This window comes from Nelumbo lutea, chromosome 5, assembly GCF_056320005.1.
Source record: "Nelumbo lutea isolate HS-2025 chromosome 5, American lotus-T2T, whole genome shotgun sequence".
Taxonomy (NCBI): Eukaryota; Viridiplantae; Streptophyta; class Magnoliopsida; order Proteales; family Nelumbonaceae; genus Nelumbo; species Nelumbo lutea.
The window spans coordinates 8,357,846-8,502,024 of NC_142688.1; the positions used below are offsets into that span (position 1 = coordinate 8,357,846).

The following is a 144,179-nucleotide window of genomic DNA, read 5'->3' on the forward strand; positions in this document are numbered from 1 at the left end:
AGTGGAATCAATGATAATGTTCGACGCTGGTAACAAAATATATGAGATTCATACCTTTTATAGTAGGGCCTATGAATTCATTAACATTATCATTGGTTTGAACAGCCCATTACGTTTAGCTAATTCGAATTAATTTGGACGGAGACTCAGAGCCACCAGCCCACCAACATTAAATATGAGAAATGTCGGGAAATAATTAATAAAATAATACAATTAATAAATATGAATATGCTATAAAATGTTTTTTTAATGAAATATTTTTTATAATGATTAATAAAACAATTAGAGTATCGAAAAAATTTGTCCAAAATTCTAAGATTTTGAAAAAAAAAATCATGGACCAAGAGCCGGAAATGACAACAAATGAGTAAAGCTAAAAAATATTAAATTATACCATTTTGAATTGCAGCCGAAGAAGGGACCCAGGAAACGAATCGTGTGGTGGAAGATATGGATGGATGGTCCACATAAAAACCACTGTATTCGGTAAATACTACGGGGTGTTTGGTACAGCGCTGTTGCGTTGCAGGTGTATTTTGGGTTTATCAATATAAATTTGTGAAAAAGTGTGATTGATCTATCTGAATATTTCTTATATAAGGATAAAATGATTTAACATATTAGAAGGATGAACCGATTAAATGAAAATTTGTATAAATAAAAGAGCATTACAGGTACATGAAAGTTGTATTATAGGTATGACATAACACATATTTGTATTATAGGTATGTGAAATTTGTATAAATAAAAGAGCATTATAGGTATATGACATAACACATATTTCTGACAATTCGTATTCATCAGCCCAAAACATAGCAACAAGCTACAGCATCCCACAGTACATCCCAACCTCGTATTGAGAACATCTTCTGATGATGTCTGTCATACTATCATCGTGAGATGTTCTCAATACAAGATCGGGATGCGCTATGGGACATTGTGGGGCACCCTCTTTTGGGGTGCTGATGTGAACTCACAAACAACCTACAAACAAAATCACATCTGCCCTCCATAGAATGTATCCCAAAAACGTTCCACAGCACCTCCCAACTGTTTATGGGAGATATTCTCAATGCACACTGAGATGTGCATGTGGGGCATTCTATGGGGGGCAGATGTAATCTCCCTACAAACTGTACCAAATGCCTTGGTATACTTGAATTGGGATCTCCTGCCAACAAAATAAATTCTAATACTCTACCAACTTGATCTGATAATGCATATTTCATTATAAAACTGGGGCTGTTATAAAAGTGGGACCTATCATGTATGAGATGTAGTATCAAATGATGTTGGTAGGGTGTTTGAATGTATCTTGTTAGCAGATGATACAAGCTCGGTATACTTGCTCTCTCAAAAATTGTTCTCATGGAAGTAGTCCCTATCATAAAATACCGATCAACATTCGTTCTCACGGGAATTTTTTATGGCAAAAAACTGATCCAACATGATCTGTGTCCACACATCTCACCATATGACATAGACCTACCATCCTGAGGTGTGGGGACATATCTCTTGAAAGAGGGTAACTGGATGGGAGGAGATCCAACTCTTGTCGGACTCTACTGGGCTCGGATCTGCTACCCACAGGACATAACAGTTGCGCATTGGAAATATCTTCTTTTTTATTCATAGGGAGATGTTCCCAATACACATGGCCGTGCTCAGTGGATAAGATGTGGGAACAGGCAGTGGGTAGCAGATCCTTACACATTACTTGTTCTCACATCACCCATGACACATAAAAGCTGTGCATTGGGGACATCTCCCTTGATGTCCTAATACACGGCGGCGGTTGTCTGTGGACATAGATGTGGGGAGACCGGATCTGCTAAACACAAAGGACGCCTCACACGCACATCTTACCGTGCATTATTCACGAGATGTTGCACGGTGGATGTAGCTGTGAGGCGCCCATGTGTGAGGAGATCCGGTCTCAGATGTGAGAACCAGTAGTGGATAGGAGATTCGGAGGCACTCTTGTCATGATGCCTCGGCTCGGCTCGGCTCGCTCGCTTCATCGCTTGAAGTTGAAGCTGGGTAAAGTGACGACTTACAGGTTATAGCTCTTCTGTACCTGAACAAATATGATTTAACAATCTTTCAATTGCGGAGCCATCTACACTGTCAAAAAATCTGGAGTGGAGCCAACCTCTCACCATCATTCGAATTCTTCCCCTCGGACCTAGGTCGCTCTGCACTCTGCAATCTCGATTATCATTGGCGCGGTTTTCTTCAATAGTTCTATTTGACATTGCATCTTCTGAGGTTTTGAGATCCAAACACCCTCAATGGGGGTTGTGATCGAGACCATCGTGTGGGAACCAAAACCTCACTTGTATATCTTCCTCTTCTGCATCTGTTTCCTCTCACTTTTCTTAACTCCGTATTTCTCGAAGAACTCTAGCAGGAAAACCGGTTTTCTCGAACTTGGTACCGTTTGGACCTCGATCCCAGCTTCATTTCTTCGTTTCCAGAGAAGTTTTTTGCTCGTCTATTCCCTTGCTTCAGGTCACTTCTTTATATCGTCATTTATTTCTTTCTATAAGTATCTATATTTTTTAAACCAAACTTGTCATGTTTACTGCAATTTTCACTAACGAGAATTCTTGGTTTTAGATGTCAAATGGTTTTACTAATCCTTTTCTTGTTGGGTAATTTCCTCTTGCTTGTAATTTTTTTCTCCAGTAATGGAAGGTCTGGGATCAGTCTTTGGGGAGTTTGAGTATGCATATTATGGTCTTAGCAAGGAGCAGATGGTAGCATCTCTATGTATTGGATCCGCTGCTTCTCTTCTTGTCGGCACTTCATTGGGCATACTTTCTGATGTGATGTGAGTAATCTCTTTATATATTCTTAAGTGCTACATCTCGGTTTCTGTAATTATCAGTTTGCATTCTGGTCCTGGAATGACACGAATGAAGAGTTATATTTCAAGCTTCTAAGATTACTTCATTTTTTTGAAATCAGCTATTACTAAACTTCTATATGTTGAAATGTTATCTTATTTTTCTAAAATTAGATAATGAGCAATGATGGAAGTGTGGTTTTACCAATCCTTTTGGTCTTTCTATTTTAATGTTTACTGAACTAAACAGCTCAAGCAAATTCTGACTGGTGAATCATTATTTACTTGTATGCAGAGGTCAAAAGAAAATCTGCCTGTTATTTTGCGTCCTTCACCTTTTGATTGGCATCTGGAAGACTGTTTTCACGCATCCAAGTTTTTGGATGACAAGCATTTGTTTATCTCTTGCTTCTTCAATATTTTCATTTGGTTTTGAGTCATGGATGGTTGTTGAACATGATAAGGTTTGTCTTAAAAAGTTTTATTCTTCAGTTTTCATTATACAAGGAAAATTGTTTGGGGCAGGCAATGCACCATTGTCAAGATAAAAGGAACTTGGCTGTTGGGTGACTGCCCACTTCACTAGCATGTCTAGGATAGCTGTCGTGCTCTTGCTTTAATGCATGTTTTCTTTCTTTGCAGCTAGGTCATCGGAAGGATTTATTGAGCGACACCTTTTGGCTAATGGCTTTTTATGAGTCTGTATCTCTTATTGGAAGCCAAGTGCTCACGAATTGGTTGATTGACAGTAATGCTGAGAAAAGAATTATCTTTCCTTCCACTGCTGTTGTATTCTTGGCAATGATGAGTATTATCTATATAGTTAAACTATGGAAAGAAAGCCCACCATTAGCAGCCATCGAGGGGTACAAAGTGTCCTCTGTATGTATTCTTGGTGGTAAGAATGCATATCCTCAGGGAGCTCTCCCATTCTTTCTTTAGTAAAGCAGAGTAAAAAGTAACAAATAGTTGAGTTGTGGAGACAATGTGATATATAAAGAAGGGAAGAATGTATATAACATATAAATGGTGCACTTATCATCACAAGAATAATGCTGTAGAGAGAGATTAGGTTTTTCACATGGTGTTCTGGACATCAAACCAAGACAAGCATCGTATAGTAAAAATATGGAAGTACTAAATAATATGTAAATATTATTGTGACGTTAACTTCTCAAAGAATATGAATTTCTCTGTCTTTTCTGTGAGCACATCTTGTAACTGATTCACTTGAAGCAACTTGATATACTTTTTTTATCACTATCTTGACTCTGCTAAACAATATAACTTGTATGTCTTTATAGAGATTCCAACTTTGTCAAAATTATTGGAACAATTGGCAAAACAATTTTTGCTTTCAGTAATAAATTTTGTTGTCTTTTCAATTTAGAAATTTCATTGTTTTTTGTCTTCAAAAATAAAGTTGTCAGTAAATGCTTCTTTCTTTTTCCATGTTCAAACCCTTTCATCTAGGGGTGCAAAAAGACTAGATCATGATCGAATTTGAATTCAAGTCTGATCCTTTCAGATATCCCTCTCTTGGATTTCTGGATCGGGTTGAAAAAACAAGATTCGTTTAAAAATCGATTTGTACTCGGATCACCCCTATCCGATCTGAAAGAATATGGCTGATATATATTCATATTATTTTTAAATATATTTATACTCCACTTTTGTAATTTGATTTTTTATATTATTTATGTTGTTTTGTAAAAAGACATGTATACCCTCATTTTATTTAAAATATAAATGAAAAAAATGGTTGAAAATATGCTTGTGTTTTTTTCTTTGTAAAGACTAGAGACTTTTTTTTCTGTTAATAATTTGTTAAATTTTACAGACCTATGGGTAATTAAACCGGATTGAATCAGATTCGTATATCCAACATCCTTGGTGAATTCAAATTCGGATTAATCTTTGTATGATCCACCGGGTCATCAGATCATATTGGATTCGGATATACCCTAATTCTAGTCCAATCCGGTCCGTTTGCATCCCTACTTCCATCCTCTCTCTCTCTCTCTCTCTCTCAATTATTTCCTTTCATGAGTTCTTATTGTCATGTCTCATGATGATATGTCCTCTCATGCTACTGAGACTTGTTGGAGTGTATTTTCATCCTCCTAGCGGTTGTAGTCATGGGTGGTTGAAAAGGGGAAAGGACCCTGGAGTGGAATACAGTCTGGGAGAAGCTTAGTTGTTGGGCCCACTGCTGTGCCATCCCATGGGATGGGGCATTTCTCTGTTACCCTGTACTGAGTTTTGTGAGCTGGAATCTTAAACTTTAGAGAAGACAATCTTCAAATTATAACATCCAGGGTATTTTTGTAATTTCTCTTTCTTGGGACATTGTTGGTGGCTCAAGGCCGTTGGGTTATTATTGTAATATTCAGTCTAAGACTGATTTAGTTTTTTTTTGGTACATCTTTTTCATCAATGAAAATATCAAAGAGTAATCAAATGAATGTTAAGAAAGCAAATAAGGAGAAATGCAGCCCTTGAAATATAGGGGTTGACACTCAATTGCACATATTTGCAGAAAGATAATTTGGACATACCATTTTTGTTGTATTTATAGTTGACTTGTTACATTGTTCCTTATGCTTGACAGATAAAAGGGTGTGGCTATTGGTGTGGTCACAAGCATGCCTTCAATTCTCTGTTATGGTTTTCTGGATTCTATGGGCACCGATTATAATGGTACTCTCTTGCAAGTGGACTTTGATATAATGTGCTCTCATTTCAAGTGATTGTTGTCTTATTTAATTCTTGCATTTTGGAGCTGGATCAAGTAGGAAGCATGCTAAAGTAATCTGGTAGAGAGCTCCTTACTTGCCCTTTAGCCTCTTTTAAAAATTATATTGTACTGGGGTTGCCCTATATTTTCCCACATGCCTATCTATAAACAGGAGATTGTTTTATGGATAGATTCTATAAACCCTGCTGGATGACTTCCCCTTATTTTAGGGGAACTTTGGGATGTGATACCAGAAATCCTGTCCCCATTTCTATATTATGCATAATGAAATGAAAAGTTTAGTAATACCTAATGTTGCTATTGTCAGTCCATGTATGTCAGCTTCTTTACTGGTCTGGCATCCCTTCCTGTTGTGGTATTTTAAGGAATCATTTCAGATGCATAATGTCAACTTCATATGATGTATAATCAGATGAAAATTAATGTCTCCAAAGCCTAACAATGACAATTATCAAAACCCATGTGTTTAGCACCTTTTCTGTTTATTTGTTTAACATATTAGGTTCAATTGCCATTTATCATTTGGATAGTTTTCTAAAAGCCAAATTTCAGTGCCTGCTGGTATTGTTGCACCACCTTAAAGGAGAATCGTTGGATATCTTAGATTTATAGGTTCTTCCCCTTGTAAAATATTAAAAGAAGCACCTTTTTCTCATTTCTTTTTTGTACGATTCATATACAAATAAAAGCCTGAATCTACTTATTATCTTGAAATCCACATTACATATTGGCAATTCATGCTCTATTTACCTGATACTTGCCAAAAAAGCTCCAATTAGCTGCGAGGATTTTGTACTCCCTGGAGACAATGCTGGGTGTATTCTCTACTGCCCATGAAGTAGAACATTCTTTTACATTATTCTTGCAGTTTATGTGGTAGAACGGGGAAGAAAATCAAAACAATAGATTCTGTGATATCTTTTTATTTGTGGCAGATCAACTTACAATAGTTTGTATGCTTCTAATTTCTTTACATTATTTTGGCCTGGTTTCAGGCTGATGGACGAAAAGTAAATCTAGGAATGATATATCCATGTCTGTTGGGTGCAAGAATGCTTGGAAGTACAACACTTCCATGGTTTTTTACTGGACCATCACCAGTTCGAACTGAGGATTGCCTGCTATTTGCATTCATTACCACAGGTTTTGTCTTGTCTGCAGTAGCTTATGATTACCAGGTATGGATGTAATGAATCCTATGTAGTAAAATCTGATCTAGTGCTGGAGCTAGGTGTTCACAAATCTGAAGTCTGAACTGTTTAATTTTGATTTGCAGGAAATCGGGTTCTTGGTAACCCTGTTTTGCTTATTCCATGTCTGTATTGGCCTGATTGTACCTTCACTAGCAAGATTGAGGACCATGTAAATAATATCAGGGTTTATCGTAATACTCTTATAAGATGTAACAAGTGATGCTTCTTTCTGGGAGTCTTAACATCTTGCCTTCTAACACCTTTTTTGCAGGTATGTACCAAATCACTTCCGTGGGGGGATGATAAGCCTGTCTGCTGCTTCTGCAAATGCAGCAGTTTTGTTTGTTCTGGTCCAAGTGCGTGCCTTTTTACCTAGAGGAACACTCGGGGAGAGGGGACATAGAGGGGACAAATGCAGCCCTACCTGTGCTGCAGGCATGCACTCAAAGTTAAAGTTTTGGGTCTATTTAATATCTCGGACTGAGGCAAAAAAGTTCAACGATTGGTGATGCTACCATGTAGACCTTCAAGCCATGAAAGCTTAATGGATTATTAGAACAATCTATTAAGCTATGTCGGAAAGATACGTCAAACTCAGAAGAATGTCCATAAATTGGGCAATTGTGATATGCAGAGAGATTTTTTAATCCATGGATCTCTGTGAGATTTGACCTGACAAACTGAGTGCATGTCTTTTATGTGGCACTAAACCTAATTGAATAGAAAAACATGCATGATTACGAGTGCATGTCTTCTATGTACCTTATGGTAGATGTGACGAATGGTTTCTTCCTGATCCTGGGTTTTCATGAAAGTTATCTAATGCAAGTATTTTTCCCTAACTGACCTCTTATTTTATTTTTTTCAGAGAGGCTACTACAGGAACATTGGGAATGCAGCAATGATGGCTTTTGCTGCTTTTGGTTTGTTCACTGCAGCTGGTTGCATGCATCTGCTGAAGCAGTGGGCGAAGCAATCTCACCATAACTGGCATAGGTCGTAGTTTGTACTCTTCTACAGACTAAATCTTCATGCTAGACCTGGAATACTGGATTCACACCCTCCTATTGCTGTTATCATTCATCAGAGGCTGATGGAAAGCAGTGAGGTAAAAAGGTTTTCCCTGAAATTTTTAGGGGAAAAAAAATCGGCTACGAGCTACCTCAGTAAAACTTCCGTCCAAATCCAAGTAGACGCATGGATGGCTTCAAACCTTTGGAGGGTAGGATGAATCAAAGCACGGTCATCTGGGAATGTATTGTAGCAACTCTAGTCGAAGGGATATTGCTATGATGTTGTTGGCCACAAAAAACATCTTGGTGCAACCGACAGCCACAATAGTATGGTAAGCTGTATCTAAGCATGTCGTCTCAGATTCTGAATGACCTTGTCAAGTAAAATAGAGTTACCCAGACAAGGCTCCACCATTCGTCCTTGTATTAAAAGTATATGGTTGGAAATTTGGAAATAGCATTTTTCAAGGGGTCATTTTTCTCTGAACTCGGAAGAATGGTGGAGCCTTGTCTGTGTGATGGGTATTTAGTTGCACTTTGTTTCCTTAATTCTCAAAAGAGGCGGTAGCTTGTTATAATGATCAAATATTGGGACAGCAGGCGAATTCGCTTCTGTGCCCCACAAAGCACAGAGACTGGATCTGCTCCTCACACCTAGCGCCTCACACGCATGTCTTGTCATGCATTGGGAATATCTCTCGTACTTATTAGTTATTATTCATTGGAGGTGTTCCCATGCACGGTGAATGTGCCTGTGAGGCGCCCATTTGTGAGGAGCAGATCCCATCACCAAAACACACTCCATACGCGCCCCACATGTTCGCATGTGGGGTGCCAATCTGAACTCCCAGCAAGCATGAAAATGCGGGTTTGAGCTTAAAGAAGCCACTTTGTGCCAAATAAAATAAAAATAAGGCATAGACTATAATTCGGTCAGATTTTAGCCAATCTGAAGTTTTTTTCATTTTTATAGAAAAGATCTTTATTCCAGGAATCAAAGAACAGAGGATATAGAGGAAAGACACACAATAAAGACTTAAAGAGGCAACGGACCCGAAAGCCACAGAAAACAACCACCACCTCTAAAAACAAAACATAGCTACTAAAGCCCTTAGTTGCGAATGCTTATTTTTAAGTACTTATTTTAGGTTGGAGCCAAACTAATAAACACTTTTGTGCATTTGGGGAAAAGGCCAAATAAATTATTATTCTAAAAAATCTCTTTTAAAGTTCAAACTTTTGGCTTTTTTAAGTGCTTTTTCTATAAGTGCTTAATGTGTTTTTGGCCCATCTTGGCTAGTCGGTAATTTTCAAAACACCTATACCAACTCCATTTGAAAGAAATGCTTTTTCATCATAATTATACATGTATTATCCATGTATATGTATATCTGTATGCATACACGTCGGACTTAGAAACTTATAATCCAAGTCCAAAATAATCAGATTGGATCGTCAGACTTTCAGATTCTGTTGACAGTTCTAGTCATGGTTTTTAAAACTGACCCGGAAACCAAACCAGTTAGGGTCCAGTTACTAGGTCGAACTGACAAATTTAAAAATTAAAAATGTTCAAACTGTTCAAACGATTAACCACCCAGGTCAACGGTTTACTGACCAAAATTAACAATTAAAAAAAAAATCCAATTTAAAAAAAAAAAACAGAAATGATCACCTGACCGGTTCCCAATTTTTCTGGTCCAACCATTCGATCCAATCCGGTTTTGAAAACCATGGTTCTAGCCAAAGGTTGTGTCCATATCCATTTTATGTCAGAATCCGAGTTCTTTAAAATGATGCCCAAAACCTCCTAAATAAATAAATGATGCTGTTGAAATTTTCTTTGCCATCTTCAGAAGGCAAGTTTATCAAGAGAATTCTGCATCGTACTGTTATACCATTGCTTTTTCTACCTAAAACGATATAGGTTGATCAATGGGGATTGACATACTACTGTTATTTGAAGCCGTTTATAGTTAAAACCAAGGTTCAAAGTATCGATACAAGGCAATACGCCAGTAGGGCGTATCGGCCTGTATTTTTTTTTTTTTTTTTCAAATCTGGTTCAGAGGGGCCGGTTTAAGACCAGTCTTCCCTTGAACCACTTGCCGACCCAAAACACCCCCTGTAAGGGAGTATCGGGAAGGCTCCAATATCAATACTTTGGACCTTGGTTAAAACAAGCATACCTTAAAAATGCATGTATAAGAGGCTTAGAAATGTCAAATTGATGCTTCTTGTAGAAACAGCAATCGTACCCAACACAACCTTAAAAGAGTTTCATGAACTTCATACAATAGTTTCCATTAAGAGGAAATAGAAAAATCCAATGTGGCCATTAGGTGTACCCCATTTGGATCCCAAACTAAAAACTGTACATAACCAATGTTGTCTTATGGCACTATGAGGATCAATTACTTTGTAGTTTGTACCTCCCTGTAGTTTAGATAAAAAACAAAGACCGCCGCCGATCTCCTCAGGTTTACCTAGTAACATTCTAACATCTCCTGCCTCTAGTTTGAGGTTTAGTATTCTTTTACAAACACCCTCTTTTATAATTCTTAAAATGAATAAATTAGCGTTAAGACAAAAATGAAAATTGAAAATAAATAAGTTAATGAAACAAATAAATTCGAGATCATAAAACTATATTTTGTATTTATATAAAAGGTTACGTTTACCAATTCCAAAATATTTCAGAGGCAAAAATGGTAATTTATTATTAAGGGCATTTCAGTAAAATGTCTTAATTGTCTCCATTAACAAACCCTCTTCCAAGATAAAAGAAATTAAATACGAAAACGGAACCCAAGAAGATAAATAAAAAGAAATAAACAGACCATTGTACACATTTAGGGGGTGTTCAAAACGTGGCTTTGGCTTTTTTTTTCTGGTTTTGAAAACAAAAACTCACTTTACACCACAATATGTAATGTTTTTAAAGGAGTAAAATTCTTTCTACCGGTATAAGCATGATGTGGCGTGTGATTTAAGGTAAAACTCCAATAAAGTGAAATACATCTGACATCGTTGTTAATTCCGTTTGTTGTAATTTAAATATTTTGTTTTTTGCACGGCTGTTCATACAAGAAATGAATTTTAATTATGTGGTTTGGACGGTGAAACAAACCATTCCCAGAAAACATTTCTGGGTTTATGGTTAGGCAAGAAAAAAAAAATCCTCGAAAAAAACACAAGTACACGCTAAATACCGCCCCTTTTTTAATAAATGCTATACCACCTTAGTCATCTTGTTCTTGATCTCTAATCCATTTTGTTGCCACCCACTTCTCCCCCTTAATCACTGGACAGCTTCCGTGAAGGGATGTCTGCATTATGCAACCAATGCTAAGATGGGGGGAAAGGTTAAACAAGAATTACAAGCAACCTATGCTACAAAGTTTGTTTGCTAACAAGATCATGGCATGTTAGTATAGACCATCTTGTGCAAGAAAATGAAGAAAAAATTCCTCTAAGCTTCCAAACCAATTTCCACAATCAATTACTAGAGGCATTAGAAACAAAATTTCCATAGCTGTTGACTCTGTAATTAGATAAAAGCGCATTATCAACTTCCAGAGAAAAGTAATTTCACTTGTAAGCATCAGGTGCAATGCACTAACCAATTAAAGTCGTATCTCCACAAATTGCTTTATTCATCCTTAACACACTGTTACTATCATCATCATCATCATCATCTAAGCATGACTTTGGCAGAAATGTGTATGCATAGATGGATAGATGGTAAAACTAGAAGGATGGGATCATAAATGAAGTCATACTAAGGAAGCTAGGAGTAGCTCGAATAGGTGATAAAATGAGACAAAGTAGACTGAAGTAATTTGATCACGTGCATAGAGACCATCTACAACACCAATTAGAAGAAGTGACATGTTACAAGTTGAAGGGGCTAGAAGAGCCAAGAGCAGACCAAAAGGGATTTAGGTGGTAGTAAGAAATGATTTAAGTGCCCATAATTTGATGATGGATATGGTACTGAACAGAATGGATTGGCGAAACAGGATTCATGTAGCCAACCCATAGTTGGGAATCATCATCATCTAAGCTCTGTCCCAACATTGGATATGATACTAAACAGAATAGAATGACCAAACTATACGAACTTAGATTATGATAGCATGCAGCTGAAATATAATGATAACCATCTTAGAGTGGATTACTTAGGTTGCATCAGACATATCATTACATTTGTACCTGTGGTTAAACCTGTTATCCGTCATGCAACAACCTTGAGGTCACAGGTTAAATCCTGGGTCATTAACTAAAAGGATGCCCCTCCCCCTGGAGGTAGTAGTTCAGCCACTCCAAAATAAAGCTATGTTTGCAGGATTATAAGAAGGCCACTTCGAAGCTGATTTCAATAAGCTGTTTCTAATGATGGAAGAGCATCCTTTGTGAAACAGCCGTTAGGAATTGCTTGGCTAGGATGTTTTTTTTACTTGTTGGTACCAAGGACTAATTAAGGATCAAAAGAGAGATAATAAGCCCAGTGCATGGTAAAATCTCAGGTTGACAAATGTGAGAATGCTGGTTTGAGCCTAAGAGAAACCGTTTTATGCAAAAACAAGATGTCAGAGGTTAGGTCTGTATCCAGGACAAGCATTGAGTAATAGACCTTCAAAGACAGAGAATATACCATATGTACAGCCACATCCAAGAAATGAAGCAGAGAATTGCTCACAAATGAGAGAAATAAACAAGCCCACAACCCAAGAACCAGTACAAAGTAGAGCACTAGCATGGAGTATGAGCTCCCCAAAACAAAGTATTCTCATACTCAGAGACCCCTCACCGGCTCACCTAGAGAACCATCTGATGATGAATTAGTGATTATTAGAAAAGGAAGTTTTGCCATAACTAAATCCATTAACCTAGCATGTCCCAACTCCCAGATTGAAAACAGTTGGAAAATGTTTTGAATCATCAGATCTTTTTAGGTTTTCAACTTCATAAACTAATAAAACCTACAACTTGTCTCATGTTAACAAAATATATGTTTCAACTTTTAAATTCAGAAGGCTATAGTTTAACTTTTAAAACACTAATTTTATGGCTAACAATTTCCATATGTAGTTCTTTAATGTTTTTTTTTTCTATTAAATGCTTATTGTTACTATCAATAACGATCAAAAGAAATCTAGCAACAAATTCTTTCACAAACCAAATCCAGAAATGTAAACCACAAGAAAACAAGCAAGTATTTCATATTTCCTAAAGATCTATGTTCAACACACCTTTGCAGACCATAATTGAAAACACTGAAAGCTCTTCTTTGTCTTGACTGTTCATGCAGTCAAGAATGGGAGTTCACAGTTCACACACATTTAAGATGCTTCACCTTGAAAACCCATATGGTTCAAAGAAAAAAAGGAAAATACCAATGAACAGAAGAAAAATACCTGATCAATTGTACCATTTGGGAATACTGAATAGAAAAGAAGCCCATCTCCTCTTCGTGGCTTCACTTTCAACCCAATACACTTTTTGTAATCATAGCCACCATCCATGTTCAAACCATTCTGCAAATCAAACACAAGCAATCATCTATTTAGGACTAATGAAATAAATGGAGGAACTGAAACAATAATTTATACCGACCACCCACACACATGATCCCTGATTATCTTACCTCAAAAGGGAACATGGTTTCCCCTCCTTCTTCAACATCAGATAGATACAATAGGAAAGAAGCAATCTGCATGAATTTGTCATGTTTGACGTTATAATTCTTAAGTAATATAAATTCATAAAATATAATATGCAAGCAGGTTATATTGGTTTTTCTGCAGGTAATAAATAAGAGGTTGGTTCTTCTGAATAAATGATCATGAGATATGGGGACTATTGACTGGGCATTGCATGTGAATTTTGATTAGAACTATGTTGCAACATTATCAATTGATAGTTTATGTTGGATGCATTTCCAAATATTTGGAAAAGTAAAATACCTCAAAACTAGAATAAAAAATGTTTGCATGTTAGGTGGATTCAAGACATATCTCACCCCCATAGGCATGTCTTATTGCACCAACAAAGAGAAATTTGGAGTAAAATGATGGGTCCAGGTATTATAGATGAATCATAACTCCACTCCCCCCGGAAGATAAAAATGCAAGGAAAATGGATAAATATGTTAAGCATAATTTCTGTACATCCTACCAGGCAACTGAGTTTGTTAGTTAGAATGTACCCTTTGGCTCTTTTGTGGGCCATATTCAGCCGGGTTGAACACATCATAGTGAGAATTATACTTCTGCCCAACCTCATAGCGCAGGATATTAAATGCCTGCAACATTGTGATATCCCCGTGTTACTCAGAGAAGTTTAGAATAGACCTGAAATAAAAGGTTAACTAATTCAAACCAAAGTAGAAACAAGTGACTGAATATAAGAATCATTAAAAAAACATAAAAGATACAAGTTCCAAATGGTGTTAGATTACATTCAAGAATAGGACCTTGCATCTTATTGTCTCCAATTTCATTTAATCACTTAGTTCAATCAATTGAATATATAACAACTATTTGACGTAGATTAGCTGAGTCAGTTATAATCTATTCTAACAACCAATGATCAATGCACTAATAGGATTTTAGGTGGCCTGGAAGCACGCATATCTTAAACTCTTTCTCTGATTAACCAATTAAGATGAAAAGAAAATACGGAGGTATGATTGTCCCTTCCTGTTCATTAGTGATCCCTGAGAAACAAGTGTCGAGTTACAACTTACTTCAATTAGCATAAAAGGTGGTGGAAAAGGATAGAGTAACCTTTTATCATGTACTAAAATTTTTTGTGTGCCACCAAACCATCTTCATTTAGTTGAAGAACTTAATCAATTCTTCCATCCTTTCTTGTTTGAGACAAACGCTAGAAATCACGAACATGGCAAATCAAATGTTGAACCACAACAAATTAACAAGAATTGACAGGAGCATTTCCACTAAGCAAGAAACAACCCCACTGGACCTAAGTACATAGTGATGACATCACAGTGACGATGAGGATGGCAATGAAATCATTAATCTAGTCCTAAAAACGGACTATTTTAATAGATTTTCAACATAGTAAGATTTCCACATTTTTCCTAGAATATAATGTTTTGTCGCTTGCTTGAAGATTTAAATAGCTTAGAAAAATTTTAAAGAAATATTTATTTGAATTGCAGTCAATGCATTCTTTCTGTTATCATTGGGTCTAAAGCCAAAAGGCATTTTTCCAGCACAAGTTGGGATGATATGGCAGAACCAGACTGTCCATTTGATTTCCAGACATTCCAGATGTCCCATCCCTATCTGAAAGGACAGCCTGGATTGACCATATCATCTGTCTACAAGGCCAAAATTGCACTAACTTCTCTACAGAACCTAATTCAGCTGGATTATATATATATATATATATGTGTGTGTGTGTGTGTGTGTGTGTGTGTGTTCAAAAGAAGTGCCTTTTTTTCTTAAAACATACCTCTCCATGGGTCCATGGAATCATTGTAACCTTTGCAATTTTTTGCTCAATGATGTCTAAGGTTCCAGTTTCATCTTCTGATGCACTAATAAATGTTCCTGAACTGTTATGAAAAAACACATGAGCCAACAACTACCAACTTATATAAAATGCATAAGTTTGATGCTTTAGCAAAATATATTACAGAACTAAAAACATTACTTGTTTCCATCAACATCAAACCTGTAATGGAAAAACTAGATACCATGCTGGAATCATGCTATTGATGTCTATTAGATAGCAGTAGAAGGCTTAGATAAATGTGACAATACGTGCAAAACTAGCACATAAGTAAATGATGGTGTGTTTATTTTTTGGCATCCAAAGTGAAGATCATTCCGATGGATCTCAGGATTTGCTAAATTGGTAATTGAAATCCTAGCTAGGGGAGGATGGGGAGCAACTCATTGGAATACTGCTTAGCCAGGTTATCCGTCTTCCTGTGGAATCTTTTGTTGTCTCTTGAGTCTTGTGCTGGGTTGCATCACTGGGTCTTTTTGATAACTGTCTTATACCTTCCTCTCTCCTTTATCACAAGCCTTTTGGGGGACAATAGGGTGAAGCCGGGAAGCATATTTTCCATGATTCAAGCTTATCCAATGAGAGGTTTTAGTAAACAAGCCATCTTCCATGAAACCTGGCCTAACCATTGTCTTCCAGTGCATTCAGAAAGAAGGAACCAACAGATTTTTTATGGCAGAGAATCATTGTGAATTCAATAATTGCAGGTATTGGGTGGAAAATATTCTCCTTGTCCCCAACTTATTGCTGGAATAAAATGTAGTAACTTCTGTAATGATTAGCAGAATATCCCACTCCTGTTGTTAAATTGCTGAATATATTGGTATACAAGTCACAATATCAGACCTTGTAGGCTGTTTGACTTTTGCATATAAGGTTGTGCTTATTTGTAATTTTTTCTTAATTAAAATCTGTCTGTTTATAGATTTCATCCCCCCTATTGAAGTATGAGAAAATTCAGTATTTAATTGCCTCAGTTTCTTTTAATGTATTTAAAATCTCTTGTGGAATAAATCTTGGTTGGTACCGTAGACAACCTCTGTGCCTATCTTGAAAATTACATGTTTATGGGCCCAACAGAAAAGGTACAGGCAAATAGTAAAAAGAAGTTACCTTGTTCTTATTCCTTTGGTGTTTTCAGCATTCTCTCCTTTTCGATAAGCTAACGATGATGGTTTAAGGTTGGCCCTTGCCATTTCAATTATGCGTTGGCATTGGTTTGCAGTGGCAAAATCAGGAAAATATAAAGCACGAGGTGCCCAGCTTAAAACCTACAGTAATAAGTTACAAGGCACAAAGATATAGTAAAATATGGCAGAAAAAATCCTACGAGTAGATTTTCTGGAAGAAGAATCAGACCTAGCTACTAGATAAACTAAAATGCAATCATGAGAACATAAAGGAAATTGCAACTACTAATACCAAATTAGATGAGAATGAGATGTGATGAATTCATCGCATGATTAAAATGGTTTTGGATAAAGGCATGAAGGTCTGATGTAAACCATGTAAAAAGTGAAGTAGTTCTAATACTCAAGGAGAAAAAAGGAAGATTCTTGAGGCTCCAAGCATAGCTGTCAGTTATGAAGGATATTTGGCATAATTCTAACTCTGGTACACACCAATGGGACTAATAACTCATTTGTTGAAACATTGACATGGAAACAAGAATAAGAGATCATAACAGAAGCTGGTTGCTGGTGACTCTCAGGCTTTTCTGTGGAAATAGATATGGCTCTCTCACGTTCCTTCTAAGGTCTCCTTCTTGGTTTGGACGGCAGCTCATGGTAAATGTCTCTCTAAAGATCAGCTGACCAAGAGAGGTTTGGTGCTGGACTCTCTGAACTGTGTCATGTGTAACAAGGAAGCCGAGTCTGTTGATCACCTGTTCATTCATTGTAATGCTGCTGAAAAACTATTCAGTCACTGCTGTTCCCTATTAAATGCCAGCTGGTATCTGCCTGATTTATTACTCTCATGGAAGTTGTCGGGCTTAAGTGGAAGAGACAAGGTGCTTTGGTATGCTATTCCTCATGTGGTGTGTTGGGTCTGTGGAAAGAAAGAAATGGAAGGATTTTTGAAGGAAAGTTTTGCTCTTTAGATGATGTGGTGGTTCAGGCTATAGCTACTCTGCATTCTTGGTTGTCTGCCAAAGATTTCTTCAAATATATCCCACATCAGCAGTATTTTGATCATGGCATTTTGTTTATCTAATGTCAAAGTTTGTGTTTTGTATTTAGCCTTGAGAGCCTAGCTTTTTTGGGTGGCTTCTCCGTAAGTCTGTATAGTTGCTGGCTGTACATGGAGCATACTGGATCGATATATGTTATTTGTTCATTACAGTATAACTTTAACACAATACCTTACTTCTTTCTCAAAAAAAGAGATGATAACAGAAGCAGCAAACAACTAAAAATTATTTAAGGGCCTTAAGACTATTAGAATACCTCCAACTCTGATACATATGAAAACTACAAATTCCTATAGGTAGATCCACTATTCAAATGTCATAGTAGAAATAGAAATGAAGAATAAGTAGTAGTCAAGTGGAACCATCCATATTCTACAGCTAAGATTAGCAAAATTTTACAAGACCATCCACCATCAGTTTTTTTTTTTTATTATTATTATTATTACCATCCAACATTAGTATTCACATTTTTCTATAAGTGTATTATGTATTACCATGAAGAGGGAAGCCCCCTCAGGGCCTCAAGGCATATACAAGGACTATAATAGAGTATCCTCAGATATCCTTTTCTTTTTTTCTCAAATACAACAATGGAATTATATATAAAGAACCTAATAGAGGATCATTAATGGATCAAATGTTTAAAATACGAAATGAATGTTTTTCTCCATGAGATGAAGACATGCAATATCTCTGTCCAAAGGAACAAGGAATTGGAAATACCACTAAGAACTACACCTTTAAGCCACAAATGCCAAAGGAAAAGGAATATATAGCGTAATGATAGAGAATCCGGATTCCGATACTTCCAAAAGACTGAAATAGGTAAAACAAAAAAGAAACAGAACATTCACTCTTATTGTTCAACAATGAGCTAAGGGCGACGTTGTGCTGAACAATATCATTCACCCCAACTTCAATTGATCAGTGGCCGGGGTCCAAAAGGAAAGTCGGAGAGAAGTTTAGAATGGTACATAGTACATATATAAATTAAGCTCCCTCCCTCCCTTCTCTCTTATTTATTTAGACAGCTAAGAATCAAAAGGGGAAAAAAGAATAATAAGAAAAATAAATTCAGAGGTTCAAAGAAAGAGAACCCGTAATCTAATAATGCAATATCTAGTGCATAAGTGAAGGAGTTCAAATTTGAAACTACAAATCCAATTCACTCCTGACCCGCTTTTAGCACATTAATCGTTGTATTCGTTACCAGCCTATCAAAAATGGTGATATAGGTGGTGGTTGGAGAAGGTTGAGCACCTGAAAGGGGATCGAATCAATAGAACTTTCCCCAGTATAGCCGTGTGGCATGGACTCGTACTCTTCATCATCGACTGATTCGAGTGTCCTCGAATTTGGTCGGAGGCTGGAAATGTCCTGCGAGTGTTCGATGGAAGAGTCAACCCAAAGCAATTCGGAACAGTGAGTTCCAAAGAATTCGATAACAAAGCAAAAGAAGAAGAAATTACCTGAGAGAGAAGCATGGCTCCGAAGAAGCCGGCAAGGAAAAAAACAGAGCATGAGAGGAAGACGACCGGCAACCCTACCTTTTTCCCGAGACTCCATGGTCTACCTTTGCCTTTCATCGCCGATGACCTTCAAACGCTGCGACTTTTGCTGAGTACAGCTTCCGACCGATCCAGAGAGGTCGGCCCTTTTTCTCTCTCCTTTTATGCCTTGCCGGTATAAATGAGCATATTCAAAAACCAGTCTACGTTTCGCAAGACTCGCTGAAACAAACGGCGGGAGGTTTTTTACCCTTTTTTTTTTTTCTACTCTTCAAAGTACAAAACTACCCATATTTGCATGGTATAATTGCAAAACGTGTTAATTAGCGTGTGCATTAGGGCCATGTTCTTCTAACTGTCAGGTATCACGTAACGAAGATGAAATTGCTTCAATTATAGGGGCATTTTAGTCATTCGATGGCTTCGTTTGGGCATTATGTTAGAGAAGAATAAAGTGAAAAAAAGGCCAAAGTCAGTTTCCATTTTGCAACTAGAATACTTGATGATGCTGCGTTGCTGTTGCAACGTTCATTGTCGTTAAAAGACTCTTTTACTTATAGTTGTGCCTAACTTTAGGGGTGCAGTCATTTATATATTTATTTCTTTATAAGAAAAGGTTGGGATTGTAATAATTTATGCCCCGCGATTTTATACTATCTTCCTGCGCCGATGGGCGATGGATGGATGGTATATTCCGTATCCAGGATTTTGTTTATCGCCACTTAATGATAAAAAACGAATACATCAGAGATAGGGGGGCTCCCCACTAGCGGCCCAACATGTACTAACATCTCAGCGTATATTAGGAGCATCTCCCGCTTTTACATCTGCGCCCCTTAAGGGGAGACCCTGTATTGAGAGTGACGGGATCTGCTCCTCACAAATGAGCGTCTCACATGCACATCCACCGTGCATTGGAAATATTTCCTGTGAATAATAACAAATAAGTACGGGAGATGTTTCTGATGTATGACAGAATGTGTGTGAGGTGCTTGTAAGGCACCAATTGTGAGGAGTAGATCCAGTCTCGTATTGAGAACATCTCTCGGTGATAGTATCAGACTTGATGATGTCATCATCGGGAGCTATTCCCAATACACGGCAGGGATATGCTGTAGAACGTTGTGAGGCACAGATCTGAACTTGCATCTCCCTATCACGTATTCATGTTCATAATTCTAATACACGGCTGAGAGTGGGAGGTGTTGCGGGAATTGAAATTTGTTCCTCACAACAATCTCACAGGTACATCCCACCATGTATGGGAACATCTCCCAAATACAATAACACATAAGTATAGGAGATGTTCTTAATACATGGTGGGATGTATCTGTGAGATCAGTGTGAAGCGCCCTATGTAAGGAGCATATCCGATCTCGTGTTGAGGGGCGCTTGTGGGATGCATTACCACCAAACAGCACATCCCAATCATGTATTGGGATCATCTCTCAATGAAGTACAAAAAAATGTTACCCACTGAAGATGTACATGCGGGGTGCACTCTCTGTGGGTGAGCATGTGAATTCAAATTCAAGGCACTGTAGTTTGTCTTATATGCCTTTCCATTTTTTTAATTATTACTGGTTTAATTATATAGTTCAATGGTGCAAGAAAATGAGTCTCGATTTGCTCCACCAAAATATGTTCTAATGGATGCATTTAGAAACAATGCAAATAAGTGTGAATGCAAATATGTAGACTGTAAAACGGTTCATATAAATTGCGAATTTTGATTAATTTTGCACTGACAATTTTACCTTCTTACCAAACAGATTTTTAATTGTAATGGATGTAAACATGAATTCTAATAAAGCATATTCTTTTTTTTATCAAAAACCCACTTGAATGCAAATTTACTTTTTTTTTATTGATGTAATTTTACATCTTATTATCAATGTAAATATGCATCGGTTTGTGATTTGTCAATGCATAAATGTAATGTTGCCAAACATAGGCAAAAGTGAATTAGAGTGTAAATTTACCCCGAACCGGGATTTACACTCCATTTGCATCTTTTCCAAACAAAGCCAATATGATTTGATACGCATATCACATACACGTTGGTTGAGTTCGAATCAGCTACTAACACACAGTGCCAATAATATCCCAACCAACCATTGTAACGGTACATCGAAATATCTTTTCATGAATTATAAGGGAAATGTTCTTAATGTGCAGTTACAATGATCTGTTGGAACAATGTTGGGAGCATATCCTAACTCAAATAAGATAGAAAAGAGATACGAGAAAAGTGCAGGAAAATAAGTGGAGAGAGAGAGAGAGAGAAAAAGAGAGAATGTGTGGACAAAGTTGAAAAAGTTATTCTCATGTAACACAAAACAGAACTTTGTTGTAAAAGTTACAGAAATATAACATATGAACTTGCATCTATGCCCTAAAGAGTGTGTTCCATATAGCACATCCCAACCGTGTATTGGAAATAGGTGGATTTGAGTCAAGCCAAGCCGAATACTTGGTTATTCGAGCTCGATACACCAAAACAATGTTAGGTTCAAGTTTGATTCAAGCTAAAGACTTAAGCTTGAATTTGGCTCAGTTCAAAAGCTCACAAGTTTGAGCTTGGTTCGACTTGAGCTTGATAGCAAACCAAGCTTCCTATAAAAAATAAAAATTATACATATAAAGTGATATTTTTATTTTACATACGAAAAATAAGAATTATAAAAATTAGTTATTGTTATACATAAAAAATAACAATATTATATATAATAAATATGTATGTACGTATACATAAAATAAAAGCTATTTATTATATATATTAGGTTCACGAGTCAAGTTTCATTGGACTTGAGCTCGATTCGATTAATATACGAGCCTATATACCAAGCTCGAGTTTAGCTTGAAGCTTGGTTTAAATCAAGCCAAATCGAGCTTTCCATGAGCCAAGTTCGAATAGCTTGTGAAAAACTCTATTCATTTCCACCCTTAATTGGAAACATCTCTCAATGACAACTAAAGGAGTTCACATTAAATGTCAAACCGACCAAACTAGCCCGACCCAACCTGAGTTGGTCGGTTTTTCAAAACCATTGGTCAGTTTCGGTTAAGCTGACAACTCGGTTCAGTTTCAGTATGAAAACCGAAAGCGAGCCAACCCAACCCAACCCTATATATTTAAATAATTATTAATTAGTCCCTACTCAGTACTCCTTAGTTGTTCCCAACTCCTTATCATAATTAACTTTAAATTTAAGTAAAATTATTTATTACTTTTATTAGTTTGTTTATTATCTTTTTGGGTTTAGCAAGCATTGATGTCAAGGAGTCTTGGAATGGATAGACTCGTTGGACTGTTGGAGTCTTCACTCTTCAGTTTTGGAAAGAGAAAAAAAAGAGAGGTTAAATAAATATCTATTACTATAGACACGTTGGATTGTTTAAGTGATTGTTGGATACTTGGAGTCTTCGATTTTTGCATGTTGCCTATTGGAGTCTTGGAGTCAAACCGGCTAGGGGTGTTCACATTGTATTGTTTAAAACTAACTATTTTAATTGTTATATAAACTAACTAAACCGATAAATCAACCCAAACTGGTCCTTTATGTTTGGATCGATTTTGCTTCATGGTCGATCAATTTTGGTTTATTCAATAAGTAAAGCGACTAGATCAGGCTGGTTGAAGGAAATGACTCAAACCGACCCATAAACACCACCAATGGTAATTACAAGAGATGCTCCCAATGCATGCTGTGATGTGCACGTTGGCACCAATGTGAACTCCTAACATATTGCATGAAAGTAAAGTGAGAAACATACAAATTCGTAGGGTGGTTGGGGTTCGTGGTTATTTTCACATCATATGAAAAAAAAAAAAAAACTTTTTACACACGCTAGCATTTGCCTAAAAAATATTGAAAAAAAAAGATTCTTTGTTAAATCAAATAGAGAGTTTCTACTTTCTACACAACTTAATCAAAATTTTGATACATGGAGATGACGTGATGAAATATAACTATGCTGTAGTGTAAGGCATGTGCCATGCATGTTGCAAGACAAAACGGTTAAAAGAAATACTTTGATTCTGAATTATTATTTTATGTATTTCTTTAAATGTCTTAACGATTAAATATATAAATTTAATATATTTAAATAATCATTATTTATAAGAAAAATTTTATGATATAAAAAAGACATGGTATTAGAAGATTCTTTACTATACTCATGAATTTCATGAATTTTGATGAATATCACCTGATTGATCATGTTTTTTATGATACCGGTTGATTGATTGTATATAATTTTTGATACTATGTCTTACATCTATCATAATCAAACCTTATTTATAAACATTAACATTTCATGATGCTATTAAAATATTCTGATTTAAATTTTATGGTTTGGCCTAATGTGAAACAAAGGCAAGTATCATCAATTGTGATGCGCTTATGGCAGGTTGCTGACAAAGTTAGCCAGCTTTTCAAAAATCGAAAAGTCTAAAATTCCGGGTTATTGTGCTCCACGCCTCCAACTATAGGGTCCTGTCTAAATTTAAAATCCTGAAATTCGGATTCAATCCTCACAAGATATCAGAAATGTACACAGCCACCTTTAGTAATGTATTAGAAATATGTCTCAATGAATAAAAATATAGCTGTGAGTATGATGTGTGTACGGTCTTATTCCAATCCATCATTGACATGGACGGTCAGAGCAGTTATATATCCAATTAAAATCTTGATTCGGGTACAACTTTAACTTGCTATTTAGAAAAACCATTAACTAGGGCAATAATTTATTTACCCAAACAGTTGAGCGAACTGTTCAAAATGATGGAGATGTAAGCAAATGTTTTAAAAAAATGCAAATACGAATCAGATGATGCTTAATGTACGTAGTATGGCTAACAAGTTAAATTGGAGAGTTGAAACTTTGTTCAAACTATGTTATATATACGAGAAAAGATATTGTCTTCACCCATTGCTTTAGAGAAGCAAATCGATGTGCTGACAGGCTAGCAAATTTTTTTTTATTATTATTTTTTTGAACAAAGCCCAAGGCTACTTCATTGTTCAGAATCTTTCAACAGTACAGGCATTAAAAATTCTGGGAAAAGGGACCAAGTATAGGTTCTAGATACAGTACATGCCCTTTTAGTTAAACATAAGTCGCATTATTTTATGTAAAGGAGATCACTACGGTTATGTTTGGTTTAAAGGAAAAGGTAAGAAAAGGAAGAGAAAGATAGGAAAACCTATATAAGGTTTATAAAGGTTCTTCTACTTTTTCTTTCTTTTCCCTACTTTTCCTTCAAACCAAACACAGTCTATATGATTAAATTTACACAAAAAAAAAAAAAAAACAACTCTTGCAATCGGCTATAATAAGGTGTAAACACCAAGGAATAGTAAGGTTTTGATTCAACATGAGAGATATTATCTTTTGAACAATGTTTAAAGTATCGGCCCGTATCAGCCGATATATATTGTGCCGATGGCTACCCCTACAAGAATGGTATCGAATCATACAATGATTCATAGGATAGCCAAGACTTAAACCAATCTCTCTAAAGCGATTTTAGAAAATAAATAAATAAAATATAAAAAAAAATACCAATATAAGCCAATATGCCCGTATCATCCTATGCTGATATTTAGCACCTTGATTTTGCACATCTCCTTCTAGATGAGTAGAAATGACAATCACAACTCTATAGCAAATAAAATGACATGAAGGCAGGCTAGGCCTTCAATTTTTCCGGGAGACTGCTCTTTTTTTTGATCGACTATATGTGAGGATGTAATGGAGGTTATGTGATGACTATATTTAGTTAATATAATATATAGTTTTGGATAAACAAATGGGCCGATCTAATAGTGGATGCTGATCATCAAAGACATGTATGGAATGTGACATGCGGGTCCAGACTCCAGACTCCTCCACTATATATCCTCTTTGCAGTTCCAATAAATTAACGTTGGGATCTGCTAGTTGCCCATTTGGCGGGGATCCTCATGCTGGATCCCACAATAGAAATGCACATACATAATGATACAAACCACGCACTGTATTTAGGCGGCATTCTGTGCTGACACGCTCGAATGAATGTGAAGGGATTTTTCTTTACAAATGTTGACTCCTTGATGGAGAACGGGAGAAGAAACAAAACCCATTTCAGATGGATGAGCTGAACATTCAGCAAACTCATTCATCTGCTTTGAAGTGCTTCTCATAAATTAATACCATTTGAGATGGATATGAAAGCGCAGAGCTTCTGAGTTCTGAGCTTTAATAAAAACGCAGACTAGGGTTTCAAATAAGTTAGATGAGATATAATCCGAATTTGATTTTATAAGAGTTGGATATGATGCCTCCCTTCATCTTAACAAATTGGATCAAAATAGAAAAGTCGATCCATTTACTTAAATGAGTTGAATTCAAACCCCATTCGATCCATCAAGACCCAATCCAATTTATTAGTTATGAAATATTTTATATTATATATATTATACAAGGTTGAAAGTATCAGAAACGTTAAATGTATCAAAAAGGTAATTTTAAGTGATGTATCGGGATACGTTTTGGATACGTATACATATTGGAGAAAAACTAAGATATGCATAGATATATACATTTGGAAATACTATAAATACTTTAATAAATCATAAAAATATATCAACAACACTAAATATAAGACCTCAATGAGGTGTATATACATTAAATTAATATATTTTAATGGTTTTATGAAGAAATATATAATAGCTACTTATAGTTTCATTAAAAATCTTATGCTTAACTATAATTTATAAATTATAATTCTTAAATTTTAATGTTTTATGGGATGAGAAAAACCCAACTCTCCTATCCAACCATAAAACATGCATTGGCACAACTTCTATGTGAAAATACAATTACTAATTATTTATTATTTAGTTCAAAATTTATAAAAAAAATGAATAAACATTATATTATATATTTAAAAATATTTATTAAATAAGAAATTTCAATTGCTTTGTTGATATGATAGATCATCCATAGAATTATAATATATTCAAACACTGTGATCAAATGATAAAATATAATTAATTAATTAATTTTTAATTTTAAAAATATAAAAAAAAATAATTATTAAAGAAGAAATTTCAATTGCCCTATGGATATGATAGATAAATCCATAGATCTAAAACATATTTAATCTTTATAGGTAGAGAAAAATTTACATTTTTATTTTTTTTGTTAATTTATATTTCCCTAAATATCTTCATGAAATTTCCATAAATATATTGATAACACAAAAAAAAAATTACGATTTTGAATGTAAGAAATGTAGATCAACATAAATTTAAACATTCAAGAAAAAAGGAAATAACAAGATATTATAAAATATTGAAAAATTTTACCTATTTTTGCTATATTTTTTCAAAATTTGAAAAATCTTTAAAAAAATTAACGATTCACACTTGTTTCTTGCAAACTTTTGCAAACATAGCACTCTAGGAACGAAGTTTGGAGTTTTAGAGTCATTTGGGGGTGAAAGAAGGCTTATTTCAAGGAAAAGAAGCTTGCTTTCCCCCTTTAATTTTTTTTTGCCATATCTTTTTCGTTGATATGCCCCCGATACAGGTCTGATGCACATGAAAAAAGATGAAACGTCTGATTTCCATGCGTATCTTGTATCGATTTTTCAAAGATACGATACGATATGCCCCGTATAGGGCGTACCATATCAAAATTTTAAACCTTGATATTATATGTATTATATATTATTAGTGGGACTCATGCGATGTGTGAGCTTTGTTAAAAAAACTTGAGGCAAAAGAAGTTAGGGGTACAGTTTGAGTAAGTCTAATTCGAGCCTGACCTAACACAACCAAATATTTGTTGGAATATGGCTATAATCCATTTTATGGATGGTAGAACCCTACTAGATGGGTGGGCAAATTTTTAAATTTTTTTTTGCGAACCGATTTCCCAATAAATTTGAAATCTGAAATTTCATGATCATTCTTGCATTAAATCATACCAGATTTGAAACCAAGGAGAATGGAGATTATACCAGATACAAAGACCATAAATCACAGCTCCCAAGGTGGAAGTTCACACCCAATACAAGTACTAAAACTGGCCTCCAACTAAAGATGGCATATTGTACAGAGAACCGATTCAACAACACTTGATTTCAACAAATCTGCTTTCCAATGCTTGGATCAAGTAGGGTAATTGAGCCTAATATTCTCCTGTGTTTTCTTGCAAAAATAGAGAAGAAAACTTATCTAAATCAGTTCTTGAAAGTCTAGGTCATGATAGGGTTTCTTGGGAGACAAAAGAGAAAAAAGAGAAAACAAGGCATCCAAGTCTAATTTGCCCTCTTCTTGTTTTGTCTCTTAATGGGGCACTCTCCTAATCTAATCAGAAGATTTTCCAAATCTAAATTAGATCTACACTCTTTTAGCAATTAAACATTACCCCCTTAAGATGATAAGTGTTCCATACCCAATACCAAACCCAGATTCGACCTAGAGCACATTAAAATTTTAGTTGTCATGTGACAGCTTAATTAATCTTTATTAATTTTGGGCCTTTGGCCCATTTTCTTCAAAGGCTCATGACCCTAGGTGCTACATGGCCAATTTAGGCCTAATATTGTATGGCATGGAACCCCACAAATGTCTTCCTCAAGTCCATAAGGGTCTGACCCCACTTCTAAAAGAGGTTAAGCTGAATTCACTCAAAGCAGTGAACCCCTAAGTCAATTAACATGGGCTCAGTCTGGGCCTAACATTTACACCTAAATGATCCCTGGACTAAGCCACCCTATAAAAATCTAAGGATAATGGACTAAAGTGAGATAAAACCCATCAGGTAATCAGCCATGTAATGGTCTCTTATACTTAATCTTTCAGCCCATAATGATCACAACATTGCCCGATAGGGAAGGATCTCTCCCCTAACTGCAAGGTGCAGTGCCACACTCTCTGCTCATATGGATACCGGGATTAAAATCTTTTGCAAATATTTTTTCATAAAATAATAGTATATAAATATAAATGCATTTTGCAAAAACAGATTTCAATTATAGTTAAAGTCCACTACCAATAGTTTAGATTTCCATCAAAAAGAGTGTAAACCATGATATTCACTTTATCTCACAAAGGGACTTATCCTATCACTATGATCACCCACTCAGGTGAATTCCCAAACTACTCCAACATGCCCAGGTGTTGACCCTTGATGGATCTCACTGATTGGCACATCAAAGAAAATCTAGTTCAACACCTAGTGTAGTATCATAATCAAGTATAGGGTTATGTGTAACTTTTTAGTTTTGTACATCTATCTCTAAGGTCCAGTGCATAACTAGAATTCGGTCTGGATTCACTGTTTCTTCCAAATACACAGCCTATGCTTGTGGTCTATCCCTGTCAGCTTAGACAAGCTTTTTCAACTGTTTGGTAGCACACCAGTGTTAACCTTGGTAGGATAAACTCCCCAAGTCTATCCAACAGCCAAGAACATTCTAAACTAACATGAGTCTCATAAGTGTCCAATTCAAGGGGTAATTCACAAAAAACATACCAATATCAACATTAAACAATAATGTACTTTATTCATTTACAAATAAATGTTCATGTACGTTAGTCCAGTTGGAGCTAAGGGCATATACTGTCTAACAAGATTTTGTATAGGTTGGGCTTGATTTTTCAACTTCAAGTTGGGATTAGGCCAAAAAAACTCAAGCCTAACCTAAATTGAGGTTGGGCTTGAGTAGCCCGAGCCCGATTTAACCAATTTGAGCCCACCCAACATTTAGTCATATACATATCTACATATTATCAATATATTCTACCTAGAAATTGGGCTACAAAGCTCAATATGTCCAATCCTATGCCCAATTCAAGATGTTGGGTTAAAGCTTGGGTCAGGCCTAGGTTGGCAAGAGAAAAATTACTGGTAATTTTCAATAATTATTAATAATTTACTAATATATAACGCAAATAGAATAAAAATAATTACTAATAACTTACTAAACACCCAAGTTTACCAACTTAGCCCCAACCCAAGCTTAACCTAACATCTTGGGGGCTAGACTTGGGTTTGGGTGTATTGAACTTTATAGCCTAATTTTAGGTAGAGCATATTGATAATATGTAAATATGTATATCATAAAATGTTGGCACATGCTCAAATTGGGTTGGGTCGAGCTTAAGCTACTTGAGGTCTCAACCCAAACCCAACTTCAATTTAGGTTAGCCTTAAGTTTTTTGGCCTAAACCTAGCTTGAAGTTCAAATACTTAAGCCCAAGTTGTGCAAAAGCTTGGGTTGAACTAGGTTAGGCTCTCGAGTTAGGCCCACCCAACCCAAGATACACCCCTAGCTCCTTTTGCCTCAAATTCTTTTAACAAAACTCGTGCATCGAAGGGTCCCTACTAGTAATTAATAGCACCAATTTTAATTTATAGTTATTAATAGTAATATTAATTACTAAGAATAGTAATATTTTATGGCATTTTTAATTATTCATAAAAATAAATAGTTAATAAATATTTTTAATTTGTATAATTAGTATTTAAAAAATTATTAATAGATTTATAATTATAGTTAATAATTATGAATTATGAATTAATAAATTTTATAATTCTTAATTTATAAAAATATTACTATTATTAATAATAATAGTTAATTTAATAATCAATTTAATTATTCATGAACCAATTTTTAATTTTTAATATTAATAAAATAATTAATTATTTTTTTGGTAATATATCACTAATCAATTAATCATGAATTATTATTACATCACTAATATTAATTACTAAAAACAATAATATATTTTGTATTAAATTTTGGAAATTTTTAATAAATCATGGATATAAATAATAGACTTTAAGTGAATTTTGGTTTTTTCAATTAGTCATGAAAGAATTAATTTATTTTGGTAAACTATAATTGCTGACAACATTAGTAATTAATCCCAAAATTATTACTAAAAGGAAAACTATTAATTATTAAAAATAGTAGTATTGTTTGGGAACTTTGAACTAATTATGAAAATAATTAATTTATTTTGGTATGATTTATAATAAAATAAAATGAAATTATTAGTTATAAACAATAGGTAATATACCATTCAAAGTAAACGGGTCGGATTAATAAAAACCAAACCGTACTTGATCCAATAAACCACATCACTTTAGTTAAATGGATCGAATAGAGAGAGAGAGAGAGAGAGAGAGAGAGAGAGAGAGAGAGAGAGAGAGAGAGAGAGAGAGAGAGAGAGAAAGAGAGAGAGAGAGAGATGAGTTGAGCTAGTTAAGGAGAGTAGTTATTTGGGTAGAGAGAGGTTTTTGATAAAATATATTGAGCTAATTAGGAAATGGAGATAAGAGGGTGTTGAATTGGCTTAATAGGAGTGGTGGGAAGGGGAGAGTAGAGAGAGTCAAGGAAAATGCAGGGTAGGGATAATGGAGCAAGGAGAGGCATGGCGAGGTAGACCGTCGTGCTATATATATACTCGCGAGGACCCATGCAATGCATGTGAAAATGTGATATCTAATTTGATGACAAAAAAGTATCAAAATGATTTATTAATTATTTACATGGGGACTCGTGAGATGCATGGGATTTGTCAATGGAAGGTAAAACAACAAAAACTGATAAATATTATAAGGAATGCAATGTTGTTGAAAACATTTAATCTTTATTTTAATAATTTGTTGCAAAAATAATTTAGTAATATAGTAATTTAGATTAATTATTAATATTTTAACAAAAATAATAAATTATTGATAATTATTTAACAAAAATAATTATTTTTTACATATTATTTGTTAGTTTTATATTTTAACAAAAAATATCAAAAGAAAATTCAAATTGTTTGCCACTAGAAAGTTAATTTCAACAAATCTTGATTTCTTTTAAGTATTTTTAAAAGTTTTCAATTAATTTTCAGAATTATTTTGCAATTGCGGTATTTCCAGTATTTTTCACTAATTTTCAGCACTTCTGAATAATTTTTAGTAATTTTTGCATTTTCAATAATTTTTCAACAATTTTCAGTTATTTTCAATAATCAAAATGTGCATTTTCATAATTACCATGGGTTTTCAGTATTTGTTTCATTAATTTTTAGCAAAAATGAATTAATGAGTAAATTTTGAATAATCTTTATAAAATTTCAAAATTTTCTATTTGATTTTTAATAAATTTTCACTGAAAATTTAATTTCAGAAAAAAATAATTTATGATTACATTTTCAGTATTTTTATTAATTTTCAATAATTCTCATTAATTTTTATTAATTTTTACTAATCTTTCAATAATTTTCAGTTGGAAATTAATTTTTTTTGTCTTTTCAATATTTTTCATTAATTTTTTGTTAGTTTTGAAATTTCATTAATAAAAAAATCAGTTAAATTTCAATAATTTGATTGGATTAATTATTAATATTTTTAACAAAGATAATAAATTGTTGACGATTATTTGAAAATAATAATTTTTTACATATGATTTGTTATTGTTATATTTTATGACAAAAAAAGATCAAAAGGATATCCTAATTGGTGGCCACTAGAATATTAATTTCAACAAATCTTTATTTCTTTTAAGTATTATTTAATAGTTTTCAATTAATTTTCCGAATTATTTTGCATTTTCAGTATTTCCAATATTTTTTCATTAATTTTCAGCAATTCTCAATAATTTGTAGTATTTTAATAGTTTTTCAACAATTTTCAGTTATTTTCAATAATTTTTAATAATCAAAATGTGCATTTTCGTAATTACTGTGAGTTTTCATTATATTTTTTTTCATTATGCTTCAGCATTTTTTCTTTAATTTTGAGCAAAAATGAATTTATGAGTAAATTTTGAATAATCTTTATTAAAACTTCAATAATTTCTTGTTAATAATTTTTCACCAAAAAATTAATTTCAGCAAAAAGTAATTTATGATTGCAAATTCTGTATTTTATTAATTTTTACTAATCTTTCAATAATGTTTAGTTGAAAATTAACTTTTTTTTGTCTTTTTAGTATCTTTTAATTAATTGTTTGCCATTTTTGCAATATCACTAGTAACAAATTTCAGTTAATTTTTAAATAAAACATTAATCAAAAAATAATTTTCAGTATTTCCTAATTAATTGTTTGTCATTTTTCAGTATTTTCTAATTAAAATTCAGATTTTCAGTATTTTTTCAGTATTGTCAATAGAGCTGGTTTCCATCAAATACTATTGTTAAAGTAACAAGTTTAATAATATTGCTTGTAATTATTATAAATTTAAGTTGGTTGTAGATATATATAGATGACCTGTATTATACACGGGTCATGGAGGACCCATACAGTATACGGATTGGGAGTTGGGACAGATGGCCCGGCGGTTCAAATTCAGGTTTATCGAAAACGGGTCACAACATACCCATTTCGGTTGTCTTCTTCGCATGAATGGTAAAACGGGTCACACATCGACCCGGTTAGTTTTATTCTTTATTTTTTTTTGTGTTTTTAGTTGTTTTTTTTTTTGTTTTTGTGTTTTTTTTCTAAAAAAGGGGTTGGCCTCTTACATGATGTTTGGAAGTGTTTGAGGGCCGAAAATCTGCAAACGGAGAGAGGCTGTGAGAGTTGGGTTTGAGACTTTGAAAATGTTGGTTTTGAGAGATTGTGGGAATTGGGTTTGACACGTTTGAAAATGGAGAATTTGAGAGTCTGTGCTATGAGTTGGTTTTGAGAATCTAATGCATAGTTTTGAGATGTTAGGTCTCCAAAAATGTTTTGGGAATCAAAACATAATTATGTCCAATTTTAATCATATTTTTGAAAAATAAAATAAATAAAACCTATAAAAAAAGGAACGCAGAAAAATGGGTTCTCAAAGCAACGGAAGAGCAATAAAGTGCACTCTCAAGTTAACTACATTGCCATAATGTGCAAAGTCAGGACATTGCGGTGTATTGTATTTATCTACAAATCAAGTCGTTTCTTACAATTTAAATCAAATAAGGTATCCAATAAGATATTCAAATTCGAATTCAAATCATAATTTTGAAAATTCGATGAATTCTTATTGGATTCGGATATTTTTACGAATACCCATATAATCCGATCCATTTACAACCGTATGGCAAAGCTTTTGTCTTTCTAAGGTGGCCTAATATAAATAACCTTTAAGCTATACACCTCTGTATTGGCACTTTGAATGATACTTCCCTCCATTTACTTAGTTTTTTTTTTTTAAGTTTTAGTTTCAATATATATATATATATATATATATATATATATATATATATATATATATTAAAAAATGATCATTTATTAGAACATCATCTATAGTTTATGGATTTAATTAAATCTACCATATAGTTTGCATTTTACTAAAGCATCTCTTATATAGTCTGCAACCTATTTACTTAATGGACCTTTCATTAAGAACTCTTTATTTTGCCATTTGATAATAGTAATATGATCACTTAAATTAGGTGGACAATGTTTAATAGCATGGACCCAAGGTTGTTTATTCAAAAAATACCCCTAAACTGTGTGAAAATGTTAAAGGGAATGGATCCATGGTTGTTTATTCCAAAAATACCCCTAGCACTTTTTGCATAGAAAACAAAATTGATCAAATAGAGAAAATATAGTAGTTGTCCATGTTTTATTAAGGGCAAAAATGGTATTTTTGTTTTTTTTATTTATTTTGATTAAATTTATTTGAATGGTTGTTAGGGTTCAAACTGTCATTTTCCACTTTGATCTAATAGAAGGTCAATTAAGTAAATAGATTGCAAATTAAAGGGGATGTTTTAGTAAAACACAAACTATGGGGTAAGTTTTAGTAAATTCATGAAACTATAGACAGTGTTTTAGTAAACAGGTGTATCGGGAACCAAATGTATCACAAGGTTTTTTAAAACTGATCCGGACAACAAACCAGTCAGAGGTCCGGTTTTTGGGTTGAATGGTCCGCCCGTTCAAACCGAATGGACAGCCCGTTCTATCAAAAAATAAAAAACCGACTAAACCGTTGAATGATTCGACCACCCAAATCAACTTATTGACCAAATCAACAGTTTTTTAGCAAGTAACGGTTCTGGGGTAAAACATAACCAATCACCTAACTGGTTCTCAAAATTTTCCGGTCCAACCGTCCGGTCCAATCCGGTTTTAAAAACATTATATCGAAATTTTTATCCTTAATTCAGTCACTTTATATAATTTCGAGAACGTCTCTAAGCAAATGAACCAGTTGAGCTGAATGTTCAGCTGAACCCTCCTAAAACGAGTTGGGTTCTCCTGCAAACAGTATACGTCCCAAGTCCCAACACCCTACCAATATCTCATACATGGTGGATCCCAATTCCATGGTGAGATATGCGTTTGTATTCAAATGGATTTTCTCTCCTATACAATGAGTCAATGAACACAATCGCAATGAATCTGGAGTATATAGCCGACTGGGTTATTCTGAATCTGATGTATCCCTTGAAAAGCCATAAGCCGCTGCGCTTTAGCAACTCCCAGAACGAACATATTCGTGAGCGCGGATCAGCTGCACACTCATTCTGTCATTCAATATCTAACAGCTGTCCCATTACATTCGTAACGCTCAAAAGGAATAAGGATGGCTAGCCTGGCTCCACATCAATGATCAATGTTTGTGCCGTACTTTTGTCCTAAGACGAATATTTTACTTGACTTTTACATCAAAGAACTTCAAATCTTCTACATTCTAATTGTAGACCATGTGAAGGAGACCGTCCAGCGATTTTAACTGAATGCCGTGGTTCTCTCTGCACGGGAAGCAGGGAAGACCATGGAAACATGAGCTGAGCACAGAAAGCACCGTGCGAAAAACGACCCACCACGTGTCACAAGCTGCGCCTCCCACTCCTGCATTCTCAGCCACTAAAAAAGATTGCAATTATACAATAAGAAAGAAATAAAGGATCATAACAGAGTCTGAGCTGAGTGCTGAGATTTGGATAATAACATAATAAAAAGAAATAAACATTATTTTCTGTGCCAATATTTCTCTCCACGTAAAAAATGCACGGTCGCGAAGATGGCAGTCCTCCCAACTAGAGACTAGAGAGTTCATAAACCTCCTCTCTCCTCTCTTCTTCCTTGACTAGAGTTCCCGGCCGGGATCAACTGTACAAGAAAAAAGATGCTCAGACTACAATATGTTTCTTGCCACATAATATCTGATGTCAAGCCCACTACGATTGGAAGCAATCCAGGTTCTTGGCTCCTCCGGCTTGGGGGCATTCGATATCCATTGCGTTTGATTCGCGTCAAGGCCTTGAAAGATGAGAAAAATGGCGGTGGAAGTGGATTTGCAGGTAGAAAATGGGATCCTGGGCTGGAAATTGAAGTTCCTTTTGAGCAGAGACCTGTAAGTATGGAGTGCCCTGAACCATTTGTAACCACTCTGTAGTCTGTGCAACTACTTAATAGATGGATGTAAGTCTATCACTCTTAAGTATTATACTATTACCTTTAAATTTTACAGTGGCAATACGGGAGGATGAACTGAAAGCATCAGTTTTTGTTTTGGTTGATTTTAAACGGATTGAATGTAAATCTGTCTAGAACAATATGATCAGTGTCAAGTGATTATTCTACCAAGGAATTTCGTAGAAATAGAATGTTAAGGAGACTCAAAATAAACTGAAAACCTTTGTACAGTTACTCTGTTAGGTGAGGTCCTGATTAGGTTTTTATTTTCTAACATGTCCCCTCACCATTGGCCTGCCTATACTTGTGCCGAAATTTAATTAATTATAATGGGGCAATGAGGACCGAACACTAGACCACTTGGTTAAACAGGTTCTGATACCATAGACTCAAAATAAACTGAAAGACTTGTGTATCTCGTTTCTATTAATGATATATATACTATTACATTGAAATAAAGTTACAACAATAAGAAATTTAAACTCAAAAAATGGTTACAACATGTTCGGTTGGAGCCCAATGTTTATCCATATTACGTTGGTGATGTGGCTGAAGAGTTATCCTTAACAAATGCCAGTATAATCAAGACATGTAGAAGAGTGACAAACTAAAACCACATGATCAAAAATATAAGTCGTCTGAGAAGTGTTTTTCAAATGGGACCTTATGTTAAGCAATGGCTTAAATTTGAAAATTTAGCTGATTCCTATCCGACTTGTCCAGTAAAATACCATAATTTCTATTCATTGAAACCCAACTCCTCTAAAAAGCTACATACTAAATTTTGTTCTATGATGTGTATGAACACATGAAGACTGTGAACAGAAACCCTCTTCCCCCCAAAATAAATTGTATTAGAAAGTAAGTGATATTCCCAGCCTCCCTTCCTGAAGCAGGTGTCAGACTTCAAACAACTAATTGATGCTCCGTATGCATATATTATCATGCATTCATACTTACAGTTACCTGGTCTTATAACAGGTAAATGAGTACTCAGCTCTGAAGGATGGACCATTATATTCATGGGGCGAACTGAGTCCAGGGTCTTTCTTCACACGTCTTGGAGGTTTGTGGTTAGTAGCTTTTACAGTTCTGGGAGCACCAATAGCAGCTGCAAGCTTTAATCCTTCTAGGGTAAGCTGAAAATGAAGACACTCTCCTGCTACAATAGAATGCCAAGTGGGAACAAAATATTTTATCTGGAAAATTGCATCTTTAATATTTATATTTCCATATCTAATTATTATAATCTAAAAAGCTTACAAAATCTCAAATAGTGTTCAATTGATTCTAACCAGTAGATAGGATGATATAGGATGTAGATGGTATTGATTCCAAACCAGGCAAACTCTATGAAATGGTATCATCCTTCACCCTTAAGGAGGGCATTTCCATCATCTACAATTACCATATAAAATCTAACATATATATTAAAGTATAGCCCTCGTGCAGGTCTTCTTCAACAAACATGTGGCTAGCCTCCCACTGAGAAAAAGGAGCAAATAAATTTTAACTCAGATTAAAAAGTCACTGGTCTTCTTCATCAAACATGTGGCTAGCCTCCCACTGAGAAAAAGGAGCAAAGAAATTTTAACTCAGATTAAAAAGTCACAGGTCTTCTTCATCAAACATGTGGCTAGACTCCCACTGAGTAAAAGGAGCAAATAAATTTTAATTCAGATTAAAAAGTCATAGGTCTTCTTCATCAAACATGTGGCTAGCTTCCCACTGAGAAAAAAAGGAGCAAATAAATTTTAACTCAGATTAAAAAGTCACTTCATATCTTTTAGTAACAAATCATGTCTAATTTAGTTTCCTAACTCAAATAAAAACCCAACATGAAGGCTTTCAATATGTCACATGGTGTGGGTTTGTTCTTTTGGATAAAGTTGGTTGTTAATTACAAATCAAACCTAATTTGGTCTCTTAAATCAAATAGAAAAAAAAACAACCTAAATTTACTGCATGGATAGTGGGTCCCAACAAAATTCATAGGTATAGTTACTCTGTACTACAGGGTGGTCATTAACTAGTAATTAGTGTGAAGAGATCCAATCCAGTTGATACATTTCGCGCTATTTCTTTTTCTCCCTAGACCCCACATCCCCATCCTTTTATTTTCTGGTGAGCAAGTGGGTTAGCAATTTGGAAGTCCACAAGCAAAGGATCCAGGTCTGTGGCACAAACCAGACCCTTCCACCTCAACAAGCTGACATCTTCATGAAAAGCAATCTGGGTAAGAGAGGTAGTTTGAGACAAATAACATGTTTGGGGGTTCCAAAAGGCAACCAAAGACCACTAGTGAAACACTAGTTTGAATCAGACCTTATGATATTTTAAGTTGGAAACCTTTTCTTTTTCCTTTAAGGAAGCATAAAAAGATAACTTAGAAGCATAAATCAGAGGTTAAATTATGAGGTTTTGCTGAATAATGGACTGAGTTTCTTTAATGCTTTGTTAGAATTTGATTTTGGGTGCCAACCTGTGCATTCCAAGCTCCCCATATGTTCTATTTCAAGTGATTTATCTTCTCTGCTTCTTATGCTCCCTACCAGCCTGTGCATTCCAATCTCCCCATATGTTCCATTTCAAGTGAGTCATCTTCTCTTCTTCTCATGTTCCCTGAGCATAAACCTTTGGTAATGATTGACCATATATAAACGCTAACCAAACACATAACAACCAAGGTTGCCTGATTTCAACATGTTTAAGGAGAACAACCAGGGACTATTATTTTCTAAAGTTTAGCTTAGCTTTATGCAAGTAGTTACCTCAAATTTCTCATCTGATTAGCCTTCACACTGAGCATAAGAATACCTTCAAAATCCAGAAGTAGGCTGAAGATGCAAATTTAACATGGGATTTATGTCTGCAAAAGTTACTGCAGTGCCCTCAGCTTAGAATGAAAAACTAAGAAAAATTAAGGAAAGATTTTTTCTTATTTCTTTTTTTCCTCCAATTATGGATCTAAGTCAATCCTAGACAGGACCATTTACTACCAGTTGATACAAGATGTTTTTAGGCAGTTGTGTTACTTCAGAGTCTATTGTGTCTCTTAAAATCTCAGAAAGTACTTTATGTTCTCCATTGTACTGGACAACATAATGCGTTTAAGGTTCTGGAGCACAACTCATTATTTGTGCTATTGTGATACGCCAGTCCATTCCCTCTCTTATAATCCCATAAAATAGCTTTTCTTCTACCAAACAGGAATACAGCATATGCATTTAGGGTTCTAGAATAAAAATAGCTGATAACTGCAACTAGAGTTTTGAGTCTGCCTTTTTCTTATCCTGCTTTCTTTCTCTCATTAGCTTTCTATCATCACATATAGAATTCCAAGTATAGTTAAAGGTGTATTAGGGATCTAAGATATGGACAAGGAAATGTAGGAATTGATTATTTATATGGATAAACCTAGTAAGATTTTGGGTCACACATCTATGATTATGACTAAGAAATGGAGAAAAAACAAATTTTGGTTCCTATCCAAAATTTAGTTTATTGCCTTTTTTGAACTGATATTTATATGAATTGTAATTAGGTAAAGACCAGTGGTTCATATATGGTTCATGATTTCTTGAGTTTATAAATGCTTTTATTGCAGACTAGGGGACACAATTTTACCTCAGAAGCCTACTTGGCTAGAATTCTCTTCAAAGACTTGTATCTTCCAGAAAAATGATCATATATATTTTATCATGAAAAGATGTAGAATCCATCTTGTTTTCGATGATAGAAATTCAAATGAAATCAGTATGCTGTATCACTTAACAGATAAAGCTATGATGCAGATACAGACATGAACATGGACACAGATATGGGAAATGGGGATATCCTGGACGCTGATATGTATATCCCATGTGATATGGTTATGTCATGAATTTGTATCTAATTTTTTAAACCAAATGTCATTTTGGAAATTCAATAACATAATTTATTAAAAACCATTTTACATAACATAGAAGTGTTAATGCTACAAGGTACTCTAAAGTATCCATGCAGTATCTGGCATTGTATCCAACAAGTATTGCATCTGATACCTCTATGCTAGGCATGGATAGGTATTTGGGCATCTTGGTATAAAGCATGGGAGCCTCCATCCACGTGAATATGATCACATAGTATGTTGATCATGTTCCTCAAATAAAATATCTAATTTCCTTTTTGGGTATTCTGATGCAGCTCTGGCTCTCATAGAGGCAAACAAAATATACAAGTCAATCGCATACTTGTATGATCCCTCGTTATATGAATATTGTAGATATATACATTACAAACCTTTCTTGTAGGAAATTTGTCTGCAATGTACATATTTAAAAGATCACTCCTTTCCGATATTGCAGGAACCTCTAAGGTTTGTGCTAGCTGCTGGAACTGGAACTCTGTTCTTGGTGTCATTAGTTGTCTTGCGGATATATCTGGTACCTCCTTCTCCATGTTAGGTTCAATTCCTTCTGAGATTACATGCATGAATTTGTAGAGATGATATTGAAGAATAAATACTGTAGTATCTCACCTACTAAATCTCTAATTACGACAAAGAAAAGGATCTCCGAAAAGAAGAATTCTAAGAGCTAATTTCTAATATAAAGTGAAGATCCATAGATTATTTTGTCCTAGGGAATTGGATTTATGACTTTATGCTTATCATTTGTTTACATAAACATTCTCAAAAAGAGATGGGCTGCAAAGGTACTATGGCTACAGTCTAGTGACATGCCCTGGTTGAAATTTAACCTCTCCATGTTTCTAATTGAGATTCAAATCTATCAGCAACAACTGACAGTGTAGAACCCTGAGATATTATAAATATAATAAACATTGTTTTTTATAGGGAAATTTGTATGGGAGGAGAAAATAAAAAAAAGTTTCAACTTCCAACATCAGCCCCCAGAAGTCTTTAAGCCTCAAATATACAAGGGAACCCATACCCAAGATCCTCCACCACACCATGCACACCAATAAAAGTCAGCATTTTTGAATAGATTCCTAAACCTTCAAAAAATACCGGAATGGCTTGAAAATAGAATCCCCACAACCAAGATGAATACCAAGATAACTCAATTGAGGTGCCCCCGCCTATCACTTTACCAAAATCCAACGCCAACCTAGCAGTCTTACACCACTCAAAGAATTAATTTACCACTCCTAGAGCCCCTACCTATCCCTCTAGGCACAATAGATTTTCCTTGATCCCTTTCACCCTTCTTTGCTTTCATAGTTGAATCTTCAAATTCTTCCACTTGAAAACCTGCCTTGTAGCTCCATCAATTTCCTTTTACCTAATTTTGGTTGACCCTTTATCACCTTTTCCCTTTCAAAATCCTTTTGCTTAAGGCTGTTAAAGTATTTATGTTGTTCTGCTATTTCCTCCTGAAAAGAAAACCATAACTTTCTTGCTTAATTCCACCATCCGGCGAACTTAGGATTCACCATTTTTTTTTGAGTTGCTTTATATCCAACATTGCCGACTCAACTGAGCATGTGCCAGAGTTCCCTGCATCCCCTGCATTTTCAGTAGCAAGTCTACCCCCTTTTCAGCCTTTTTTTACTCAAAACACAGTGCAAATTGGGGTATCTTGATTGGATAAATTATTTCTACCCAAAAAAAACTAAATCATATTTCCATACATTATCTATTGATCAGTTTATTTTATATTAAATAGAATAATAACCCCTAGTTCTCATTATTACTTACAACCACTCACTCAAGTCTTACATGCAGAGTTGTTTTTCTACACATATTAAATTATTCATACTGTCAATTATTGCAGGGATGGAGTTATGTTGGAGATAGACTCTTATCAGCAGTGATACCTTATGAAGAGAGTGGATGGTATGATGGACAAATGTGGGTCAAGCCACCAGAGGTCAGTGCTATAGAGACTCCATGATGCACTAATGGGAAATAAACTTAGCATTTTGTGGCTTTCAGTATTGACGCATATTACCTTGGTGGGCTTTCTGATGATAAAGCATCCTTTCTCATCCATCATAGGTATTGGCTCGAGACAGGCTGTTGGGTTCTTATAAGGTAAACATTACATGCGTTATTGATCCCTCCCCAACCCAAAAAATGTTGTTCATAGAAGTCTATGTTTAATAGGAAGAAATGTTTCATATTAAGTAATGACAAAAATGTGAAAATATTCCACAGTAAGCCAAGTGACTCAATGGTTTATGGTTAATTTATTTATTTTTATATATATGGATTGTTGGGACAAATATGCTTAATGTTAAAATAGGTACTGTTAGGTAATCACATTTTATTTCATACATGGATTAGTATGATAAGTAAATTGGAACTTGTTGGCACAGTTGTATATCTTTTGGGTACAAAACCTCCAGACTGTTGAGCATTGGCACACATCTAGCTTTCTTGGTATCAAGAAATTTCATTTATAATCAAAATATTACTTTAACAAAAAATATGGATTTTTTGTATTTCTTGTATCCAGTTTTTCTTACCAATTTTGAACTGTTTTATCTTATATATGTGCTATTTGCATCTGTCTGTCGCCATAATATACCAGAAGCAATCTACCACCTCATTTCAAACTTTCTACTTGTTTCTCTATAGTCTATATCCCTTTCAGGCATCAATTTCACATCTTTCACCATGTCATCTATCACGTGAGAAAAGAAAAAAAAATTCCCTTCTGCTAATGGTAACCAGAAGTACAGGTAATTTGTGTGGACAATATACTTTTTCTTTCACTATCTGGTTAAGCATAACATAGAACAACATACTCAGTCTCTTTATCAAGTGTTTATGCTTGCTTTCCATGTCATTCTATTCATAAAACATAATTAATGAGGTTTACTTGCAGAAAGTAACTACTGTTTGAGTTCTAGGTGAAACCAGTCGTCAAGTTGCTGAAACAAACACTAGTTGGCACCGGAGTGCTGCTTGTTACAGCTGTTTTGCTATTCATCTTTTCTACACCAGTGGAGGATTTCCTTCAGACCACATTTGCAACAAAAGAGAGCCAGTCAAGTATTGCAACTTCAAGGATCAACTCAAAGCCCAATATCAGGTAAAAAATTTTCATTCTTCTAAAGATGATTTGAGATTAAAGCAACCAACTCACCATTTACTTGTTTTATGTCTTCTTTGTGTAAACTGTAGAAAAGAGGAGTTGCTAAGGTTGCCTGTCGAGGTGATGGATGATGATGATCTAGCTGCAGCTGCATCTGAGGCTGCAGATGGAAGGCCAGTCTACTGCAGGGATAGGTATTATCGTGCATTAGCGGGTGGACAATATTGCAAGTGGGAGGATCTACTTAACTAATGCAAAATATGTATGAATTATTCTTGTTTTAGAATATATTAATAAAATAGATCACACTGAATGCTGTAAAACCAAAGTTCTTAAAATATCAGTATCATTACTTTTTCTGCAACCAATTACAGATTCAGAAACATAAGTTCTATGTGGTGAAGAAATTATGACACATGAACAGGGAAGGAAAGGGAAGTAACATTACTCTACCAATGAATACAATCCATGTAATTTAAAATGATTCTATACATATAACATTTTTTGGAAAGAGAAAATAACAAGTAACCATAAAGGCCTTCAGATCATAGCTGTAAGAAATAAAAACATGACATAGATGCTAGAGGATAAACATCTAGCTCAAAGCTCTACATGAATGTGGTATTGATAGAAAAGAGCTCGTTTCACTATTTGGTCCTGTATCATCATTCATCCACTCATTTAAAACTGGCTCAGCTATCTGGCATCTTGGGTGGGGTGGACTGGATACTTTTAATGTTGGTCCAAACTATGTGGCATCTTAGGAGGGGTGGACTGAATACAGACCTAACCTTGCCTTTTTTTTTCACAAAGTGGCTCTAGCCCACATTCTCACACTTGTCATCCCAAGATTTTTTCCATTATACCAAACAATGGCCCCTAATAGTCTTCCTTTGGATCGCATCATGGGGAGTTGAAACATTATAATCCCTCATCTAGCTTTCAAACCTGAGGTGCAGCTGGGAAAAATATTCAGTAACAATCAATTGAATCAGAACCTTCTCACTTGAATGCATAATATTTTGAAGCCAAAGGTGATACAGTTGAACAGACAAACTTCTCCACGTATATGACAACCTATCTTCATGATCCTTGTTCTGGATGGAGACCCCAAATGACAAACTTCAGGAGTTGGTTTTGACTTTGAGCACTACTTCGGCTTCCAGTTACCTTCATTGTCCAGGATATGTATACAAAGGTTAATGGCTTAAACCCAGTGTAAAGCTTTGATGTACTTCAAGTCTCATACAATCCATATGCTTTAAACAGATTCTTTGCACCAATATAGAATGCCAAACAGTTTTGGCTCAGGAATCTGTTTCCCTCTTAGATACAGAACCATTATTCACTGATATTCCATTAATATTCAAGAAAAACCATGCATCCTAGAACTTCCAATTAGATGAATTGATAAACATCGAAAAGAAGATATACATAGACTGGCAATGATGATATATCCACTTAGGCCAGTTCTCACCAAAGATTTGCATGCATCTGGAGGCTAAATTATGTGGAATGCGAAAGAATTATTTCAAGTCTGTAGCTTGACTAAAGTCTTTTTTTTTTTGTGAGAATGAAAAAAAAATTATAGAGGTATGCATATAAAGATGAACATAAAAGGGAAACAATAACACCAGCTTCCAAAAGATTCCGCAACCTATCACCACCCAAAACAGCCATCCAATTGAAACACAATTCCTTTCTTTTAAAAGGGCCAAAATCTGACACTCATCCCACAAATTCAAATTGAAGATTTCTCAGTGTCAAAAAAAAAAAAACTCTGATTTCTCTCTTTCTGAACACCCAAGCATAATAAAAGAGACCATGCACTAGTAGGTAGGTATTTAAATGGGAAAATTCCTCGTGCCACTTTGGTCTCCGGACTTTAATGCGACAATTTAATGATGTGATTCTCTTTCTAGGTTAACAAGTTTTTGAATTACAGTTTCATCAGTTCAAGATTTCTTTTAGTAGGTAGGTATTTAATTTTTTTTTCCTTTTAAAGGCTTTGTCAAACTTAAAGATTCATCTCTTCCAGCCTTCTCTGATGAGGATTAATGCATTTCTCTCCAACTTGACGTCAAACACTATTCTACTTAAACAGGGTATCAATTAGTCACTTCTTGACAGTTCTAAATTGTTAATGCTAGCATCGAGAGGAAAGTTTCTTCATCAGGATTCTTAGCAGTCTATCGCATCATAACATACCAACCATGTAAAAATGCAGGGTAATATAAATTTTCAGAAAGTACGCAGAAAAAATAAATAAAATAAATAAATAAATAAAACGATTCAATACAAAATACTTTACAATTTGCAGACTCGCAATCAAAGCTACAATTATCAGAAAGTAGACTTAGAGAAGGAAAATAAAACATTGAAACGAATTGTACGTTCAAGGATAATGTCCGTGGTGCATAATTGACACTGTCGATGCAATCTATACTAATTTGAAATCTTCTTCCATCCATAGATTGTTTGCTCTTTGATCATTTTTAAATTGTCGTTGCTCTAATCGCTGCCTACATCTCTTGACCCACAATAAATCGACACGAGATTTCCTTGACAGCAAAAGCCTGCAAATACCCTGTGAACACCACATCCAGTGATTCAGAGCTTTGACCAATCAATGGTAAGATTTCCGCCTGGGCTGATCGATGGGTCAATTGAAATTAATTTGGGTAAGGCTCAGTTTGGAAGTAGTATAATTAGACATATGCAGAGTACAGAACCTTATGTTTTGTATTATTTTGAATATATTTGCACTGTATATGTTTGTATTTATACTCCTTCCAAACTAAGCTTAAAGGACTTAAACCTCTCCCAAAATTTTTTTATAAATACTAAAACTTCCCCTAAGACTTAAACCTTGCAAGGTAGGGGGCCACGAGGTTATATCTAACAGAATCAATAAAAAGATTCATTTGCCTTTAAATATTTTTTAAATTTTCAAAACACGTTAAATTAACACGGATGAAAACCTATGAGACAATTGCTTGTGTTGGTGTCCCTCAACAGGTTAGTTTATAAGCCTCTAGATAAACATTTCATTATTAGCTCAATTATATAATTGAATTAATTTTGATAGAAAACTATCATCAACGATTTTGTATCTCTGGTCATCATTGATTTCTCCGTTTTCAGTTTTGAAGATTATTCTTATCAATGGCCGATTTCTTGGTCATAACAAATTAGACCGATTTTTTTTTATAAGGTGAGTCTTTTCTTTTATCCATCTATTGTTCAATTGTATGTAGCTTAGGATGTTCATTGTTTTTTCTGTTGGTCCATACTTTTTCTAACCTATTTGTGGTTTTGAGCAGTCTTTGATGCTGAAGATCGAAGAACCTATCCAAACTCAAACTACATAAAGTCCCAGACAGAATCAGATTGGAACCTACATTATCCACTCCGCTATACAAAGCTGCTAGACCCTGGCGACCGATATCTTTTCAATCTTACCTTTTTTCTCAGTGAGGGAAGATTTTTGTCAAGACATAACAAACTAAGCTAAAAGGTAATAAAGGGCAAAACTGGGATTCTCAGAAAGCTTAAACCACACAAAATGCCACATGCTAATAGATATGGATGCAAAGTTAACAGATGGGAAGTTTTTTCTGCTGATGTCACTTCCATTTTAAAAAATGAGGGGATGTTTCAGTATTCAGGTGAAATCTCAGGGGAGGGGAGGTTTACATCTTTTATCCAATTAATTTTGATGTCATTGCCTGTTAGAGTTGTTCACTCAACATAAACCATTAATTTCTTCTTTTATATGCAAACTCATATATATGATAATGCAGATAAAGTGTATCAAATTCTGATTTATTTCTGCTTTAAATTTTACTTTTTTTTTGTTTGTTTATTGTGTAAATGAAGTAAAATAAAGTCTGAAACAAAGTAAAATAAAGCTCAAAGTAAAAATGAATCAGAATTTACACCCGTCTGATTTGTACTCCCTTGCATTTGCGTTAGTGCAAATGAAGTTACATTAAGGGAATTTGCTTTCGTTAGTATTTGGTTATTTCAAATAAATACAACAGTACTATTTATGATTATAATAATTGGTTCTCCTATGTACAATTTACCCTCAGAATAAATAGCACATTAAATATAAATTTTGGAAATATAAGAAGAATGGGGTCATCCATCCCTGTGCATTTATGTTATGTTTTTATCCTCAACAAGTCTACTATTTATATTTCTTCAGATATTGTTGAAACTCCAACTTTTTTAATTCACCTTATAAAGTGGAACAATGGAAAACTATTATTTATTAACCTAATAATTTCCGAAAATACAAAAGAAAGATGGAGGTATTGTGGGCCTGGGCCTCGACTCGTGGTGTCTCCAAAAAGAGTTGATAATGCAAGTTTGAATCACAAATTGACAATAGTCAATGCAAATCCATTTATCCCTTTCATGGGCAGAACCCTCTTTCATTAATTCCACATGCTTTGCATGTGGCATTAACAGTGTACATAAAAGAAAAGAGTTTGCTTTATTCAATCGAGGTATTGCGGCAATATTGAAGTTGTTTCTTTCCACAAATTCATCCTGATAACGATGAACGAAATTAATGCTTTTTAAAACTACTCTGCAATTTTTTTAACCCTTGTTTAGCTGGTCAATGGTAAATTAATCTGTCCCAACTCCCAAGATGTATATTGTGTGATCAAATGGCTGAAATTTTCCAAATGAGTCTATTTCTAGTTCTAGTTAGTTCTAGGTTAACCCTCTTGGGTTGGCAGTGATCAGGATCTCTGCAGGACCCAAGTTATTATATTTCTGCATGTTAGAATCGAAATCCAGGCTGGACCTAAGATGTGTTAGGCATCAAAGAACTGACCCAAATGGTTTGAACTTTGAAGTTTGAACTATGAGCTTTGAAGGAGACATTAAAGTTTGTAGTTCACAGGTCACAGCCTCACAACGTCATCGATATTTCATGGTAGATTCAGACCAGCACGCTCCCATATCGGATACTTACACCCCGTTCATTATTTGGTAAAATTTTTATTCTCGCAAATGTATTTATTTATGTTTTTTATTAATTTTTTAGATAAATAAAATAATGATCATTTTATGGTGGGTCTCAGTTTTAAGTTACGATATGCGGTAGGGCTGTTCATAAGAAGGCTCAACCCGACCAAACCGATCAACCTGGATCGACCCAACTTGAATTGGTCTGGTTTTCATCAACATCGGTCGGTTTCGGGTTGTACAAATTCATAAACCGATGGTTTAGGTCAGTTTCGGTTTTCTTGTGTGAAAACCGGAATCGACCCGAACTGAACCGACTTAATTCCTATTTAACTATTTAATTATATATTTCGATTTTAAATTAAATTGACCTAATCTATTTAAATATATATTTTGACTTTAATTTAAATATATTTTATATTTAAAACTGCTAAATAAAGATATTTCAATTTTACATAAAAACTGAAATATCTGACAACCCAAACTTGCACCACACAGGCACATGGGCCATGGGGGGGCATGGATGAAGTTAGAGCCGAAACTGAACCAAACCGATCCAAACTGACTCAAACCGACCAGGTCGGTTTCAGTTTCCATCTCAGATAATCCGACTAAGTTGAATCGATTGGAAAAACCTCAATAAACCGACTCAATCCAACCTGTGAACAACCCTAATATGCGGTGTGAGATGATGTTGATTTTGTTGGCAGAAGATCCCAAATCTATTTATTCACGAGGAGGATGGATGGATACTTAAAAAAAAATTTATAATTCTCACAAAAAAGAAGATGAATTTTTTGATTAACCAACTTTCCCCTCTCAAACGCCCTATGTTAGAGTGAAAAAACAGATGGGAAAGAGCTCATCAATTTAACTTATCATTTTTCCTTTTCAAATCTTTACAAATACTACTAATTTGTCTTCAGATCTCTTTAGTTCTTTCTGGGGTTAAAAGAATTAAACAGGATTTAGTTATCACGACTATATGGCTTAATTGTTCTATAGACTTCTATTGACCCCATTTTCCATGAAAGCCAATCCACGCAACTATACCATCTTCTTCTTTTCCATATTGTGTAAAAGTTGACAAGTGACAGATCGATGTTGAGTGAGTGGCAGTGGGCGATGTGGAACCTACAACCTCCACAGATAAACGCATGCATCGTCTAGAAACAGCGTTAGATCCCACAAATTTTGGCGCACGTTGCGTTTGTTGTTCAGTTGATCTGTTTATCTTTTTCTATTTAGTGAAACGAAATGTGTGTTACAGCTATATCTCCTAGTGCTGTCCCGGAGGTGGTCGACAAAATGACCGACACACGAAACAATACGCAAGCACATGCGACATCCTTGGGACGGTGATCGATCAACGTTGACGACGATACCTGGCAATTTACTGTTTACTGGGAACTGGACCGGATTTTCGGTGGATCAGGGCAAAGTGCGGCTAACGCCTAACGGAATCCTAGAGATTACACATCATTGTTACTACAGAAGATAAGAACACATCTTTGACCGAAAGCGCCTCGATTTTTTTTTATCTGGGTTGTCGGCCTTGTGGTTAAACGGTTTAGTCATAAATCATGAATGAAAATATAAAAAACTGAATATTACAAAAATAAAACTGTAGGAAATCGGGAACAGTTAAAAGATCTTGAAAAAGAGATTTAGGCTCAATGGGGAAAGACCGAAAGAGTACAAATATATATAAATATGGTGCGCACAAATACAAGGTTTAAAAATATAAGTATATAAGATTTATACTATACATCCATTAAATAAAAAGGTTTGCACTGTGGATATTTGTATTGGGTTAAACAGTTAGGCTGATCTAATGGTTTAAGGGTCTGGTGAACTGGTCCGACCTAATGGATCAGCTACGGGTTAAAAATATTGGAATAAACAGGGGCCATGATTTTATTTTTAATCTATCATTTTCTTTTTTCCCTTTTTGTGGGAACAGGGTGTTGAGACTTGAGGTCTGAATGTGACGTCAAATATAAAGGCATAGACAGACTACCAAGAATTATATAGTGAGAGAGAACAACAATACCCACATCATGTATCCAACTGGAAATTGGAATGGACCTGCCAAGCCCAAAACTTTGCTTTCATTAACGGACCAATTGGAGCTTGGTCGGGAGTAATACGGCATTAGGCCAGATTCTCTCTCTCTCTCTCTGGGTAAATATTATTGGGCCAGATTCTATTTCGTCCTATTTAAAAGCCTGATCAAAAGCATTATTGTGATGGTGGAGCCCAAACTTGGCTTTCATAAACATGTCGATGTCGGACGTCAATCCTAATCAACACAATTGACATTTGAAGGACGAAATCAATCAAACAACAGTAACAGACCTTTTATATACTCGTGTACAGAACAAAACCTTTTAAATAATTGAGATTAGTTGACAACCCATGACAATCATTGTTATATTATGACTCCCTGCTCAATCAAGGCTAAATTAATTAATAAGGAGATGATGTTTTGGGCCGATGGCCCACCATTGAAGCAGCCTAGGGCCAAAAACTTGCATTCTCTCTGGTAGCTGCTCATGGGAGGTTGCCGCCTGATCTCACCCTAAATTTGAAGCTCATTATAAAAGGAAATGAGACAGATTCTAAGCTTAATCAAGTTTTTGGCAGTTTAACCATCGAATTGATTTATTGGAGTTTTGTAGTGGTAAGGTGCTCTTAAGTAGTCAAATCAGAACTATCATTTGTTTTTACTCTAGAACTCCATGAAATTCTGCATTCGATCTGGACTGAGCTCAGATTCAGTGGCTTTACCTCTAATAAACAACTTGCCTGACAATACACATTGGTGTGAATTTCCAACACTTAAAAGAGGCATCCGATCCTTTGCTCTTAGTGTAAATTATAGAAAATTATATATACTCTTATAGAGTTCTGCAAACCGATTGGATTGAATGCAGGTAGATCCAAATTTGATTTGTTTATATATTTAGATTCGAACCAAATCGTATTCATTGGATTTGTATCAGACTTTGAAATGAATTTGCAATTCATTTGGGTATTGATTAACATTAATAAATTAAAGGTAAAATTCCTGATTAGTACCTTGTACTTTGTGCCCAATGCCAATTTGGTCCCTGAACTTTTAAATCATGTCAATTCAGTACCTATCATTAAGTAGTTGTTAAATTTATTAGAAAAAGACACAAATGCCCTTTGTGTGTCATCTAATTTTCTTTATCAATCATCCAAATATTGACAAAAAATTAACAGTCCTAAATCCTTGCCTCTTTTATTCAAAAAAATTGGGGTCCAAAATGTCTATTGAGATGTGTCTCCAACTTTCTTGAATAGAAGAAGCAAGGATTTTTTATTGTTAATTTTTTGCCAACGTTTGGATGGTTGGTAAAGAAAATTAAATGACACTCAGAGAGCATTTGTGTCTTTTCAAATACCACTTAAAAGCTAGTTAACAACTGGTTAATGGTAGGTACTAAATTGACACATTTTGAAAGTTTGGGTACTGAATTTTCGCATTTTAAAGTTCAAGAACCAATGTGACACTAGACCCAAAGTACAAAGTGCTAATTGGGAGTTTTCCCTAAATTAAACTTAAAATGATCAAATGTTATATATTATCAATAATGAACAAAAAGTTACTTCGATATTATATATCACAAACAAAATTAATTGAAAATAACTTGTATGAAACTTGAAAGTTGAAACTTTGATTTTTTAATAAAAAGATACAATAGTAAAATCAATTATATATAATTTGAATTAAATTGAACCATATCATATATAATTTGAATTAAATCGAACCACATACAAATGTATTGATTTTTTATCACCCTTAATTGGATTGAATACAAATAGATACCATTTACAGCCCAAACAAATAAGTGCATGGTTTTTAAAACCGACCTGATGATTGAGCTGGTCAGGGGTCTGGTTACCGGGTTGAACGATTTGACTGTTCGAACCGAATGCTCGACCCGTTCTAACAAAAAAATTCAAAACAATAAAAAAATGACCAAAACCGTTCAAATGGTTAACCGCCCGGTTCAGCGGCTCGCTGACCAAAATCAATGATTTTGGGGAGGAATCTGGTTTTTGGGGAAAATGGAACCGATCACCTGACCGGTTCCTAGTTTTTCTGGTCCGGTCCAGTTTTGAAAACCATGAATTAATGCCTAGTTGGGAGGGTTTTGGGGATGTGGCTTTTGGCATTTCGAATGTATGACTGTTACATGAAATTACTTTGAATAATTTATTTGAAAAATGGGTGTTCAATCAAAGCAGCTCACCCAAACACAGAAGCTATCCCAAACAGGGCCTATTTTTAAGTGTAGGTGCACGGCCAATCTCTCAACCACACTTGAGAGGAAATTGAATTTGGTGAGGAGGAACCAAAAGATTCCAAAGCCATAGGAAATGGACAAAACTTTCAATAACTGGCAATGGAGCCCATCTGTTTGTTTCTGTTCTGCCAACTCGCATGGCCTAATAATAATTCAGACGAAAATGTAGACGAAAGTCGGTGGGGTCCACGTTCACGTCCCTCCAGTGTGTGGGAAAGCGAAGCCTTTCCCTTTTATCGTTATGGGGAAAACAGCGCTTATTAATCGATGATGGTGCACCGCAACTAGCTTTTAAATGCAAGTGTTTTTCAATGGTGGGCATCGTAATTTCGGTGACTCGGTGAATTTTACAAAGTAAAGCCATACAGAACAGTTAGTTGGGTTGGAATCTGTGAGTACATCATTTTCTTTTCGTTGGCAGCGTGCAATCTTGCTTTTATCTTGGTGGGCCTATTGGGCTTATATAACTGCCACACTGAATCCACAGACCGTCGTGTTCGTGAGAAAAAAAGATTCCACAAAACACCACGTACCCATGAATCTATAATGCTCTGGTAGATCGTGCTTTAAGATTTCGTAATCTGTGTATCCTTCTAATGAGTGGTCAGTCTTTTTGCTCACTCCTTAGAGGTGTGAGTCTCAAATCTTATGAGATAATAATTGGGCCGGTTCCATGCGGTTCTCTTGGGTGTACCCGACCCAATGACATTGACAGCCCTAAGGAACAGTAAAAAGCATCAAAGAAATGAGAGAAGGTTATTCTTTCTTTTTCTTTACCAACTTAACAGACCAAAATCTTTAGTGACAACCTTCTTGAACAATAATATCACTTTAACTTTCACGCCTTCATCATTTCTAGCTACATACTGCCGACAACTAACCCATTAACTATAATCCGTAATAAAAGAAAAAGGAAAAATAAAATCTCACAGTCTTTCCTGAGTTAAATTTAACCACTAAAACCCATTAAAATCAACGAAGAAGAATATAATGATAATCTATACTATGTAAAGAAGCCGATATTTCTCTTGATTTTTGTAAAGAAGAAGAAGAAGAATACTGTAAAGTTTATAAGATTGGGTCTATATCCAACAAACCCCAAACAGCAGAGACCAACATTGATTAATGGCCTCTGTAATCGAATGTTGGTATTTTATTTCAAGCTTCTTGTTAGTGACAGAACTAGTTCAATGGTTTTATACTTTTGGTATCATTTTGAGCTTATAGGAATCCAACTACGATGCATTCCTAATATTTGATGTATTACCTTATCACATGGTTTATTTACTTTCATAGTTTGATTAGTTCATGTTTCACAATTTAAAGATATAATAACAATATTAAATATTCAATTATCACTAGTTAAAATCTTTTGCCTCACGGTACTGAAATGAAAGCAATTGACTAATAGTACATCATAGTCTCATGCCAATTCTATGGAGAACGCTACTAACTCGACTCCATTGCATAGACCCATGTTATAGTAATAAGCTAATAGCAACTTGAAAACTCCATTAAAGCCCCATGTTATAGTAATAGCAATTGGCCTCATGGGTCCATTGCATACACCCATGCAATTGTGTGCAGACTAGCTTTCTCCGTTACGAAAACTCCATTAAAATTATCCTAAAGAATAAAAAGTTGAATAAATTTGGGGAAAATTGCATGAGTTGCTTGATGGTCCACAAATTATTGTTAAAAATATAAAATTAAATTCAAAAATAAAATTACATTTATCATAAATGTAAACAAATATGTATTCAATAAGTTTATTACATAACCTACAATGTGGAAACTGAGCGGGTAGTTAATACCATGGCTTTCAAAATCGGATTGGGCCGGACGGTCAGACTGAAAAAACCAGGAACCGATCAGATGATCGGTTCCATTTTTTCTCAAAACCGAAATTTTGCAAAAAAATGTTGATTTGGTCAGCAAACAATTGATCTAGAAGATTGAACTGTTCAAACCATTCAATTGTTTTGACCATTTTTTATTTTATTTTTTTACTTTCTTGTCAGAACGGGCTAATTGTTTGATTTGAATGGTTTGACCGCTCGACCCGGGAACCGAACCCCTGACCGATTCGTTCTCTGGGTCGGCTTTAAAAACCTTAGTTAATACAATATTCCTATTAGGTAAATAATTTTTTAATCATTGGAAAATATAAAACTTTTTAAGAAATAATATGCTAATTGTAGAGACCTTGTGGTGCACTGGCTGGTGTCAAAAGATGCATGTGTTCTATAAGGGAGTGATTACAGGGACCAGGTTTAGTAGGCACGTTCAATGAGCATTTGGTAAATATTATGATAAATGTGAAAAGTGGTTTTTACTCTTTTTCAAGGGTAGGCTAGAAATTTTCTAACTTATAAGTGCTCATTGAACGTGCTTACAACATTATGCCTATTTGATCATATAGGTGATTAGTAGTTACAAGGGGAAGTTCTTTTTTTGGGTTTGGAGAGGGGAGAAAGTTGGTCAATGGGGTTTTGGTTCCCATTGACCAAGAATCCCATGTTGTTTTTTCAGTTTTATGTGGGGGCTAGGGAAAGTTTAGGCACTGTTTGGTATGTGGGATGGGGATGAGAAAAAGAGAATATTCCAAAAATATTCCCTTTTTTCTCATTTGTTTTTAGGGAAATAGAGGGATGGGATGAGAAAAATGTGGGATGTCAGATCCCAAAATCTTGGATTTGGGGTTGCACCAAAACCGTGTGAACCTGGTCAAAAATTTTGAGAAATCATTGTTACAAAAGTAGAGTAATGCAGTGGCGGCGGCTTTCGAACCCATATTTGCTACCTCCGTTCGAACTCAGAAGTAGAGTAGTGGTGGTAGCTCTCTTGAACCCAGTTATGCTACTTCCCCTTTTCGAACCCAAATCTTTCTTCTTCTACTTCCCCTTTTGAACCCAGATCTGCTACCTCCTTTCGAACCTAGAAGCAGAGTAGCAGTGGCAACTTCTCCTTCTTCTTCTTCTACTACCTCTCCTTTCAAACCCAGATCTGCTGCCTTCCCCGTTCGAACCCAGAAGCAGAGCAGCAATGATGGCTTCTTCTTCTTCTGCTAGCTCCCCTTTCGAACCCAGATCTGCTACCTTCCCCGTTCGAACCCAGATTTGCTACCTCCCCTTCCTTCTTCTCTCCTCTCTTCTTTGTCATAGTGCTTTTCCCATTTATTTTCTTATATATAAAACCAAACAATGGAAGTGTAAATTTTTACACTTTCCCATCCCATCCCATCCCATCCCACCCAAATCTTCCCACAAACCAAACGGAGCTTTGTTTTCCTAGGTATCACTTACCCAGGAAAGTGATGCCCATCTCCTAGGTGGGTAAATAACATTCCCACATAGGGGAAAGTTGCTAACACTTGAATAGGAAAATACACTTACCAAGGTAAGTGTTTCTTAGGAAAAACTTACCCAGATAATTACATTTACCCAAATTATTAACTTACCGAAAAGCAAATGAGGCCTTATTTCCTAATAAAAAGGAAACTTAATTGGTTAGAGGTGAATTTAAGTATCACCATGTTTGTTTGTTTGTTTGTTTTTCTTTTGAAGGTATATCCCAATGTTTGTTTGTTTGTTCTTTTTTTAATTCACAAAATTCTAAGGGTATTGGGAAGGGGTGCTCTTGCAAGGTAAACTTAAAAGAAAAACTTAAAATCCAAACAAAAACAAAAACAATGAGCAAGAAGTTCAAAACATAAAATAAAAAACAAGGAAAAAAAGAGTAATGCTGAACACTAGGAATAAGATCCTCGAGAGCCCTTTACAAGTGGTGAAGACAATCAATAAAACGCCAAAAGGAGGGACACTTGCCTTCAACAGAGATTAAACTCAACAATCTGAATTCTGAAACTCTCAAAACAAAGATCCGGAACTCCAAAGCTTTGTCCATATGGGATTTAAGGAAAGATATAAATGGCAACTGTATTTTAAATATATAGAACACATTAAATAGATCCTCTTTGTTGCTTACCAAAAAACACATTCATCTTCTTTGCCATGGTATTTTTTTCGTTGTTATTTTGAGAAATTAGAAATATCAGTGTATTAGGCATACAAATGCAAATATATACAACATAAATACATACAAAGTATAAGGTACATATTTGCATTTCTACTCCTTCCAAACTCAGCCTTAAGAAAAAATTGGTGAGCGAGCAACTGTATTGGTTTTGTGCAAGTGTTGGCTAATCTTTTTCTGCCAACAGTTGAATGATTCCAGTTTCTGTGATTCATAACCACCTATAATAATAAAATTAGTGAAAGCCTGTTCTCTGATCAAGGTTTTGAAAATTGAAACTCCAACAACTAATTTCATTCTCTATGACTAATTGACTATGGATCTCCCATTCCCTTTCCCAATAGAACTATAGAAGATAGTGTTGTGTTGATTTTTCTTCATTATAATAATACATGGGATCCATATTCATAGGAAATACAACCAGAGAAAGAGAAGTGGTTCAACATCAACAATTCACGAACGAACACCTTACAATAAATTGGTCTCTCTTTCTAAGCCGTGCCCGTGAGCGATGGGTGTTCCAACTTCTAAGCCACGCCTCTCGCAGTTAAAATGATTAAATAACCTTATTACAGACGTTGAAGTGTTGAACTTCCCCACAAAAGATAAACATCTCAAGAGTCATGACACTCTGCTCTGATTTTTCCCTTCTTATTCCTCAAAATTGAAAAAAAAAAAAAAAATACTGTTGGTTGGCGGGTAGAACCTCCACGTCTTGTACACGCTTACAAGTAGCCCGTGACGATCGACGGACTGATTGCATATCTGAATATTCACTTCTTGGTGCGCTTCCCAAAGCATCGGCGATCGCTCTGACGGACAGAGTTCACGCTCTTGACTCCTAAATCCTGATAATCTGATATAGTGTTTGTAGCCATCCTGTGAGTATATGTATTCCGTCCTAATAGACCAATTGGACCAATTCAGACAGTCTGGCACTGGCCTATAATCATCTGCCCAGGCTTATAAGATGAGCCGAGTGGCGTCGCATCATAACCCCAACCCCCCACCATAGACGGTAGACTCTCTCCTTGGTCTACCAAAGTTACTGTTATACCAGTGGTAGTGGGGGGACTGGGAGTGTGAACTGGAAGAGTGAAGGACAGTCGACGGTGCGAGTGGCAGACGGAGGACTTTACATTACCCTTTGGCTTTTTATCTACCCTTCTTTCTGAAAAGCTAATATCCAGAACAGAGAGCAAGGGAGAATCTCGAGGGTAAAGGCCTGAAAGCACGTGACGAAAGCTAATATCTCCCCCCATCAAGCTGTCTCTCTTTTTGTCCGAACGCAATTATTCAAGGAACCGACAACTACCACCGTCCCCACGCTTATCTGGTTCTCTCTCTACTGCTCGCTAGTTGGTCCAGATCCATGCTTCACATCTCTTGATTAATCGTCGACGCTTTATTTTTTATTTTTAAAGCCACGCATTGCAAAAGCTTCCTCCTCCATTCCCTTCCCTGGTCTCTCAATCTCAGGGAGCGCGCAGAGAAGGAGAAGATGAGGATGCTCAAGTTTCTATTCCTCGCTCTGCTACTGGCTCTCTGCCACCTCTCCATGGCAGCGGAGAAGAATACCTATATCGTTCATATGGCCAAGTTCCAAATGCCGGTGAGTTTCGAAGAGCACACTCACTGGTACGACTCCTCTCTGAAATCTGTGTCCGACTCGGCCGAAATGCTCTATACATACAACAACGTCATCCATGGTTTCTCCACTCGGCTCACGGACGAAGAAGCCAAATTACTCGAGGGCCGACCGGGGATTCTCCTCGTATTACCTGAAGTCAGATACGAGCTTCATACAACTCGGACACCTGAGTTCCTCGGATTAGACAAGAACGATGGGCTGTTCCCCCTGTCTGACTCGGCCAGTGAGGTTGTCGTCGGAGTCTTGGACACCGGGGTGTGGCCCGAAAGCCTGAGCTTCGACGACAAGGGGCTCGGGCCCATACCCAGTGGTTGGAAAGGTGAATGCGAGGTTGGTAAGAATTTCAATGCGTCCAACTGTAACCGGAAACTAATCGGCGCTCGATTTTTCTCAAGAGGGTACGAGGCCACATTGGGTCCCATTGATGAAACAAAGGAATCCAGGTCACCGAGGGACGACGATGGTCACGGCACCCATACATCGACCACGGCAGCTGGGTCAGTCGTCGACGGTGCCAGCCTTTTTGGTTATGCTGCCGGTGCGGCGCGTGGGATGGCTACACATGCAAGAGTTGCTGTATACAAGGTCTGCTGGATTGGCGGTTGCTTCAGCGCCGATATCTTGGCCGCGATGGATAAAGCCGTCGATGATGGCGTTAACGTTTTATCGATGTCTCTTGGCGGCGGAATGTCAGATTATTTCAGGGACAGTGTGGCCATAGGAGCTTTTACGGCGATGGAGCGAGGAATTCTGGTCTCTTGCTCGGCCGGAAATGCTGGTCCGAGTTCTTACAGCTTGTCCAACGTAGCACCGTGGATAACCACGGTTGGTGCGGGCACATTGGACCGTGATTTCCCGGCATACGTGAGTCTGGGAAACGGAAAGAACTTCTCAGGCGTGTCGCTGTATGGTGGGAAACCGTTACCTGATTCGCAACTAACATTCGTCTACGCCGGTAACGCCACCAATGTCACAAATGGGAACCTGTGCATGATCGGTACCTTAATACCGGAGAAGGTCGCTGGAAAGATGGTCTTATGTGATCGAGGGGTTAATGCTAGGGTGCAAAAAGGCTCTGTGGTAAAACAAGCTGGTGGTGCAGGCATGATTTTAGCGAATACGGCGGCGAATGGGGAAGAGCTGGTGGCTGACGCGCATCTGTTGCCGGCGACTGCAGTGGGACAGAAGACGGGGGATATGATAAAGAATTATCTCTTCTCTGATCCTAACCCGACGGCAACGATAATCTTCGGGGGAACGAAGTTGGGGATTCAACCGTCACCGGTGGTGGCGGCGTTTAGCTCCCGAGGACCGAACTCGATTACACCGGAGATACTCAAACCTGACCTAATCGCTCCTGGTGTGAACATCTTAGCTGGCTGGTCAGGTGCAGTAGGACCCACGGGTTTAGCTGTGGATTCGAGACGCGTGGGTTTTAACATCATATCTGGGACGTCGATGTCGTGCCCGCACGTAAGCGGCCTCGCGGCTCTCCTCAAGGCAGCGCACCCGGAATGGAGCCCCGCGGCGATAAAGTCTGCTCTCATGACAACATCCTACACCACATATAAAAGCAGCGAAAAGATACAAGACGTTGCCACCGGAAAACCATCAACGCCGTTCGACCACGGAGCCGGACACGTAGATCCTGTGGCAGCTCTCGATCCCGGCCTCGTCTACGACATCACCGTCGACGATTATCTGGATTTCCTCTGCGCATTAAAGTACACTTCATTGCAGATTGGTAGCCTAGCTAAGAGAAACTTCACGTGCGACGAGAGCAAGAAATACAGCGTTACTGATCTGAACTACCCTTCGTTTGCGGTCTCCTTCACACAGGGTGGAGCCACCACGGTGAAGTACACCCGGACGCTGACGAACGTGGGCACTCCGGGCACCTATAAGGTATCCGTGTCTTCGCAAACGGAGACCGTGAAGATCTTGGTTGAGCCGGATACGTTGAGTTTCAGTCAGCCAAATGAGAAGAAGACATTTACGGTGACGTTTAGTGGTGGTTCGATGCCATCGGGGACGACAAGCTTCGCTCGTCTCGAGTGGTCGGATGGGAAGCACATTGTGGGTAGTCCTACTGCTTTTAGTTGGATGTGATTGCTAATGAAACAAGGAGCAGAAGGAAAGAAAAACTCTCTGCAAATGACTAGCCGATAAGTAGGGCTTAAGTTAAATTTATGTTTTGTATTTTGTTTTCCGGCAAAAAAAAGCCGGTTGTAGTGTTCGAAGTTGTTCTCTGAGAAAAAGAGATCATGAAAAACCATCCAAAAAAAAGGAAGGGGTGGTTGGTTTCTTGCTCAAGTCATCAAAGGTGTACATTGTAAATTATTAATGCATGTGTAGAATGGATTCTTGGAGATACACGAAATCGGAGTGTTCGACGGTGCTCTCACGGTCTAACCGGTCCGTATCCCTTAAACTTAGGCTGAGTTTGTTCGCTGTGTAAATAATAGACCGGTGTTATATTATACATTTATACTTCGGTTCAATTTATAAGCGTTTGGATGGAATATAAATATATAATTAAACACCGAAAATTGATGTAAAATCCACTCATATCGAGTTTATCAATATAAATATTAACTTCGTTAAAAACAATATAAATATTATTACATCGATAATCTCGATTGTAATATTTATATTATCAAATTATCATTAACTTCTCGGTTATAAAATAACACATATAAAAAGGGAAAATGTATGATGCTGGAAAGACATCATACTGGAATGGTTTTGAACTTTTGGTCAATCACAATCCTTGTAAATTTTGGTGAAAATCCACTGATTGGTTTTTATTTTTATAATGTCGGTTGATTGGTCATTTGGTTGTAAGTTCTTCCCTATCATGTCTTTGCATCATCATATTCCAATTCTATATAAAAGGGCCTGGGCCTGGGCCTAGGCCGGGCCCAAAATGCAGGGTCAAAATCTACTTTGAAATTTGTGGGCCTGGCTTGGGCCGGATCTGAACATTAAACTTAAGACTCAAACCTAAATTTCTTGCCTGGCTGAAAATGATCAATCCGACACTAATATCTTACCATCGTATAGATGGTATTCAGTATTCACTCTTGTCCATTGGATGTATCATACCCACCACAAAAGCACATAGCATTTAATTGGGCGGCGAACTTTATCTAATATCTCTGCATGTGTGTGGTACAAATCTGAAAAGTAAAAGTGGTGCATATATTGTAGGGATATCACCATTTTACTTCCCACAAAAACAAATAACAGTCAAATCCAAATCAAAAGTATTCTAGAATTTACGTTGTACTCCCATCCATTTACATTAAAATGCAAATTAAATATATACGGAAAACAAATTGAGCCTTCTATTAATCGTGAGATTTTTAGTCCATGTTATTTAGGTATTGTTTGTAGAATTGCAAGACATTTTTCTCTAATGAATAAATTTAAAGTTCAATAACTAAAAGAAGAGAATTAATTTTTTATTATTTTATATGTAAAGAAATAGAAATATATAAAAAACTATGTTGAATCATTGTTTTTTCATTCTCTCTTAAATGATACATTTTTGAACCATAGCTTACATGAATCTCCTTCTCCTCTCATGTGCCTCACACATGTAGTTATTTAGATTTCACATCTCCACCCCACAGCACATCCTTGCTGCATATTGAGAGCATTTCCCATGATGATATCATCGGTTCTGGTACCATCATTGGGAGATGAGCCCAATACACGACGAGGATGTGCTATGGGGCATTGTGGGGCGGAGATGTGGTCTCAGTTATTTATTTTTAAATTAAATGATTAGAAAAATAAATAAAATAAAATAAAAACCTTCTTGAGTCTCATTTGTCTTTGATAAAATTGATAGGTAAAACCTTTACAAACATTGTATAGGTTTTCCTATATTTTCCTTCATTTCCATATCTTTTCCTTGAAACCAAATATAACCTAAATAAAACAGATTGGATCAGGTTAAGGGCCAATATATGGTCATCTCTAAATATAGATCTTATCCCAAACCCAAATTGATGCTGAAAACCTAAATTTGCCAACCAAAATCTAACTTGTGCTCAATTCTAAATATAGACCTTAGCCTAAACCGAAATTGATGACAAAAACCTATATTTGCCAACCAAAACATCACTTTTGCCCAACTATAAATACTGACCTTAGCCTAAACCCAAATGGATGCCAAATAGCTAAACTTGCCAACCAAAAGCTAACTTCTGCTCAACTTTAAATATGTATCTTAGCCTAAACTCATATTGACACAAAGACTGAAAATTGCCAACCAAAACCTAACTTCTGCCCAAATCCCAATATGAACCTAAACTTAAACCCAAATTGGCACCCAAAATCTAAATTTTTCAACCAAAACCTAACTTCTAGTAATACTTATTATTTACAACAAATTGAGGAGCCTCGTTAAACCAGGAATAGGTATCCTGAATACAAGTAGGCAAGTAGCATGCTTTGCTAACAAATGCGTCACTTGAAGGAGTGGCGTTCTAGCTGCAACCATCCCTTTCAATTTGCTTGCTAGTGAAGGTGAGTTTTGGATCCAAAGGCTAAGGTTTTTTTTTGTGTCAATTTGAGTCAAAAGTGTAGTTTAGGGTTTTAGAAATGTTTAACAAATTCCATCAAATCAAGTTAATTGATCGATTGCTGATGGCTAGGTAAAAAGTAGGGGTGTCAATTGGTCTGAAATTGGTCAAATCCCATCTAGTCCAATGTGAGTCTATTATAAATGGACCAAGTCCAATCCAATCTAATGAATGTTTAGGACCAATTTGGACCTGTCCATTTCAATGTCTGGACCATCAAATCTATTCAAATTCATTTTGATTTCAACCCAAACCTGATCCATTGACACATATTCTTATCTTATATCAATGGATCAGATATTGGCTTAATCTAACCCAATCCAATATAAATTTGTTATGGATGGACCAGGTCCAATCCAATCTAATAAATATTTTGGACTGTATTGATCCAATCCAATATATCTTGTTGTTCCATTTAATCATCCAAATTGATTTTGAACTGGATGGGATCCAATCCAAAACTGGTCCATTGACACCCTTAATTAAAAGTAATTTCAATACCAAAGCCGGGAAACTGAAAAAGAAAGTAAAGGAAAAGAATAAGTAAGGACAAACTTCCTCTATTTCTCACGAAGACAAGGGTTGGCATTAAAGCCAAAAAAAATCTCATCTTTGCAAAATGTAGAATAAAATCAAATGACCGCAAGGACAAGATATTTCTTGTCCTCCAATAAAGCAATAGGACTTCTAGCAAACATTCAAGAATTTAGGGTCGTTTTGAGTAGTAGTAAGAGGGCCCAAGTTACAATTTTTCTTTTTGGCAAGAAGACGAACTCAAAATTTCCTTACTGCTAAAAATATATTTACATATAGGCCAGCCTCGGGCAACTTAAATATTGATTCTCTTGATGCTTACATGTATATTCGGATCATTATGAGCGAAAACATTTTTACACCCATTTGCTCTTTGGTGCACTAAGAGGGCGTTCTATGATATGAATGTGTTTGTTTTCATTTGTTTTTGGAATCGCCGATTCGGAGCATCAGAAAATAAAAACAAAAAACATGTTTTGAATTCTGTTTTTATTTTGAAGGTTCAGTTTGGAAGGAGTACATATGCAAATATATAGAGTATAAATTGTTTTATTTTATATTATTTTTTATGTATTTACACTATACATATTTATATATGTACTCCTTCCAAACTGAGCCTGATGGTGCACAATCTGGCGCTCTCGATTGGCGGATAGCTCGGACACTAGATTGAGTAAGTCGCTTGGTCGAGCTGCAAGAGAGAAGTAAGCAAAGTGTTCGGGTTGTTTTACTTGGGGTGGTCACTCTAATGCTTAAATTAGCAAATTGGATGTTTAATTGCAAGAAAGCAAGAGAGCTAGTATGCTTGAGAGCTAAATCGTGCATACATTTTCTGAGGAAGAGGACATATAAGCTCAAGATTGTCGTGGGCTTCACGCACTCTGTCTGAGATCTCCAAAAGGAAATGGCTCACCGGTCCGATGTTCTTGGAGGTGGTTTTGCATGCGGACTAGGCTGCCATGTGAAGTGATAAGGCCTTATCCACTTGTCTCTAGAGTGGACGTTGTGGGAGCTGACTTTCGGAGGACTTGGGAGTGGTAAGGTGCATGTAGAGGAGGTCGGTGAACACGTCATCCAGGTCTCTACCTGGACATCAGTCAATTCGTCAAGTCCTTGGGGGAGGTCGTTTTTCACGCCAAGGTCCTTTGCATTGATACTGACAAGGTACAACTGGTCGGCCCTGCATGAGGTGCTGCTAGCTGTTGTTCCATGGTGCTGGGGCTGCATGAGAGTTGCTCAGACTAGTTCGGGGATGTGCCTCCTTAACTTAGCAAGATTCATGACCGCTTGTATGGCGCTGAGGTGTCATGCGGCCAATGCCACGTATCACTGGGTCATTGGGTCATTGGGTCATGTGACGCCGAGGGCCAATCATCCCTTATCAGAGCCCAAAGGGAAATAAATGTTGTTTTATTTAAAAAAAACATGTGATTTTAAAACCAACAAAATATTGGTTTTTAAAACAAAAACAAATTTTCTAGTATAGAAATCATATGACTTGTGTAGCATGATGTTGAATAATCAAAAGAAAACATGTTTTCAAATTTAGATTCAAGAACATGTTACTTTGTTTTTTTTTTTTTTTATTTTATTTTAAGAAACAATCTGTTTTCAAATAAGTTGGTTTTGATTTGTTTGTTTTTCGAACCAGCGACAAAAAAAAATAAAAAATAAAAAATAACGTTATAAAACTCTACTAAATCTGCAACTGATCTCTCCATCCAATAAATTACTTCTTCAGCATTTCTTATCTGCTCTTCCAGATTTATTTTTGCATCAGAAAAAACAGTGATTTCTTTATGGCCACGTACAATGAGAGATTACTTAACGGAAGGAGTGGTTTCTCTAACCAAAACCATTTGAGCTTTATAATAGTCTCGGGGTCAATTTCATAATAATGGCTGGAGCGGTTGAATTCATTCAGTGTCTTATAACTTTGTCTTTCAATGACGTGTGAAAGAATTTGGATGTTACAAGTTACAACCACAATAGATAGGGGTGCAACGATGCAAGTGCAACTTGTGTTAGATTGAGTTGAGGAGCCTAAGGCTCAGTTTGGAAGGAATATAAATAATATGTACAGTGCATATATATATATATATATATATATATATATAAAAATAATATGCTTTTGCATTCTATATATTTGTATTTGTACTCTTTCCAAACTGAATAAGACTCAATTTGAAAAGAGTACAAATGCAAATTTGTAGAGTGCAAAATCTTATATTTTATATTATTTTATATGCATTTGTACTGTACATATTTGTATTTATACTCTTTCCAAATTAAGCCTAAGGAAAGAATATAAATACAAATGTATAGAATATAAATACATATAAAATAATACAAAATATTTGCTTTATATCAATCTCCTGCTGCTGCTTGGCATTCGCATTTTCATGTTCTTACCCATGCCAAGATGTGACGATTCAACCTCCTTCAGCGCCATCAGCATGCCATCAGCACGCCATCTAAGTGTCTTGGGTTGGGTCCTTGTACTCTTTTGTAAGGGGGTATGCCCATGGCAATTATGTAAATATTGTACGAATGTACAGTATTTTGATGTATCCTTTTGTCACACCCCCCAAAAGCTTAACGTACTCTTTGAGGGGAGGTAGGTAGTCGAGTGAGCTCATAAGCGTGTAAAGGTTATGCATGAGATCCCCTCGACACTGTACTGTGTGCTTGTGCTTACCACTGATTAATGCAATACAAGCTGCCTTTTGTCTAATTTGTGTGCACTGTTGTTTCCTTTTGTGTGTTGTTGCTTGTATTTGTAGGCTTTCTCGACCCCAATCGTGTGCCGCACGGGGCCCCATCGATTAGCCCCGTGACAGTTGGTATCAGAGCCTGTTGACACTAGCGGTTGTCAAGCGCAACGAGTCCCTTTCGTGCCCCGCAACAACACCAGCCGGATGAAGAATCGTGACACGCGAGAGGAGATCCAGGATTGGGTCTCACGGGTTTATGATGAGGACGAGCCTAGAGGTAGCTCTCCCAAGGACAAAGGCGTCAGCTCAAAGCATAGCAAGCGTGACAAGTCAGTTGACAGGCTTGCGACCATGGAGAAGCGCATCATGCGCTGTGAAGCAGTGGTTGGCGAAACTCGTGACCGTGTGGACGAGCTTCAAATCAACCTTGAGACCGTAGCATCGGTCGTGGAAAGATTGGAGGACCAGTCCGGTGACGGCTCCAACAGGCCAGATAACCCACTAGAAGACCTGGTGAAGTGCCTACAGATCCAGCTTGAAGACTTGAAGGGCGAAGTGACCCTTCTGAAGAGGTTGATGGCCTGTACAACCAGCACACCTGCTGCTCCAGCCCCTCCAAAGATCAAAGTCCGCGAGCCTACCTCATATGCAGGGACCCGCGATGCCCGGGAGCTTGACAACTTCCTTTGGCAGATGGAACAATATTTCACTGCCGCCGAACTCATCGAGGAGGCGGCCAAGGTGCATACTGTTGTTATGTATCTTACTGATGTTGCTATGTTATGGTGGTGCAGGAGATGTGCCGATGTGGAGCGAGGATTATGCTCCATTAATACGTGGTCCGTGTTCAAGAGCGAGATAAAGCGCCAGTTCTATCCAGAGAACATGGAGTACCAAGCCCGTCGGAAGCTCAAGAACCTAAAACACACAGGCTCATTGCATGAGTACGTGAAGGAGTTCTCCGCACTATTGCTCGAGATCATGGACATGTCAGACAAAGACCTTCTCTTCAACTTCATGGACAGCCTACAACAATGGGCCGAGCTCGAACTCCAGAGACGATGTGTAAAGGACCTCGCCACAGCCATGGCCGTTGCTGAACAGCTGGTAGACAACAGGCGACCAAGCAAAGACGGCCCCAAACCCAACTCATATCAGGGCGTAGGCAAGATGGGAGGTGACAGGAAACCTTACTATGCGCCCAAGGGAGACTCTGGGCCAAGTAAACCCAACACTTACAAGTTCTACAGGAGACCTGAAGGAGACACTGGATACAGGGGTGGCCAGTTTGTGAAGAGAACACCTCCGGCACCTTGCTTCATCTGTGAGGGAAAGCATTGGACTAAGGATTGTCCTAGTCGGGGGAAGCTCAATGCCTTGCTTGCAAAGCTTAGTGATGATGAGCATAGCGAGGAGGAGAAGGAACCGGGGGAGACAAGAATGGGGGCTCTACGAAGACTCAATGCAATGAAGAAAAAGACGAGCCCACAAGGAGCATCGAAGTTCAAGCCGAAGGGACTGATGTATGTAGACATTCGCTTGAATGGTAATCCCACAAGAGCCATGGTAGATACTGGTGCTACCCACAACTTTATCTCTATGGAGGAGGCATCCCGAGTAGAACTTGCACCTACCAAGGAAGCCGGATGGTTGAAGGCTGTGAACTCTAATGCCAAACCCATACAAGGTGTAGCTCATGGGGTGGTCTTGCAACTTGGTGACTGGGAAGGGATGATAGACCTCTCAGTCGTGCCCATGGATGATTTTCAGGTTGTTCTCGGCATGGACTTCTTAACTCAAGTAAAGGCGGTGCCCATGCCCTTCCTCAACAAAGTGTGCATATTTGAAGATCAGGCTCCTTGCATGGTTCCAGTTGTGCCAGATACCACGTCCACCCCCAAGATGCTCTCAGCATTGCAACTCAAGGATGGAGTGCGGAAAGGAGAGACCACTTACCTAGCCACATTGGTGGACTCCGACCTGCCTGATCCACCAACCGAGCATATCCCGCCAGCGATTACAATGGCACTAGAAGAATTTCAGGACGTCATGCCTCCCACATTGCCGAAGAAGCTTCCCCCAAGGAGAGAAGTTGACCACAAGATTGAGTTGGAGCCTGGAACCAAACCACCGGCACGTCCGCCGTACAGAATGTCTCCTCCTGAGCTGGCCAAGCTACGTAGACAGTTGAATGAGTTGTTGGATGCTGAATTGATTCAGCCTTCTAAGGCCCCTTTTGGAGCACCAGTCTTGTTTTAGAAGAAGCATGATGGATCTCTTCGGCTCTGTATTGACTACCGAGCTCTCAACAAGCTCACCATCAAGAACAAATATCCCATACCATTGGTGGCCGACCTCTTTGACCAACTCAGCAGGGCCAAGTACTTCACCAAGCTAGACCTGAGGTCGGGGTACTATCAAGTGCGTATAGCCGAAGGAGACAAACACAAAACAGCTTGTGTTACCCGTTATGGGTCCTTTGAATTTCGTGTCATGCCCTTTGGGCTTACCAATGCTCCATCCACCTTTTGTACATTGATGAACAGAATATTTCATCCCTACCTGGACCAATTTGTTGTTGTGTATATTAATGATATTGTGATCTACAGTAGAACCCTAGAGGAACATGTTGACCACCTCCGCACTGTTTTACAGGTCTTGCGGGATAACAACCTATTTGTTAAGAAGGAGAAATGTTCTTTCACCATAGAAGAGGTGGCTTTCGTCGGTCATATAATCCGAGCCGGCACAATCAGTATGGATCCAGCTAAAGTCAAGGCCATTCAAGATTGGGTACCGCCCACCAGGGTCACCGAACTTCGCTCCTTCCTCGGCCTCGTGAACTACTATAGAAGATTCATCTCTGGATTCTCAGCACGAGCCACTGCCCTCACCAACTTACTAAAGAAGACTAGTATGTGGACCTGGAATGAATGTTGCCAAATAGCTTTTGATGATTTGAAGAGAACTGTCTCAGCAAAATCTGTCCTCGACTTGCCTAACCCAAGCAAGCCGTATGAGCTACACACAGATGCTTCTGATTTTGCTATTGGCGGGGTCTTGATGCAAGAAGGACATCCCATCGCCTTTGAAACCCGCAAATTGAATGATAAAGAGAGGAGGTACACTGTACAAGAGAAGGAGATGACAGCCATCGTCCACTGCCTCTGCACATGGCGACACTACCTGCTTGGCTCCAAGTTTGTGGTCAAGACTGACAACATAGCTACTAGTTACTTTCAGTCTCAGAAGAAGCTGAGCCCTAAGCAAGCGCGATGGCAAGATTTCTTAGCGGAGTTTGACATGACTCTAGAGTATAAGCCAGGGCCGACGAATAGGGTTGCTGATGCACTTAGCAGGAAGGCTGAGCTTGCAGCACTATCCACAGGTGAAGGTCCCTCTCAAAGCCAGATCAGACTAGACCTCATCAAGCTCATCAAGGAAGGACTCCAGAAGGACCCCATTGCTCAGAGCCTATTGACAGCGGCTCGCGAAGGGAAGACTAGGCGGTTTTGGGTTGAAGAAGACCTTCTTTTGATGAAGGGAAGGCGGATATTTGTGCCGAGAGTTGAAGACTTGAGGAAGACTCTCCTACGTGAATGTCATGACAGCTTATGGGCAGGACATCCTAGGTGGCAGCGTACCTTGGCACTTCTACAACATGCCTACTATTGGCCTCATATGGAGCAAGATGTTCGAGAATACACACGGACATGCCTGATTTGCCAGCAAGACAAGCCCGAACGTGCCAAACCTCTTGGACTCCTACAACCTCTTCCAACTCCCTCACAACCTTGGGAGAGTGTTTCCATGGACTTCATCAGCGGTCTTCCTAAAGTGGGAGACTATACATCCATTGTTGTTGTTGTTGATAGATTTTCCAAGTATGCCACTTTCACCCCAGCACCAAAGCACCTTTCAGCTGAAGACACGGCATACCTTTTCTTCAAGCACGTGCTGAAGTATTGGGGAGTCCCACAGAACATTGTTAGTGATTGGGATCCCCGATTCACTAGTGCTTTCTGGACAGAGCTATTCAAGCTTCTTGGCTCGAACTTGAACTTCTCCAGCAGCAGTCATCCAGAGTCAGATGGGCAGACAGAGAGAATGAACTCCCTCGTTGAAGAGTACCTTCGCCATTTTGTATCAGCCACACAGAAGAATTGGGTTCGATTGCTGGACATTGCACAGTTTTCCGTCAACACACAGAAGAACTCCTCCACCAATCAAAGTCCTTTTGAAGTCATCACCGGCCAACTACCAAGATGTCCGCACAGCATCGTCGACGACCATCATGGAAGAAGCCCTCGAGCCTTCACTTTCACCAGGGAATGGAAAGAATGCCTTGACATCACTCGAGCCTCCCTAGAGAAAGCCTCTAAAAGAATGAAGAAATAGGCCGATTTGGGTAGACGACCCGAGAACTTCCAAGTAGGTGACCTGGCTTTAGTAAAACTCCATACCCATTGCCTTAGGTTCTTTCGAAGAGTTCATCCTGGGCTTGTGAGAAAATATGAGGGACCCTGCGAAATCCTAGCCAAAGTAAGAGCTTCAGCCTACAGACTCAAACTACCTCCATGGCTAAAAGTACACCCTGTCTTTCACGTAAGCCAACTTAAACCCTACCATGCCGACAACCAAGACACCTCCCGAAACCAAAGTCAACGCCCACACCCATTCTATCGACCACCCAAGAACCGATCCCTTGACTCCATCCTCAACCATAGGTTGTCCCAATCCTCCCAAACATCAGAATGGGAGTACCTGGTGAAGTGGAAGGGACCTGCAGAAGAAGACACCTGGGAGCTTGCAGCAGACCTCCTTCCGTTCGCAGTGAAGCTGGACGAGTACCTAAGGAAGAATCTTCGAGGACGAAGATTGAATTGAGTGGGGGAGACTGTGACGGTTCAACCTTCTTCAGCACCGTCAGCACGCCATCTAAGTGTCTTGGGTTGGGTCCTTGTACTCTTTTGTAAGGGGGGTATGCCCATGGCAATTATGTAAATATTGTACGAATGTACAATATTTTGATGTATCCTTTTGTCACTCCCCCAAAAGCTTAACGTACTCTTTGAGGGGAGGTAGGTGGTCGAGTGAGCTCATAAGCGTGTAAAGGTTAAGCACGAGATACCCTCGACACTGTACTGTGTGCTTGTGCTTACCACTGATTAATGCAATACAAGCTGCCTTTTGTCTAATTTGTGTGCACTGTTGTTTCCTTTTGTGTGTTGTTGCTTGCATTTGTAGGCTTTCTCGACCCCAATCGAATGCCGCACGGGGCCCCGTCGATTATCCCCGTGACAAAGAGGCATGATTGTTGAAACTTTTGAAAGATGGAAATTGCTGGGTGATCATGGCTGGGACAAGCTGGACTTAGTTACTTATATTGGGCCAGGCCCTAGCTGGAAATTTGCAGTCAAGGAATGATCATTATTCATTAACCAACCAAGATCATTAAAGGGAAAGTCAGAATTGCCTCATTAACATGCTAACACATTGTACTTACAAGCATTTGTAGCCTTGTAGGTTAGTTTTTGGGCAGTAGCCAGTAGGTTCGATATGAACCCGGTTCCTTGAGGCGATAACTGAGGCATATTGTCAAATATGAAACAATCTAAAAGAAGAAAAAGGAGAGCACAGACCTATCAAGTGCTTGAGAGTTATTCCGAAAGAAAAAATAGCCGCATAAGTATAAGCCATACTCACTTTGTGTGAATCATATATTCTTAAATACCTCACAAAGATCGGCAAATAAATGAAAATAGTCAATAGTGTTGGTCTGTATCATCCCTTTCTTGGTGGGTGGGAGATGGGGACGAGTGTGTGCGCCACAAAGTGGCCGGCCAGAGTTCACGTTTCTGAAGAGAAATAAAAGAAACTGAAACCGCATATTGCTATTGCTTTAGCCTTTAGCTTTGTTATCTGTACTTTTGCACGGGGGTACCGTTTTTTGAATACGATTCGTTATTAGACCTTAGTGAAAGCCCGATTCCTTATAAGACTCGATGATGGAGAAAGATGATTTTTCACGGTACATAAAAAGGGTTATATTACTTATATCACCTTACATGTATTGACACTGAGAACACGAATCAGCCCAACATATTGCAGTCCTTGAACTTCCGGGAGAGATTGAAGTGTAACTTATACACCATTTGCTTATTCGAGATGATGGCCAGACTTGGGCTTGCAAAAACTAAGATTTTGCTCCGGTAATTCCGATCACAGATGCTTGGTTTGGTTTCAGTGCAGATTGAATTACTGTTGCTTTTCTCTTCCCACTCTAATTTATTGATCAAGTAAACTTATGTATTCTTTGACTTCAGCAGGGAAGCTAAGCGGGGTGAACGTTGTGTCTGCAGCCGTGCCGGAAAGATTAGGACGGAGAAACCCAGTAGTGATGATCATCACGGGAAGAACAGCGACAAGACATTATGGGTCCCTCACCCACGGAATGGTATATACTTCCCAAAAGGACATGAATGGGTGATGGATGATGTTCCTGCTGGTGCTGCTGTTCTCAACCAAACTTACTGGTTAAGAAGCGTTGAAGGAGTTGAGGAACCATCACCTGATGCCTCTTTCGATCATCCAAACCATAACAATTTTCAGTGAAGTAATAAGACTGAGGTTGGACCTAATGGCCCTTAGAATGGCCTTTATGGCTTAGAGGTGCCTTACCGAGTTACTGTAATGTTAAAGATAAAGAATCTTGATACTAATAAATAAATAAAGGGATAAAAGTTAGTGTGTTAATAATATTCCTATGGACTATGGTAACTGTGCCAAGTGCGAAGTGCCAAGCATATCAACTTGTACATCGCTACTCGACCATCCGGTCCTTAATTTATGCCGTTGGGTGTCACTCAACTGTAGAATCCAGAGGAAGAGAATAACTTACAGTAGCCAAGTCTTATAGTGATGGAAACCAGAATATAACAACCCTTTGTTTTAATTTTCTTTGCAGCTTCATCCCCGTTTAGCCATTCTGAGAGAGAGATATGTCAAGTTAATAGACTTACAGACTGTTTTGTCTACGCCAATAACCCGAAGCATAAATATAGGATATGAAACTTTTAAGAATCTCTTATATTCTACAAAAAAATATCTCGCAAGGTTCTAAACGTTTGGTTGGTAAGGCCTCCGGCTAGGGGTGTCAATTGGACTGGATATTGTCCAAATTGATCAGTCCAATGTGAGTCCATTACAAATGAACTAGATCCAATCCAATCCGATAAATATTTTTTATCATTTCAGATTGCTCCAATTTAATGTTTGGACAGTAGATCGATTCCAAGCCAAACCTGACCCATTGGCACCTAAATTCTTATCTTCTATTAATGGACATAAGATATTGGCTCAATCTAACCTAATCCAATATAAATTCATTACGGATGAATCAGGTCCAATCCAATCCAATAAATACTTTAGACCGTTAAGTCTAGATCATCCAATTCAGTATGTCTTATTAGCCGGTCCAATCCAATATGTCTTATTGGTCAGTCCAATCCATCTAAACTGATTTTGGTTTAGATGAGGTTCAATCCAAAATCAGTCCATTGACACCTCTATCTCTGGTTAAGGGTGTAATTTGGGTTAGGGGTGGATTTAAGCTGAGCCGAGCCGAATAGTATAAGGCTCGAGCTCGGCTCGAGTCATAACCTCGTAAGCTCGAGTTTGATTTGAGAAAAAAATATTTTATAAAAATTAAAAATGTATAAAAATATTTTTAATTAATATTTTAAAAAATAGAAAATATAATATTTTTATTATATATATATATATAATTGTAGAAAGCAATATATATAATGAAAATATTATATTTTTATATATAGAATAGAAAACAATATTGATATATATATAAATAAATAAATAAATAAATAAATAATATATATATATATATATATTCGAGCTGGCTCACAAGTCTCACGAGCCGAGTTCTATTAGGCCCAAGATTGATTGAATTGAGCCAAACCGGACTCGAATAATTCATGAAAAACTTGGCTCATGGCCACCCCTAATTTGGACAGGCTTGAGTTTATTAAAATTTGAACGACCTGGGCCAAAAGTCTGAACCCAAAGCAGTATAAAATGTTAAGTCGAGCCAATCCGATTTGTAGCACTGTGCAAATGTTAAGTCGGGCCAAAGCAGTATAAAATTGATGCACCAGTCCACTCGACTTGCACCGCTTCTCACATGCTCAAAACAATTTTTGGCTTAAGTTCTCAAAATCAAAAATCTTCCCGGACGGAGCTTAATTGATTGATTTTATTATACATTGGGCCTAATACGCCACCTAAGCTCGATTAGAACGAACAGAGAGGTAAGAAACTAGGAAAGTAAGAGAGAGAGAGATGGGCTAACCACGTCTGAAAAGGATTAGTCGTCCATGACTGAAACTTGAGGGTTGTGGGTTTGGGAGATGGGCTAACTCTGGTTGTGTAGCCCTATGATGTTAGACAGACTTAGCCCATTCCAACTCTATGGAGTTCAACCTGATATAACACATTTTGAAAATATAATAGCCGTTAAAATAAGCTCTAATTTAGTTTGTATTTGAAATCATGGATGTTTATCGATTAAACTTTTTATATTTGATTTATTTGAAAAATCAAGAAAAATAATAATGAATTCATTTATTGACACTTAAGCATCATTAGACATTACATCAGTAAAATAGTGAATAAATATTTACTCGTTGGGAGAAGCACTAAATATGTGTTTGGTTCCATTTATGTTTATTGAATAAGCGTTTATACTTTATTTACTGGTAAAACCAAGAAATACAATAATTACAACTATTTATAACAACTAGGCACCACTTCAAGATAACTATTTATTAAAATAAAACTTCCCTCAACCATAAGCACACACATAAACCAAAACCTACTTTTGCAAATCACTATATGCACAGATTCACGTAACGAAGGAAATGTTGAAATAGCACCTATATATCAACATTTATTTAATAAACGTCCACCGTTCCAGACACCTCTTACTTTATGGGTTTTAAGGTGTCACTTCTACACTCCACAGTAAAAAAAGAAAAATCAAAAAAGAATACACTTCAAAGGCTATGGAAATAAAAATCATATAAAATTACAAGAAAACCCTGTAAACTTCAAGGCTATAGAATTAGTTTATGGGTTTTAAGCTGTCACAGTGGGGCAGGTCAGCTACACTCGAGCCCAACTTGCCTTAAAAGAATAAAAACCTTAACCCTACCTTACACCAGAACAAACCTGACTTACAGGGTAAGGTCAAGCTTGGTTTCCTACCAACTATCATCTTTCGTTAAGATTTCACACATTATTTAATCCTTACGTACTCAAGGTACACGTGGCACACTTCTATCGGGGATCCAGCAATTGATCCATCATATATGTAACTAGCCGATCCAGAGCCACCAATCAACTAGAATCAATGTATCATAACCAATCGGGTGGTATTCATGAAAATTCATACAATCCATAAAAATAGGGTTACTTCTTTTTCTTTTTTTTTTCTGTGTTCCTCTCCAAGTTTTGCACTATAGTTAACTATTTTAAAATTTTATAAAATAAAATAAATAAAAAATTTCGATAAATACCTTATACTTTGGGTAAGGGTTAATTTAGTCAAGTGTCAATTTAGTATCCGATTTGCGATGATCCAGTATCGGACGTTAATTTACCATGAGTCAGACCCATCACGTGATATCAGGTGCGGTTTAAATATATTTTTAATATAAAAATTAACTTTTATAAAAATTCGAACCATTTTACCCTTTTACCCTTCCAATTTCCCTAATTTCCTATCTCTTTAATCTGGATTGAAAGAGCGATAGAGGAGAGGATACTTCAATGCCGACCGTTTTACCCTACCCGGACAGAGGAGACTTCCTCCTGACCATGAATGGTGCCCTTGTGGACACTATTCACTCTCCCTTTCCCCTTTCGTCATCACCGTTGCGAGTTGCAGCATCGGCGAATCTGAACTCTCGACAACAAACCAGGGGCAGCGAATCCAAAACAACCCCATCTCCGGTCTTCCTCTCCCTATCTCTTTCTTTCTTTCTTTCTTCTTCTTCCTTCTCCTCTAGCTCCCTCTGTTTCGCTTTTAACAGTAACCGCCTCTACAACTTCGGGCAGCGGCGGTTTCTCCGCCTGCCCACGCTCCCTCTCTTTCTTCTTTCCACTTCTTCTTTCTTCTTCTTCATCTTGGAAACCCCCCCTGATTAACCATTTATTCCCTGCGAACGAGTAGACGCGACGCCGGCATTTCATCACCCCTGCAACCTGCAACTCGTCACAGCAGTGGCATATTGGAGCGCAGCCAGTCCCAGTCTCAGTGTCGGTTTCTCTCTCTTTTCTCGGTTTCACACAATTGTCGTCGATCACCGCCGTTACCACCGTGACCGAACCTGATGGCCACCAACTCATCTTTGTGGGTCGAACTGATTGGGTCGTGCTAGGCAAGTTAGGTGAAGATCTGACGGGCCGAGAGTGTCAGAGGACCCAGGGTAGCTAACCCGATAAGGTCGTTCCGATGCTTAAATTAATGCTTTTGTACTAATTACAAGCTAAAAATCACAAAGTATGAAAGTTAAAATATGCTTATTTGCCCCCGTCCCCCAATACCATTGGGGTTGGTGTCTTTATATAGGCATTGTTTGGCATGGGCTTCATGCACCACATCCAAAATTTCTAAAAAATTGTTTAAGTGATCCGAGATTCTCTGAGGCAACCGTCATGCACATTGACCACCCTTCAGATTATTCGGCACGTAGATTAACTTCCAAGGATCGTGAGAGTCTTAGGATATGCATGTTGAATTTGTTGGCGAGCACGTCTTGTAGGTCACCAGGTTGGCGCCTATGCCAGGCCGCTAGGTCGGCTTTTGTGCCAGGCCGCCAATTTGCGCCTGGGCCAGGCTGCAAGGTCGGCACTCGTGCCAGGCCGCCAAGTCGTGCCCGTGCCAGGTTGCCAGGTGAAAAACCATCAACTTGGCTAAGACAAATTGTTGCCTAAATGATTCTGGATGTCACCTAATTGTTCCGAGGTACCATGTATCACAATGTCATTAGAGGGCTAAATCTACGCTCCTCATAACCCATGTTCATCTCGCATGGCAATAGAAGCAGCACAAGAAGCTACCCCAACTGTCCTCTCAATTCGGCAGGGTTTCTCTTTGTAGCATTCGATTTCACTCTAAGGCCAAAATCCCAATCTTGGTAATGCCTGTTCTTCTGCCGCTTCTTAGTTTTGTCGTGTGACCAATGAATTTTCTGCATCTGCATCTGGGAGGATAGAGATCGGGCTGATTCAGCTCCAGTAACTCTCGGTACTAGCCCAGATTTTTTCGTTGTTTGTTATAATAGGTTTTGTTGTTTATACAGAAAATATTCATATTAATGATCATCTGAATTATCGATCAAGGAACGGAAGAATGCAAAGTAACGTATCTCTGAAGCTCTGCTCCAAAGGCGTACAATTTTATAGAACAATTTGAAGCTCTGAATCTGACCTAACAGATAGAATAATCCAATTAAACAAGTTTTACTCCTCCAAAGGAGTACCGGCAGAATCTACTAAACTACAATTAGGAATGGAAGAATGCAAAAGAACGTACCTCCGAAGCTCTGCTCTTCCTCCACGCAACCCGAAAACCAGAAACCATAACCTCACAGGACATTCTACATATAATAAGCGAAGATTTTCTTCAGGTCAGAGATTATAAATAGGGAAATTTCTGGCATTTCATTCAGCGTCGATTTCAACCTTACCGGCGTCGCATTCGACTGACATCACCAGCGGAATTGGTTTTTTCAGAATTTTCAGGTAACAGAGTGGGTAAACAATGATTCCCACTTGCAAAGAAAGGATTATAGTTGGGGTCATTTTTATCATTTCGAAAATTAATTCATGCATTGTTCCAAACCGCAAGTGAGTAATTATATCTTTTTGTATTTTGACTGAGTTAATACCGAGTACTAGATCGTCTCATATATTGAAAATTGGGATACTAAATTAACACTCAATTAAAAATACAGGATACCTATGGGGAATTATCCCTAAAATAAAATATCTGAAAACATTTAAAATCTAATCCATCAAAATAGCATCTTAATATCAGTCAATTAACTTTAATCATGTGGATAATTTATGAAGATAGTACTTTAAGATGTCATCTAATTCATTGATGGACCCAATCATCCTAATTATCTAGTCGATCAAAATGGTCTTCTAAGATCAATGAATTAATCTCAGCCAAGTGTTTACATCATGGTTGGCTTTCTTGTTTTTTTTTTAACAAAAACAACCGTTACATAAAAACAATGTATAATTTTGTTGGATGTGACAATTGTTTTTAGCCAACCATATTATTGAACACCCCAAATGGTGTATCAAAGTTTCATCTAATTTGTCTCATTTTAATTATCTCCCAAGAATTCATTGAATCTCAAGCATATCATTAATGTATGATTTTTTTTTCTTTTTAATCTAGGTCATGTAAAGTGACGTATCAAGTAAAATCTGATATCTGGACCATAAAGAATACTTCCTACAATATGTTAATAAATTTCAGAAAAAAAAAACATTTTCTTGAATTTCTTAGTTGTAAAACATGTCTTTTTTATTTTAAATCATATAATATATCTTATCATCATTCACACATCATACAATTACAATATATGTATTTCAATGCTTATGTTTTTTTTTCAAAAACCATTTGAAGGTTTAAAATAATTTGAATGCTTCTTTTGAACAAAACTAATTTGTTTTTGCTACTCAAAACACAAACACAACTCAAGAATATATGGCAATTTCGAAAACACATTCACGTTGTTGCAAGGAAACCCAGGTTTCTCACCAAATGAACAAACATTGATACAAGCATAAACAACGGTATTTGTGTATCTAAACGATGTTCAATTAAAATCACTATATCTTCAAACACCCAAGAATGATCTAAAATTTTTGTTATATTGTACAATTCCTTGAAAATATTGATAATAAAAGAATTGTTGCCAAGAGGTGTGTAGTGTCATAAATAGTGTTTTAAAATTCTTTTAGTAAAAATATATGATACCCAAAAGACGAAAGACATGATACCCCCCAAAGAGCTCCGAACAATCAAAGCACACATGGCGGATGGTCACGTGTCACCTAGAACTGTAATGTGGCCCAGGCCGGTATGGCATGATCGCTACAGTACCGTGCTATGTCGGGCCTAGGCTGCATAGGGGGACGGGCCCCAAAGCATAGCCTGGTCAAACAGCCCGAACCGGATTTGACAAATGTTTGAAATATTTTCAATTTTAATTTAGGGTTATTTGTAATGTTTTCCACTAATCCAATTCAATTGTAATTTTTATCTTCAATTTTATCATTTTATTGTCTTATTTTTTGAATGTATTTAATTTTTTCAACTTATTATTAATGTTAACTTTCTGCTATTATATGTTATTTTTTATTTTTTCTAATTTTTTAGTTTAGAAAATTTGGAAAAGAAAACAATAGGCCCAACCCACCATGGCCCTGTTCCTTTGGGCCTTAGGCCCAACACAATTGGAAACCAGGACACCAGACCTAGAAAGGGGACCGGGCTGCCCAAGCACGAGTTGCTAAGGTTCTAAGACTCGGCCTGGCACGACATGGATGGTATCCGAACCGCCTTCAATTTGTGTTGTGCCACAACATGACTCACATTATAGGTCTAGGGTCATGATCGCCTCTTTTACATTAGCAGTAAGTTAAGTTGTATTGTAATTGTACAAAAATGTCTGAGGTGTTATCTCTCTCTCTCTCCCCAAAAATTCAATCACTCTCTCCCCTTGCCCTATACACTTGTTTAAATGTCTTAGTGCTTATCTTATTTAATTTCTCTTAAATATATGTTTTAGATTTTATTAATTATTTTAAAGTTATCAATTGTAATTATAAAATTATTTGTTTTAAAATTTGAATAATTAATGTAATTTAAGTATTTATTTAGATTAATTAAATTAACAATTAATTAATTTATCATATTTAATAAATTAAGTTAAATTAATTAATTAAACTACATTAAATTAATTTGCTTCATTTAACCAAATATCTAATCTTAAAACTGCCTAAATAAATAAAGATGCCTATTTAATAGGTTCTCGTATTATTATTAGCTACCCCGCTAATTTAAATGAAAGGGAATTGAGATCTTCTCCTAACACCTATCTCACAGCCACATCCACGGTATAATAGTCCATAAACAATAACATACAAATACGAAAAATGTTCCTGATGTGCGGCTATAACATTCTTTGAGTTTAGTGTGAGAAGCAGATCCGAAATCAATAAAAAATCTAGAAAATAAAATTGAGGGGTTGATGATAGAGATGACGAACGAAGCGGCATGTGGACTTCTGAAGGCAACACATCAACAACGGAGCTATTCCTTCGCGGGACTGGAGCGGTGCCCGCGCTCTGCCTAATGCGTCGAAAAGAAGAACCGGCCGTTGGTGCTTGTGATCCCGATCGGAAGGTCTCCGTGTTACTTTGTCCATGAAAGTACAACCGAAGCCGCTCGTTCATAAGATGCTTCAGACATACATATACCTGTCCACAGAACCAGCGCTCGAGTCTCTGAGAAGAGGGGACTTCCCCTCCTCCCCTCCTCCCCTTCTCTCTCACTTCTCTCTCTCTCTTCGATTTCTGTCCATTTATGTTTCTATCCATCTATCTTACAGTAGTTATTGACGATACCATCGATCCATTTTATACAAATTTTCTGCAGAGTGGGAATTCAAGTGTGAGAAAAAAGCTTCTCTTTCTTAGTGTTTTTTGAGGAAGTACTAATAGAACATGGCTTCGAGTTTCGACCAGTGGGAGAAGGACCCATTCTTCTCCGCCGCAGAGGAAGTTCAGGAATCTGCGGACAGGTAAGAATTAGGGTTTTCTCCTTGATTACGTAGGATTTTGTTGAATCTTCTTGTTCCTCATAGGTTGCCCCTTTTCCCGCTTATATTTATTTTCTCCTAATTTTGACGTTTGAATTTCTTATATACTGTTATTTTATTTTAATTTCTCATGTATTTAAAGGATGGAATCCACATATAGAATCTGGATCCACGAAAGGAATGAAGCTTCTCTCATGTGCGATTTTGACGAGCTTCGGAGGGATTTACATGCAGCCCTTGGCACCGCAAAATGGCAGGTGGCTTTCCTACTTCATGATCTAATTTGTCAAATTACGGTTTTCAAAAGGTCAATTTAATTCTTGTTCCGTTAATGCCGCCAGCTCGAGGAGTTTGAACGAGCAGTCGAGTCGAGCTACGTTGGTCGCTCCGCCGAGAATGCAAGAACCAGGCACCGACAATTCATTGTTGCAATCGAGAGTAAGATTGAGGTTGTTGAGAATTCATTGAAAGAATTGGTCCTTGCAGAAGGCAAATCGTCACTACCTTGGATAAGTTTGGATGATGGAGAACGGGATGAGCTTGCATTGTTTCTATCATCTTCGTTGGCAAGAGGGGACAAAGTTCCTGCTACGGTTCCTGAAAGGGACGAAGAAGAAGGTATGCAGCAGGGTGTGCATGGAAAATCAGTGTCAGATTGTTCAAAAAATTCGCCTCGTTCTGCAGAATGGAGTCCCAAAGAGGCTAAGGTCGAGAGGTTGCACGGACATCGTAGAACAGCAAGTGCTAGTGCCGAGTCTGCCGACATTGGGGCATGGAAGATTGCAATTACTGACGATGATTTCCAAAGCAATGGACTGCCATTATTGCCCCCTTCTAATGTACTTTTCTCCGGGTTCCTGGTAATCTTAGGGCTTGTGGCCAAGCTGAGATGGTCAAAAAATGTTTTTAGGAAGTGGAAAGGTGGAGATCGTCATCAATTGAGTCAGGTGAGAAAATTTCACAAATCCTTTATACTTTTGGCAATTAAATATACAGTTATTGATTATTTCATGTTTAATTGTCTTCTGTTATTTGTCATTTTTTTCCTCGTTTTCTTTTACCAAACGGAATTAATGCATGCTACGAAAGAAGCAAGAGCTGTCTTTATGGCTATGATGCCTCGTATGATAAGCAACTCCATGGTTGGATTGGAGCTGCTCACATACAGTTTCAAAGGTCTCAATATCAGATCCAATATAATCGGTCTATTCAGTTGACTTTCTGGGTATCGCTCGTCCTAAGCTTGATTGGTAAGCTGATATAAACACTCACCAGTATTTATTTATTTATATTTCAATCTTCTTTGTTGTCTTTAAACTCCATATTCAAAAATGGTTCCAGAATTATTCTAATTGAGGTAAGGTGCATTGCTAGAAAGTTTTCTTTTCTTTTCTTCTCTATTTGTGGGATCTGTAGCTTAGCTTTCTCTAGATTGAGTTATGGAGTTCTATATTTATACTTTCTGATGCAAATGAGAGAAGGCATGCATATACTATCTTAAGTTCTTAATGCTAGCGAGATTCATGAGTTGTGACAAGTTTTTCAGGATTCTAAAATGAACGAATGATGCAATTTATGTTACAGTGGTGATTACATATGTGTCTGAAGTTGATTTAACTTGGATAATGTTAAAGGGGCTTAACTTGGAATAGGGAATAATAGGTTGCGGGAACTTGCAAAGTGTAAAATATTAATTTGAACTGCTTATTCATAATTGAGAAAGATAGCATGGATTGCTGTGCTATATATTAGCATTTATGCAACTAATAACTAACTGTATTTGGATCAGGAAGTAACAGACTAAGCAAAGTTAGAAGTTCACAGCTTTCTTATTCTATCTTTTTCACCTTTCACAGGTGATAACTTTAAAAAACAGAAAAACAACATATGATATTTAATGTTTATAGAAATCTTGAACCATTTTTCAGGTACATGGATTTGAATTCTTTTGCATGACACCATACTAATCCAATTAGTTCACATACTAAATTGGTCCCAGTAGGTAGGGGTGGTTACCTAATCCAGTGCCATCCTTAATCTTACAAATGTAATCATCTGTGCTATGCTTCATTTCAGAAATAATGTGATTATGCAACTTCATTTATCAGTAATATTTATCATATATGTTAGTTTTCAGGGATATGCATCCCAACCATCTGCTAATAATGCTGTTGGAGTCACCCTAACTGTTGGTTCTTTTAGTCTGTCTAGGACAACATCCTGCTATTTATATATTATAATTAGTGTTAGAAATTTCATAATTTATAGAATAAATGGTTAATCCTTGTAATGTCCTTCGAGGATTCTCCTAAATTTTAGTATGATATACATCCCTTGATAAAAGGCTAAATAAAATTAACTTGAAGAGAAATGAAGATATGGGGATAGAAATCAAAATTTTAACTGTTCTATCTAAATCGACATCTAATTGTTCGAAACCAGATTAAAGGAATAAGTTCTTTCAGAAAGTTGCCTAGTGAGTAGCGACTGATGCATCTTGACCTTTGGCTATTGCATGTTTTTCAGTGTTTTCAAGTTTGGATTTTTCTTTTCTTCTATTTGCTTCCATATGACTATGAGACTGCAGAAGCCCAAAATCCAGAGCTTGTGGTCAATGTCCTTTGGGCTTGTAATCCATGTAAATAGATGCTTGAAAGGAATGCTTGAGATCTGTTTCTGTTACTGATCATGGAAAAAGATATGACAATCTCTTAACATGCCCATCTGCCTGAATAAAATTATTTTCTAAATATTGATATCCTTCGTTCTTATATTATTACCTCTTTTTATCCCCACCCGTCACCCACCTCTTCCCCCCCTTCTACCAAGCTCCTGTTGGACTTATTTCACTTGGTTTCATCTTTTGGAAGTCATATGGTGCTTAACCAGCTGGCCTTTGGCAGGGTTGAGAAGCATATGTTACATAGTGCCAGCCATTGCCCTGCCATGAGACCCAGATTGTGGCTGGTCAGACAACTTGCAGCTAGACCTAGTTATTATTTGCAATTTCTTATTAGATATTACAATAGGCCATGGTTTGGGTAGGAGTAGTAAGAAGTGATTTAAGTGCTTATAGTTTAACAATGAATATTGTTCTAGACAGAATGGAATGGGGAAACAGGATTTATGCAGCCGACCCCATATAATTGGCATAAAGCTTAGATGATGGTGGTGATGATGATGATGATGATGAGCATAGGCTATAGTTGTGTCATTGTATGTTTATTTTTTTTCTTCATTATATCTCCAATGCTTAATATCTGTTTGTGGGGGTACAAATTCATGCACATTATGAACATGGGAAAATAGAAGATATTCTAAAATGGCTTTGTTAGGGTTCTTCACCGGTATGCCTATTTCAGGCATGTTTATGGATGATGCGGTCAATGCATTATCAGATAGCCCACTTGAGCTAGATGTCCCATAATTTATCTGATATTTTCTGACTAATAGTGTATTTGGTTGAACCATTGAAGTAAATTTTTAATATGTAAAGGATTCCTGCAGCAAGGGGGCTTTGTTTCTTTTTTTTTTTAATTTTTACAAAAAAAAAGAAGAAGAATTTAAACTTGCATTCAAGTCTTGGTAAACAAAAATTAGATTTTTTATGTTTTAAATGGGCATACCTTCTTGGTTATGCATTTGTAAGCGATTCCATTATTACCTTTCCTCTTGAGCTACCTTGTACTTGTACCTGCAGCTTTGTTAGCATTGAGTGCAAATTGAGTTACAAATTCTTTATTGAACATTTGGTATTTGGCGGCAGTAAAGGGAGACTAGCAATTAGCAGTTACATTCTTTATTCTAGCAGTTACTAATTTCATTCTTTATTGAGCTTATACCTTTTACTTCTACTTCTCCCCTTCCCTTGCTGGGAGAAGCATTTGTAGATTGCCTATCATTTGTTGAATCTTGTATAAAAGCTATTTTGCTGCTTTCGTTCTGTTTTTCATCCCCTTCCCTTTTACTTTATTTTGCTGTTTTTCAATCCCGGAGACCGAACCGGTCAGGGGTTCAGTTACCCATTCTGACAAAAAATAAATAAAATTTAAAAAATGGTCAAAATGGTTCAAACGGTTAATTGCCCGGGTCAGCCGTTTGTTGATCAAAATCAACAGTTCAAACGGTTAAGTCCTAAATGCAACCTTAAACCACTAAGCTACCTTGCTTATGATAATAAGTGATAAAATAAATTTTATCAATTTTAATGTCCATATGTAATTCAATAAATAATACATGTTTGTGTTTAATAATTCCAACTAAAAATTTAGAGGAAAAATATTATTAGTATTTTATGAATTAATGGAATAAATAATTTATTAGATTGCCATTTATATCAAAGAGATGATTTAGTCTCAAGAATTTTATACAAAAATATTAATAATAAAATAATTATTTTAGTATCTAAAATTTATAAGTTTGCATTTTATATGTATATTAACGTTTTTATAAATTTATATTTGATTGCTTTTTTTTTGTTAATTTTAAAAAGTAAAAATAATAAAACAAAAAATAGTTGATATAATAATTAAAATATAATAGGTGCATATGTTTTGTGTTTTGTACTCATGCTTAATGCATTGTATAAAATAATATGATATCTATGTATCGCACTATGTTAATACACCATTAAAATATACACTTCCTATATATTTATATTTATATATTATTATCTCCTTAAATTTAGCTTTGCTAATGTATTTATGAATTTTTACGTGTTTCATTATCATATCAAAGCGTTTCCAAGTTTTCTGTCTACATCTGTGTTTCCGAAGTGTACCAGTATTTGTATCTACATCGAAGCTATCCAATACAATATCCGATACTAATATTTTGATCCTTGTTTTGAGCCATGGTTTCTCTCTATGCAAAAGGTTAAGAAACAACATTTTGGCAATAGAAGAGATACAAATATAGTAAAAATTTAACAAAGAATACTTTTCTTACCATGTTATAGTGACAAAAGCAGAGTTTTAGGTCTAGTTTGTTTGTAATGCAATTTTTAATGGTGCAAAAGTGTAGGAGTGCAAATTATTTGAATGTAGATTCTAATTTATCTTTGGATGCAAATGGATACGTAAAAAAAAAAAATTAAGATATGTGTGAATATGTAAGGGAAACATAAACAAGCTATAGTTTATGTAAAGCAAACCTAAACAAGTTAATATACACACAAGAAACATATGTTTTAATAGATTATTAGCGGAGGGGGCCCGTGAGAAGACTATCAATTACAAATTATTTACATTTAACTAATCAAATAATGTTATGTATTTTTAAAATATAAAAAATGTACAATTATTAGAAAAAATGTGTTTATATTTTCTTTCATTTAAAATAAAGAAAGATTTCATAGATGATCAAATTCAAATGTGAAACTGAAAAAAAAAATATTGGACTATCTAAGAATAATTCATCCAGTATTTAACAATCTTAGTACAAGGGATTATCTAGTATTAGGGGCCTATGGTCAAAGGTATGAATATAGGCAAACTATCAATCTGAAATCGATTTGTAATTTATGTGAACAATACAAGTTTTTCTTACAAAATTTTATTAAGAGGGTGTATAAGCTAGGAGGGGTCCAATTTGTACAAATTGATTTTTGATTTGGTCAAGGTCCAACCCAACACCAGTCTATTGATATCCCTAGCTAGACATGGATATGGACAAGTCCCGTTACATGACTTTAGTAATAGAACAATTTAAAGAAACATGAGAAATTTCAATAGTTGAATGGTAGGTAATAAAATCGCAATATGCCAATAAACCCCTTTCAAGTATTCAACTTTCAATAGCAAGTGATACAATAGCAATTAAAATTACAATTTTTCAATAGCACTTCGTTATTTTTGTTAAAATTACAGGCCAATTAGTTGTATAACACACAATAGCAATGCGATTTAATTGGTTAATCTTAAATTTTGAAATAGCCAAAAGGACATTATATTTATGTCTTCATAAAGAATATAATATTGCATGTAATTATTCTTATAGTCGGCCCACTACATCCACACGATGAAAAATGTGAATCAAGTTTTTTAAGTATCATTTTATGTAAACCTTCTTGTTAGACTTGGAAATTGGGTTGGGTGGGTTGGGTCAAGGTACATCGGGTTGATTTTGGGTTGGGTTGTCAAATGCTAGACCCTAACCCTAAATGTTCGGATTAGGGTTGACCCATGAGTCAATTAGGGTCATCCCAAAAAATAATTGAAATAAAAAAAATAAAAAAAATTACATGAAAAATGTTAAATTTTAAAAAAATAACCTTAAAATTCCAAATATAAAATAAAAAACTTAAACATTTAACAATTTAAAGGGTAAACAATAAAAAGTAAAGACTAAGTAAAAAAAATTAAAGAGTGGAAACTTTTAACAATGCATAAATAACTCCAATTAGACTTGACAGTCGGGTCAGTAGGTTGAGTTGGGTTATTTTCACATTTAGGTAACTAAATATGGGACCCTAACCCTGTTTTTTCAGATTGGGTTGGGTTCACGGGTTGGGTCAACTTTTTGACAGGTCTACTTCCTGTTAATTCGACTGTCACTCCTTGTCTTTTAATAGATAAAGAACATTTTAACATTAACATGGTTCTAGTCTGGGCTACATTTGGTGACACCAAGTTAGAGACATGTTCTTCCAGATGCTTCTTGGCATCTTCTCTACCAACATTTGCAATCAATCGATAGCTTCTCTAGTGACAGCTCATCTTCCTCCTAAACCACCTTATTGTATTTGATTGCCAAATTCGGCATATCCTGCTCATCACACAACCAAGTGAATCATAAGAGGAGTGTCAAAATGGAGCTTCCAAAAATCTATGGAAAAAATGTTTTGATTTTAAAAGATGTAATAGATAGGAGCCCTCGACATAGGACCTTGACAAAATATCATGATAAATAAAATGTTAATGATCATATGCATCTTATTATCTAATAAATTCACTTCTTCCCAAAGTACCTTGTTGAACAGATGTTGAGAGTTAACAATTAGTATGAAATCTGTGCATGCTACATATAACAACAGTGGAGTAAAAGAGAACGAAGCTTGGAGAGGAAACCTCCCCTTGAACAATTTGCTCATTAGTTTTGGCAGAGTTGGGATCTCTACCAACTGCTGTAGTGTCAGTCCATCAATCCACTTCTATAAATTGAATAACATTTTCTCTTCAATTTCATTCTTCCTATGACTATTTCGTATTAATGCGCACTAATGCTAATGCCTATTCAATCCATGGATTAAAGCCTAAAACAATAGTTGACATGACTACTCCAATTCACACTTCAACTTTCAGAGTAATAGTTGCTCATCTCTATCTTCTTAAAAGACATATAACTTCTCAAAAACAATCTTGAAAATATAATGCCAAAAGTCATTTAAACTCATATCCATTGTTTAGATATTAGATGTAAAGTCTTGTGTGAGATATCGTTTTCTTCTAAGTAGCCACAAATTGATACATAATGAAGTTGTTACAAATTGATATAGAGATACATATGGTATACATCCACCTCAAACCTTCTGAAATAAAAAAGAAAGGGAATGAAAAGTTGGATATCCAGATAGAGACACATCAACACCAATTTTTAATAATGGTTCACTCAGATTTCCACTTCAAATACAAAATAAGAATGAATTAGTGTTAGAAAGTTGCCAATATGGCTGAAGAAAATAATTTAAAAACAATAATTGATCTATTCATATAATAACTGTAGCAACCCAAAGCCAAATCCCTATAAAATTAAAACCATAACCATAATAAAGTGAAGCAAATCCTTATTTTCTTTCTACATATAATGACAAACTAAAAAGCAAAGTAAGAAAATAATTACAGAAAATGATGAATAAAAACTATAAGTGATGTACCAATTTTTCTACAGTGAGACCTCAGACCATTGATGTGTCAACCGGGTCTATATACTAAGATTTTTTATAAACACAGTCGTTCAATCATTCATTTATTTCATCTTATATCATAAGTCAAGGAGGTCCCAAGTTATGTGGTTACTTTAGCCTCACCAAGAGCAGCATTTTCTATTAATGCTTGGTGAACAACAAATTGATGAAAAGAATAATGATAATTGTTGCACACTTCTTGAAACTCAAAGATAAATAATCATGAATGCATTCATCACATTTGATTTTTAACTGTCGCTAATGGGAAAATGTCCACTGCACTACAGCTAAAGCAAGGAACCCGAAGCCCAAGTAGAAAAAGGAAAAAGAAAGCACAAAACCGTACCAATTCTTACTCTAGCTCAAACAAATACAAACATAGGTAAGAAGCTCTGTCCCAAAATGAAGAACCCTACCAAGGCAACCCCCATATCAAGATTTTATTATGGCTTGTTGTTGCTCTCTGATGGCATGGATTTGGGTTTGTTGTAGCGGTGGGAACAATCCTCACAAGTGGTAAAAAAGGGGAAATGAATAATCGTGAGTAAAATAAAAAAAGAAAGAAGGAAAATGAAAAAAGGATGAACCCTCCATCGTTAAACCCTAATAGAGAAAAAAATATCCACAAAATCCTTGGAAATTAGTTTAGGGTAGCTCAGAACCACCTCATTGACAAAGAAGACATTGATTGAGAAGAAATCCTTTATAGCGATAGGATAATGGAAATGGAGATACGAAGGAGAGAAAATCGCTTCTCTTGGACAGAGAGAGAAAGAGAGGAGGCAAGAAAATCACCCAAGAAGAACTCAGAAAGAAACCCCTTGAACAAACCGCTCCTGAAACCCAGACATAGCTTGAACCGGTAGAGAGAAACCCTAATAATGAAACTACGAACCTGTGGCTAATCAAAGAGAAGAAGCCATATCTTCATCCCTATCTTTTCATAGAGCTTGAACTAATAGAGAGAAACCCTGAACCTTTGAAAAGCATACCGTAATTTCTCTAAGAGATCTCGAGAAGGTGATGCACAACCTTGAAATCAAGGCTTCCATAGACCTTGCGCTGCAAACATCACCGAAAAACAATGAGAGATTAGAGAACCCTAATAAAGAGAGACCAGCGAAGAAGAAGGAGAGGAACAATACTCCATTGTCGCTGAATAGCAAAACCCTAAAGCAGATTTGTCAAAAATAGAATAAACATAACCATGAAGCATATTCCAAATGACCAGCATCCCTGAAGCGGATACTCAAAACACCCGCAAAGAAGAAGAAGAAGAAGGTGACACAGGCAAATACCTGACTACAGAGGCCAAGATTAGCTACCGTTGAACAATGGCACCTCAACAGATGAAGAAATCCCTTGCCTTAGTAAATGAAGATATCGCTCGCGACCTTGGCAAGCTTCAAGCTTCTCTCAGCAGATGAACAAACCCATGGCTTCCTCGGCAAGGCAACCATTTAACGTAAGCAGCGGGTTCGGGATCACAGTGGAACATGTGCCACAAGGGTCGTAGTTCATGCTGGGTCACTCATCGTCAGGTTTATCACTCAGCGTCAGTGTTGGGATATCCCCATTATCAGTGAAGAGGCTGGTCAGCCTGAGACCTCTCGGGTCTGTGAAGAGAGAGGGAAAGACAGTCTAAACATAGAAGAGAAAAAAGTGAAAATCTCGAGAAGATAAAGTGAAAGAGAGAAAAGAAAATGAGAGAAAGTAGAAAGGGAAGAAAGAGAGAGAGAGAGAGAGAGTCAGGGGAGGCAAGCTTCTCCTTGCGTGAAGTCTAGAGAGAGACAAAGGATGTCTGTGAAAATATGGAGGAGAGAGAAAGAGCCAATGAGGGTAAGGATAAGCCGAGGGAGATATGGAGGGATACGTGCCGTCGTGCAACACATGTCGAAAAGAGAAGCCATTCCTAAGCACCTAACAATATTAGTTAGATTAGATGTAAAGCGTGAATCTCATGATACATGAAGGAGACTTTGGTAAATAGTAGAAAAATTAAACCATGACTTAAAATCAAGAAAATTAAGAATATAGCATTAAACAAAATGAATGGAAAAACAAGATTCATGTGGCAAAACCCATGGAGAAGGCTTGGATGACGACGGTGATATAATTAAGAAAAGGTTGATACATATGGATTTAAAAGTTGAAATATAAAGCACATTTCATTTTGACGACTTGCTATTTTAGAACTTTGTAGATGAATTTTAACTTTTATTCGGGTGTTTTGAGTTTTTTTTTTTTTTTTTTTTTGTCTTAACAACAATGTTTTTAGTGGGAGATAATTCAAAATTGAAATGATCTATAAAAAAAAAATCAAATTGGAAATTGGTAGGAATGTATCGACAACAATTAAGAATGGTTCGTAATGATTAAATATGAGTTTGTAACGGTTTGTGTATAGGTTAGTAGGGTTGGTTTATTTCAATTCAGTATTAATATAACAATGAAGCAGGTTTGAAAAGCGTACGACAGGGAATGGTCTTTCTTGATGCAAGTGCGTTCTTCTCTAGGATTTTACCCTCAATTTTGCCATTTAATTTATTGTTGCATTTCTACTACTAGAATGTCTGTTTTAGTCATGGTCTTTAAAAATGAAACGGAAACAGAATCGGTCAGGGACCAGTTTCCGGTTAAACGGTTCAATCGTTTGGGTCGAATGGTTCGATATGTGATGTTAAAAATAAATTAAAAATAAAAAATAGTATAAAATTAAATAAAAAACAAAAAAAATACAGAAAATAAAACTATTTAAATAAAAATTAATACAGTACAAAATACATAAAAAATATAAAAATAAAATACAAAAAATTCTAAAAAATACAGAAAAATAAAACAAAAAATTGCAAAAAATACCGAAAAAAAAACTCTAAAATGTTGTCCTAAAATGTAAAAATCCTTGACCTAAAATCAAGATTCACAAAGATAAATTCCCCTGGCACCAAAATAAAAGGGGAGAAATATGAGCATTCACTCTAGAACATGGTTTTCAAAAATGAACTGGAAACAGAACCAGTTAGGGGACCGGTTTCCGGTTAAACAGTTCAACCCGTGGTGTCATAAACAAATTAAAAATAAAAAACATTTATAAATAATAAAAAATAGTATAAAATTAAATAAAAAACAAAAAAATATAGAAAATAAAACTATCTAAATAAAAAATAATACAATACAAAATACATAAAAAATATAAAAATAAAATACAAAAAAATCTAAAAAATATAGAAAAAAACTCTAGAATGTTAAGTCCTAAAATGCAAAAATCATTGACCTAAAATCAAGATTCACGGAAATAGATTCCCCTGGCACCAAAATACAAGGGGAGAAATATGAGCATTCTCTCTAGAATGTTAGATTGCTATGCAACCAAGATTGATCTGTAAAAAACTTCAATGCACATTAATTTTACCTAATTGATCAAAAAACTTCGCCAACTGTAAAGCCTGGAAGTGCTGCAAAATGCAAATTGCAAAAAATGCTAGCCGTCATTAATCACGGTCGGTCGGTGTGTGTCGTCGTTGAACGCCAGAGGTGCTGGCCGCCATTACAAACTTGCAAATCGCAAAAAACGTTGCCCGCCGCTGCAAATTCACCGTCGTCGGTCATTGTTAATCACCGTCGATCGGTGTGTATCGCCGTCGAACGCTGAAGGTACTGGCCGCAACAAGTGGTCGGTTGGGTGTGAGGGATGGCCGCTGTTGTAAACTCGTCTGCCGCAAAGCTTGGAAGTGCTGCAAATCACAAAAAACGCTGGCCACCGCTGAAATTCATCATCGTCGGTCGTCGTTAATCATTGTCGGTCAGTGTGTACCGCCGTCGAACACCGAAGGTACTGACCGCCGTAGGTGGTTGGTTGGGTGTGAGGGCTGAGAGGAGGGAAGAATGAAAATGGGGTTCTAACCATGGTTTTCAAAACCAGACTAGACTGGATGGTCGGACCAAAAAAACGGGTAACCGGTCAAGCCCTCGGGTCCAGTTACACTAAAAATCGAAAATCTTTAAGAAGCGTTAAAAAAGTCAAAAAGTCGCTAACCTGGGTGTCGGACCATTAAACTGTCGACCCGGGTAGCGGTTCGCAGGTTCTCTTTAAATAAAACTCATTTAATATCCCCATCCCAAATCAATTAATCGAATGTAGGGTTAGAACCCCATTTTCGTTCTTCCCTACTCTCCGCCCTCACACCCAACCGACCACCTACGGCGGCCAGCACCTTCGGTGTTTGTTGGCAATACACACCAGCTGACGGTGGTTAACAGCGACCGGCGACGGCAAATTTGTAGCGGCGACCAGCGTTGCGAGTTTGCAGTGGCGGCCATCCCTCACACCCAACCGACCACCTGTGACGGCCAGCACCTCCGGCGTTCGACGACAACACACACTATTGACCGCGACTAACGGTGATTGGCGACGACCAGCGTTTTTTGCGATTTGCATCACTTCCGAGCTTTGCGGCAAGCAAGTTTGTAGCGACGACCAACATTTTTTGCGATTTGCATCACTTCCAAGCTTTGCGGCTGGCAAGTTTGTAGCGGCTGCCAGCACATTCGGGTTCGATGGCGACACGCACTGGGCGACCGACGATAGCTAGTGTTTTTTGCAATTTGCATTTTTGCATCACTTTCAGGCTTATAGCAGGCGAGTTTGTAGCACTTCCAACTAAAAATTAGTGTAATTTTTTTATCAATTAGGTAAAATTAATGTGTACAGAAGTTTTTTATAGATCAATCTTGGTTGCAATGCAATCTAACATTCTAGAGTGAATTCTCATATTTCTCCTCTTTTATTTTGGTGCCAGTGGAATCTATCTTTGTGAATCTTGATTTTAGGTCAAGGATTTTTGCATTTTAGGACTTAACATTCTAGAGTTTTTTTTTTCTGTATTTTTTGCAATTTTGTGTTATTTTTCTGATTTTTCTTTGTGTTTTTTTTTCTGTATTTTTTAGAATTCTTGGTATTTTATTTTTATATTTTTATGTATTTTGTATTGTATTATTTTTTCATTTAGATGGTTTTATTTTCTGTATTTTATTTTTGTTTTTTATTTAATTTTATACTATTTTTTATTATTTATAAATATATTTTTTTAATTTTTAATTTATTTATAACATCATGGGTCGAACCGTTCGACCTGGACGATTGAATCACTTAACCGGAAACCGATCCCCTAACCGGTTCTATTTCCGATTCATTTTTAAAAACCATGCTCCATAGGGTCTTTGTAATTTACCCTTTATGCTAGGGCCATTCCGCTACAAGCATGTTCAACGTTGAAAGCTCATAAGCTGAGGCTTAGACCATATATGTAGGGCTTTCCTTCTCTTTGTATATGGGTTTCTTCTCTATTATTATTGAAGGCGACTTAGAAATAATTTGTTATTTCTTGTTGAACAGGTTGAAAACCTCTGTTTGGCACATTCATACCATCATTGCTGATTGTAGGGCATCCTCACTTGCCTTCCATCTCATTGAGTGTCTCATATACGGCAGGGAACTAATTGAGCATATGATTTGTAATAATTGAATATATATAGGTTTATGATAGTTAAGCATGGGTTTGTAATTGTTACGTATGAATTTGTAATGGGTTGGCATCTTGGTTGTAATCTGAATATTTTTCAACGGTCTTAAAAAAATGGGTTTGTAATGTGTTTCTAAGAATAGGGCATCAGCTTGTAACAATCGAGTATCAAATTATCAATGATATATTATAAGCACCATATATATTGATAGGGCATCAGCTTGTTCCAATTCCTTCTGGTATTATAAATAATGATACATATTGGATCGCATTAATACTTAAACCTTAACTGTTAACAATCGCCAGGATCTAACACATGTTTTGTTTGTTTATTGATGTATTTTTGAAAAATGTCTGAAGTAATTAATTTTGATAGATATAAAAAAGGCAAATAATTCTGAAATGTACTATATATAAATAATTTGTTTTTTGAAAAAATACTGGTAAATAATCGGGGATTTTTACCCTAATGCATTTTCTTTTTTTTCTTTTATTATTATTAACATAATAGAGGAACGGGGAATGGAGAGGAGGATAGAATTGGATGCACATGAGGTACACTGACCTTACCACTAGGAGCCTTTAGTTCCCTTTTCCCAATTTTCTTTAACCTTTTTTTCCTTGTTCCTCTCTCTCACTCTCTCATACACAACTTTATATTGTTTGCTCGATCAAAACCAACATTTGTTTTAACCTTTTAATCGAATTTCTTAATTACAAGAGGTAGCCATGCTTTTGTTGGAGTTTGATTACTTTAATTTTAGTAGTTCATTTCTTTACACACATAAAGGAATGTCAATGGGGATTTTGAAATTAGTCTCCGTCTTTATCGCCATCAGGGATAAAAGTTATCCTCCATCCACGATCCCTGATGGAGACGGATTTTCTGTTGGGACTCAAATCTCTAAATTTTTTTGTTAACAGTTTTTTTTTTTTCAAAAATAAATTTATTTAAAATAAAGAATTAAAATATAAATAATATTTTAATATATAAAAATAATTCATATATATATATTTAATATAAATAATGTTTAATCAGGACCGAAGTGGGGTCGGGGCCTCATTTCCCATCCCTCAGCCCAACCCTGATTGGGGATCCCTATCAACCATCGGGTCGGGGAAAATTAACATCTTTACACAAACACAATATTATTTGAGTGAAGTCAATTTTGAAAAGAAAAAAAAAAATTCAAACCTAGGCAAAATCTATAGTGCATCAATTGCACCGTGCTGCAAAAGACGAGAATCAGTGATAAAACAACATGTCTTGATTAATGTTTTTAACGTTGGTTGAAATTTAGGTATAACAAATATTAATGAATTCATCATCGTTAGACTCTTAAACCTAACATAAATTGTAAATAAGCTCACAAGGATTTTAGGAATTTATTGAATTGCTCACTTTCATAACAATGTATAGGAAATGGCAATCTGACTCATCCTCGTGGGATTTTACCCCACCTTGCCCAGGTCGGTGTAGGTTTTTTAACCATTGATCAAAGTTTGGGGTGGATTTTGAGAAAACGCAAGGATCGAAGATGAGATAGGGATGGTATTTGTCCATTTCGCCCCAACCCCGACCTTGTCCCTGAACCGGCCTTATAGATTTAATTATTTAAGAAGACAAAAAAAAAAAAAAGGAAATAGGAAAGACTGAAATAAGAGTTCAGATTGATCCCCGCTCACAGAGGGCGGCCCACAAGCACCCCACATGTACATCACATCACAGAATGACAGTACGCATTGCTCCCGGGTGGGAGGTGCTGTGGGAGACACTGGGGCACCAATCTGATATCCTGAAATAAGGCAGGACAAATTCGGGGATAAGCCTACGAAATCCAAGGTTAACAATGTAGATCCTGTATGGGATGTACCTTGAGTAAAGCGTGGATGCGACAAGAGCTTGACAAAGAGAAGAGTATTTTAATATTTTTTAGATGGTTTGTCGTTTTGACGTGTGATAATTAAAATGTCTTTTCTTTTTGTTGTGTATTATATTATGTATAAATTGACAATTTATAAACCTCTTTTCCTTTTTATATTGGATTGTTGGTGCCTTGGTGGGGTGGGGGCGCTCATGGGTTTCAGCCACCGGCGATGCAAGTGGTTTAGGATGAACGTAAACCCAAACCCGACTTCCCCAGCTTGGATTTGATCATTTGGTCGAATATTGCGCTACTGCTGGTTTTGTGATGAAATTGAAGCCTCGGACAATCCGGATCCATCCCGGACGCCAAGAAATCATTTCAAGGATTTATGCCATGCGAGAAGAGATGGTCCTCCGCCTAGTTCCCGATTCGATTCTCGATTGTCGTAAATTCGTAATAGGTAATACCCATCTCCATTTGTTGCGGTAGCTCGTAACTGTCCACCGACCACACGAAACGGTTGCTTCAGATTCTTTATTGGTCCCACTTTATTTTGGGGGTTCGAGCCTGCGAGGATCCGACGTGTCGGTGTCGCTCCCATCTTTTTATGTATTTCGTTTCTCTTCTCTGCGTTGAATTTCAGTTCGGTTCATTCTACACTCTGCCCCCGTCCCTTTCTTTCTTGGCACGGTCACGGTGGCACCTCTTTCAGTCTCAATTCTCTCTCTCTCTCTCTCTCTCTCTCTCTCTCTCTCTCTCGCTCATTTGGTTGGTAGATTGATTGCTGGGAAGGTAGGTCTTCGCTTTTTTTTTTTTTCTAAGCCTCTGTAGGTCTAGTATTCCGCTTCTTTTTTATTTTTTTCTTTCGTTTACAATTTCCTAAATATTAATATATATTTTGTGCTGTAAACAGCGTGCTGATTTCCTGCATGTTTTTTTTTTTTATGTTTTTTCCTTATTTTCACTACAAAAAACAACGAATTGCATACAGATAAAAGGGCAGGAGAGTGTTTTGCATGACGAGCGCTTCGGAGCTTTTCTACAATCGGAGGTCTCGCAACGCCCGGAACGCCACCGATTTAGGGATAGATTACACTCTTGAAAGGAATCTCCACCACCACCACCCGAACCGTCGTCACAGTCATCATCGTGGCGACGATTGCCATCCGTTAAGGCGATCTCCGCATTCGCATGCCAGGCATCTATTCCTTCGTGGCTTTCAAACGGTCTGGGAAAACAATAATCTCTTTCCCGTTTTTTAATGTTTCATTATTTTGTTTTGTTTTTACTGAAACATCAAATATTATTTACGTTTTTTTTTTTAATTCGAAAACGAAACCCTAGATTGTGCAACAATGAGGTGTTAGGTTTCTTCATAACAGTGCATCTACCCAAGAATGGAACAAAAAAGAAAAATAAAAAAGATATGTAGCTGCATAACTGTTCGATGCTTGGCTTATTGAATTGTTCGTATTGATGTGATTGAATTAAATTTTCAATGAAACGTTTTAATTTTCAGGTCATAAAGGTTCCCTGTCATCCTAATTCCTAACTGGTTAAAATTTTCCTCGTCTGTCTCTTCTTTGTGATTATGCGTGCCGCAGGGTATTATCTGTCAAGCGCTAGCATGGTATTTGCGTTACCGTTTCGTTGTATTAAGCTTGGGATTTTTAAGATGTGCAATTTGAGTCGTTCTTTGGTTATATAGACAGCCTTTTTCTTCTTGGTCATCCTTTTTTATTTGAAACTCTGCGTGCAATTGTGTGCCTTTCTCAATTTGTGTTGCCATCGAGTCTACATAGCCTCTCCCGTTTCCGTGGACCAATATGTTTTGATAAGTAAAGGTAGCACGTTTGTGTTTGTGGTTAGGAAAGCAACATATCTTTGTCAGGCGTCCATCATTTTGGAATAACTCTAGCAGCAGCTTTCTTATCAAGCTTGCATCTGCAATAGCTCTTTCAACAACATATTTTAGCACTCTGACTAAATTCAGATGCCAAATTGTTGCTAACTTGTTATAGCATCGTTACACTTTCTTACCTAGTCATTGAGAGCTTCAAGGCCATTGTTTGATTGAGACTAGACTTCACCCACTATCCGTTTGTTTGCATGGTCTTTTTGTTATATTCAATTAATAAAGTGGATTTTTCAATTAACAATAGCTGCTTTGTTGTTAATTACTAATTATATTGATAAACACTCTCACCTTTTCTGCCACACCCTCTTAATTTCATGGCTTTAGTTTGTCAACCTTTTTTATTGTCATTTTCATTTTACTGTTTAACCAATTTTGCTAGCTCACTAACTAAATTACTTCATTCCTTTAACTGAGTTCTTTGACTGGCCAAATGAGATATCTTCTTGTTGGTCAAATTGTAACCCCCGATGACTGTAAAACAAGTAAAAGTTTTGTTGGACATTTCTTTTGTGTCTCATTAAAGGACCACTAGCCATAATTTTTTCTATTTTTCTGGAGGGGGTCATAGGGCTACACAACAGGTGGTAGCTCATCCCCCAAACCCATAATCCCCCCAGGCCCTGGTGAAGGTGGGATTCAATCCAAGTCTCTGCTACATCCTGATAGAGACATTACCAACAAGCCAGTTTTTACCATCCACCAGCCATTGGCTTTGTAATGCAATGCTTAACTGGAATTTCTAAGCACCAGTTAATGCACATGTAGGCCTTGGATCAAAGTGATTCAGTGTATCCCTTGTGAGGATTTGCAACTGGTATAGTCAACCAATCCATTTCCATTTTCTTTCTTCTCCACCTTCCTCTTTCCTCCCTGTCTCTCAAGTTCTTTTCCACCACACCAATTCTTCCTCCATTACTTTTATGATCTTTGCAAAACCATTGGGATTTATTGTGTATTATTATTCAATGTATATGATGTTCTGGTTAAATTTTAACAATTCAGGAGCCTGAATCCTAATGCATTTTTTTATATATTTTACTTGGAAATTTGAATCCTAAGTTTTTGTTTTGTTTTTATTTTTTTTTTAAACTGTTTTGTCACTTTGAAGTTCATATAGCTGTGTAGCATAGGTCTTGAACAAACTGATCTACAAATGGAATCAGGGTTCAACTATGATGCCAGAAAGACATGATACTTGAAAAACATAGAACCAATCAACCAGCATCATAAAAGTAGGAACCGATCAGGTGGATTTTTACCAAAATTCATGGGGGTTGTGATTGGTCAAAGCCTTTCCGGTATCATGTGTTTCCGGCATTCATAGATTTTTCCATGGAATCATGATAGTGATAAATCTTTGTTTGTAATTTGCACAGTTACTTTCTTTGAGACCTCATTCTTTAGTGCTGTTTTGCATTCTCAGGAGCGAGAACCTGTTCGAGTAGACCATGGTGGTCACCATTCTGGTACAGGCAACATCCTTGGCACAGAAACTTCAAGTAGAACTGATAGGCTGAGGTTCTCTAGCAATGACAGACTTCCTGGAGATGTATTACAGGCAAGGGAAAGGCTTCTTGAGAGACTGAGAGGGGCATCTCTTTCAGGAAGTAGGTTAGTTGTGCATTTGTTAAGGTGCTTAGATTTTTTTTTTTAATGGATAAGTGCTTGCGAAATTTGGCTATACCAGTTACAATGTCATCTGAATCTAAATGAAATTGTGTCATGTGTCTATGTTTGGGATAAATCTCTTTGAGCTGAGTTGAGATGCCTATTTTGCACTAGCTATAGAAACTATTTTGCTTATATTATATTTTTGGTCACCCACTCGTACCACTTTGTGCTAGCTATAATGCTCTGAATTAAGCTATACCATTCTGATGGGTCATTCTAGATATTAAGCATCAATTAAGAGATTTTGTGGGAGAGCAAAAAAGAACTGGACCATCAGAGTTGCTTGTTCTGTAAAAATGTGGGATATCCATGCTTCTGTTCACCAAGTATCAGGTGTGGCAGGTCCAGACCCCTTGCATGTTTCCCAGCATTTATAAATTCTCTATGAAATAGTTATGACAGTAAGTGTTGCACTTGTCAAATGCATTTAGACGCATGGTTATTCAATGTTTACTCTCTTTGATCCAATAGAAAAAATGTGTACTTCGATCACATGTATGTAACGTCTTACTACAATATCAGGTAATAATAATCCTTATTTGTATTTCTGGGTGTCTGATGCCAGGCAAAGAAGCAGAGGGGCATCAACAAGCATATCTTGGGATGAGTTTGCATACAGGGAAGACCTCAGGTTTGTAAATGCAACAGGGGACTGGGTGGCCGAAACTCTAAGAGAGTGGTTGCCAGGAGGTGCTTCATTTATTGAAGATACTGCTGAGATAGACGTGTATTCCTCCACCTCCACGCAAGGCTGGAACCAGAAGAAGCCACCAGGACTCCGCTGGGAGGAGGTTAACCGTTTGCATCACGAAGTTTTCAGCAATAGAGAGGAATGCGATAGGGAAGCAATTCACAGGGGAACACATGAATGTAGCATATGTCTGGAGAGGTTCCAAGAAGGAAATCAGTTGATTTGCTTACCTTGTGACCATAGGTTCCACTCGGCATGCTTAGGCCCCTGGGTGCAAATTTGTGGGGACTGCCCATATTGTCGAAGGGCAGTAGTCGTAGGTTACCACAAAATGGGGAACAAGAAACCATCCAATCCTCGCTAAGATGGTGTTTGTGCTATCATTTTAAACCAACACGGTTTTCCTTGGTTGAGATCTGCATTGTAATTTGTTTGATGACCCTTTTTTTTTTTATCAATAATACTTTCATAATCATTACAAGAGGAAGACAAAGACACTTATCTTCCAAGAGCATCAAAGAATCTCAAGAAAAGGAAAAAAAATACACTAAATTTACAGCTTTGCCCAAAACAGTGACTCATTTTCTGCCCCTTGTTTAGCTAAATGGTCATTTAGGAAATTAACCAATCTTTTAACCCAACATGACTTAACTTTCATCTACCACACCAGCTACTTGAATTTCCTCATCTCATTGTTGTATTTTCATAAACCATTGTGATCTTTACTCAGCCACCCTATCACCACCTCTAAATCCCTTTCAGTTAAGCTTTCTGATATTCAATTCCTTAGCTTTCCGAATTCTTTCCATAATTGCAAATATCTCAGTTCTGAGTCACCCACCCCAATTGGGCATGAGAACATGGCAGAAATGATCCAATTTTCATTCCTAAAAACACTCCCAATCCCCAATTGTCCTAAATTTTCCTTATTACACCCATCAAAGTTTAATTTAAAAAATCCATCAGATGGCGGGGTCTAAACCACACTCATTACCGACTTGATTTGTGTGCAATTTAATATTTCACCCCACTTTACAATTTGAAATTTGTTTGATGACCTTCATCAAACAGGTTCCTACTACACATCTATCACAATCGCAGCATAGGTGAACTCGTTACGCAGGTTATGCCGTTAATGGCAAGGATTTCACATCTGCTGCCACCTTGGTCGCAGCATTTACTTGCGACCCCCAGTGAAAGACGAAAATGCCAATTAACTTCAGAGAACATCACCCGTCTCTTGATTGACACTGTCAATTGATTTATAACAGCTATCCATCCCATATTCGGCCCAAAAGCTCAAATCTTATCTTGCCAGTGGACGGTCTCCAGAATTTGCCTCTTGCCAACAAACTCAAGGGACTTGGGCAGTTCCTGCTCCTCACCGACCTCACAGCCCCACTCCAGCTCGTATTGAGAACATAGAATACGAGGTATGGGAGGAACCCAGATTTGCTACTCACTTTTCCTATTCTTTACCCGCTCGTGGGTACCAGGAAAGTCCATTTGGTATGGGAGATGCTCTTTGTGAGGTGGGCTGTGTGAAGAGCAAATTCCAATTCATCAAAAGAATAGTTTTTTCTTCGATTATCCTGGATAATCAGATTTGGTTGACTCTCCGGATGGATCAGGCATTGATTCAATAATTGAAAAAACAAAAATGAGAGATTTGAAAATCAAAAGGGATGGTGATAATTATTCGGTTTAAATGGATCATTGATTAAATAGAATTTTTTTTTGTGGTATAAGAAAAAAAATGATAATAATAATTTTGAATAATTCTTATAGGTACCCTGTAATTTAACAATTTAATATCCAAACTTCAAGATGCCACAATCTAATACCTGAATTTTTAAAATGCGACAATGTAATACCTATTGTTAAAAGACCGTCAGTCTGGAAATAAAGCCCAAGCTCTCCGACCATTGAACTAGACGATCACTTGGACCGTCTACATGACTAACTCTTATGTCACATCTTTAACAAAATCCAACATGCCAAGACGCTCGACTGCTGCCTCGCTGTCTTCTTGTTATACAATTCATCTCGAAGTCTCTTCACTTCCTACAGCGGACCCTATCGGGAAACGAAAAAATTGTGTTGCCTAGGTTTCTGGTCTAGGGGTTCATGAATATATTGAACTCAATCTTGTAAAAGAATATTAACCTAAAAGAGAAAATAAAGAAGAAAAATAAAGGAAAAGAATATTCACCTCTTCAGGCCGGAGGAAGACGCAATCACCTAGAACAATAATGGTCCCAGATTGATCCAACATCTTCGCAAACTCCAAAAACCTTGATCGCAATTGGAGCAACTTTTCATACAGATCTGAACAAATTCCGAATATGGAATAGAACTCTTTAGGATTGTCTCAATTTCAACTTTAACCTAAGCAATTTACGCGTCTTCGACCGAAATCCCATCCCTAGGTTCCGTCTACGTCACTGGAAGAATCAAACTGTCTAATCGAAGACGGTCTTTGTTTACGCCCATTCCTCTCAACTTCTCCATTAACTTATCTCCGATTGGCACGAAGCTCCGACGACATTGCTGGTTGACCTCTTATGAAGGAATCTCTGGAAGAAGCCATTCTCGCAGGAATCCGTTGAGGTGAGGAAGTCGCGTCGGAAGGTTGGGGTGGCGGGAATTGTGGGGATAATGTTTTCAAACGACGGAGAAGAGACAGGGGAGTGTTTTTGTATTAGATTTGGGGAGGAGATTTTGGTTACATTAAAAAGACGGAGAGCTAGGGTTTTCCTAACACCATTGATTTATAGAAGAACCTAACACCATTGATTTATAGAAGAACAGAACCAAAAAAAAATCTATATACAAAAACAGAAGAGGGAGGTGGAGTGGGTTTCCTGTTTGGCGCTCCAATTTTCGAGGGTGTATTTGTTTGAACTGCATGAACAAGAGAGTATTTTATTAGGAGATGGAAAATTGGAAAATTGAACGAACGAGAGAGGAGAAGAGACCACTCAACTCCAACCTTTCTCTTTATTTCGATCACGCTCATTCCATCCCGGTGCGGCAAAAAAATACCTTTATTGTCTCTTACGGCGCCGACTACAAGAATCGTCTTCTCCGGCAACAATACTAGTTTCTTCGATTTTAACTTTTTTGGCATTGCGTTAGAGCATCAATTTCAACTTTTCCGGCAGTGAATTCGCTTGACATCACCGGCACGTGGAGCTGGTTTTCGGAATCTTAAATGCAAGTGTGATGGGTAATTAAATCTGTCTTCTAATTAACATTCAGATAACGGTGGGTACTAAATGGTCACAAAATAAAAATTGGGTTTTGGGTATTAGATTGTGCATTTTATAATTTGGGTACTAATGGGAATTTTCCCTAACAATTTATATGAAAGGTTAATATTAAAATCCACAATTCTAGAACATATAAATATAACACAATAACTTCACTAATAATACATTTGTTTAGTCTTCTAAAGTACTGAGCATTTATTACAATAAACATTAAAGTGTTGTGTGATCAATGAATTTGATAGACCCATCTTATAATTTTTTCTTACAATGAAAATTATTTAAAACATACAAAAATTAGTTTCTATAATTTTTGGGTATTTTATTTTTCTTTGAAAAAATTATTTAAAACTGTTTGGAACATTGTAAACTGCCAAAAAAAAGTTTTGATGAATGTGTTAATTCATTGACCTATGCAGCAATCGGAAACTTTTTCATTGGTCCATTAATGCTCAATGGCACGAGGACCATTCAATCTATGTCATGTGCCATTCATTAGTAATACCAATACAAATATGCAATGTGTTAGGTGTATTGTATCTATGTTTTTAATTAAATAAATTTAATTAAAGGTGGTCCAATTAATAGGTTTTTCGAGTCATTATAAGGGAGACTTGGGGTAATAATAATAATAATAATAATAATAATAATAATAATAATAATAATAATAGAGACCTGGGATAATTAAATAAATTTCTTACTCGTTGCCTATCAAAAAATTATAGAAAATTTCTGATATAATGTGAGATTAATTGAACCGTTTTTTGGGATTCCCCATCCTCATTTTTTTGATACATAAATCAAATCAAATAATTATAAATAGATATACTTGAAATCATTTCTATTGCTTTATGCGAGTCCTTTGCTGAAGTAGGGTGGTTATGAATTTGGTCATTGGCCGCATATAGTCCAAACTCCAAAGTAAAAGGAAGTGAATAACAATCTTAAAAGTTTGTGGAATAGTTTCCATACCAAGGATGTCGGATATTGTTTGTAGCGCTTAGAAGTTAAAACCGTAAGAGAAGCACATTTTTAACGTTTTTTTTCTGGCAATTTTGTTTGTAGCGCAAATCTGAATAACCAGATATTTTCTGCACCCGTTTCGGTTTTGCATCTATTTCTTTTGTGAGTTATAACTTGCACTCCTACTTAATACAAAATTTATACTTTTTTGTCTCATTTTTACTCATTAGGTTGCGTTTGTAAATGATGCAAATGGAGCCTAAATCCCGGTTCAGGGTAAATTTGTATTTTGGTTCGCTTTTGCCGGTGTTTGGAAACACTACATTAATGCATTGATAAACGATAGACCAATGCATATTTAGATTGATAATAAGATGTAAAAGTGCATCAATAAAAAAGATGTAAATTTGCATTCAAGTGGACTTTTGATAAAAAAAAAAAAAGTATATGTGTTATTGGAATTCATGTTTGCATCAATTACAGCTAAAAGTCTATTTGGTAAAAAGATAAATTTGTCAGTGCAAAACTAACCCAATTTTACAATTTATATAAATCGGTTTACTTTCTACATATTTGCATTCACACTTATTTGCATCGTTTCCAAATGCAGCCTTAGTAATGTACATTTTGCATAAAAAAACTGATGTGAAATTATACCTTCCCCCTACATTAATTTTCCTTCATAGGGATCACATCATCTTGCTTCTTACATTATTCAAAAACAAATACCTCCCTCTTCCCACCTCCATTAAGATGATAACCACTTCATTTTTCTTATTTTACTTTTTACAAACAAAAAAAAACAAAGACTAATATGAAGTGAAAGTAAATTGATATTTACCCTCAACTTATTTGCACTCCCATGCATTTACGCTGTTAATGCAAATGAAATTCTGACTGCAAACAAGTTCAAAATAAGATTAGTTAATACGTTAAAACCAAATGAAGCACTGTTTGTTGAGTGGGTCCCCAACTATTGTGTAAACCTCCAATGTGCAGTGTTTTCCTGCCTCATATTGGAAAGGATATATCCGATGAAAACACATGCATGTGTACAAAGAAAAAGTACATCATCTTTCGATGACGTGTTATATGAAGTCATGGACCCAAAATTTTTAGGAAAAATTTCCGATTAGTACCTTGTATTTTGGGCCTAGTGTCGGTTTGGTCTCCAAACTTTAAACTGCGACAACTCAGTATCTGAACTTTAAAAATATGATAATCCAATACCTGTTGTTAATTGGTGGGTTATCAGCCCTTAAGTGGCATTTGAAAAAAAACACAAATGTCCTTTGAGTATCATCCAATTTTTTTTTTATCAATCATCCAAACATTGACAAAAAAAAAAAAAATTAGCTGTCTCAAATCTTTGTCTCTTCTATTCATTTAAGTTGGGGTCACCAGAATACCCATTCAAATGTGACCCCAACTTTCTTGAATGGAAAAGACAGATTTGGGACTATTAATTTTTTGTAAATATTTAGATAGTTGATAAAGAAAATTAAATAACACTTGAAGGGCCTTTATATCTTTTTCAAATGCCACTTAATTGCTGATTAACAGCTAGTTAATGGCAGGTATTGGATTGTCACATTTTAAAAGTTTGGGTACTGAATTGTTGCATTTTAAATTTAGAGGACCAAAGTGGCACTAGGCCCAAAATGTAGGGTATTAATAAAAAATTTTCCCAAATTTTTACTTATTCAACATAAAAACCAAATAAAAATGTGGCATTGGCTTGCTCTGAATTAAGGACATTGTAAGTATAAAGGAAAGATTCCTGTAAAAAGGCGTTTGCCAAAAAGTATGAAATTGACGATCTAATATTCCAACTGCTTGAGTCTTGGAAGGAGCAAGTTGTCGTTTCATCAAGGAGGAAGCTCTCACGATTCCAAAATTTTCTGTCAATTGCAAGTTGCAACGGAGATAGAAGTTCCATCAGAATCATTGCCATGAACTTGTCTGCGCAAGTTAAAGTTTAAACCGCCATTAGCCTCCATTTGGGAAGAGTGTGAATACAAATATGTATGGTGCAAATATAAGTTTTAGGCTCTATTCGCTTTTCGGTAAGTTATTTACCTGGGTAAATGCAATTAACTGGGTAAGTTTTTCCTAGAAAACACTTACCCGGATAAGCGCATTATTCATGTTATTTTATTTCTCATGTAAATAAGGCAATGACCATTTTATCCATAAAAATCTGATGTTGAAAGGGCATTTTTGTCCCATTCAAGTATTAACAACTTTCCCCCTAGGTGGGAAAGTTATTACCCACCTAGGAGATGGTCGAATAAGTGATATCCAGGAAAATAAACTTTCCCTAATCCTCACATAAATCTGAAAAAAGAACATAGGATTCTTGGTCAATGAAAACCAAAATTCCATCGACCAACTTTCACTCTTCTCAAAATTTGAAAAAAGAATGCCCCCTTAGAAATACTATTTACAAGGTTTTGCAATCCACATATTTGCATTTGTACTCTTCCCAAATTAAGGAGGGTGGGCCTTGGCTCATAGGATCCGATTAAAAATTAGATCGAATTTGATCACCCCTGATCTGATATATGTTATTTATTTATTTGTATATTAATATAAATATATAGCATATATGTTATTCAATAACATATACTTTTTATATAAAAAACATGTATATATATGATGAAAATAATAATTTTTTATATAAATTGTTATATTATTTTCCTTTTAATGGAATCTGATGTAACCGTTTTCGGCCACGTACCAATGTTTTGTTATGTAAATTTTTTTGGCAAAGTACCTCATTATTCGACCCGGTGGTGGCGTGCCTTAGTGACGAGCTACTTGGTGGCGAACTGCCTTGGTGGTGAACTGCCTGGGGGCGAACTGCCTGGTGGCGAACTCCCTGGGGCAAACTGCCTGGGGCGAACTGCCTTGGTGGCGAACTGCCTTGGGGCGAACTGCCTTGGTGGCGAACTGCCTGGGGGGAACTGCCTGGTGGCGAACTGCCTTGGTGGCGGACTGCCTGGGGGCAAACTGCCTTGGTGGCGAACTGCCTGGTGATGAACTGCCTGGTGGCGAACTCCCTGGTGGCGAACTGCCTGGGGGCGAACTGCCTGGGTGGCAAACTACCTAGGGGCGAACTGCCTTGGTGGCAAACTGCCTGGTGGCGAACTGCCTGGTGGCAAACTCCCTGGTGGCGAACTACTTGGGGGCGAACTGCCTTGGTGGCGAACTGCCTGGGGGCGAACTGCCTTGATGGTGAACTGCCTGGGGGCGAACTCCCTGGTGGCGAACTGCCTGGCGAACTCCCTACTAGGCGGCCGATGCCTTAGAGAATGTTGGAGCTCCCTCGTGCGGCGCAATCCGACTGCCCTCAGCATGAGGTGGTCTTCTTTCCTTTGTAGGCTGCGGGAGATGAGGGACCTACGAGAACTTCATCTTTTCCTCCTCTTTGTAGGTGGCGGGAGCTGAGAGACTTGTGAGAACTCCATCTTTTCCTTCTCTTTGTAGGTGGCGGGAGCTAAGGGACCTCCGAGAACTCCATCTTTTCCTCCTCCTTGTAGGTGGCGGGAGCTGAGGGACCTCCGAGAACTCCATCTTTTCCTCCTTGTAGGTGGCGGGAGCTAAGGGACCTCCGAGAACTCCATCTCTTCCTCCTCCTTGTAGGTGGCGGGAGCTGAGGGACTTCCGAGAACTCCATCTTTTTCTCCTTGTAGGTGGCAGGAGCTGAGGGACCTCCGAGAACTCCATCTCTTCCTCCTCCTTGTGGGTGGCGGGAGCTGAGGGACTTCCAAAAATTGCATCTTTTCCTCATCTTCGTAGGCGGCGGGAGCTGAAGGACCTATGAGAATTGAATCAGAGGTCCCGGGGGTATTTTCCCGGTGGGGGCTCTCCGATGCATAAGTTAGCACTCTTATTGTAGAGAGCTTTGAAGATAATATGAGAGAGCTAGAGAGCAGGGTTACTTCCCTTTCTTTTTTTCCCCCTCCCCTTTGGGAGGTGAGATCTTTATATACCGGAGTCCTCGCGGGTTAGGTGGGTGAAAAACCTCCAAACGGTAAGACTCGTCGCATCCTGTCAGAACCGGGGTACGGTGGTGAACTCCTCGAGGTCGTCAGGCTGACGCTTTTGTCAGGCGGCCAGGTCGGCGCCTGGGCCGGGTTGTCAGAGGGGTGCTTGCGTCAGTTGGCGGGTCAGTGTCTAGGCCAGGTCGTCAGGTCGGCGCCTGTGTCAGTCGGCGGGTCAGTGTGTAGGCCAGGTCGTCAGGTCGGCGCCTTAGCTGGATCATGCGCTAGGCTGGTCCAGGTCGTGCAGGCACACGTCAAGCCGCGCGCAGGTCGCGCCAGGCCGGCCAGACTGGTGCCCGGGTGGGTCATCAACTTCGTAAGTTTGTTGGCTGGGTGTTTTCCTAGTTGTCACGAGGTACCACGTGTCACAATTTCACTGGAGGGCCAAATCTGCCCTCATCAGAATCAGAATGAAATGAAACAAAACAGATCGGATCGGATCAAATTCAAATATTAGACATCTTTAATGGAATCAGACTCGAATCAATGTTTGTTAGATCCAATCGGATCAGATCCACAGGTTATAGTAATCGATCAGATTTGAATATACCATGATTCGAATATGATCAGATTTATTTGCATCTTTAGGTTTGATCATTCCATTATAACTTGGGTGACTAGGGTTCAAGTCTTAAAAACAGCCTCTTTGTATGCATAAGGGTAAGGCTGCTGTATATCTGTGCCTCCCCAAACCCCGCATCAGTGGGAGCCTCATCCATTGGTCTAATCTTTGACTCTTCCAGACTAAGCCTTAATATACAAAACACCAAGAATGCCCATAACATCGCTCTAACCTGTTCATGGGCCGAGTAGCCGTCAGCCCAATCTGTCTTAATCGGGTTTGGACATGAGTTTGTTCCGCGGGTTAAGTTGCCTTCCATTTTCAGTTTAACGCGCTTCTGGGTTAGTTTTGTTTCTATCTTATTAAATCCATAGTTGACAAAAATTTCAGCTTGGCGATCTAGAAAGGATCAACGATTATTGTTCAGTTAAATTAAATAAGAAATCCAAGATGAAGGTGATGTGCTAATCGCAAGAGATAGGAGAGAAAAAGAAGAACAAGGGAGGGGACTACTATCTGCACTCTACAGTATTTGTTTATATTTCTGTCCCATTTAGAAATTTTGGAAGTTAAACAAACACTCATGGATTTGTTATATGAAACCCATGACTCTCCATTAAGGGTGAGACAACGATGATCGTCATATAATTAGGCTGTATTTGGTTTAAATGAAAAAATAGGGAAAAGAAATAAAAGATAGAGAAATCTTTACAAATATTGTATATATTTTCCTGCATTTCTCTTCCTTTGTCTTCAAAGTTCAAACCAAACATGGTATTAATGCTTTCATTTAAGATTGGATTGTGGGTCAATGATGTTTTTGTCTCTGCTCATGCATGAGCAATGACTCTGCCATGAAAAGTCATGGCCAATATTGTATTATTGTTACATAATTGATTTCGTCTATTTTCAACTAAAGTATTTTATAGATCAGCTTCAAAAAATAAATAAATAAATAAATAATACTTTTAACTGAAATCCTTCTCTCTCACTTTTTCTTTTTTGTATTTAAATTCATTTTTTTATCTTTTTTTTTATTAAATCAAGCAGAAGACAAGGTTCAAAATATGGATACAGTCTGATACAGCCTTTTTTTTTTTTTCAGTTTTTTTTGTAAACCTGATTCAAAAGGGTCGGTCTAAAACTCTTCTGCCCCTGAACCGAGTTAAACCCTAAAACACTCTCTATAAGACATACCGGGAGGTTTCCGATGCGTATCGAAAATTTGATCCTTGGCTGAGGAGATTGTATACATCAACTCTTTTTTATATAAAAAATGAGTATTTGTCAAAGGAACGGTGTTATGATTCTCTTCTTGTATGGGATCGGGATTGCTGGCCCTGGTCCCCAACCTTGGTTTGGCTTCTTCTTAGTGCGCGCATTGTGTCAGATGGGGCTTGCCTATCCTATAATTTTGGTTTGCCTTACCGGAATGGTGTCCCTCGTTCCAACATTTGCATGTGTTTGCTTTTTTTTCGGGATCGATGCGTCTACATTGATGCAAAATTGGAGATGGACGTGTCATGCTAAATAATGTCATTCTACAACCCTACAGTTTTCTTGGATTCTTAGTTAAAATTTATTGAAAGATGTTTCATATAACCCCAAAATACAAATTCAGTGGTAGAAAAAAAATGAAGTAAAATAAAAATAAATATCAGCAATAAACAGATTACATATATGCGTTGTTTGGCTAATAGCTTATGCCCATGATTTTCAAAACCGATTCGTACCGGACAGTCGGACTGGAAAATCCAGGAACTAGTCATTTGACTGGGTTCGTTTTTTTCTAAAATCGTTTTTTTTTCCTCAAAATCATTGATTTTGATCAACAAACCATTAAACCGATCGGTTAATCGTTCAAACAATTTTGACTATAATACAATTTTTTTGTTAGAACGGACCGATCATTCAGGTCGGACGGTCAGACCATTCAACCCAATAACCAGACCCCTGATCGGTTAAATCGCCTCACGAACCAAATGCCTCTCATCCCATCATGCTAGCTAGAAACCCCACTTTAATTATCAGAGAATTCATATTGGAAGGCTTTAAATACGGTACCATGATTCGTGCATTAATCAGTGTCTCAATGAGCGACTTGGGGTCTTGATCAGGTTATATTATTGACGTTCAGCTCAGCTGTATTCATATGATAGAATTGATCACGATTTTATGCCTTTCATAGTGTTCTCATGCGTTCTTTCTATATCGATGCGCACGATTTCGATGAAAACTGTTATGTTGCAGCTAGAATATCATTATCAATTGGGCATTTGAGCGAATAGTTAAAGCGCACATTGATCATCATCAATGGATAATAAGCGAGTGCTACATCAAGCAGTCAATCATGGAAGTAATTAGGCTAACTCGAGTTCGCATCGATATCTGCTGCTGCGACCGTCGATCGATATACAAAATTCCTTGGACGGCTGCAAGAATGTGGGCTCAGGCCAACCCTAAATGGCTAGCAAGCCGAGTAGGAGTAACCGAGTAAGAGCGCTTTTTTAGTATTAACTTCTAAGCAACCAGATAGCCGTGAATCCGTGATGATGCATAGTTTCTTTATGTAAGTTGAGTTGTAATATAAGAGGACGGAATCACGAGATGAATCTTGTAGGCAACGAGATGCACGCATTCCATTATTTAGATCATGCAACTCTCAATGGCTGTTGATATGCATATTTCTTCTTTTTATTTTCTTTATAAAAATCAACATCCAACCCACAGGGCCAACCTTTTCTTCCTTTATTTGGGGGAAAATGGCAAGAATTAGTTTCAAATTGCAACATTTTATGTGCGTCAACTATTAATATAGGCATCAAATTGGGTGTTGACATTAACAATAGAAATACTAATATTGAGGTTTCCTCAAAAAACAGTAATGAATATCAACCATAACTCAAATGGTTTGTGATAAAAAGAAAAAAAAAACAAAATCTTATAAAATTTGTATTGACGGACCTAAAACTGAGCAAGTAGAAGTGAGGCTAGGGCAAGTGATTGGCATTATTGGTCGTGTTCAGTATGGGTTATTATGGATTTTATCTCAACCTGAAGCCATTAACCTATATATTTTCGGTGTAAACTGTCATCGATGTAAAAGTATAGCAATGTAAAATGAGTAAAGCATTTGAACCTTTTGAAGTGTGATAATCAATGTTAATATTGCATCGATAAAATCAATGAAGTATTTATATCAATTATCGATGTAAAATTCAACCCTACATGAGGTTTACATTGATTTTAGATGTAAAACTTAAGCTAAAAATAAACACGAGTAAAAATATGGAACAAGAATGGAGTTTTTCACCAGTCTGAATTTATGCTGAAAACAATTGCAGCCTTAACAAGGCTGAGTATCTTGGCTCATTCTTCTTTTTTTCTTAAATTTTTTGTTTGAAATTTATTCAGAGGAATCGACTTAAGACCCGTCTAGATGTTTATCCCCTAAAATAGGTGGAACCTCAAAACATCTTGCATAGGGACATATCAGAAGGACCCCAATAGGATACATAACGACCAATACACCCAATGACAAAATTTTAATCCTTGTGTCAACGGATAAGATTTAGTACAGGCTGAAATAAACCCAACCCAGCCCTGACCTGACACAAATTTACCACTTAACCTCATCTATTAACATCACTGCACATGATTCGTACCTTCTACTACAATTTAATTAATTATAATAAGAGCAACGATCGTTAAGACCATTTGATACTCCCTGATATCATTTTAACCAACCCTTCAACCTATAGGTGAGGTCATTCTCTAATATTAATAATATCCTACAATTAAAAAAAAAAAAAAAAGAATCCAATCAAACATTAAGAATGATAATATAGTATGGTACTGAACCATAATTAGTGAGGCATTTAAATGCTGTATGCTGCCTACGGGTTTTAAAAATAATAATAATAAATGTTGTATTGTTTTATTTATTTTTATTTTTGAGAATAAATGGTGTAATGTTTTGAACGAAGTATATGAAGGCCGACAGTATAGCGTGGAGATGATTTTGACACATCCCATTTTGAATATCCGATTAACCGGCAACATCTCTACCCAAAACGCAAAAGGAATCTTGGGGCAAACTTCCAATAACGACTTCCAAACAGACAATTCCTTCTGAAGCCAACCCAGATCAATTATAACCAACACATTATTCATTCAAGATTTAGCAATTGTCGTTGCCTTTTATATTTTCTCATTAATCCTAATTGAAGAAGAGGCTAAACTAATAAATGGGTATTCATTGCTGAGCACGGGCTTTTACATAGCATAAAAGGCAAGTGAGTTGTTTGTGTGCAAAATTTCAAATTTGTGAGAAAGTTAAATGTACAACCAATTCCTGTACCCACTTCTTGTCCCAGAGCCTGTGTTTGTAATTCCAGTAGTGCCCATTCGGGCTCTTGCATTTCAAAAGAAGAGCATACTTATTTTATATCTTTTCTTTTCTTATTTTTTATCTATTTTCTGTAAACTAGTTCATAGATCAGGTTTCGATTCAACTTTACACTGTTTTGGACTCAGGTTTGAAACCGGGCCTATTAGAATTTTAGCAAAAGCCAAGCCTGAATTTGGCCTATGAATAGCATCTAATTTATCATTATATAAATCTAACTTAATTTATAATAAAAAAATGTGTTTGGATAAGAGATATGGATATCCCAAAAAAGTAGAAAGGATTTAAATTAAAGACAAAGAAAATGCCATATACCAAAAGCACTTTCTATGCACAGAAAATGGCTTTTCCTGGTTGTCCATGCGTGATATCGTTGCAAGTGATGAAAATGGGATGAAAGAACTTTATTTTCAGCAGGAGCGAATCTCAAACACGAGTAAAGTCTAAAGTGAGACCCCTCCCTTAATAGGGTTTATCCAAATCCATTTATATTTTATACGTCAGAAAAAAATTAAAAAAAAACCACCACGACACCACCTATGAGTCTATGAGCTAACCTAAGGAAGCACATCAACAGGTTAATATTGAAAACTGGGCTTAATTAAGCCTTAAGGAGTGGGGAGTGGGGAGTGGGGAGTGGGGAAGTGGGGAAGTGGGGAGAGTCATAATCGTAGCACGTGACTCGAGTGCTCATATTTGTAGCCTTGTACGTAGGTAGCAATTCAGATTTCAGACACATAACATAAGACATTCACAATTTCACATTCTCCTTCTCAAATCTCAAACGCCATGCATGAAGCTGGACCAGAACAGAACAGGGAATTTAAATATTCTAATGCCTGGAGTTGGAGAATGTAGTGTATGCAGACGACGGCTTCAAAGTTCAAACCAAAACACGTATCTGAAGTCTGAATTCCAACCTCTACGATTCCTGATAGGAGCCAAACTGGGTGATTGGGACTACATTACACTTGCACATGCATGCATGTTGTTTGAGGGAAAATAAAGTGGTTTAAACTTTAGGATATATATATACATTTAGCTATATATATAACTAGACTCACGCCAAGACCGACCAATTTGGGCCACACATGCATTAGAAACGTAGACGTGTCTCGTTTCTGAAAGGGTGGTGTGGGAGCAGGAGCAGCACTTTCCCTTGGATGGATCCAACCAAGAAGTAGAAGCATTATCTCCTTCCTACGTTAGATTTTGGAAGCATATGGGTCGGGTGTTTTCGCAACTAACCAACCTACGTTGAACGAAGATGATGGATTTGATATCTCCAATGCAGGACAAACATTATAATCTTTTCAGCCCTACGACTGGGATCCATCAAACAGTTACTCGTCTGTCGTTCCTCTTTCTTCTTTCTGTCAAACTCATTATTATTATTATTATTATTATTATTATTATTATTATTATTATTATTATTATTATTATTATTATTATTATTATTATTATAGTAATAGTAATATAAGTAATACTGTGAGATTCATTGTTGACTGGAATTGCTTGAAAAAAAGAGGAATTTGGATCTTCACGTCGCACAGAAAATATTAGAATACATTTTGTGTCAAGGCAAAATCCTCAACTCAACCAGGGACGATCATGGTCTGGGCTTAAGATAAGGGGTTTACATAGGCTTGGCCCTCGATATAGTCTGGACTGGGCTTTCAGGTGGGGGCTGAGCATAGACTCTACGCCAGAGCTCCAGACCCATTTCTGACACGGCAGATCTTTTTCAGTTTAAATGTTGGAATATTATTAAAATATTATAGTTACGTATATTATATTACAATTTACAAATAGAATGGGCTCATTTGGTTTTTAGGAATAAAGGTCTAGAATCAGAACCTTGAAGGGGTCATTTTAAATTCTATTGTTTGGTTGGACGGAATTGAAATCCATTTTCATTCTAAGTGGAATAACATTTCTTCATTTGAAAGAATTGTCATTCTCTCCCCCTTCTTTAAAAATGAAACTTCATTCCAACTAATTCCAATTCATTTCTGAACCAAACGGATTATGAGCATAGTTCATAGACCATTCCGATTAGGACGATGAACCAAAGACCCTAGGAGGCCAACTTTTTCTTTAAAATCACAGATTAAGAAAGATTAAAGGACAAAAAAAATCCAGTTGAGTCAAGCTCACCGACTCCTCTCTAAGCGTGTCTTAGGTAATAAATAGAGGTCGTTTTGTTTTGTAGTACATATATATGTGGTGAGTGGGGCAATACGAACAAAGCCATCACACATTACCCAAAAGAATAAGAACATTAATTAATTAATATCGATCCCAACTTCCCACTAACCAAACCAAAACACAAAGCATTCAAATATATGAAAGCGTGCCGAGTGGTCGTTACTCGGAAGGTAATAGGCTAATAGCAAATACCCTCCCCGGCAATTACAGTTGCTTTCTTCTAGGCTTCTCTCGCTTGTTAATTTGGCTCATCTTTGCACTGCAAATCTTCACTTTTTCCTCTTAATTTATTCGTTTCGTTAAAGGTTTTCTTTTTTATTTTTTTGTTTGACCGCTTTACCATATTTTATTTGTCTAAGGATTCAAGTATTTCACTCTCCATACATTTCTTCATTCTTTCTTCCCATCTTTGCATGTTCGCAGGAAACGGCTGGTGTTTCTGCTGAAAGAATTCTGGAGATGGAGAATAGAGGTAGCGAGGTAAAGTGGGTGGCCTTCAATTCTCGTGAAGAAGAAGAACAGGACGAAGCAGAAGCCTTGTCGCTCTCTGATCTTCCGATTATGGAAATCAAGAGAGAGAAGCATTCAAGTGAGGAAATTAAAGCTCTTGAAGAGGAAGAGGATTTCGAATTCGGTTCATGGGGTGCATCTCTTTTGACAGAATCAGAAATGTGTGCAGCCGACGACGTGTTCTTTCAGGGCCAGATTTTACCTTTACGACTGTCGGTTAGCTCTGATAGTGGGTTGGCCGGATTCCGTCAAGATAGTCGGAATTTTAGTCGTTGCGGTTCGAGGTCAGAGTCCTTAGAGCATAGTTCTTCTTGTGGTTTTACCAGCGTAAGCAGCAGAAGCAGCAGTTGCAGAAGCCATAACTCGTCGAGTAGCAGTTCCGTCAACGCCACCAGATATAAGCCAAGAGTGAAGAACCATTTTCATACCCACCCTAGTCCAAAACCTCAGTTGTGGTATTCGAATGCTACTGCTCGGCCGGGGAATGCAGGTAACCGGGACAGGCGATCGACGATATGGGGACTTTTCCGAGTGGGCGTAGTACGGACGCCGGAGATTGAGTTGGACGACCTCAAGCGACGGAACAGAAACAAGAGTTATAACAGCAGTAACAGCAGTAGCAGTCATACTACCAGGAATGGTACCTGTGGTGGCAGAAGCAGTCTTGATGAGGCCAAAATAGAGAAGAAAACAACGCAGAAACAAAGTTTTCTCGACAAGAGTGGATTGAGTAGCTGTAAGTGTTCAGTTAGTGCAGTTGAAACAGTTTCTTCGAGGGTACTTGTTACTAAGACCAAAAGTAACAAAAGAAACTCAAACGTGAGTGAAAGTGATCTTGATCAAACATCTCTCGTGAAACAACAGCAGCAGGATGAGGGAAAGCAAGCCATGTCTCACCGTCGCACATTTGAATGGTTAAAGGAACTCTCAATTACAGATGTGCCACGGGAAACTCAATAACAAGTCTCTCTCGTTTATTCCCACTTTTGTATTTTTAAGTTTTTTTAATCCAAATTTAATTAAATTTTATGTTGTTTGTCATTCGAAATCCGCTTACTTCAAAATTTTTGAGGTCTGAGCTCTGTTGACAATCTTCCTTGTGTAGTTGTGCTCGTATGTTTTATGATTTCTCTCTCCTTGAGTCATTTCCCTCTTTATTGGGTTGATAATTTGAATTTTTTAATAAAATAGGGTGAGAGAAAGGAGAGAATCTGCAATGGTGATGGTTGTAGTCTGTGCTTAGACAGTTAGACTTTAGACATGAGAGGCGGTGGTGGCGGTGGTGGGAGTAGTGGTGGTTGTCATGATTAAAGCGTGATGCTTTTACGGTGAGGAAGGATGCCCGCGACGTGACCTTTTGTGGTGTGACTTGTGAGATGTGTGTAAATATGCGCTTTGATGGCAGCCAAAGGCCCAAAACGAGATTACACCAGAACCAGAAAAAATAGAGGAAAGGGACAGGATGGAATAGACATGGAATAATAGCTGTAGGCAATTGCGTAACAAAAGGGAAAAAATAGACCTAAAATATATATGAAATGTCTAGGTATTAGGTAATATAAGGAAATTATTTGAGGCTTGGGAGTTGATTAATAATAAGAGGATATATGGATTGGGTTCAAATATATACAGTGGTTCTCTACGCAAGGTACGATGGTTGTCGCATGATAGCCGGGCCATAGAAAGCAGCACCAAATATTCTCTATGAATTCTCAGGATTCAAAATTTCAAATAAAGAATCCTCCAATACAAGGGCCCCTCCCACTCCCAGTACAATGGGTTCTTTCCCAACTCTGCACTTTGGTATTGACTAGTCACTCTAAAGTCACGTTATGTACAATGGGTTCTGAGCCTCTCAGAAGTATCTGATAAAGAAAAAAAAAAAAAAAGAAGATTTCATCGATGTTCGTTCTCCATGCATCTCATCTGAAAGCACAAATTAACCGTTTTGAATGGGCCCATTTCTTTACCTTAGAAGAAGACAAACAGGAGATCGTTTTAGGATTCCTCTATTTTTTCACCTACCTTTGTTCTTCCGCGGATTACTACTTTAGGATTTCAACAGACAGAGCTCTAATGGATATCCTAATTTTAAATCACACAAAAAAACAAATCCCAAATCTTTATGAATTTATTGGCATCAACCAAATGCTGCAACTTGTGAGTGAGTAGTCTGGCACAACCTTGAAATCTTAAATCAGTCAGTCAATGTATCCTCCCATGCCATAAAACTACAAAAAAAGCATTCTCTCGTCTCCTATTTTTTCAAGTCCCAGACATCTGCGTTGCCCAATTCCTTTTTGGTTTTGGTGCACACTGCACTGTTCACCTCAAAGAGGTCTGCTGGAGTGTTGTGATTTTTTTTTTTCTAATTCTCCAGCATGTCTTTTACATCCTTTTAGATCTTGTAAAGATTCAGCAAGTCCTCTTTCATTAGTTTTTTTACTTTTTTTTCTCGGGTGGTTTTGTTTCTCGTCCCCCCCCCCCCCTACCAATATGTTGATTCACACATAAAAAACAGGGAAAATTAGGCAAAGAATTAATTTTATAGAAAAATGCTACGCAGCATTATCATCATGGTTTTTAAAATCAGATCGGACCAGATGGACGGATGAGAAAAACCGATAATCGGTCACCTGATCAGTTTCATTATTCCTAAAAATTGTTTTTTCCCCAAATTCGTTGATTTTAGTCAATAAATCACTGAACCGACGATTAATCATTTGAACGGTTTTGACCGTTTTTCAAATTTTTTAATAATTTATTCTTTTGTCAAAATGAATCAACTATTTGGGTCGAATGATCAGACCCTTCAAACCAGTAACTGGACCCCTGACCGGTTCAGTTTTAAAAACCATCGTTATCCCTAATTTATTTTCCTGAAAATAACCTTTTGATATAAATTTGATAAACCCTATCCATGTTTAATCCATTCATAGCTTTTTTTTACTTGTTTCTCTCTTATTTGCTATTAAAGTAAACGTGGTATTTCTGTTCGATTCTATTCCTTTTAATCCACCTTGTGTGTAATTAACAGACAGCTCGATAACCGCTCAAGTGGCCGAATTGAATGATTTATTATTTTGTATAGGGTAAAATACAAAAACCTACCTTCCATCAAAAAATTCAATAAATACTTCCCTTACATCAATGAACAAGATATAAAACGTTAAAAAGATGATTTTTTTTTTCAAAATACATATTTTACCTTTTTATGAATTATAATAACCCGTTTAAGCAACTCCTTAATTTGCCCGAACACTGTTCATCTTCTTCCTCATGATGCTGCTCAAACATTGTCTTGCTCGACTAATTTGGTTCTACCTGGCTGACTGCTATTGAGTTCAGAAGATAATGGCACATCGACGAGGAGAAGAGTCACAATCTCTCCGCCTCTTCTAGATCGATCTCCTCGACTACGATTCTCTTGTGGCCGCGATTACATCATCGATCTCCACCACCATACCAAGTCAGTACTGGCCTGCTGATGTCGTCAAAGGGGAGGACTGCTGGACGGATGTTGACTATTTAAAGCAGAACGGAGTGAGTTTTCCGATTACATTTTTTGCAATTTCTAGTTGAGGTTTGAATATCCGATTAAAATTTAATTTCCTACATTTTTTGGTGTAATATTGTTATTTGGGAATGTGCCTCTGAATTATCGAACCCATCCATCTCCTTTGATGGAAAAGTAAATTTTCATTCAAACGTCTATAAATTAAAATTCACGTAGTTAGTCCAAAAAAAATAGTGCAGAATTGTTAATACAAATCCTAATAAATCAGAGAGAGAAAATTTGTGGAGCCTCTGCGAATCGGATGGAGGTTAAAGTCGGAGCACGTCGTTTGTCGGGTCAAGAGTGAAGAATTGAACCCTATTCTTGAAGCACCCACATCCAACTCTACAAGATTCTTCTCCAATTGAAGTGTCTCCAATAGGTCGATGCCTGGAAGGCTGGAACCACCGTATGAGGCCCATTGCCAAAGAAAACAACTCCATCCTATGAGGCTGACGATGGCAAACAAATAGCGAGCTTTCGATTGAAATTAAACACTGTTGCAAGCTGCGATGATTATCCAATTCGGTTGTGAAGGAATAGGATATCCATCATATTGACACCCAAAGTTTGTGGATTAATGGGGCGAATTTCAAAAAGTTTTCTCTTCCTACAACTGAGAATCAAATTTTCTATTTAAAAAAATCATATTTTCAATGATCATTCTTGAATCATAAACTGAACTAGATGTGAACCAAATGGAGTAGGGAGGGATAATACCTGATACAAAAAAATAGTATCTCCCGATGGAAATATTCACGCCCAAGGAAGAATCCAAAATCTGCTCTCACTGAAAATGGCGCAGTGCAGGGTGGAGCAGAATTAGTAGTGTTCTTCCAAAAGAATTTAACCCTTCGCAAAAATCAACTAGATGGCTTGTGAATAAACTCCAAAAGATTGGTATCAAGATCAAATCTTGATTTCTTCCAAGAACTGGAGATCGAACTGCTGGAGGCGGCGGCTGCAGGAAGGAAGCGGCAAGAAGGTATTTGTAAAGTGCAGAGTTCTCTCTTCTTGTAACTTTAGCTCTGAAGACAAAAGTGTGTAACTTGCATGTCTAAAAGCTGTCGCCCCCTCCTCCTTTTATAATCTCTAAGGGATCGGCTCCTAATCCCATTAAGAGTTGCTAACCCAAATCATATTTGGATTAAAGTCCTTTAAGTGATAAAGGATAATTCTTATCTTATCTGCAGATTAGATCAGTCATCTCCTAATCTAATTAGAAGGCTTCCAGATCTAAATCTTATTTAGATCATGAACTCTGTAATTGGATAGGGTCTGGGCCAAACCCTATCAGCTGATCCATCTCAGAATTCACCCCTTAAGTGACTAATCAAATTAGCCCAGTTCGAAATGGGCTTAAGACCCGTTTAAGGTTATGTATTCATTTAGCCTTCCAAATTACTGCCCAGTTGGGCTTCCTTGTATGGCGTGGGACCCAAACATTGATCTATACATCAGCCACATGGGTTCAGCCCAGCCTTTGTTATAAGACCTGGCCGAATACACTGTTATGGACAGTGCACCCCATGAAAATCATCTCATGGTCTCTATGCGCCCAACACTTACCCTAAGTGGTCCCCGGGCCAAACCACCTTGTAACACCCAGGGACTGTGAGCAGATGCAAGATTAGCCCATCAGGTATTATCCTCAATGGTCTTACACTTAACCTCTCAGCCCATAATGATCATACACTGCCCGACAAGAGAGGACCTCTCCCTCGGTTACAAGGAACAGTGTTGCACTCTCTGTTTATATGGATCATACGAATTAAAACCTTTTGCAAATCATTTCGAAACCATAATATAATACAAATCTCAACGATTGAAATCGGCTGTCGGTAGTCTTGATTTCCATCAGTGAGAGTGCATCCCTGATCATTACCTTTGTCCGACAAAGGGGCTGATTCTGTCACTATGATCACCCACTCAGATGAATTCTCAAACTGTCCAAACATACCCAGGTTTTGACCCTCGCTAAGGATCCCACTGATTGGTACATCAAAGACAGCCCAATCCGACACTTAATGCGGTATCATAATCGAGTCTAGGGGTCGGGTGTAACTTTCCAGTTTTGCCCATCAATCTCCAAGGTCCAAGGCAATACTGGAATCTGGTCCAGTTCAAAGATTCAATTAATCCTACACTGTATGTGCCTAGGGTCTCACCCCGGCAGCTAAGACAAGCCACCCCAACCGATTTGGTGGCACCACAGTGTCAGCCTTGTCAGGATAGGTCTCCCCAGACCGACCCACTGGCTGTGAACATTCTAAACTAACACGAGTCTCATTAAGTGTCCAGTTTAAGGGTATTACACAGAAACATACAAAGGGAACATAAATCAAATATGCACTTTTATTCATTTACAATAAACATATAAAGTACATCATTTTGATTAAAGCTAAGGGCATACAAAAACTGTCTAACAGCTCCCACTTGCACTTAGGTCCAACCAGGTACTAATCGGAGTCCCATGCTTTCCACGTGTTTCTCAAACACTTTCTGTGATAGTGGCTTCGTCAATGGGTCTGCTACATTTTATGCTGACGCTACCTACTGAATCAGGACGTCCCCTCTACCAACAATCTCCCGTAGTACATGGTACTTCCTCTCGATGTGCTTCGACTTCGAGTGGGCTTGTGGCTCCTTAGCCTGAGCAATGGCTCCATTGTTGTCACAAAACAATGGGATGTGTGATGTTCTGGACGGAACTTCTCCCAATTCGTGAACGAACTTCTTCATCCACACGGCTTCTTTGGCAGCCTCATTTGCGGTAATGTACTCGACCTCGGTCGTGGAGTTTACAATGGACCCCTGTTTGCTGCTTTTTCAGCAAACAGCAATGATCCTATCGTGAAAACATATCCAGATGTAGACTTTCTATCATCTGGATCCGACTGGAAATCGGCATCTGTATACCCTTGGATCTGTAGTGAATTACCATCGAATACCAGACAAAACTCTTTTGTCCTTTGAATGTACTTAAGTATGTTTTTCACAGTAGTCCAGTGCTCCTGCCCTGGGTTGGCCTGAAATCTGCTTACTGCACTCACTGCCTGAGCAATGTCAAGACGAGTGCACAGCATGGCATACATGATGCTCCCTACGGCAGAGGCATAGGGAACGTCTTTCATGCCATCAATCTCCTCAGAAGTCTTGTGAGAGTGACTCCGTGCCTGAAAGGAACATTTCCTTTCTTGGAGTTTTACATGCTGTATCTTTTGACTATTTTGTCAATGTAAGCAGATTGGGATAATCCTATTATCCACTTCGATCTATCGCTATAGAGTCGAAGACCTAGTATATAGGAAGCTTCTCCAAGATCTTTCATGTAGAATTACTATGAGAGCCATACTTTCACCGTAGTTAACATTCCTACATCATTCCCAATGAGTAGAATGTCATCTACATACAGAACCAAGAAGGTAACCTTATCTCCACTGTATTTCCTATGAACACAGGGTTCATCTGGATTCTGCTCGAAATCAAACGATTTGACAGCAGAGTCAAAACGGATGTTCCAACTTCTAGAAGCTTGCTTAAGTCCATAAATGGATCTATTAAGTTTACATACCATGTTTTCCTGACCTACAACAATGAAGCCTTGCGGCTGTTGCATATAGATATATTTAGTAAGATCTCCATTCAGGAATGCAGTTTTGACATCCATGTGCCAAATCTCATAATCATGATAGGCTGCTACAGCTAACAAAATCCTAATGGATTTAAGCATGGCCACAGGCGAAAAGGTTTCCTCATAATCGATGCCCTCTTTCTGAGTGTACCCTTTCGCCACCAGACGAACTTTGAAGGTCTCAACCCAACCATCAGGGCCTTTCTTCCTCTTGTAAATCCATTTGCAACCGATTGCTTTTAACCCGGAGGGTGGATCTACTGGAGTCCAGACTCCATTGGTCTCCATTGAGTCCATCTCTGCTCTCATGTCCTCCACCCACTTCTAGGAATCTATGTCCAACATAGCTTTCGCGTAAGTCACAGGATCTTCCTCACTAGTCATGGTTTCCACCAGGTAACTATTTTGGTCATAACCATAACGGACCGGTGGCCTGGATACCCGAGTGGATCTTCTAGGTTGGTCACTACCTGGATCTTGCGGGACATCTCCCACTGCTCCTGAGCTCCCCTCATCAAGAACAATTTCCTGACAATGGGTGTCCAGGATGTAATCGGTCTCCAAGAATTGTGCATTTCGATTACAGAACACTTTCTGCTCACTTGGGTCAGAGAATAGGAACCTACAGAGCCTTTTGGGTAGCTTACAAATAGGCAACGACTGGTCTTGAATTCCAACTTGTCCGCACTCGTTCTTTTAACGTGTGTCAGACAACCCCAAATCTTCAACTGTCTGACACTTGGTTTATTTCCAGTCCAAAGTTCATATGGAGTGTTTTAAACCGATTTGGTTGGAACCCGATTCAGCACGTAAATCGCAGTTTCTAATGCGTAACCTCAAAAAGATGTGGGTAACTCTGAGTGAATGAGAAGTGACCGAACCATATCCAATAAGGTCCTATTCCTCCTCTCTGAAACACCGTTAAGTTGTGGTGTAGAAGGAGGAGCTAATTGTGATACTATCCCATTGTCCTTTAAGTAGTCCCTGAATTCATCAGAGAGATACTCACCACTTCGATCTGATCGAAGGGCCTTAATTTCTCTCCGTACATTATGTACACGTAACCATATCATGAGAAATCATCTATGAAGGTGATGAAATACACGTGTTGATTTCGTGTCCTGACACTCAAGGGACCACATACATCAGTATGTATTAGGTCAAGTGTGCCTGTACATCTTTTAGGCTTACCGTTAAATGGTTGTTTCGTCATCTTGCCTTGTAGGCAAAGCTCACAGGTGGGAAGATCTTCTACAGTTAGAAAAACAAAGAACCATCATTTACCAACCTTGTGATTCGGTCAACACCGATGTGGCCAAGTCGGTAATTCCACAGATACGTGGGATTAACTGTATCACGGGCTATCTTCTTGGGGATTTCAGCGGACGTAGTTTTGGTTATGTTAGTTTCTAGAGAATGATGTAGAACATAGAGACCGTTCTCCAGTTCCCTGTATGCGATGAATCTGTTATTTTTTTTAATAGTAATCGTATTACTAAAAAAAACAGAATAACCATCTGCACACTGTTTTGAGACAGAAATCAAATTTCTCCTTAAATTTTGTACATAAAGACAATCTTTCAGTATAATAGTTCATTCTCTAAAAATTAACTCCACGGTTCCTATTGCCGCGGCTGCAACAGTTGCAGTAGGTTCCCAAGTAGAGAGTGACTTCTCCTTCACTTAGCCTTCTGCTTACCTTGAACCCCTACAGTGAGTTACACGCATGAGTTGAAGCCCTGAAGTCAATACACCAGGACGCAGAAGCTACCAATAATTTGGTTTCTGTAACACAAATTTCAAAATTACCTTTCTTGGATTCCAAGTAGGCAGGACAATTCTTTTTCCAGTGGTCGGTCTTCTTGCAGAAATGACAGACATCTGATGCTTTGTCTTTTTTTTGCTTCTTACCCTTAGTGGCTTTTTTCTGAGGCTTCTTTGCCTTCCTCTTTCCCTTGCCTGTTTTGCTAGCTTCAACATGCATAGCTACAGGCTCATCATTTCTAATCAGTTCTTCGGCTCTTTGCAACATATTGTTGAGCTCTTGCAAGCTGACATTTAGCTTGTTCATGTTATAGTTCATGATGAACGGATTAAAGGAAGGAGGCAAAGATTTAAGGATAGCATCTATCTGGGTTGCAAGGTCCAACCTAGATCGAAGAGCCTCTAGTTCGTTGATGTATTCCATCATCCGAAGACAATGGTCGTGAACTTGTTGGCCCTTTGACATTTGTGCGGTCATGAACTGTTTCAATTTATTTTGTCGAGTAGAACGATTCTACTCTTCATACATCATCCTGAGACTGTCCAATATGTCATTGGCAAGTTGGAACTGATCGAACTGTCTCTGTATTGGGTTGTCCAAGGAGGCAATGATGTAACACCGGGCAAGGGAGTTTTTCTCCTCCCATTCCTGATAGTCTCTCTTTCGGGCCTCAGAAGCCCTGTCACCCGGACGCTCCGGGGCAGGATTCTTTGCCACTTTGTCCAGTTTTTCAGAAGCTAAGACCAGCATAAGCTAGGACCACTTTGTCCAATATATCCATCATATGGACACCCAAAGATTGCAGATATAGAGAAAAAGTATCTCCCAATGGAAGTATTCACGCCAAGGAATGATCCAAAATCTGCTCCCATTGAAGATGGCGCAGTGCAGGGTGGAGCAGAATCAACAGTGTTCTTCCAAAAGAACTTGACCCTTTGTAAGAATCAATTGGATGGCTTGTGAATACAACTCCAACCAATCTTTTCTCCAAAAGATTGGTATCAAGATCAAATCTTGATTTCTCCCAAGAACTGGAGATCGAACTGCTGGAGGCGACGGCTGTAGGAAGGAAGCGACAAGAGAGTATTTGTAGGGTGCAGAGTTCTCTCTTCTTGTAACTTCAGCTCTGAAGACAAGAGTGTGTAACTTGCATGTCTAAAAACTGTCGCCCCCTCCTCCTTTTATAATCTCTAAGGGATCAGCACCTAATCCTATTAAGAGTTGCTAACCCAAATCATATTTGGATTACAAGTCCCGTTAAGTGATAAGGGATAACTCTTATCTTATCTAGAGATTAGATCAGCCATCTCCTAATCTAATTAGAAGGCTTCCAGATCTAAATTGGACTCTGTAATTGGATAGGGTCTGGGCCCAATCCTATCATCTGATCCATCTCAGAATTCGCCCCTTAAGTGACTTATCAAATTAGCCTAGTTTGAAATGGGCTTAAGGCCCATTTAAGGTTATGTATTCATTTAGCCTTCCAAACTGCTGCCCAGTTGGGCTTCCTTGTATGGCGTGGGACCCAAACATTGATCTATACATCAGCCACATGGGTTCAGCCCAGCCTTTGTTACAAGGCATGGCCGAATACACTGTCATGGTCTCTATGGGCTCAGCACTTACCCTAAGTGGTCCCTGGGCAAAACCACCTTGTAACACCCAGGGACTGTGGGCAGATGCAAGATTAGCCCATCAGGTATTATCCTCAATGGTCTTACACTTAACCTCTTAGCCCATAATGATCATACACTGCCCGACAAGAGAGGACCTCTCCCTCGGCTACAAGGAACAGTGTTGCACTCTCTGTTTATATGGATCCTACGAATTAAAACCTTTTGCAAATCATTTCGAAACTATAATATATATACTTTTATATCTCATATGAAATATATTTTGCAAAACAAATCTCAACGATTGAAATCGGCTGTCGGTAGTCTTGGTTTCCATCAGTGAGAGTGCATCCCCGATCATTACCTTTGTCCGACAAAGGGGATGATTCTGTCAGTATGATCACCCACTCAGATGAATTCTCAGACTGTCCCAACATACCCAAGTTTTGACCCTCGCTAAGGATCCCACTGATTGGTACATCAAAGACAGCCCAATCCGACACTTAATGCGGTATCATAATCGAGTCTAGGGGTCGGGTGTAACTTTCCAGTTTTGCCCATCAATCTCCAATGTGTAGGGCAATACTGAAAATCTGGTACAGTTCAAAGATTCAATTAATCCTACATTGTATGTGCCTAGGGTCTCACCTCGGCAGCTGAGACAAGCCACCCCAACCGACTTGGTGGCACCACAGTGTCAGCCTTGTCAGGATAGGTCTCCCCAGACCGACCCACTGGTTGTGAACATTCTAAACTAACACGAGTCTCATTAAGTGTACAGTTTAAGGGTATTACACCGAAACATACCAAGGGAACATGAATCAAATATGCACTTTTATTCATTTACAATAAACTCATAAAGTACATCATTTTGATTGAGGCTAAGGGCATACAAAAATTGTCTAATAGATTTGGTCTGACCTCGTCATTACGCAACACGTGGCAAAGGCAATAGTTCGGCACAATAGCGCGTCCAAGGCGCGAGCACCAAAGGGAGGAACCAAGAGTCTGAACTCCCTACCAATAGTCCGAACTCCCTACAAGGAGCCCAAACTCTCCCTTAGGCCCCAAGCCTCACACAAGGCAACGACCAGAACTGACCCGCCCCACGACAGTTTGGGACACTCCCCTATCCGAACTCAAGACTTCACCTCGCCCACCACTCCAGCACTTCGCCTCCAGGACACCAAACTAAATAACCGTACCTCGCCTGACACCGAGATAGTCCGTACCCAGGGGCGGCGCACCTGACTGACCTGGGATCTGACACTTGACAGCCGCACTCAAATGGCCACCTACCATCGCCACTTGTTACCACCTTCTCCAGTTGCAGAGACGGCTCCGACAAAGAGAGCAGTGGTGGTTTTGTCCCAGCAAAGGTGATGACACCTGAATTGGCAGGAGCACAAAGATAATCATACCAACCTGACAGAAGCCTCGAAGTGAGTGCGCAAAGTGGTTATAAAAGGCTCCCTACCCCCCAAGAACAAGGTATGTGAACTTTGCGCCATCTGGTTTTATCTTGCCTTTGAGAGAATACTAACTTGAGCTTCGGGCAATTTCACCGGTTTCCCCCCGTAGTTCCCTCATCTTCTCTGTTTCAGGTTTCCTGTAGCTCCGTTCAGAGGCATGGTCGTCGACAGGTAGGACCGGCCGGATTGCACACCATCAATTGGCGCCATCAGTGGGAACGCTTCTAAAAGCCTCCCTCTAAAACTCTCATAACTTCCTATTCTTCTAAAAACTCCAACACTCATGGATTCTTCCAGCAATGTCGGACGTGGCACAGAGACGAACACCACCGGGGAACAACTCCAAGTCCCTGTGGTGTGCATCGGACAGTTCACCATCACCCTTCCCGTGGATGGGATCCCTAGCTTGAATGCGCCACAAACAGTGGCGCCCGTAAACCTTCCTGCCATGAACGTCCCTCTTCCACTCCCTATAGAAACAACATGGTCGTCAAGACGTAGTTCTCACAGGAATTAATACAAGACTTAGATTCTGTCTTCCAAATTCTGCGTTGATTTAGCATGAAGCTGAACCCCAACAAATGTGTCTTCAGTGTCACCTCGGGTAAGTTCCTAGGGTACATTGTCAACCGTCGCGGTATTGAGGCCAACCCGGACAAGATAAAGGCCATCCTAGATATGAGACCACGCTGCAAAAAAGTAAAAGAAGTTCAGAGGCTAAACGGCCGCATAGCCGCTCTGAGCCGCTTCATGTCGAAATCAGTATACCGCTGTCTGCCTTTCTTTAAGGCAATCAAAGGCAAAGGTTTCGAATGGACCCGAGACTGTCAGCTCGCGTTCGACGAGCTAAAGATCTACCTCGCTACTGTGCCAACCTTAGCCAGGCCCGAGGAGGGTGAGGTCTTAGAATTGTACCTCTTGGCAAGCGACGAGGTGGTCAGTTCGGTACTAATAAAAGAAGTAGATCGGGTCCAGCAGCCCGTCTATTATGTTAGTAAAATTCTGTAGGGAGCAGAGACGAGATACCCGCATATAGAAAAGTTAGCATGCGCACTGGTAACTGCAGCTCGGAAACTCCACCCATATTTCCAGGCTCACACCGTCATCGTCTTGGCTGACGAAGTGGGCCATCGAGCTAAGTGAGTACGACCTTCAGTATAAGCCACGGACTGCCATTAAGGCCCAATCCTTAGCAGATTTTATCGCCGAGTGCACATTCAGCCTCGAAGCCCTTGGGCCAGTTGAGCTCGAGATCCCTAGTTCGGGTGAACCTGAAGCTCCCAATCCAATAGAGTCTGAACCTTGTGAAGTAACAACCAGTGTGGCATCTCTCCTGGTTAGGCCAAGCGCGAACTGGGATGAGGAGCCCTGGATCCTTCACGTAAATGGCTCCTCCAACCAGCAGGCCAACGGGGCTGGAATAGTCCTATGCGGCTCGGGTGGCACGAAATTGGAATGCGCACTACGCTTTGAGTTCGCGGCATCCAACAATGAGACTGATTACGAGGCATTGATAGCCGGGCTGAACCTAGCGCAAAAGGTAAGAGCAAAGCACATAGTTATCTACAGTGATTCCCAGCTCGTGGTCAACCAGGTTACGGGCGAATACGAAGCATGCGAGCTCTCTATGATCGTATACTTGGCAAAAGGAAATGAGGTGCTACTCAACTTCCAGTCACACTTCATCAGGCAAATCCCGAGGTCAGAGAATACTGAGGCCAACGCCATGTCCCGGTTAGCCAGCACAAGTCACAACACCATGAGAACCGTGTACATAGAGGACATACCTCGGTCTAGCATTCTCGGTGGGGCAGAGGAGGTCGCTTCCATCCTTGAAGTAGAGCCGAGCTGGATCGATCCACTCGCGAGCTTCTTGCTAGATGGAACCCTCCCTGCGGACCGCAATGCAGCCAAGAGGGTGCAGTGCCAGGCAGCCAAATACGTCATAATAGATGAGCGGTTGTACCGACGGTCCTACACACTCCCCTACTGGCCAACGATGAAGGCAGAAGCTGTCAAGATCGTCAGAAAATGCGACACGCGTCAAAAGCATGCCAATATCCACCATCAGCCTGCTACCGACCTCAAATACCTCACCAGTCCATGGCCCTTTACACAATGGGGCATCGACCTCCTGGGGCCATTCCCGCCAGCAACAGGTGGGAGAAAGTTCCTAGTGGTCGCAGTAGATTACTGCACAAAGTGGATAAAAGTTGAACCTCTGGGAATAGTTACAGCTCGAAACATACATAACTTCTTTTGGAAGAACATAGTATGTCACTTCGGCCTACATTGGGTACTGATCTCCAACAATTGCAAACAGTTCGAGGATATCAAGTTCCAAGAATGGTGCCAAAATATGGGAATTCGTCAGAACTTCACATCGGTTGCACACCCGCAAGCAAACGATCTGATAGAAGTAATGAACATAGCCATCCTCCGCAGACTGAAAGCACGATTAGACCGAGTTAAAGGGTTGTGGGCGGACGAGCTACCAAGTGTTCTATGGGCTCACCGAACTACAAAAAAAACCGCCATGGGAGAAACCCCATTTAACCTCACCTACGGCACTGAAACGGTAATCCCAGCAAAAATCGAAATACATACACTGCGACTAGAAGCATATGATGATCAGACAAGCGGAGACGAGTTACATACCAACGTCGACCTACTGGATGAGGTAATAGACCTTGTGCACATCCAGACAACGGCCTACCAGCAAAAAGTAGCTCGGTACTACAATGCCAGAGTAAAGAAGCGTAGCTTCCGCGTCGGCGACCTGGTTCTTCGTAAGATCATGGTACACGAACCCGGCGTGGGAAAACTTGGACCAAATTGGGAAGGGCCCTACAGAGTAAAGAGAGCGCTCGAGGGGGCATACGAGCTTGAAACCTTAGAGGGCAAACAAGTACCCCGAGCATGGAACATCGTCAACTTAAGGTGATACTACCTATAGACCACCAAGTGAAGTGGACAAAATCGCTACCAGAGCCCAAGGGCTAGGATGCCGAGCTTACGAAGGAACCTCAGCATAGGAAAGCAAAGAAAAGTGTTAACCAAAGGCTCAAGCGAAGCGGAGATTGTATAACAACAGGTCGTGCGAGTGTAGTAACCCGGGCAAGAAACAGATCGGGCATATGATCAGTCCGTCAAATATGGTCAGTTCGGGAGAAAGAACAACCAACACTTAGCCATAAGAAAAGTCATTCCATTTCAAAATAAGGGAATGCACATTTCAAAAAAAAAATTACATTTCACAGGCCTGAAGCTACTTTTCATTATCAAAAGCCACTTCAACAATACCCGAAAGTCCTGCCTCGCCCTCGGAATCTGGTTCACCATCAGTAGTGTTGGCCATCTCTTGAGTTATGCACGAAGTGGATATGGCACTGATATCAAGCTCGGGGTACGTGTTCCGGATCATCCACCATCAGATCATCAAAGCGCGGTGAGGCGATGTACTCATCGACGACCTTCTTCTTGGCATCTTCGATGCCTCGAGAAAAGATCTGCGTCCTCTCCCCAATGTCCTCTTGAGAAGATATTCAACATGATGTTGCAGATCCAGCCTCGGGTCCGCCATGTGCTTCACAACAACCCCCATGGCCTCGGCATCTCTCTGAGACCTCGCCTGCTTGGCAATAGCAGTGCGAGGAACCGCCTCAGTAGCACAAGCAGCCGCCTTAGTAGCTCGGGAAGTCGCCTCGGCAACATGGATAGCCTCTTTGGCAGCTCGCGCCTGCCTTGAGCTCCTCTCCACCAGGGCCGCCAAGGCATGGATAAAAGAGTTCACCTACCAAAAGGAAAGAACAAGTGGTTAAGAGAACGACAGTAAGAGGGATAAAAGCAAAGAAGCCCGACAAGAAATCTGACTCACCACCATAGCATGAGTGGCAGCACGACAGGTGACTTGGTTCAAAGGAAGATCGGTCCACGCCACGACCTCCTCGGGGAAGGTGGCCTCCCTACTCTTCTGAAGAGCGTAGTTTGGCGACAACATGCTCCTAAATTCCCCTTCAGCTCCCAAGCCTGAGGGCCCAGCTCGCGTATAAGCGGACCCAGAATAAGCGGGAGCACTAGAGTAGGCGAGAGCCCCCGTGTGAGTAGTCTTGGCATAAGGGGCCCCTGCCGCTTCTTGCATTGGAGGAGCCAACTCGGGCTCCTTGGGCGGATCCTCTGACGGGTAGTCTAGTACCTGAGGGTCCGCATCTTGGGGCAGCTCGGCACGAGTTCGCTTGGCGACTCGCTTCCTCCTCTTCATGCCTTGAAACAGGTGCCCACCGCGAATCCTTTCTGAGTCCATCACACCTATAAAAAAGAGTTCAGCACCAGAAAAAATGAAAGAACAAAGCAAAACAAGAAACCTCTGAGCAAGGAACCTACCCGAACTCAAGCCGGCCACAATGAGCTTGGCCTCCGTCAGATACTGAAGGCATTTTAGCCCTAGCCGTGCCCATTGCCGGAGGCCCTTCAATGTCTCTTTATGAAGCGTAACACCGGAGTCAGGGGTGGTCATCCCCCACCCGGTTTGAAACGGCCACCCTAGTACACTTCACACCCCGAAGTAGTCCCGCTTCCACGTCGGGACCTTGTTGGGAAGTTCTTGTAAAAGCTTAAAACCCGGGCGAGGAGACAGGTAATACACCCGCCTACACCCGGGAGATTGTCCCCAAGACTAAAGGAAAGCCCTGTTCGCAAAATAGGGAGATTGTCCCCACCAAGTTACAAATGGAGTTCGGGTAAAGCTGGCCGACAGTAACGCCGAAGTGGAAGGGGATGGAAAGGAAGTCGCAGCCCCGCAGCGAGCTACTCCCGGAATATCACGATCTCTTCAGGACCGTGTTCCCAAGGAAAGCTATCCAAAGGTATGAAGTAGGCGTACTCCCCAGGCAAGTTGTAATAGGTAATAAGGGATTGGAGCTCCTCAGGCGTCATGGTCAAGGGACCAAACTTGTCTAACATCCGACCTCGACGAGAGGTGGATGCCAAACTGCCCGAGGCGGCTTGGCCTACGGGCTCAAACTCTTCATCAAGTTCGCTAAGGCCATCGAGGGATGCAACTCGCTTCGTAGAATCTGCATCAGACCCACTTGAAGAACCGTCTGAGCTATCCGAGCTAGACATCGAGGAGAAAAGATGGATTCCAGGAAAGTACTCACCCAAAAAAAGGCTTGAACAGACTACGGGAACTAGAACACGAGCAAAAACCTTGAAGGCGAATTAAAATCCTAGACGCGAGCTGAAACTTGGACGCGAGCTCAACAAACAAAGCGCAAAAGTGACAAAACAACTAGGGTCCCCCACTATTTATACCCACAGTGACTGAGAACCAACAACGCAGATCAAAGCCAATCCGACGGCCCATAGTCGCGCTGACCACACGTCCCCTGAGACCGAGACATGATTGGCGCACGTTTTTCTGAAACTGACAAAACACCGACGCACGTCTTTCTGAAACTGACAAAATGCCAGCACACGTCTTTCTGAAACTAACAGAACGCCAGCGCACGTCTTTCTGAAACTAACAGAACACCAGCGCATGTCTCCTCGCATTAAAAATGGCAGCGGCGCAATTTTTCAAATTTGAAAAGACCCGTCGTCATGTCTCCCAGTGGCGCACTTTTTTGAAATTTGAAATAAGTGCTCGTCGCTACGTCTGTTAGCATTTGTAGGCAGGTCGACGCGTTTCCCGTCTTTTGGGCGCTCGAGAAACCCAAAAAACCCTGACAACGCACCTCGCGCTATCGAAATTCGAAGTACGAGACAAATCCTCCTGCCACCTCGCGAACTCCCTACGCCAGGGCAAGACCCTTAGCACGAGGAGTGGGGGGCAATTGATGAAGGAAGATTTAGCCCGACCTCGTCATTACGCGACATGTGGCAAAGGCAACAGCTCGGCACAACAGCGTGTCCAAGGCGCGAGCACCAAAGGGAGTAACCAGCAGTCCGAACTCCCTACCAGCAGTCCGAACTCCCTACTAGGAGCCCAGACTCTCTACAAGGAGCCCGAACTCTCCCTTAGGCCCCGAGCCTCACACAAGGCAACAACCCGAACTGGCCCGCCCCACGACAGTTTGGGACACTCCCCTATCCGAACTCAAGACTTCACATTGCCCACCACTCCAGCACTTCGTCTCTAGGACGCCAAACTGAACAACCGTACCTCGCTTGACACAGAGATAGTCCGTACCCAAGGGCGGCGCACTTGACTGACCTGGGATCTAACACTTGACAGCCGCACTCAAACGGTCACCTGCCACCGCCACGTACTTCTGCCATCTCCAGTTGTAGAGACATCTTCGACAAAGAGAGCAGTGGCGGTTCTGTCCCAGTAGAGGTGATGACACCCGAACTGGCAGGAGTGCAGAGATAATCATACCCGACCTGACAGAAGCCTCGGAGTGAGTGCGCGAAGTGGTTATAAAAGGCTCCCTACCCCCCAAGAACAAGGTATGTGAACTTTGCGCCATTTGGTTTTATCTTGCTTTTGAGAGAATACTAACTTGAGCTTTGGAGCAATCTCACTAGGTTTCCCCCGGAGTTCCCTCATCTTCTCCGTTTAGAGGCAAGGCCGTCGACAGCTAGGACCGGCCGGATTGCGCACCACCATCCACCATTCCCTTGACACCACCCCTAAATGAGCTAAGAGGGGAATTGGGGCACACAAGAAGAGGAAGGGCTATCATGTCTACTGCAAGCTCGTCGCCAGTTATAGTGTCGGTGACGGTGTTCTCTAGGGACAACCACACCAGTATGGTTGTTACAACCGGGTCGAGGAGTAGAGAAGCAGAAGCTACAACATTGGGAACGGTGAGAGAGATTGATAGAATCAAAGGGAAATTAAAGAAGAGGGAATGTTGGAGGGGGAGTGTAGGGCTATTTTAATAAAAACAAATTCACATTAATTCGTAAAAGGGTAAAATAGGTATTTTGAAAAAAAAATATAATCTTTTAAACGTTTTTCGTTTTAATCATTGATAGAAGGGAGGTATTTGTTGAATTTTTAAAAAATAAAGGAGAGATTTTTGTTAAAGTAAAACTAAAAAAAAAGTTATTATGATTGTAATAAACTTTCACGGGAGGTTTTTGTATTTCACCCTTTTGTATTTTTTAAGGCTCCTCGAGTCAAATTGGCTTAAAATGAAATTGAATTGATTACTACACCCCTAACCCACAAACCAATAAATATTGGATTATGCCAAGTTGGAATATCCAATTTTATGACAGTAAGAGCATCTTTTCCAATGTTTAGAGAACCGGACCCGGTATCGACTCGGCAAAGGCAGAGGTTGACGGGTTAGAGATTCGATCGTGGTCGAACCAGAGGTCGGACTGTGTTGATGTAGTAAATAATATATAATAAATAAAACTCAAAAAAATTACTGAATATGAATGATAATTAATCCAAAATAGAAATAAATACTTCAAATTTTCAAAGTTAAAGATAATGTGTCCCACAATGAAGACAAAATAGAAATAAATACATCAATCCAATAAAGCTCAAGGCTCAATACTAATTATAGTCACCTTCATCATAAAGACATTTCAAGAAATATCAATTCAAAAATTATAATACATACATGATAAACTAAAATTGATTTCAATTTTCAGCTATTTTAGTATCACATTATCACTATCAGTGTTCTAAATTTAGTTCGAATTTTCAACTATTTATATCAATATCACCTAAATTCAAAATAGAAAATCAATTTATTCAAGTTTAAATTTCTATTTCAAGATTTCAAGAAGGCTTAAGCTAACTTGCAAGACTGAACAACTAGTTGTGTATCTTAGTCCAATTTGGTGGACTAAAAGACTAAAGCAAAGATCAAATTCTAAGCCTCAAGAAAAAATCAAACCTGTAACAAAACCATCAGTAATTAATTAATTTCAAGTTCAAGAATTAAAAAAAATAAATGACTAAATGTTGCATAAATCATATTCAAACTTAAAGAAAAAGAAATCAGATTTAGGCGGTGGGAGGAGGAGGAGGATGAGAAGGAAGGAGGGAAGAAGACTAGGAGAGGGCGGTGAACAGAGCACCGCCGCTGCCACCAAAGAGGAGAAGAAGAAGAAGAAAGACTCAAGGAGGAGGGGAGAGACTACCTGGCGTCGACAGTAATGGCATCGGCAGCGAAGCGCTGGTGGTGGTGGTGATTGGAGTCGCTAGACTTAGGTTAGGTTTGAAGAGGAACAAGAGAATCAGAGATCAATTGAAGAGGGTTTATTTTTGGCTGGGATTGGGATTTTTTTTATTGGACCTTAGGGGTTGTTTGACCCAATTTTAAGTATTTTTTTGTCTTTTTGTACTAAAAACGAGAATGTTGAAAAACCGATGGGTCATGCAAAACCGGGACCGGTTTGCCGGTTCTCCGGTTACACCGGCCAAGCAAACAGTTTTTTGAACATATTGGTTTTAGGAGTATGTCCGGACCAGCCATGAGGCCAGGTCACGGTTCAACCTGCCGGTCTGGTCCGATTTTGAGAACATTGGAGGATTCGCGGAGTTCACATCTAGCCCCCATAGGACGTGTCCAAAAAACATCCCACAGTACTTCCCAATTGTAAATTGGGAACATCTCCCAATGACAATTATCAGAGATGTTTTCAATGCATACGTAGATGTGCATGTGGGACGCTTTTGGGGTGTGTTCGGGGGGGGGGGGGGGGGAGTGTGAACTCAGATTCACGTTGTAAAGGCAAGTACTGATTCTACTGTCCCACTTCAAGTTGGCATTTTGACCGAAAGGAGGATAGGCTCCCTACAAAGCACGCCCCCACCGCATAGGAGATGTTCCCAATGCACGAGGGGGTGGGCTACGGCCTGTTGAGACTGGATCACCTGCCAACAAAATATGTTATAACCCTCTATTAACATCATCTCACACCGCAGATCTCATACATGGCAGGTTCCATTTTTATGGTGGACCCCAGCTTCAAGTTAAGATGCATGGTGTGAAATGATGTTGATAAAAGGTTAAAATATGTTTTGTTGAAAGAAGATCCCAATTCGTGGTCTGTAGGGTGGTCAGCAGGGCACGCTAAAGCCCATCCGAAGTCACTGATTGTTAATAGAGGGTTAGATCCCAATTCATGTCTCTTGGTAATGTATTGGAAATCCCCACCAATACCCACATACTCGATTTTTCAACGCTCTTAGGGGCCTCCCTGGATCTTAGCATATCGGTTTTTTTGCTATTAGGGCCCGTTTTTATACATGGGCTATACTTGGGTCCATGATCAATTTGGATTTTCCGTGCTATTTTGTCCGTAATCCCTATTGTCACAGTTTTTTTTTTTTTGGTAGGAACCAATTGTCACAGTTCAACCATCCAAGTTTAAAACCCACTTTTTTGTAAATATCAAAAAAAAGAAAAAAGAAAAAACCCACTTTTTTGCTATATTTAAGGCGAAAAATAATGATACTCCTGATAAGTTGGTAACGGAAGAATTTTGTCCGTAGTTCTTTTATAATAACAGTCGATTGGCTGATGAACCAAAAGGTAATTTCAAAAGCATTTTATGAGCGAAGATCGTATCATAACCGTCGGATGGGAGGAATCCGTGGTGAACTTTGGTTAATGAGAAAAATGGTGACCGGTGGTGACAAATGAGTGACAAAAAACGGAGAGGCATTATAATTGTGAACCTTCCTGACCGATCATGTAGTTTCGGACTAGAGTAGCGAAAAATAAGTTGTTTTGGACAATGATATCGGAAATATCTAAAATCGATAATCAAAAAAGTTCTAAGTAATATGTGGGAAGGGGTATATTGGTACTAGCTTCTTTTGTCATGTTTGAGAGTGTTTAAAAATAAGTGTTTATTTGGGCGGGGATCATAATATTAAGCACTTATTATTGTTTGGGAAATAAACTTGAAATAAGTGCTTATATTAAAAATAAGAACTTATTTATTAAACTCAAATTTCTAGCTTTTTTATGTGTTCATATAATAAGCACTTTTTCTCCCATAATTGTCCCCAGTAAATTTTTAGAATACCAATTATAGCCCTTTTACAAAAACAATTTTACAAAGGCTTTTCTATAAAAATAATTTTATGAAAGCACTTTTATAAAAATCCTTTTATGAAAACACTTATAGAAGTGATTTTACAAAAGCACTTTCATAAAAGTATTTTATGAAAGTATTTTTATGAAATCACTTTTGTAAAGTACTTTTATTCATTCACTTTGGATTTGATGTTTTGAAATTTTGAAAGAAAATGAAAGACAAAAGAGCCACAATTGCTTATTTAAGTGCTTATTGGAGAAAAAGACCACCGAACACCAAATATAAAATAAGCACTTGACAAAGTTGGGTGTCAAATGCAAATTAGTGCTTATTCAAATAAACACTTATTTTTATGCATTTATTTTCAACATAAGCACTCCCAAACATAGCCTTAGAACTGCCTACCCCTGAAAATAATCAATTTCTCAAAAAAAAAGCTTTATAATTTAGAATTGTAGGTTAAAAATTTTGAACCTACTATTATCACAAAAGTGGTAACCAATGAACTACGTACTATTTATCAAAATCCAGAGGGGGCTTTTGATTGGTCAAAAATCTATTCCGTTAGGACTCGACTATAATACTAGAAATATTATAAGTATTTGAATTTGAATTTTATGCAGAATTAAATACGTAAATTACAAAACCCCCTGGCGTCAATGACAAATACCCTCTGAGCTTTCATTTGCGATAATGGAATATGTTAAATTACCAAAATGTCACCTAAATTTTCCTTAGTTTCTTTTTCTTGGCCTTTTCTCTTAAACCCTAATTGATTCATTTCATTCACATGAATGTCTTTCTTCATCTTATAATATAAAAAATATTCACTCATTTTTCCAATAAATCAAGAAAAATCAAACAAAACCATAATTTTGTATTTATCAAAAAGAAACTCTACTGTTCCATTTGAATATTGATTCCAGCCAATTATCTGCAAAGATCTATTGGAAGAACCAAGAGGGCTTCAATGTTATATTTAGAAAATTAATTGAATCACAATTCAAATAAATGAGAAAATGATAGCTTATGGATTTAAAAAATTTAAACAGTTGAATGAGAATTTTTTTTTAAGCTAACTGACCGAACTTTAATGAAGAAGGTCTTTGTCGCAAATTAAAGTTCAAAGAGGTATTTGTCACCGATCCCATAATGATAAACCAAGAGATGGAGAGCTGTTCACTTGACAATGAATAGCATGAATTCTTGATTCAGCAAGTAGTAGCACTTGCGGAGTGATCATAAGGATCTAAGGCACTGGCTTGCAATAGTAAAACGCAACCAGGGACACCTTAATACGGATGGAGCTTGAGCAGATTTTGGGAGGTTCTTGTCCTTCCTCAATAATGTATTTTTTCTCATGTATATGAAGCAGTTGGGAGTGACCCTTTATATAATATACTTCATCGAGTTCAGCGGAATATCTCCACACTCATGTGCTTTATTTCATGGGGAGATATTCCTGATGCAAGGTTGCAAGAGGTTGTTGGGACGGTGTGAGCATGGAGTTACCCTGACCAAAGCTGATATCCTTCAACATTAAGTTCTCTGTTATTAGTGACAAATAATAACCAAATAACCAATTGAGATAATTTCTCTTCAACAGAATAATTCATGCCCCACCAGATTTGAGACAAGTGTCTTATTGACCAAGGATACAACCACTTGGTCATCCAGCCTAGACCAAGTCAAATGGATATCCATTGACCTAAAATAATCCAATCATATTGGTATCTCTATGCATAAAAGATTTTCAAGCAAACAATCAAATACATTTCTTTTTATAGAAAATAAATAAATAAATAAATAAATTGAGAAAAGAAGTGAATAATTGTGTGTGAAAGTATTGCATAGAGATAGTCATGAAAAAATTCACCTTCCATCAACATGCGACTTGTCACATGACCATTAAATATTTCAACATGTTGAAGATCGAACGAGGGCCTATGGCCACTCTACCATCAAATACAAGGGGGTACCCAAATTAAACCCTATCACTATAAAGAATCTCGCTGTTTGATTTGCATTCCATAAAATAATTCTAGAATCCATCTAAAATCCGTCCTCCATACCCACGACCCCCAACCGGGTGAAGTCAGTAATTGATCCCAAGTCTCTCTACTACAAGCCCACAACTCCGGATCTCCAGTCCATGAGAACTCTGTCCACGCCTATCCAAAATACATCACCCTCCATGAATTGGGAACATCTCCCCCTGCATAATACTATACTGAGGATGAAATATTCTCCATGTGTGACTGCAATAAACGTGGGCAGGAGATCCAGGCTCCAGGCCCACAACCACCCAGAGAACACAGCAACTTGAATTTAGAAAGAGTATGGATGATTCCAAAACACAATCAGATTCTAATATGCAATCCAACGAATCCGGATCAGCACGGTGCTTTATACTGTGAGGTTGGTATGAGGAGCAGATCCGGACTCCAATACTAAGGGCTTTTGACTAATGCCTCCCGGCTTCCGGTGAAGGGAAAAGCGTTTCAAATTGCCATGTTGGAAATTGAAAGAGAAATCATGCCAATACATTAGTAGATGCAGATGTTATGTGGATTCTAATCCAAAGGTTGTTAACAAGGCATTCCCATTTCACAATGTATTAACTCACCGCATGTGATATATTTCTCTCCAACAGATGTTAAGATTCCCATTACACAACCCAGGCCCAAGCCCGGAAATTTGCGGATTAGGTTGGGCCGGGCTAAAAATGATTACTTCTGATTCAAAGATGTCTAGCAATGATCACTTCGACTTCAACCATTAATTGGGCCCATAATCTTCTTAACAATTTTTTCACCAGAAAACAAAGCAATAAGTTTTTCAGTTCAGCCACTTCAGCTGGGTCATCGTAGGACACCTTGAGGGGCACTATGAAATAAAAATTTTCAAGCATGAGAGTGTGGAAGTCATACATGTTCGAAAGAAAAAATTTTTGATGCATCACAAAGAATCCAAATACAGTGTTGCCCTTGGGCCTATTGGCAGTTAGCTCTCTCACAGTGTTGGGCTGGAGCCCATCTATTATTTCTAGAATAAGTCATAGATTTCACGTTAGTATAAAAGGTAGTCGGATGGACCACAAAGATTTCTACCAACAAATAGGGATTTATGTGGCTTCTGCACTGTCGCATAGGCTTAATTTGAAAAGAGTACAAATACAAATATTATCGTACAAATCTATATTATCTATAAAATTACAAACAATGTGGTTGGTTTTTGGATTCTCACTAGACTAAAATATCCCATCTATAAGGTTTGAATCAATCATGTTTTTAAAAACGAATCGGTGACTGAACCGGTCAGGGGTCCGGTTACCAGTTTTGCAAAATGGACAAAACCATTCGAACGATTAACCAGCTGGTTCAGCGGTTTGCTGACCAAAATCAATGGTCTGGTCCAGTTTTAAAAACCATGGAATCAATGAAGGAGCAATGGTAAACATATAATTTTGTTTTCTCATTTAATACTTATTAAGAAATGATTATTCTTTCTCATTTAATGCTTATTACAAAAGAGACAAATAACTCAATTCTTTTTGTGCATGATTGTAAAATAAGTCAATGGCAAAAAAATTTTATTCAACATTCCCATTTAATGCTTATTAGGGAAAATACACAAAATTCCCTCTTTTTGTTCAATTATTAGAAAACAAATCATGGTAATTGCTCAAACCTCCCTGGAAGTTTTTGACCTATCCAAACCTCCCATGAAGTTTGGTAGTGACAATCACCTCCCCTAAACTTCTTGACACAGATGCAAATAGACCCCTTTGTAAAATCCTCTAACAAGAAGCATGAAAATGTCCAAAATACCCATATAATTATTATTGAGGTTGATTTATACATAAAAAAACAATATAAATGTCATGAACAACAAAAAACAGAGAGTTTAACATTGCAATTTTACCTTTGAGAAATTGATATGAAAGGCAAATTTGAAAAATACATCAATTCCAAAAATGAGATTAGAAGGGATTGGGGTAGTGATTAATACGAAGAAAAAAATTTGGAAAATAAATGTCTTTGTCAAAAGTAACTACATAGGTATTTTGGATATTTTTGTACTTTTTGTTAGAAGATTCTAACAAAGGGTCTACTTGAAACTTTGTTAAAAATTTCATGGGAGGTAATTGCATTTACCAAACTTGGGGGGGGGATCAGCAATGATAAAAAATTTTAGAGGAGGTTTTAGCAACTTACCCTTTCATTTCTTTAAATTAAAATAAAAACCTGAAAGTACATCATATGCTCAATAGCCAATGTTGGGGAAACCTGATTCAACCTGTGCAAGGCCCGTTCAAACAACCTTTATAGCCTTGCATTGGGAATATCTCCCCATAAAATAAAGTACATAAGTACGGAGATATTTTCAATATAAAGCTAAAGTCGACCTCAATGTTGGGCCACATTAACCACCATGAAGAGGTTTCCAACTTGCAAATGGATGATCAATTTAATTCTTAAACTATTTTCTTGTTTTTTTTTAATATTTTTTACCTATTTTTATTGGTTCAGGTCTTGATCATTAAGGTAGTAAAGAGTTTTTTATTCTTTATTTCCGCCATTTAGTGGGTTAATTTTTCATTTTTGTTACCTTAAAGCACACATAATTGGATGACAAAATATTTGCAAGAGTAAGTGATATTTTTATGGCAGTGCATTGTAAGATTTTTAGCGATTGAAGGAGCTGAAGTTAGATTTATTATATAGAAATTAATTCTTTCAAATTGATGAAGGTAACTGATAAAAATTATCAATTTTATTAATGAACCATAATAAATAAGAACAATAAGAATTTTATTAATTCTCGTTACATTCGCAATAATTTTATTTGGAGTTTGGACATATCTTTATATTAATGAACCATAATATATGTTATAAATAAGAATAATTTTTATAGATGTAGAAATATAAAAAATTGGAAAAAATGGAAATATATAATATGCTATCAGCATCACAAAATTCGTCACGTGCAAAACATGTACACAAATACTAATACATACAAAATACAAGGTTTCGCACTCTACATATTTGTATTTGTACTCCTTCCAAATTGAGCCATATAAAACTTTCATACTATGTGACTGTGTCATAGAACAATTGAATAAACCATCACAAATCAATGAAAAAGGGATCTAACCTTTGGAAGGCTGGAACAGTATTTTGACACAAATGTATCATTACAACTAGAATAACTAGATTTCTTTGCGGAAATTATTATCAAAAACTCACCATGTGGACGTTTCTACAAGGAGCAACGGGGCAGGCTCGGGGCAGGGATCATATTCCCCATCGGGGATAAATTTTGTCCTCCATCCCCAATCCTCGACAAGGATGGTTCCCCACAGGGACCCGAATCCCCGAAAATTTTTATATATTAATATTTATTTGAAAAATAAATTTACTTAAAATAAATAAATATTTTAAATTATAAATAATTTTTTAAATATGTTTTAATATATATAATATGAATAATATAATAATAAATATATATACATAATCGGGGTTGGGGCAGGGACCTCAATCCCCATCCCTGACCCCAACCCCAATCGGGGATTCCTATTAATCCCCACATCCATCCCTGCCCCGCCAAAACAATCCCCATCCCCGACCCGATGGGATGGGGGAAGTCGAATCCCCGCCGGGATGGGAAAAATTGCCATCCCTAAGGAAGATTGCACGGTACTCTCTATAATATAGCACATTGAAATATTAATAAAAAAAAGTGGCTCCCATCGATGCCAATTTGGGGAGAGGTAGATATACTCTGCCTCACCCCAAGAGTGAAATGTTAAATAGTAGAACAATATTTTTTTTTGGTAAAATACTTAAACATACCTTCCGTTTTCATATATTGACTTAAATGTACCCTCTGAATTTTTCAAATATATAACTGTGAAATATTACATATAACTCTCTCACACAAAAAATGCTCTATAGCTATGAAATATTACATATCAAAGAATACAAAAGAATAGACATTTATCCTTGAACCCTGTATTTGCAAAATAAACATGGTCCGTGGCTAGCAAGCAAAGTCCATTAGGAATTCTAAAAAATGATATTTGATGAAATAAACCAATGATCTTCATGTTTGGGAAACTCACTCAAGGATGGCTTTTACTGACTCCAAATCAATTACAACCCTGTTTCAACTATCAGAAATATTACTGCACAATAAATGATGAGCACCGAAAAGTAATGTATCAGAACCTGAGCAACAGATTACATGGTCCAACTGTTATACATTTGAATTAATCAGTTGTTGGACAGGGGCCAACTGTTATACGTT

General features: G+C 37.9%; 8 protein-coding genes, 3 long non-coding RNA genes and 1 pseudogene across 26 annotated transcripts; 7 read left to right on the forward strand and 5 right to left on the reverse strand.

The window, feature by feature from the left end:
• The first annotated feature begins 2,086 nt into the window (after positions 1–2,086).
• LOC148850170 (uncharacterized) lies at positions 2,087–8,370 on the forward strand. 3 transcript variants are annotated; one of them, XM_088945447.1, is made up of 10 exons: positions 2,087–2,511; positions 2,689–2,833; positions 3,144–3,312; positions 3,491–3,746; positions 5,460–5,548; positions 6,602–6,784; positions 6,883–6,968; positions 7,071–7,234; positions 7,668–7,795; positions 7,887–8,370. In XM_088945447.1, exons 1-9 carry the CDS (start codon positions 2,292–2,294, stop codon positions 7,784–7,786), a joined length of 1,431 nt encoding a protein of 476 aa, XP_088801573.1. In that variant the 5' UTR covers positions 2,087–2,291; the 3' UTR covers positions 7,787–7,795; positions 7,887–8,370. The 3 variants fall into 3 exon arrangements, 2 of the variants coding, with proteins under 2 accessions (XP_088801573.1, XP_088801574.1); XM_088945448.1 differs by having other exon boundaries at positions 7,071–7,155; XR_016099379.1 differs by lacking the exons at positions 7,071–7,234; positions 7,887–8,370 and having other exon boundaries at positions 6,883–7,070.
• A 2,448-nt stretch (positions 8,371–10,818) lies between these two features.
• On the reverse strand, positions 10,819–19,423 carry LOC148850171 (putative prolyl 4-hydroxylase 9). The gene is made up of 8 exons (XM_088945449.1): positions 19,018–19,423; positions 18,809–18,925; positions 16,471–16,628; positions 15,298–15,400; positions 14,024–14,119; positions 13,463–13,528; positions 13,233–13,352; positions 10,819–11,141 (listed from the first exon to the last, which is right to left on the reverse strand). The coding sequence occupies exons 1-8, from the start codon at positions 19,132–19,134 to the stop codon at positions 11,055–11,057; spliced, it is 864 nt and encodes a 287-aa protein (XP_088801575.1). The 5' UTR covers positions 19,135–19,423; the 3' UTR covers positions 10,819–11,054.
• A 15,526-nt stretch (positions 19,424–34,949) lies between these two features.
• On the forward strand, positions 34,950–42,881 carry CGLD27 (DUF1230 family protein (DUF1230)). Of its 4 annotated transcripts, none has more exons than XM_088944403.1 (8): positions 39,048–39,136; positions 39,254–39,322; positions 39,656–39,704; positions 39,817–39,894; positions 41,248–41,343; positions 41,472–41,507; positions 42,329–42,510; positions 42,603–42,881. In XM_088944403.1, the coding sequence occupies exons 1-8, from the start codon at positions 39,063–39,065 to the stop codon at positions 42,763–42,765; spliced, it is 747 nt and encodes a 248-aa protein (XP_088800529.1). In that variant the 5' UTR covers positions 39,048–39,062; the 3' UTR covers positions 42,766–42,881. The 4 variants fall into 4 exon arrangements, with proteins under 4 accessions (XP_088800528.1, XP_088800529.1, XP_088800530.1 ...); XM_088944405.1 differs by having other exon boundaries at positions 39,078–39,136; positions 39,254–39,341; XM_088944402.1 differs by lacking the exons at positions 39,048–39,136; positions 39,254–39,322; positions 39,656–39,704 and adding exons at positions 34,950–35,408; positions 36,452–36,604.
• LOC148850173 (uncharacterized) lies at positions 35,866–42,700 on the reverse strand. 2 transcript variants are annotated; one of them, XR_016099153.1, is made up of 2 exons: positions 42,565–42,700; positions 35,866–36,629 (listed from the first exon to the last, which is right to left on the reverse strand). It is a non-coding gene; the product is annotated as an uncharacterized LOC148850173 (long non-coding RNA). The 2 variants fall into 2 exon arrangements; XR_016099154.1 differs by having other exon boundaries at positions 35,866–36,632; positions 42,565–42,695.
• Positions 42,882–55,788: 12,907 nt separating the features above from the next.
• ARA12 (Subtilase family protein) lies at positions 55,789–59,904 on the forward strand. The gene has a single exon (XM_088945451.1). The coding sequence runs from the start codon at positions 57,370–57,372 to the stop codon at positions 59,626–59,628; it is 2,259 nt and encodes a 752-aa protein (XP_088801577.1). The 5' UTR covers positions 55,789–57,369; the 3' UTR covers positions 59,629–59,904.
• Positions 59,905–65,563: 5,659 nt separating this feature from the next.
• LOC148850175 (uncharacterized) lies at positions 65,564–67,618 on the forward strand. The gene has a single exon (XM_088944164.1). The coding sequence runs from the start codon at positions 65,564–65,566 to the stop codon at positions 67,616–67,618; it is 2,055 nt and encodes a 684-aa protein (XP_088800290.1).
• A 3,763-nt stretch (positions 67,619–71,381) lies between these two features.
• On the reverse strand, positions 71,382–77,049 carry LOC148850176 (uncharacterized). The gene is made up of 2 exons (XR_016099750.1): positions 76,971–77,049; positions 71,382–72,347 (listed from the first exon to the last, which is right to left on the reverse strand). It is a non-coding gene; the product is annotated as an uncharacterized LOC148850176 (long non-coding RNA).
• Positions 77,050–79,688: 2,639 nt separating this feature from the next.
• Positions 79,689–93,595, forward strand: LOC148850177 (uncharacterized). Of its 6 annotated transcripts, none has more exons than XM_088945454.1 (5): positions 79,689–80,259; positions 80,438–80,534; positions 80,619–81,224; positions 81,344–81,527; positions 83,381–83,945. In XM_088945454.1, the coding sequence occupies exons 1-5, from the start codon at positions 80,183–80,185 to the stop codon at positions 83,437–83,439; spliced, it is 1,023 nt and encodes a 340-aa protein (XP_088801580.1). In that variant the 5' UTR covers positions 79,689–80,182; the 3' UTR covers positions 83,440–83,945. The 6 variants fall into 6 exon arrangements, with proteins under 6 accessions (XP_088801580.1, XP_088801578.1, XP_088801582.1 ...); XM_088945452.1 differs by having other exon boundaries at positions 79,691–80,259; positions 80,420–80,534; positions 83,381–83,849; XM_088945456.1 differs by lacking the exon at positions 83,381–83,945 and adding an exon at positions 93,576–93,595 and having other exon boundaries at positions 79,692–80,259; positions 80,420–80,534.
• LOC148850178 (uncharacterized) lies at positions 86,534–90,075 on the reverse strand. The gene is made up of 3 exons (XR_016099380.1): positions 89,479–90,075; positions 89,173–89,242; positions 86,534–87,042 (listed from the first exon to the last, which is right to left on the reverse strand). It is a non-coding gene; the product is annotated as an uncharacterized LOC148850178 (long non-coding RNA).
• Positions 93,596–95,528: 1,933 nt separating the features above from the next.
• LOC148850179 (putative E3 ubiquitin-protein ligase RHY1A) lies at positions 95,529–100,347 on the forward strand. Of its 4 annotated transcripts, none has more exons than XM_088945459.1 (5): positions 95,529–95,642; positions 95,791–96,362; positions 96,562–96,796; positions 98,912–99,099; positions 99,725–100,347. In XM_088945459.1, exons 3-5 carry the CDS (start codon positions 96,587–96,589, stop codon positions 100,212–100,214), a joined length of 888 nt encoding a protein of 295 aa, XP_088801585.1. In that variant the 5' UTR covers positions 95,529–95,642; positions 95,791–96,362; positions 96,562–96,586; the 3' UTR covers positions 100,215–100,347. The 4 variants fall into 4 exon arrangements, with proteins under 4 accessions (XP_088801585.1, XP_088801587.1, XP_088801584.1 ...); XM_088945461.1 differs by having other exon boundaries at positions 95,539–95,642; positions 95,791–96,030; XM_088945458.1 differs by lacking the exon at positions 95,529–95,642 and having other exon boundaries at positions 95,708–96,362.
• Positions 100,348–101,998: 1,651 nt separating this feature from the next.
• Positions 101,999–102,980, reverse strand: LOC148850180 (calcium uniporter protein 3, mitochondrial-like; annotated as a pseudogene).
• A 12,374-nt stretch (positions 102,981–115,354) lies between these two features.
• Positions 115,355–116,915, forward strand: LOC148850181 (uncharacterized). 2 transcript variants are annotated; one of them, XM_088945462.1, is made up of 2 exons: positions 115,355–115,476; positions 115,730–116,915. In XM_088945462.1, exons 1-2 carry the CDS (start codon positions 115,444–115,446, stop codon positions 116,774–116,776), a joined length of 1,080 nt encoding a protein of 359 aa, XP_088801588.1. In that variant the 5' UTR covers positions 115,355–115,443; the 3' UTR covers positions 116,777–116,915. The 2 variants fall into 2 exon arrangements, with proteins under 2 accessions (XP_088801588.1, XP_088801590.1); XM_088945464.1 differs by having other exon boundaries at positions 115,468–115,611.
• Positions 116,916–144,179: the final 27,264 nt, after the last annotated feature.

Excerpts from the sequence above, each read along its gene's own strand:
- LOC148850170 (XM_088945447.1), top strand. The coding sequence starts at position 2,292 with ATGGGGGTTGTGATCGAGACCATCGTGTGGGAACCAAAACCTCACTTG. Across the intron at positions 2,834-3,143 it reads GGCATACTTTCTGATGTGAT|AGGTCAAAAGAAAATCTGCC; the intron begins GTGAGTAATCTC and ends ACTTGTATGCAG. Across the intron at positions 6,969-7,070 it reads CTAGCAAGATTGAGGACCAT|GTATGTACCAAATCACTTCC; the intron begins GTAAATAATATC and ends CCTTTTTTGCAG.
- LOC148850171 (XM_088945449.1), bottom strand. The coding sequence starts at position 19,134 with ATGAAAGGCAAAGGTAGACCATGGAGTCTCGGGAAAAAGGTAGGGTTG. Across the intron at positions 13,353-13,462 it reads AAACCATGTTCCCTTTTGAG|AATGGTTTGAACATGGATGG; the intron begins GTAAGATAATCA and ends TTTGATTTGCAG. Across the intron at positions 11,142-13,232 it reads CAAATGGTACAATTGATCAG|ACATCCCTTCACGGAAGCTG; the intron begins GTATTTTTCTTC and ends TGCATAATGCAG.
- CGLD27 (XM_088944402.1), top strand. The coding sequence starts at position 35,181 with ATGCTCAGACTACAATATGTTTCTTGCCACATAATATCTGATGTCAAG. Across the intron at positions 36,605-39,816 it reads CAAGCTTTAATCCTTCTAGG|GAACCTCTAAGGTTTGTGCT; the intron begins GTAAGCTGAAAA and ends CCGATATTGCAG. Across the intron at positions 41,344-41,471 it reads TGTGGGTCAAGCCACCAGAG|GTATTGGCTCGAGACAGGCT; the intron begins GTCAGTGCTATA and ends CATCCATCATAG.
- ARA12 (XM_088945451.1), top strand. The coding sequence starts at position 57,370 with ATGAGGATGCTCAAGTTTCTATTCCTCGCTCTGCTACTGGCTCTCTGC.
- LOC148850175 (XM_088944164.1), top strand. The coding sequence starts at position 65,564 with ATGAAGAATCGTGACACGCGAGAGGAGATCCAGGATTGGGTCTCACGG.
- LOC148850177 (XM_088945452.1), top strand. The coding sequence starts at position 80,183 with ATGGCTTCGAGTTTCGACCAGTGGGAGAAGGACCCATTCTTCTCCGCC. Across the intron at positions 80,260-80,419 it reads GTTCAGGAATCTGCGGACAG|GATGGAATCCACATATAGAA; the intron begins GTAAGAATTAGG and ends ATGTATTTAAAG. Across the intron at positions 80,535-80,618 it reads TTGGCACCGCAAAATGGCAG|CTCGAGGAGTTTGAACGAGC; the intron begins GTGGCTTTCCTA and ends TAATGCCGCCAG.
- LOC148850179 (XM_088945459.1), top strand. The coding sequence starts at position 96,587 with ATGACGAGCGCTTCGGAGCTTTTCTACAATCGGAGGTCTCGCAACGCC. Across the intron at positions 96,797-98,911 it reads TCCTTCGTGGCTTTCAAACG|GAGCGAGAACCTGTTCGAGT; the intron begins GTCTGGGAAAAC and ends TTGCATTCTCAG. Across the intron at positions 99,100-99,724 it reads GCATCTCTTTCAGGAAGTAG|GCAAAGAAGCAGAGGGGCAT; the intron begins GTTAGTTGTGCA and ends GTCTGATGCCAG.
- LOC148850181 (XM_088945462.1), top strand. The coding sequence starts at position 115,444 with ATGAAAGCGTGCCGAGTGGTCGTTACTCGGAAG. Across the intron at positions 115,477-115,729 it reads GAGTGGTCGTTACTCGGAAG|GAAACGGCTGGTGTTTCTGC; the intron begins GTAATAGGCTAA and ends GCATGTTCGCAG.